At 43.6% G+C, this 144,179-nt stretch overlaps 1 protein-coding gene across 4 annotated transcripts; it reads left to right on the plus strand.

Annotated features, from left to right (window-relative positions):
• Positions 1–10,611: 10,611 nt before the first annotated feature.
• Positions 10,612–71,195, plus strand: MAF (MAF bZIP transcription factor). 4 transcript variants are annotated; one of them, XR_004778164.2, is made up of 4 exons: positions 10,612–12,729; positions 20,195–20,289; positions 23,244–23,311; positions 70,420–71,195. XR_004778164.2 is itself a non-coding variant. In XM_035543662.2 (3 exons), exons 1-2 carry the CDS (start codon positions 11,639–11,641, stop codon positions 23,275–23,277), a joined length of 1,125 nt encoding a protein of 374 aa, XP_035399555.1. In that variant the 5' UTR covers positions 10,612–11,638; the 3' UTR covers positions 23,278–23,311; positions 70,420–71,195. The 4 variants fall into 4 exon arrangements, 3 of the variants coding, with proteins under 3 accessions (XP_035399555.1, XP_050569212.1, XP_035399557.1); XM_035543662.2 differs by lacking the exon at positions 20,195–20,289; XM_050713255.1 differs by lacking the exon at positions 20,195–20,289 and having other exon boundaries at positions 23,244–23,308; positions 70,418–71,195.
• Positions 71,196–144,179: the final 72,984 nt, after the last annotated feature.

Consider the following 144,179-nt stretch of genomic DNA (forward strand, 5'->3'; position numbering starts at 1 on the left):
GCTCTTATATTTTCCAAAAATATTCAGCTATTTATCAGTGTGAACTGTGAGAAAAGAATACCCCATATGAGGTAAAATTAAGTACCAAGTACTTTTCCTTTCCTCTTAGCTTTGTCCTTCTGCCTGCTCACCTAACTGATGTCCCATCCCTGAGCTTTTTGCTAGGTTTTCTGGCAAGGCCAAAGGCTATACCTGTCCAGGATACTGTATATTGTGATATTATTCTTCTGTGCTATTGCCTTGGAAGCAGAGTGATGAAAATCGCACCTAACCAGAAAGACTGGTGTACAAGGCACTTCTCTCATGCCTACTGCTGCCTGGCTGCTGATGCAGGAGAGCATTGGTTTGCTATGCGCGTTCACTCCTCAGAGCAAGTCTTCCACATCTCGTTGTTTGTTCCACATTTCCACATTTTCGTTGTCGTTGTTGTTGTTGTAAATTTGCCCTTGCCCCAGCCACTCCAAGCCTCTGAAGAAGTCTGGATTTGGACTTTGCAGCTCTGGTTATGAGTCATAGCAATATTCTCACACATCCCAGTATATTAGTTAGGGGACTTGTGAAACAGCAGAAGGACGGAAAGTTATTAGTTCAAATTCCCAAATGAAGGTCCAAATGCTGAAAAACTTCCTCTGCTTTTATTTGCCCCCAGCTGAGGCAAAGTTCTTGTGCAGCATCAATAAATATATCTGCTAGCTAATAAAAGATAGTTATCTGCTAAGTTACAGTCATCAGACTTCCAGGCTGGGTGCAATCTAAGGGGCTCTTCGCTTTCAGACTCCCAGCCTGGGTTTGCAGGACTGCAGTTTAGGAAATTAAATCACATTGGGCTTGAACCATCATTTTTCTGGAAGCAAGGGAGGTGGCAGGACAACATGCCCACCAAACTCACAGAGACATCCCTTGGATGGGTTTTGATTGCAGTCCAAGCAGCTGGAGATGAAAACCAGTGATGCTTCAGTGATAAATGTGGTCCCAGCTCCTCCAGAAGAGCTCCCCACTTCTTGCAAGCAAAGCAGAGATAGCTGCTGTGCTCTCTCACACAACAGGAGTCATTTTTGCATTTAAAATTATGAATAAACTAATGCTTCGTCTTGGAAGTCCTGCCTCCAACCCTGCCAGCTGCCACTGGAGGCTTAAAGAAGGAGGACAATTGTCTCCAAACGTGAGGTGCTGTTAAAAGCAGGTGACAGGGAAGATAACAAGGGGGATTACAAGCCATTCCCGCCTGTGCAGAGAAGGCACTCTTTACATGCTTGTACTTCTGACCCCAAGATCAAGTTCCAGATACTGGTGTATGTAAAGCTCAGTTATCTTTCAGAGAAACCACAAGAAGCCCAAAACCGAACTTTTTTTTTCCATGAGGAAATCCTGTAGCAGCACTGCTCTGACACTGTAACTGCAGCTCTGCAGCACCTTTGCTGCAAATAGGTGTCACAGGAATTTGTGTTGGCAGTCAGACTAATATTTCTATGTGGACAGAAAAACCCTCTCCAAAGAAGGGTGCTCCGGGGAAATGAGAGGACAGACCCTGAGGAGCTGTCACCTCCACTGATCTAACAACAGGCTGCCCAGCTGAGGACTGGTGTGGAGAGTTTACTCATCTGACAGTCCTGGAAAATGAAAAGGAGGTTAAAAATTAATCGTTGCAGCTGACAACGGCTGTAGTGAGCTGACATGGTGGGGCATGGTTTTTTTCCAATATCCAGAATGTTTAGTTTTGGAGTGACCAAACATCAGAGTTCACATGTGGTAGCTTGACCAGCTTGACCCAGACACGTACAACTCAAGGCACTACATGACCTTTATAGAGTTAAGCGCACTTTTTTTGCACTGACCTGTAGTGCACCCTTTTGCACTGACCTGTGTAATTTTGATGATACGGAGGTGTTGGCATCCCGATTCCTCACTATGACAATGTGCTTCCATCCACAGAACCAGCCTTGCATTCCTGGCTGTACTTGCAAAATAATGTGCCATGATGTATGTCTTTCCTTTGAATTTGCAAGGTTAGATTTACTAATAGCAGACTATTTGAGTCGTGTGGAACACTATAGAAACCTTATGGTGTATCATCCCTGTTATTAGTGGCTCCTTGTGCTTTACTTGGGATCATCAGTCGCGAAAGGACATAGCCAAGTGCTGTTGGAACCAACTTGAAGCTGAACCTTGAATTTCAGGCAGTTAAAAAAAAATGCTAGAAGAGACTGCAGGAGATGGAATCTAAACCTGCTGGGACCAAACTAACACCAAAAAGTGCTAGCCTGCCACTACGCAGGGCCAGTCTCTAAGTAGTGCAGTAGTTACCTTAACAGCTATAAAAGGTGTAAATCTGCAGAGGGGACAAGAAAGAATAAAGAGAGAAACTGCCCTGCCTGTCTCCTACTCCACAGGGAATAATGTGAGCTACACTCGCAGTAACTGATCCTAGCAAATGCTCCAAAGGGAGAGAAAAGAGCTGTGGCTGAAATCTCTGTACAAATTACAGGGAAACAATTCTGTGTCTCCAGTTCTCTCAGTCTAATTCCTGTGCTGTGCAAATAAATAAGCTCCAGAATTGCTGAAGACCTTTAAGCCCCTTTGTACCACATATTAAATATGGAACCAAACAGACAGCTTCAGTTATGGAAAGATTCCCTCTAGCAGTAGCACGAGGTTACAGCTTACTGCTTCCCCCAAAGAATAAACGCAGTGTGCATGTGCTAGGTGTGCATTGGCTTAAAAATCGTCTCAGTCTTTCATTAAGAAGAGGCGACAGACCACCTTCTTTTTGCTACGAATACAAGTAGTCATATAAACATGCTTGCACCCTGTACAGATGGCTCCTGGGGCACGGACATAGTTTTTTTTGCTTTTCATGAGCAAAGCTGGTTGTGAGAGTGGAAGAAAATAAAGCTGAAGTTGGTGTTTGTATTTTAGACCCTTGTAGTTTATCACGTGTCCATTAGGGCAGGATTAAATAAATGTAATTAGATAAATTCTTTCAGAAAGATGGTTCTGCAAAAGGATTCGAGTGCATACCTGCTCTGTGTCCTGCTTGAAGTACTAATGCTGCTCCACCACTAGAAGCAAATGCCTTTTGAAGGCAGTTCAGAGCCACCATGCAGTTGCTTAGCTTTATAGTTCGCTAGCTGCATGTCATCTTTGAAGGCTGGGAAATTGCAGTGGCAGTACAGTGATTCCCAGCCGAGTGAAGCAGGCACTCGACACATTTCATCCCTTGCAATTAAGGGAGAGAAGCAGAATTGGGGGGAAATTCAAGTGGTGTTTTAGTAATAGACCACTCTCTTATCTCTGTGAAGTACAAGTGTCGCTCGCAGATACATGCAGGACTGATTCAAAGCACAGATGGTAATAAATGCATGTGAACTTTGCATGAAAAAGCCTCACACATACAAGACTTTGTTTATTGTTCTTAGTCATTTACACACATCCTTCTAAAGCAAGGAAGCCTGAACATAATCAAAACCCGTGTGCAAATTACCAAGTCAAATGCTGTTGTTCTGTTCTGTTCTCTTTCAATATCAGAGAGCAAACCTCCCAGTGCAAAAATACAATCTTGTGATAAAATGACTAATACATGACTAAAGCCATTTTCCATTGTGCAGGCATAGCTCTGGGGATCATTTGTTTTTCATGGTAGATCCCTCAGACAGTGAATTCCTCTGGTGGTTGGTATTATATTAATGACCAGGACTGTTAGTCACCTCAAGGGAGCTGAAATAGGATGCCACTCTGGTTGCCATTATTAATTCCAACTGCAGGTGTGAAAATTAATTTCATGGGTATTTTTATCATTTCCTTTTAATTAAGGATTAGAGTTTCTGAATGACCCAGACTCCGGATGGAGACAAATCTGAACTGGGTCTGCCCAGCCCTTCCAAAACAGTGAGCTAATTCTGGGGGAGCAGGAGGAAAAAATGGGGTATGAAACTTTCCATCCATCTCTTGGTGTAGACAATTAATGCCACTGAAAGATATCAGATGTCATCATGACATACACTTCTCTGCACCAAGACTCTATAAAGCAATCCCATAAATTGCAGGTTGTTTTCATTTCTGGGGAAGAATAACACATTTGCCAATAGTGGGAGAAAAAAAAGGAGAAGTTAAATATATCAAACCAAATCAAATGTAGCTGATTAGAAAGCTACAGCTCCCATTTGCTGGCACCCGCACTGTTTTCACATAGATTTTCTGACAGATGCTGCTCTATCTCCATAGTCAAAAAGACAGCTCCAGCCGCCAAGCTCCTGACACAGAAATCAGACCTGGCGTCCTTCACCAGAGGTGGAGCGTGGCTGTTGGACCTGGGGAATGGGTGGAGAGCTAGTTCACCTGGGCCGGAGAGGGCAGGAGATATAATCAACTGGGCCCATTACGGCGGAACCGGCTGGGAAGGGGGAAACACCCCCCCCCCAGTTTCTGCCCATGATTAAACCTCAGCTCCTGCCAGTTCAGCTGGCAGAGGTGTTGGCTCCAGAACTGTCTCGTATTCATTGACACCTCCTCCTGCCAAAACCCTGTGAGTAATGCTCAGAAGATAAGCAGGTTAGGCCAGATTCAGTTGGATAATTAGAGGTTGGAGGTAACGTAAGATCCTTACATGCTCTTGTACGTACAGCTCATCTGGGGTTTTGATTTACAGTGTGTTGCGCTCGCAGCCACCTTTCGTCCGACAGCTCTCATCATGTCTGAGGCATCCTCGCCGTGCGGGTGCCTGCTTCAGGGATGGATGGGCAGAAGTCTAAGGGAGGTGTGCAGGGCTCCTGGCTCGCTTCCGCACCTGTACTGAGGTCCTTAGCTCAGGCTCTACCTGTGTTTTAAGGCTCTCTTGTCATTGCAGTGCCACAAAGTCCCTTCGACCTGCTCTCTCTCACCGTGCACCACAGCTGATTCCATCAGCAGAACCTGAGTGCACAGCGGGGGAAATGCTTGGCACTGGCAAATCGCAGATTTGTTTAAAATGTACTGATGTTCATAACTTTTAGTAAAGACTGCCTCAACCTTCACAGTAACACATCAAAACACAATGCCAGAATCAAGCCCTCTTCACCACTAACTGACAGTTGGCTTTAGGGAAGGGATAGCACATAAAATTCACTTTTTTTTTTTTTTTTTCCCATGCTGCCACTGTGACTGTTCCTTGCTGCTGAAACTTAATGCAGAGCAGAAGGGAAAAAAGCAGCAATGATTTTCAGAGCTAAAATAGATACAAACACATCGTGCGTATCGCAGGACAGTGCCAGGACAGCTCAGTGATATAACTGCATTATTCTCCTCCCTTAACTAATGCTACTTTTCTCTTTCTGTAGAGATTTTAGATTAATCTGTGCACTAGATTTTACCAGATCCTCCATTTGCTCACTTCAGCTCATTTCAGAGCAAACACCACATTGTATAACTGAACATGCTCATTCAAGTTATAAATGATAAATTCCACCATAAAGCTTGATAAAAATCTTTATTGCAATTTCAGTTTTTATATCTTTTAGACAAATAGATTTTTGGCATCAAAATGCCTTTATTGATTTTTAGATTGAGGCAAAGCCATTCATGAGAATTAGCAAAGCAGGACATGCATCATAAAGCAGGCACTACACAAACCTCGTGGCACCAACCTTTAGACACCTCTCAGAGCTGCTTGCAGCTTCTCAGTTGCACCTCTGAGATGTCTTCCCTTCAGAGAAAGAAATTCTTTCCGGATCATATGAAGTTATTCAGCATGTTTCTAGTATTTTACAAACATTATAAGCAAGTGACAAAAATAATCTGATTTCTGAAAAGCAGTCCCTTCTCTCTGACACAGGACAAGCTCAGGCACTCAGGTGTAGCACCAGTGCTGCGTCTTTCCACACAGTGACTGCTGAGAGGAATAAAGTAAAAGCAGCTGCTAATGTCTCACAATTTCTAGAGCTAAAACACTCGGATGCTACACAAAAACTACCAAGATGTGTGCTTAAGTGTGCCTTTTTAAACTTTTTTTCTACTTAGCAACAGAAACTATAAATACAATAGAGGTAGTGTATTCAGGGTCTGTGCAGGCTGGCCAAATAGGATTCTTTATAGAAAAAATAAACCATTTTTGTCCCCTTTTGCACAGTTTTAAGAGATCTTCAAAGGTGGCAAGCCTGATGGATTCAGCAACACTAATGCAAAACTGGAAAGAGAACAGAGAGTAAAAGCAAGTTTCATTAGCAGAGTGAATTCTACATAAAATATACTGGAGCTGCTGGTGGAGAGGAAGAGGCAGCCAAGATGTTCAGCTGCAAGTGGAGTCCAATTTGATGCTCAGCATGAGTTTAAAAGGAAGATTTTCTCAGCCTTAAAATAAAAGAGCACTATCAGAGGCGTATGGGGCAGAAAACTGTAGTCACGGAAATGGATTGTACCAGGCTTGGGAAAAGTGAGAGTGGCAGAAGTAGCTCATTTTGCTGTGATACTTTTATAGACGTGCTCATCTGAACACTCCCAGAAGGACTTGCTCTATGCGTCCAAACCAAATATACGTGCATGTTAGCACATGGTTTGTATCACGGTGGTAAAGCCTGAGTGTGAAGGAGATCCATCCCAAGTTAACTGAGAATTTTGCCTTTGACTTTGGGGCTGCAGACCTTATTTCCTGCCATCGGATCTGCTGCTGTCTTTCATTCCTTGTAGCACCAGCCCTTTGACATAAACAAATTGCTAACATCAAGGGCCCGATCCTGCTTCCCCTGAAATCAATAGAAGTTTTGTCACTCGTTTCAATGGGATCAAGGATTCAATCCTGCAGTTCTCAAAGTCAATAGGGTTGGGGTTTTCTTTGCATAAGTAGAGTTGCATTAATACTGCAGGATGGGCCTAAATCATATTGATTATTGGGATTTGAAGCCCAAGCATAAAAGCAGGATTAAGGGAAAGAGAGAAATTTTTCAAAAAGTGACTTTAGAGCACCACGCACTCGTGGTGAGCTGCGGGTCCGTGGGAACTCAGCCGGAGCAAGACTGCAGAGGCAAAGCCTCAGCCAGCCACATCCGTCGGGAAGCACTGGGGGGGACAGGGAGAAGACAGTCACTGCAGGATCCTTTTTCATTTGCTCCTTCTGAAGTAACCCTTCGAGTCACTAATTCTTCATTAAAAATAAGCAAAGCATCGACAGAAAAAAATTGTCACAAGTACACACGTATTAATCGATTCTGCTTCTTCACTGCTGTTTCTTCTCCCTCTTCTCTGACACGGGGCTGTTATGTGTTTCTGCAACACGACTGGCAAATCAGAATTTATTGTACATATGTTTGTGCTCCACTTAATAAAAAATATACCTATATTTTCAGATAAACTTTGTTAGTAATTCATGAGGTGACTATTTATGCTAATAAGGGAGAAATATATTCTCAAGCATAATGCATTACATAAATTTGAATGCAAAATGTTCAATTATGAAGTAAATACAGGTAATGCAAATAGTAAATTACATCCAATAAAAATATATAAAGAATGTGTCTTCAAAGAGAGAGAGGCTTTTATTTGCGTCTGTGAGTTGTTTAAAGAGAAAAGAATTAATAAATACTGAATTACTATTATGATGATTTAGCTCATAATTCACTGATCCATAATGACTCCCAGTAATCAGACTGTTGTTTCAGATCCTCAAATATAAGGCAGGACTGTTTCCTCAGCAATTTTATCCCTACCAGATTATCTCGTCTGATTCTATTAATTCTCTCCCATAAATCTGCTAACAGTGATATGTGATTTACTTACCCTGTTAACTGATCTGAAGACTGTTAAAAGGATTTATCTAGCACTGCACCTAGAAGCAGTTTATGCCTTATCACTCTGTTACTCCGAAGAAGTCTTTCTGAAATCAATTTGGCCGGTTTCATAGTCAAATTCGGTGGACACTGCTTAGTTCTGCACCATAAAATAAGACACTAGGTAAACAAAAGGAGCAGCAACTGTACTTAATGTGTTGTTCTTGACATGCGTTTAAGTTATAACAAATTACACTCTGGGTCTGTATAACTCATAACCCGCACGTTCGCCTCTGCTAAATCTTCTGTGCTAGATACGTACACACATGCACACACACGCACGCTTCAGCGATGAAAGTTCATGCATATGCTGCTGGCGTGCTCGTCCCAGTGCAGTGCAATTCGAGTGAATTTGGAGTTAATGTTTCACGTCCCCCTGCATGATTTGTCAGAAAAGTCTCCCGCAATAAATATACATTAGTTTGAAAGCTCCTGAAGCAGGTCAGCAGCAAGCTGCGAGCAGGCAGGGCTCCACATCGCGTTGTTGAACAGAGATGCTTGAAAACAAACCGGAGCAAGGGGCTACGAGGGGGACGCTGGAGGTTTCCCTCTTCCTGGATCAGGAACGAGCAGTGCTGGGAAAAGGGAGCAGTCTGGGGGAATTGGCCTGTGATAATTGTGGAAAAACTGAAGACTGAATAGCTCTAATTGAAATGAAAGTGTGCGATTGTTATGAAAGAAACACTGTTAATAGAGGACTGTAAATGTTTAGACACCCATTGTGAATAGCCAAATAATAAAGAAAAATAGTACTAAAATGAGAATTATATAGTGGAGAGAGGAGAATGTTGCTTCTGAAGGTTATCCAAAAATTGCTAATAATCTTTTTTCTCTGCTGTGCTGAGCAGCAGAGACATTTTGGTGTGGCAGCTCTGTGTAATAATCACACAAGAACAATATTGTACAACTAATAATTTTACTTGCTGTTCTGGTAGGTCAGAGCTCTGATTTAATTTGCAGCACTTGCTTACATTGGTATCAATTAACAGACGGTCCCCATTAGCTCACACAATTTCATACTCTTTGTCTCGAGTTCAGAGTTTACTCAGGAAATTTACTAGTTTGCAAATGTAGCACTTTGAATCCTCACGTCCAAATAAACTATTTTATGGGGCTGGAGCCATATTTCCACAGACATCTATCAAACGGGCAAGTGAAATACTACGATTGTATGTTCTGAAAAGCAATAACCTTTTCATTTAAAAATATTAGCACACATTTTATGCCCCTCATAGGTGAACACGTTAAGTGATATACGGTACCACATTCATCTTCCTTGGGAAAAAAACAAATACAGGGAATTGGACTGTCCTGCAGGGATTTATGCTGCGAGTCTGGAAGTTTTGTTGATTCCTACGATGTGAAGAAATGGGGAAGCCAGCCTGAGCAGTTAAGTTGTATTAAGTATGTCACGAATATCAGCTGCAAGATAAACCCAGCAGATGTCCACGGTTCTCTGTGCGTGTGCATTGTGAGGCTGTGTAGAACTGTTTTAATTTTGTTAGCGACGGCGGTAGCGTTTTTTAACTTTACAGGATTGCCTCTGCGATCACTTCTAGATGTAGTTATCTTCCTAAATTTGCAGTATGCCCTACCTTTTTAACTGCCAGGAACAGTACACGCTGTATGACTTTCAGATGTTAGTACTGGCACTCGTACTGATAATGGCATAGTCAGAAGATGTTATCCATTCGTGAATCCACTAGCCAAGTATTATTTCCGAAGCAGAGATTCTTTGGCTATCGCAAATGATGATTTTCACAGTTGGTGAAAAATTACCCAGAGACTTGCCTGCACCTACAAAGTCATACCCCGTGCACGGTTATAAATAGCAAACTCGGAGGGGGAAGGGACCGGGCAAGGGGAGAAGGGAGGATTTGAAGTACAATGTTCAAGAAGCTGGTTTAATATATGACCAAGTGTCAGAAGTCAGGTTTCTGAGAATTACTTTTCAGATAAACAACTTTATAGCACCGCACTTAATCTTACTTACTAGAGACATCTCATTTATCACGGAATTACAAGTAACTTTAATTCTATCGATATTCCCATAAAGCTCGCTCGGCAAAGCGAGCCTGGCAGCTCGACAGGCTGCGGGCTTCCCCGGCCCAAGGGGGGACCAAGGGGGGACCCCAACCGAGCCGAGCCGAGCCGGGCCGGGCGGGGCCGGCCCCGACGGCGGGGCCCCGACGGCACGGCTCGGCACGGCCCGGCACGGCTCGGCTCGGCTCCCGCGGCTCGGCGCCGGCCGGGGACGGCCTCGGCACTGACCTTTCGACGAGAGATGGCGCTGTCGAGGTTTGAACGGAGCCGCTCCGCCGCCGCTCGGCACCGCCGGGTGCAGCCCGCTCCGCGCTCGCACGGCTCCCCCCTCCAGCCCCGGCCGAGGGGCACCGGGAGGGGAGGCTAAAGGGAAGACAATTAGTTCGCGATGTATTCCGTTAATTAGCCCGGCCAGGCAGGCCGAGCGCCGGCGGGAGCGGGGCTTGCAAACTTGCAGGGCTTTCGGACCTCTCTGCTGGGGGCGGCCGGGGAACGATCGCTGCCGGCAGCAAGCGGCAAACCCAGGGGGGAGCCGCCGCGGGGGGGCGGCCCGGGGGGCCTCGGTACCGGCACCAGGTACCGGCTGGAGCCCGGCTGCGCTCGGCAGCACCGCCGAGCCCCGCCGAGCCCCGCGGAGCCGCCCCCTCCCTCGGGCCGTCCCCGCACGCCCCCGGGCCAAGTCCCCCGGTGCCCTCGGGTGCCCGGCCGGCCAGCAGCACCCGGGGGCTCCGCACCCCGGGGCAGAGCAGGGCAGAGCAGGGCAGAGCAGGACAAAGCAGGACAAAGCAGGACAAAGCAAGGCAGCGCGGAGCGGAGCGGAGCCGGGCGGGCACCCGACGGCGCGTCCCGGCGGGCGGAGCGGCCCCAGCCCGGTGCCCGGTCGCCGGTGAGCGGGGCGGGCAGGAAGGGGTTACGGCGCTCCCAGCTGACAGTCAGCTGATTGCGCCCTGATTGACAGCCCCGAAAAGTTTCCTTGTTTCTATACTATTATGCTAATGCCGGCGGCTGCAGGCAGCCCATTGGGCCGCCCGCCCAGCCAATTTGCCATTCGGAGGCTGACGTCAGGAGCGCTATAAAACTCTGCAATGCTTTTAAACTCTCCTGCTGGATGAAACCTTTAAAATATTTTTCATCTTCTTGCCGTAGCTTTGGGGTTGAGTTGTGTTTTTTTTTTTTTTTCTCTCTCTCTCCTTTTTTTTTTTTTAATGATTGTTATTATTTTGGTTGCGATATCGACTTTGATTTTTTTTTTGTCTTCGGTCTCTTCTCCCTCCTCCTTTCCCCGATGAACCTCTCTCCTCGCTTTGCACTTTGCATGAGAAAGCCCAGAGGAAAGGCACCATGAAGTGTTAAAAATAACCAAACCGAACCTAAAAAAAAAAAAAAAAGAGAGATTTACTCGCAACAACACCAGCTAACACTTCCAGCTGCAGTTTGCAAGCTGCAAAAAGAGAGAGAGGAGAGAGAGAGAGAGAGAGGAGGAAAAAAAAAAAAAAAAAAACCTTTATGCAAAAGGCGAATAGCGAGAGCCCCTCGCTCTGATGCATCAGCAGCAGCGGAGACTCTGCAAGGGATAACGCGGAGCCGGAGCGAGAGCGGCCGGGGCGGAGCGGAGCGGAGCCGGAGCCGAGGCTGCGGCGAGAGGCAGCGGCAGGAGGAGCGGTGCGGAGGGGTGCGGAGCGGTGCGGAGCGGTGCGGAGCGGAGCTCGCCCGGCAGCAAGCTGGCTCACCCGGCGGCAACTCAGAGCAGTCCCCTCGCTCCCGGAGCGCACCCTTTCTGGAGGACTGTCAGCAGCAAAAGGATGGCATCAGAACTGGCAATGAGCGGCTCCGACCTGCCCACCAGTCCCCTGGCCATGGAATATGTTAATGACTTCGATCTGATGAAGTTTGAAGTGAAAAAGGAGCCGGTGGAGACCGACCGCATTATCAGCCAGTGCGGCCGCTTGATCGCCGGGGGCTCGCTCTCCTCCACCCCGATGAGCACGCCCTGCAGCTCGGTGCCCCCGTCCCCCAGCTTCTCGGCGCCCAGCCCCGGCTCCGGCAGCGACCAGAAGGGCCACCTGGAAGACTACTACTGGATGACGGGCTACCCGCAGCAGCTCAACCCCGAGGCGCTGGGCTTCAGCCCGGAGGACGCGGTGGAGGCGCTCATCAACAGCAGCCACCACCCGCTGCCCGGCGCCTTCGATGGCTATGCTAGAGGGCAGCAGCTGGCCGCGGCCGCCGGCTCCGGGGGCTCGGGGCCGGCCGAGGAGATGGGCTCGGCGGCCGCCGTGGTGTCGGCGGTGATCGCCGCGGCGGCGGCGCAGGGCGGCGCGCCCCACTACCACCACCACCACCACCACCACCCGCACCACGGCGCCGGGGGGCACCCCCACGGCGCGGCGCCGGGCAGCGCGCCGCCTTCCTCCTCCTCCTCCTCCTCCTCCTCCTCCTCCTCGTCGGCCGCCGGCTCCGGAGGCGGCGGCGGCGGCGGCGGCGGCGGCGGCGGGGGCGCCGGGGGGCTGCACCACCCGCACCACGGCGGAGGCGGCCTGCACTTCGACGACCGCTTCTCGGACGAGCAGCTGGTCACCATGTCGGTGCGGGAGCTCAACCGGCAGCTGCGGGGCGTCAGCAAGGAAGAGGTGATCCGGCTGAAGCAGAAGAGGAGGACCCTCAAAAACAGGGGCTATGCCCAGTCCTGCCGCTTCAAGAGGGTCCAGCAGCGGCACGTCCTGGAGTCGGAGAAGAACCAGCTGCTGCAGCAAGTGGAGCACCTAAAGCAGGAGATCTCCAGGCTGGTCCGGGAGAGGGACGCCTACAAGGAAAAGTACGAGAAGCTGGTCAGCAATGGCTTCAGAGAAAACGGATCCAGCAGCGACAACCCTTCCTCTCCAGAGTTTTTCATGTGAGTGCCCACAGCCTTGCCACCTTAACTAAAAGTTCTCCGTGTGAGTTGTTGTTGGGGGCTTTGCTAGAGCGACAACCCAGCTTGCCACCTCGTGTCACTTTTTTTTTTGTTGTTTTTAAACTCAAAACGATTTTAAAACCAAGTTGGTTTTGGGTTGATTTTTTTTTTTTAAGGTGGGCTGGCTCCGTGGTGGCCGACCTAAACTTCTACATGAGTTTCTTTTCTGTTTATTATTATTATTTTTATTATTTTTTTTTGTGGGGGCTTGCTGTTTTTTTTTTTTTTAAATTTAAAAGATCCAACTCACCACCAACTCAGTTCTTCATATGAAGCTTGCTCTTCTTTGAAACCTGCCATCCACATTATATATATATTTTTAAGTTCATGAGGTTTTTTTTCTTTTGAGCTTGCTGTGTCCAAAAGAGTCAGATTTTTTTTGCCATCCTGAGTTCTTCATATGAGATTTGAGCTTTGCGAAAAGTAAATAATAAAAAAAAACACACACACAAAAAAAAAAACAAAAAACATAAAAAAACACAAAAAAAATAGAAAAACAATGTGAAATTTTTAGACTCCAGCTTGCTGAGTTCCATCAGTTTTTAGCGTTGTTGTGCAAAACTAGAGATATACCTAGATCAACCTGCCAAAATCAAGCCTGCATCAACCTTCGGTGTGTTCATGTGAGTTTTGGCCTTAATCTGCCAAATGTGAGACTTTAGTCTGCCATTAGAATCCCATACTCATCTCATGCATTACGCTTGCTATTTTGTCTTAGCAACAATGAACTATAACTGTTTCAAAAGACTATGAAAAAGAGACATTATATTAATAAAAAACCCTGCATGCTGGTCATGTACGGTATAATTATTTTTTTTTCTTTTGCTTGGAAATGGACTTTTGGAGACTATTATGGCATGGCATTCATCCTTTTGTTTTATTGCCTCATCACTTTTTTGGGTTGAAAGCAAAAAAGTGCAACCTTTGATCTTCCTCCTCCTCTTCCTCCCCATTAAAGTTTGCATCTGCTCTAAAACTGCTTTGAGTTACTCAAAACTTCAGACTTCCTTTTAAATGCACTGAAGCATTCCCTCTTAAAAAAAACATGCCAGAATGGATTTTGATAATGTGGCAAAAAAAGAAAAAAAAAAGATAAAAAATACAAAAAGAACTTTGGGAAGATGTTCAAAAGCAAAATTCACATCCCATTTGGGGGGGACATTGAAACCATGCTGTTGCCTAAAACAGTCACACAAATAATTTTAAGTGATCTGCCCCATCTCTCTCTCTCTCTCTCTCTTTTTTTTTTTTTTTTTTTTTTTTCATTTGGTCATGGTCAAATGTGGAATGCTCTGGGTTCCTAGTATATAATTTAATTCTAGTTTCTGTCATCTGTTAGCCCAGTTAAAATGTATGCTACAGATAAAGGAATGTTATAGATAAATTCGAAAGAGTTAGGTCTGTTTAGATGTAGATTTTTTTTTTAAAGATTGATGCACTAAATTGTTTACTGTCGTGATGTAAAGGGGGGTAGAATTTGCAACGGGACTGTTTTAAAAAGTAGTTTATGCAGCATGTGCTTGCAACTTAAATATAAGTTGGGTATATGTAGTCCTTGCTATACCACTGACTGTATTTGAAAACCAAAGTATTAAAAGGGGGAGGCACCCCTGTTTATATCTATAGGGGTATTTTACATTCAAAATGTATGGATTTTTTTTTTTTTCAAAATTGAAGTATTTGGGACTGAATTGCACTAAGATATAACCTGCAAGCATATAATACAAAAAAAAAAAATTACAAACCTGTTTAGAACGCTAATACAATTTATGCAGTTACAAAGATGGCATTACTGCACAGTTTTAAAATGATGCAGATTTTTTTACAGTTGTATTGTGGTGCAGAACTGGATTTTCTGTAACTTCAAAAATTCCACAGTTTTAAAGGCAATAATCAGTAAATTTTATTTTCAGGGACTGATATCCTGTCTTTTAAAAAAAAATGGAAAGTAAATCTTACCACAATAAATATAAAAAAATCTTGTCAGTTACTTTTTCTTTTACATATTTTGCTGTGCAAAATTGTTTTATATCTTGAGTTACTAACTAACCACGTGTGATGTTCCTATGTGCTTTTCTTTCATTTTCAACTCTATGGTTATATCAAAAGAGAGAATAATCTACAATAATAAACTGCATTTTTTTGATTCTGTACTCAGTTTCTTAGTGTGTAGTTTAAAGTTCAATAACTCCGACAGCAGTACTTCAGCGTACTGCATGGCAAAGGGGTAATGCTGATACAAGAGCTGGACTCGATAAGGGAAAGGAGGGAAGAAGGAAAAGGATAGCTTTGTGGAAAATGGAAAATTGTCACCCACTAGAAATCAGTTATCTTTCAGGTAGATGAAAAACGTGAGCTTTCAGGTGCGTCCTCTGACTTCTCAGTACTGCAGTGACCTCAGTTTCAGTGACTCATATCATCCCACCAGGTTTTAGGAGATCTCAAAGGGGAGGTCTGCTTCAAAACCCGATGACATGATATGGCCCTGTATTTTGATGGTTTTATGATGGAGTGAAGCGAAAGGGAAGACTTCACATCCTCTTATCATCTGATCCAAGCAAAGCGTGCTTATCTCTAGTAAGAGATGACACTGCATCAGGCTTGGCTTGTCACAGAGACACTTAATGTTAGATCGAAATATTTCTTGCCATTTGGGTCCATGCCTCCTCCTTTTTTTTTCTTTTCTTTGCTTTTGTCCCCCATTCTTCCTTCATTTGCCCTCTTTTTTTTTTTTTTTTTTTTTTTTTTTTTTTGCTACAGGCCTTAGAAAGCCCAGAGTGAACCAAGGAGCAGAGAAAAAATATTCAAAGGACTTCCTCCAACTTTTGAAAGTTATTTGCCCTAAACAATCAGCCCCAAAGGTTAATGTGCTAGAAATGTTAAGGTCTCCAAGCCCCTCTTCACTGCAGTTCACCATGTCAAAGGGCATTTTGACTTCGAAAGGCTCCTCAGACCCTCGACCCAGCTAGTTTACAGCGACCTTCCCGGAGATCCTCCAGAGGAAGGAGGCAGGCTGTGCTCAGAATCCTCTCTCACCCTCTGAATGGGATTAGCAGCCCAGTTTGTTTGAAAAGCCTCTCTGAAGAATGCTCTGGCCCCTCTGGGACGATGGCTTTATCTCCAGACCCAGCCTCATAAACCCAGCATATATATATATATATATTTAAAAATTCAATTTTATCCCCACCCCACTCCTCCTGCTGTTGGTCCAACACCTTCCCAGCTTTAAAACCATCCCTGCTGGGTACTGGTGGCACCGAAAGCAGAGGACCTGTTACCATTCCCCTACCGGCACCCCATCCCACGCTGGGTGCTGGGGTCAGGATGCGACCCTGATGCCCCCCGAGCCGTGGGCGCTGCCTGTTGCTGCAAGCCCACCTCCTCCCATCGGATGGACCCCGGTGGTGCCCGCCGGGGGTGGCAGCAGGCATGTCCCCCCCAGTTTGGCGGGCGGTGGCCGTGGTCCTCGCTGCCGCACCTCACCCCTCCCCGGCACCTGGGCAGCGCAGTGCCCTTTGGCATCTGACCTTCTGTTGCACTGGGGTTTGAGTAATGGTTCAAGCTCCAGATTCTGGTTAATTCGAGTTCCATTTTCTGGTTAATGTGTAAGCTGTGGGTAAACTGGTCGCTATTGGCTGAGCAGAGAATTATCTCCTCTCATAAAGACGGGGTTTATTTTTGATTTTCTTTAATTCCTTCTCCCACCTCCCCTGGCTGAGCCTTTGCTGATACCCACGTTTATTCACAGGGGGTCACTCAGAGGCTCGGCCGGGAGCTCTTTCTCACTGCCACCCTTTCAGAGAGCTCCTGGAGGAGTCCTGCTCTGTATGGGGACGGAGCGAGGGCAGCAGAGCCCTGAGCCCACCAGCAATGGGACCCACTCCTGGTCCCCACACCACACTGCCAGCACAGGCTGACACCGGGCAAGGTTAGGAGCAGGCTCTAGAGTGTGAAAGGCGGTGGGAATCGCATGAGTAGCGCAGAGCCCTGCTGCCTCCCTCAAGTGTCTTCTTTCTCAGAGGAAAAAAAAAAAAAAAAAGCTGTTTGAACAACGATAAGAGAAATCCTTCCTAGAAATAGAGCGATTGCAAAAGGGAAAATTCCCATCACACGCCCAACCTGAGAGGGAAGAGGAGGCTTGCCTTTCTCCCAGCTTCACGTTGTTATTACACTCCCTAATCTTTCTTTGCAAATAAAAAAATAATGCAGTCTTCACTAGGCTGCATTTGAATTTCAGCCTGAAACCCGCTAACTTCCCAAGTGAAGGGAGAGGAAAATGACAGCAGCAAGTTTTAATGTTCTCTAAAGTGAAGCGACTTTTGGGGTTCTCTGTATGAATCATTGCAGGGGAGCGCCCACCTTTGCCGCAGGACTGCTTGCTGGGCACTAATTGGAACCACTCTTCTCTGAATAACCCACATTCATTAATCACCCCTCGCTTGGCTATCGCCTCAATCCTGCTCCCAATGAGCTCGAGGTAAACCCCCGGTGCTCTCTGAGGGGAGCAGGATCCTGCCGTCCCCCCGCAGGTTCCTCCCGTGCCGAAGCAGGGGGAGCGCTGCCAGAGCTGGGGAGCCGCATGTCAGGAGACATGCGTGGTCTTAATCTCCCCATCACTAACAATGTCCCGCTTCTACCATAGTCCTGTGGTGCTTTCCCATTTATTAACTACATTACAAAGAACTTTCATGTGACCGGTGCTGGGAGATACGTGCACCGAGCGGCCCTTTGCTGGCCGTGAAACGGAGCGCACTGCGCTGCGGCCCCTTCCTCCCCACCCCACCTCGCCCTCGGGCTTTATTTTTTTTATTTATTTTTTTCCTAAAATGAATCAAACCCCTCTGCCTAACATCCAGAGCCCACGAGTATTTCTGTGTTGGTTGCTGCAGCATTTTCCCTGCCCGAGAAAAAATGTCATCCTGGCCCGCATCTGAAAATCAGGGAGCAGAAGGGAGGGAACTAGCCCAGTCACACCGGTGTACATTTATTTCTTCAGCCGGTGTACATATATTTCTTCAACCGGTGTACATTTATTTCTTCAAATTTATTTCCTCACCACCGCCGGCAGGTGCGGTGCAAGAAGTGCCTGCTCACAGCAGAGCGCTGAGAGCTTCTATGTATTAGAAAGTCCTCTTTGCCCTTTTAAAACAACAAAAAAAAAAGTGTGTGCAGACTCAAAATGCCACTTGAAAACTACACCCCCCCGCAAAACGTGGCAGCAAATTTTAAGTGTAAAAAATGAACTTTCCCAGCTCTTTTTTCCTTTCCTTTCTGAAAGCTTCTGCGCAGCTGTTTCCTCTCCCTCTCTCCGTGTAGTGTGTAGGAAGTTCTCGATCTAGAATCATTCATAATTTTAATACCAATTTCTATTTGACATAATACACTAATATCAGATACAGAGTGTAGCTGCTTCCTGGATTTAGGGAGGAAATGATGCATATATCAGAATTATCTGCTCAGATGCCAGAACTACACTGGTGTCATTTCAGCATGTGCTGCATTGAAAGGAAATCCTCTATATTTATTACGCCGATCATCAGAGGAGCTAAATGGACCCTCTGTTTCTGACACCTGTTCAGATGGCCAAATTAAAAATTTCATGCAGGAAAGAAAAAAAATGCTACACAGTTCAGTGTTGTGAATTCAGGTTTTTAATAAACTTTCCTCCCTACCGTTTCCAAAATCACTGAGATCAGATTGTGAGAGGCTGCCACGAGGCCTGGCCCTTCCAGGGACAGCTATGGAGAGTGTGATTTATTTTGTTTGCTCAGCCGGGACGAAAACCAATCCTGTTTGTACACACACACACACACTCTCGAGCAGTCTGTAGTCAAATGCTTCAGATATCTGTTTTAAGTGCACGTCTCGGTATGAATAGCACGAGGTAGCACACCAGGACGTGGCAGAGGTGAGTGGCTGTTGAAAGAACCGGTCTTTTCGGGAGGGAGCGGAGCGCTCGACCATTTCACACTTTTAACTCTCCTCTAATGAATTTTTGGGGCACGGCAGATCAAAATCAATAGATTAAAATACTGTATGCCGTGCCGCATTTAATTCTTGACTGCCTGAAATTGCGGGGGAGGACTGAGAATAACGTTTGTCACTCTTCGAGGGCTGAGTGCATTCAGATTTGTGAGCTCCAAGCCAACACGATGCAAAAATAGTTCAGGATGTGACTTAAGTTTTCAAGTGGAAAGCAAAAGGCCAGGGATCGACGAGGCTCTCTCTGGGCTGGCCGTGTGTAACGACAGAGATAGGCAGCCCCAGCCCCAGCTATCTGCCCCGCTATCAGGCTGACCCGGCACAGTGTGATAACATCTTGGTACCCTGATGTGAGCCGCCTGTATCTTATCGCTCTCCGAAATGATCATTTTCTTTCTATATTGCTGTACCTACATTTGTTTTTTATTTTTTTCCCCTTTCAAAGCCTGGCTTTTAAGCCAGTGCCATCTATGATGCCGCAGAGAGGTGTGCAGGCCTGTGCTTGTGGTGTAGGGCTGGAGACTGCCCTGCCTTTCCTCTCGGTTGATGTGAAGCCCCATGGACTCAGTGACATGCTTTCCTTTGCGCTTTTTTTTTTTTTTTTTTCTCACATGCGTCTCTACGAGATGTCTTGCATGGAGGCATTTGAAGCCAGAGCCGAAGTTTGCTAGAAGTGGTGCTTCTGTACCACACAGGAAAAAAAAAAAAAAGCAGATTAGCCAACAACCAACAAATTGAGCAGTGCCTTTGAGTTTCCAGCGGGGGTAGGGAATGGAGTGTCCCTGGTTGCCTCTCGCAATTGTTAATTCATAAAGAAGCACAGTCCCGAAAAATGTTCTCAGCAGCTCTTCCCCCTTTAAAGCAGAAATGTCAATGACTGTGTACGGAGGCGTTAAGGCTCAACACCCTATTTCAGCTCCAGTTCTGGCATCTCCCTGCCCCTCATCCCTGGCTTTTGGGTGCTGAACTCGAGCATCCCCGAGGGCTGTGGGGTGTCGGGGTGAGGGGGTGCGCAGGGACACACACTTCTGTCTGCCCGGCACCTGCCGTGGCCAGGGGATAGCACATTTTGGGATGATTCTGTCGCAGATTGGAGCAGCTTGAAAATAACCCTGGGCCATGGATGGGAGGGGGGGCATCCCTGCCACGGGGGCTCTGCAGGCAGCCTGGGCTGCTTCAGGGCTGCAGGGGCTGCACCAGCAGGGATGGAGGGGCTCACACATGCACACACACACACGCACACCCCCACGTGTGTTTGAGGTGCTGGCCCCAGCCCCGGGGTCCCACCACAGCCAGTTGCCATCGGCAGGGGACAAGGACCTGGGCGGGGGGGCCGGGGGACTGGGGAAGGGTGCGGGGTGGCTTCCTTCATTTGTTTGTTTGCTTGTTTGTTTGTTTCTAAATTCAATTCCTGGAACAAAAGGGGAGGCTGTGCGTAACTAAAGGATCCGTCCGTGCATCCAGAGCTTAGCTCCGGTGGGTCACCCAGGCGGCTCCAAATGACTGACCGTCCCCTAGGTACGTTCATGGAGCCACTTCCTTCGTTTCGCACACAGGATTTTTCTTTTCTTTTCTTTTCTCTTCTTTTCTCTTCTTTTCTTTTCTTTTCTTCTCTTTTCTTTTCTTTTCTTCTCTTTTCTTTTCTTTTCTTTTCTTTTCTTTTCTTTTCTTTTCTTTTCTTTTTTCTCTTTTCTCTTTTCTTTTGTCTTTCCTTTTTTCTCTTTTTTCTCTTCTCTTTTTTCTCTTTTTTCTCTTTTTTCTCTTTTTTCTCTTTTTTCCTTTCCTTTCCTTTCCTTTCCTTTCCTTTCCTTTCCTTTCCTTTCCTTTCCTTTCCTTTCCTTTCCTTTCCTTTCCTTTCCTTTCCTTTCCTTTCCTTTTTCCTTTCCTTTCCTTTCCTTTTTCCTTTCCTTTCCTTTTTCCTTTCTTTTTCTTATTTCTTTTCCTTTCACTTCTTTTATTTTCTCCTTTCTTTCTTCGTCCCTTTTTCCTTTTCCTTCTTTTTTTTTTTTTCCTTTTCACCTGTGCTCACACAGAGTCTAATCTAAACCCCACTGAAATCAAAGGGAGCTTTTTTAATGGCATTTTGGATCAGGCCCTGAGATCTCTGCAGGGAGCAAGGAGAGTGGGGGGAGCAGGATTTACATTTCATGGCTTTTAAAGAATCTGAAGTATGGAGGAGAATAGCTTTCCGAGGCTGAGTTTCCCAAATCTATGTGGATATACGATGGAGCATGGATGTGATTAAGCTTAAAGCCCTTTCTTAAAGAAAGCAATCAAACTCCCTCTCCTGAAGCCTGAACCCCACTTCTCCAATTTTAAAACAAAATATCTTGCCAAGGCCTTGGTAGTGGGTTGTCACGATGCTGAAATGGATGGAGACAGAATCAGTTTGAGTTGTTGGTATCAATTCTAAAGCTGTGGTGCTCTCCACTGTGAACAGCCCCTGCTCTCTCAGGCACTTGGAGCTGTTGCACTGAAACGTTACTGGCAATGAAAATGAACCCGAAAGTGAACCAAATAAGACCTAGCTTTTTTTTTTTTCTTTCTTTTTTCTGTTTTCTGCCCCTTTTTTCCCTCCCCCCCTCCCCCAAAACTTAACTGTTTCTAAAATCACTGATAAAAGCATTTTAATACGTAGGAAGAGATGCTGGAACCTGCAATGCAATTCAGTGTTTTGCGGTGTGGGATGAACAGATTTTCCTTTCCGTAGGGTTTCCTCCTGCAAAGTCATTGTAGAGGAGGGAATACTGTAAGATTAAATCTGTTTAAAATACTATATTCATGTCACACCAGATACAGTCTCCAGACTGTGCACAGTCTTTCAGCTTCCTTTATTGTGAAATCCTTTTAAAATAGCTCAGCATAGAGCAGAAAACTTATTCAAGTATAACTCTCTTGCACCAACTCTGCCAGATAAAATAAAGGGAAGTTATCAGCCCTCTTAAATTAAGAAATCTGCTCAGTGCCTCTGGCTGCCTTCCTGCTGTCTTACTTTCTTAGTCTCTTTCCTTATTAATAAACTGAGAGTTAAATAAACCTGCTAAATGAATCAATGTACCTCGCCGGTGGAAGCGGGTTCCTTCCACTCTGCTTCAGGTCTCCTATGATGTGGCTGAACTGTTGTGGTTTTAGATAAGGGATGTCCTCATCAAAGGCTAAGCATGATAAAAGTAGACTGACCACATCGCTTTCTCGATGCAATTCAGGTGTGAGACCTGAATACCTGTTCCTGTCGGCCGAACGCATTAATAACAGGATGGATTCACCAACAGGCATGAAAGCAGAGGTCATCTCGAGGAAAATGACACCAAAGGTCTACAGGAGTCACTGTATTTAAGAGATCCTGGGCTGTGTGCCAAGCATTGTGTTTAAAGAAGTGCTGCCCCCCTTCTCCAAATTCCCTGGGAGGGGATCGGGGCGAGGGAGGCAGAGGAGCTGTCACAAAGCAGCAGCTCAGCCCCAGCCGTCGGGCAAAAGGTTTCCTACAAAAAAAAAGACTGAATGTCGAATTGTCCCCTGGAAGTGACCCAGTGCTTCCGCACCGGGAGCCCTGGGACATGCCGCACCTTCCCAAGTGATACTGGAAGGGAGAGGGGTAATCCTGCTGGCACAAAACGTGCAGGCAAGTTTTGTAAAAGCTGCAGAGCTGTTCTGGAATTAAATTGCTGAGAAAGCGCCTATAGTGCGTCTTACTATTTTTTTCATAAAAAAACGATCAGGCTTGTGGTTTATCCTTGCTCTGATTATGCTGTACTATTACAATAACTTGATGGAGCCGAAACGTTCCTGCAGGCAGTTTATAGAAAATATATATACACGCCTGTGTATATACATACCCAGGGAAAGAAAGTTAAATATAGGGGACACAACAAAATATCCATGCTTAAGAAACACAGATTGACTCACTGACTTCTCGTTTATTGTACAAAGATTCACTCTATGTATGTTGATTTTTTTTAAATTAGATTTTAAATATATGTTGACAGTAGGAATTTGTACAGTGTGAAAAACCGCAGGGAGAAATGACAGCTCTACTTTGCTTATTAAAGTACTGTCTGGGAAATAATGGAACGTGTACAGAAATTGATTATTATTTTTCCAATTACATTAGTGTAGCTAATAATAATCATTAAGAAAAAAAATACAAAAAGCTACATGCTTTCAGGTCTTAGAAGATGATATTCACTGGTGAGGCAATAATATGTTTTTAAGGTAATTTATTGGTAAAATTCTCCTGTTATTAATGCTAAGTAGAGACCAGATGTGCAAGCTAGAAATGTTTCACTTTAAACTGTTTTAATTTTCTTCTTCACTCACAGACAGTTAATATACAGTACACGAGACTGTCTGAGTTTAATTTAGGATTTGAATATAAGAGATCCTATTTGTACAATAGTGGCACAACAGACATGTTTTACAATGCTAAAAATTCCTTTTAATAATGGCATATTTTAATATATTTACTAAAATAGGTACCCGAGAGAATCTTCTACAACGGTGATGTGAAATTCCCTGTTACCTGAGGTCAAAAAAAAAAAAGGTATGTTTTCATTTTCATTAGCAATTTCTCGTATTTTGGGAGGGATGGTAATGTCACCGCTTTGTTTCCTGCTGCTCACAGGGAGCTGCGGTCAGAGCCCGGGAGCCACTGGCAGTCTCCCGGTGCAGCTTCCGTGCTTTTGGATGAGGCTGGCTTTCAGGTGCCTACAAGAAGCATTTTGCAGTGATTGGGCTTTGTACTTTGGTCAGGCAGGCAGCTCTCCTATGTCCCACAACTCATATATAATCCTTTGCAAATGTTTTCTTTCTTTTTCTTCAAGCGCTAGTGTTTCAGACATCAGCTATGGGGAATAAGGATGGGTCTTACTGAAGGTCTCCTTCAGATCTTGATGAAAATCATGAGGCTGTGTTAGGTAACTTCTGTACTCCCAATTTACAATAGAGTCTAATTCACAGCACTGCTTTCCTCGTCAAACTCATGTTCATTCAGTCTGTCAACATTGACTAAGAAATATGCCACTAACAAAAATGTGGGGATTAAATGTTCGGTCCCTTTCCCTGCTAGATTCAAACAGGCACTTTTTTTTTTTTTCCTTCTCCACATGGAATCTGATTTTTATTGACCTCAACTGTAAAAAAATACTAAATGGCTTAAATGAGCTTCAAGGTTGCAATGACAGAGATTCCTGCCTGAATTTTGTTATGAAAACTCCTATTTTACTTAAGAATACACCCTACCACACTTTGATCAAACATCATGTGCTACTATAAAACAGTATTTTATTAGCTCATGTAATTAGCTTTTATTAAAAAATATTTAAAATATGAGTGAGAATGGGGAAGAGGTAGCCAGCGCTCTAGATTTACACCAAATAGGATAGAAAGTAGTTTTTGTTGGTGTACAGCCTGCAGGAGTGGGCTCCTCAAGGAGACATTTCATTGAAGGGGCAGCTCCTGTTCGTCACCTTCTTTCGCATTGTAATGGCTGCAATTGCAATAATCAGAGAGGAAGCCTTTCCTGGTTCCTGTAATTTATGTATGTGATTATTAGATATATATAAATCATATAAGTGATACAAATTCATGTTATCCATATATTAAAAAAAAAAAAAAAAAAAAAAAAAAAAAGGAAAAGCTTTTTCCCTGATGTGCACTTGTGATCTCGGGACTTGCTTAACCTGCTGCTCTCCAGGACAATTCATTGCTCCTTCCTTCCAATATTTTGTGGTTACCCTGTCACAGAAGGTAGGATAAAACAGCAGCAAAATCTGTTACTTTTAAGCAAATAGCTGTCGGGTCTCGGAAGAGTTAACGAACTTTTATGGCAAGGTTCAGACAGATCTGACCCCTATGGTAATATTTCATCTAAGGTTACTGTTGGGAGAGAAATCAAATTTCAGCTGTGAGCATGATTGACAGGTGAAGGCAAGAAAGAGAAAGACATCTGGTCAGATGGGGAATTTGGGAAGGAGAAGGACAATTCAGGGAAGTCTCTGTGATATTAGGAATAATAAGCTCAGCTATGAAGACTCCGATACTCCACACTCTCTGGAGGCGTGCTCCATGGAGATGTTCATTGCTATTCATGGAGGTGCTTTGATTAAGGGGATTTCAGCCTGCACATTTCTGGTAGTGGACAGTGGTCTCCACGGTCTAACGGACTAAGTTGACTACTTTGAACAAATTATGTTATTTCTTGCATACTTTTAGCATTTCAAGGCAATTCCCTTTACAAATGTGACCGGAGCATTTGGCGGGTGCTGGTTAGGATGTCCTCGCCATAATTTCCCCCTCGTGTCTAATGGCAGCAGGATTTGCAGCCACCGAGGATACATTGCGGTATTTCATAAGGCCAGTATTATTTTCCAAGGGCCATGTGCTGGCCAGTTCTATGTGCAAGACTCCCAGTAGCCCTGGCAAACATCCCTCCCAGTACATACATAACCCCAGGTGTGTTTGATACATATTTTATCCGACTTCAGTATGTTTTGTTTGGTGCAGAAGAGCTTTTCCGTCTTCCAACATCCTGGAACCAGCCCGAGTATTTCCTGATTGGTGTGATAATGTTGGAAAGCAGAATTTGGTTCTGACACATAAACTACAGCCCAGCTTTCTCTTAAAAATGAAGTGCAGGAGAAGAAATCTGGTGGTTTTTATCACTGTGTGCAACTTTTAATGTTTTGGTTTGCAAGACAAAGCCAGGGTCTCTGAAGGGCTTTGGTAATGATCCAAGGGCAGGACGTGGAAATGATGGACCCTGGGATCTAAACTGCTCCCTGCCTCCATCCTAGGTGAAAGAAAAGGTCCTGGCCCCACCACAGCTTTGGTAAAAGCCCAGCTGAATTCACAGGCCCCAGATTTCCATCAGCACATGAATGTCTACGAGGCAAGTCATACTAATAAAAAGCAAGATATGAATTTATCAGTCAGTAGCTGTGCTGTGAGTTCCCTGGATGGATGCTGCTATCTGGGAGTAAAAGTGGATCCCCCCCAATCCCTCCCCAGTATAGCTTAAGCTGCTTTCAAAATAAAAAAATAAAATAAACCCATCCACTTTTACTCTGGAGTAGGAGTGTCCACCCTGGGAATGGGTAGCACTGTGGTATATTTTACTACATAATTCCCCCATCTGGATGAGCCCTAAAACTAAGGAGAGAATAAGGAGCAGTAAAGAACAGAAATATATTTTCTGTTCCTTTTTCTGTTTACCTCTAAGACCTTTCACACAAGGGAAATCATGACAATCCTAAAGTATATATTTGCTTACTTTTGACTGCTATTCCTGCATTCACACATGCATTTTTTAAAGAGATTTGTGTTTTGTACAAGACCTTTTGCGTTCTCATGTTTTTCAAGTGTATTTTTGATGTACAACCGAGTCTGACTGTTGTTTGTGGCATCATATTTCATTTCACGGCCACAGCCTGTGATGTCAAGCTGCCTGACGTCCCTGCAAGTAGACCTCAAGTTTATTCTAAGACCATATATCTGATAAGACCATATATATCTGATAAAATTGAAAATTAAAGCCAAGAACTGTAAAAACAATCAAGTTTCTTTGTGTATGAGTGAGTTATTTTTAACTTTCCATTGTTGAGTTAGCCGTCCCTTTAAAAAGTCTTTATGTTTTGAGCCTGATATCAAGAGAACTTCCATGAAATATTATTGGCAAGTTTCCCATTGCAGTCAATGGGAGCCTTGTACGTATTTTTCAAGCAGATGTGCTATATTAAGTCTAAATGAGAATCTTTTATTTCAAATGGGAGGCAACATGCTGTTCTTGCTACGAAATTGATAGTAACATATCTCCCTTCATTTTCTCTTCCCAAACATACTCTGTACAATTTGCTGGTCATTTTACATAAGTAAAAAACCTGTTCTCTAGTATTTAAAAACAAACATATAAACAAACAAACCAAAGAGAGAGAGAGAAAAATAGAAACTTTCACAATGTCTCACACTCCTTTCTAGCTTATTCCTGAGAATGTGAATTATGAAAATACCTTGAATCTTTATGAGCAAAGAAAAAGTAAAGTGCATGACATATTTGACAGTTTTTACTCCCCCAAAATTCCCAGTAAAATCAATTTAATAGTTTTCCTTGTGTTTAAAATAAACTCTAAAATATTTTTCCACTGATGTGGCTTTAGCTTTTGTTTAATTCTAATAGAGGATTTTAAGTTAACTGCTACAAAAAAACGAAATATTTTTAAAACCTCTCTTTTGGATTTCCTAATTTGTGCCACTTACGAAATGACTCACACTGTACCAAAATACAGGAGATTGATGAGACAGGAAAAGTACTGATTTAACGTCCCATGTGTAAAATTACTTCTCAGGCTTCCACATATAGTCCTGATGTTTAGAGAATGCAGAAATCGGGAGCTGGGAGTTACAGCCTGACTCACTTGTGAGACTTTGACCCAGTTCTTTGACTCTAGATTCAGCAAAATACTGCAGCACTTTAAACTTGTTATCTTAGGTGTCTTCTAAAGGTCTGTTACCGTTGATCTCTTTATATCTCAGTTTACACGGTTATAAACCCAGATAATTAATTCTTACCTTCTAGGCTTTTGTGAGAGTTAAAAAATAGCTGCAATGGTCCTGGAAGCCTTCTAATGAAGACCTGTGTGGTGGAGTGCTCGCTGTTTGCCTTACTTCGTGTCCTAGGGCAAAAAATGCACGGGGCTGCCACCGGCACGAGCCCAATCCACCACTCCTGGAGGGGCAGGTGCTCCTACAGCGGCACTTGTGATGTCTGTAGGACTTGGGACTTCTGTCGGGGTGAGAAACCCCTACACAGGTCAGGCATTCTGGGAGCAGGTGATTTTCTGAATGAAGAACAACTCAGCTGTATCAGTTGAAATGTAAGCAAATCATTGATCAGTTGTGTGCCACCCCCCTGCCCCTTAAATACGAAGTATACATCCTAAAATCCTATATGTACACACATACACACATATATGGAATAACTGTTGTGCATCTGCAAGGTATCTAGAGGTCCCATTGTCCTTGTAATTCCTTGGTGCCATTACATTCATTTCCCCAGGTTCAAGCCATTATCATTCAGCAGCAGTGCAGCCTTGTTTTCTTTAGTCCCCACGTTATTAGTCTCCCTCCTACTCTCTAACCCCCCGGATCTGTAATGGAGTCCTCAGCTCTAAATTTGCTAGTCATAAAGATTTTTGCTTGAAATGTTCCAAAAATGCTGGGGGGTGGGAGGGTGGGGGGAGATAAATAAATAAATAGGAAAGCCTATGAGCAACACGCTGTGCCATGCTCGAGCATTGCACTTCTCCGGGAAAGATAATAAAGATATTAGCACTCATATAATTTCAGATAGGAAATGAAACCAGACATGAAAGAAACACTAGCTCCAGCTGTTGAGTGGGAATCAAACTGGCTCTGGGAATTACAGGTACTGTCACTGGAGACAGCCCGACTTCTGAGAAATGACCTCAGGTGTAGGAGCTTGCTGTGGCCCCTTGCAGATATTAACACCTAATTAACAATCTGCAAGAGCATCCTACATCTTAATCACCAGTGAGGTGAGAATGACAACCGAAGGAGTAGAAGGAGAAGGGGAATGGTAATTTTTCCTCTGCACGCATCATCTAATAACCATGGTTATTCAGATGCAGCTAAATGCGATTTCCTTTTAGTCATTTCTGTCTATTGGAAGGCACAGTAAGTTCATTTGCTAGCAGGTAGGCATCGGAGGTGAGAATTAAATTGATCTGAGATATTCTGAAAAATTGACCCAGAGGTCATTCGTAGTTTAAATTGGGAAGCAAGGCTGAGTTTATGTCTTCCCTTTCTTCTTTCCCCTCTGCCTGCTCCCCCCTCTTTTTGTGTTTCCAGGCATGTTATTCTGTATTGTGTAATTATTTAAACATACTCTGGTGGTGGGGAACCTTGTTCTCTCAAAGTTAATCAAAATAAAGAGAGCTTTTGTTAGCAGTGATAGGTAATTAAATAGCTGGCTTCATGTTGTGCAGAGGTATTGTGCTGGCTTATTGACATCTGAGAGCCGGGCTCCCCAGCCCTTCTGCACACAAACAAGCTTGCCGAAGTCACCGAGATTAAGGCCTGGGCTAAATTAAGCAAATTTGCTCCGCACGCTGTGCTGCACCACCGATATTCCCTTGGCACAAATTCCTGGCAGCTGGGATGCTTGGCAGGACTGCGGAGCGGGGACTGGCCCCGGCCCCAGGGATGCTGAGTGCTGCAGGAGCATGGTGAGAGGCAGCACAAATGGTTAGGTGGGGATGAGAGTCCTACATTGGGACAGGACTGGGTAGAGGCTGGTTTAGGTCTCCTGTGGAGGAGGGCTGCTCCCCTGGGGGCTGGATTTTAACAGGAGAAAATCATGTCAATTATTTTCTGCATGCCTGCTACTTTCTGTTTGTCGTTTTAACCAGGAACAGTCACAAGTGTGGATGGGAACAACCCGCTTTTCCCATCTTCAACTGCAATATTGGACATCTAGGGCCATGGTCTGCTCCTGTCTACCTGGTGTAAGTGGTCAGGAGAGCAGGGAAGCTGACGGAGAGGCTCCGGGCTTAGACCCGTGCCAGAAAGCCGGTGCTGGTAGCAATCAAGCAAGAAATAGTGGGCCAGATTTGCTCAGTCAAAGGCGAGAGCAGCTCTCCTGCGCTCCACGGAGGTGCTCCGGATTGCTGCTGCACCGTGTGGGCAGGAGCCAGAGGAGCTTTACTGCGATGCCTGCTCACGGGGCTTTACCTGCACTCCTTGGCTGGGCAACCGAGTTGAGAAGAGAAGCAGGCAGGGATCAGGGAATGAGGAATGTACACAGGTACATGCTGCAGACCTCGTTCAGCATCTGCTCTACCTGCAGCACGCCCTCTCTGTGCTCGGGAAGGATCTATTTCCGTATCACTCAGACCCAAATTATACTCTAATAAGGAGAGAAAGGAAAAGCGAAGAAAACATTATATCAACCAGTCGGCTTTTGTGGCAACTCCCATCGTTTTCTTTCCAATGACATGAGATAATCTCTATGTTTTCTGTTACGCTCATTTCTTCAACTCTTTTAGCTTTGTTTTCACATGTTGGCCTTGCACTAAAAAATCTAACTTGACATCTTGTGTCTTCTCAGCTAAAAAGGTATCAGTTCCTGGACTTAATGTCAGCTGTTCCCAGATCAAAGGCAAGAAACATAAAAGTTGACATATATTATTTATTTCATGGTTTACATCAATGATGTTTCTCTCTACCCTTTTTTGTTATTATTGCTGATGTTTTGCCCATAATGTTGTGCTCGCTGCTCGAAAGTGTTTGTCCCCTACAGACAAATATTCATATTAATGTAATCCATCAGCAGTTAACAAATGCCAGCTCACTTTGGCATTTCCCGCACACCCAAAACTCCCATTGTTTTTGCAGGAATCTTTGGGTGTGAGAAGAATGCAGGATCAGGGCCCTGGGTGGTGATTTTGGAGCTGGCGACTCTCTCCCCCAGCCCAAGCAATGCCCTGGGTCGGCTGGAGCAGCAGCTCAGCTGGCTGGCGCAGGGAGTGGGAGATAGTGCATTCCCCTCCTGCATTGTGAGTGCTGCAGAGGCGAGAAAAATGCCAGGCTTTGAGGGGAGCAAAAGCTCAAATAAAAACTTTTTTCTTTTTTTTTTTTCTCTTTTTTCCTTTGTTCCTACCTTTTCCCATCTTTCTTGCCTGCCTTCGGAGTTCAGAGCAAGCCATGCAGCGTCTGGCTTAGGGCTGTAGTCAGAAAATTGTGAGATCAGCCAGAAATGCCTGTGCATCCCTCTTACCGCTCCGGATAGTGTAAAACTTTCCTTTTTGTTTTCTCTTTGTCAACAACTGTGGCAGGTTTTGCTTCCTGAGTTGCAGAATCAGACAAAGCGCTGAGTCTGATTTTGCCCCCTACCCTCCCACAAGCTATTTTTTTCTGCAATGAAAATAATAACAGTTAAGAAAGATCCTTGGGATTTTTGTTGTTGTTGTTTTCTTTTGTTTAGTTTGGTTTTATTCTAAAGCTTGCTGACAATTGTCAAATGTTCATTCTAGCAAAGAAGTGCTCTGAGGGTACAGCCCCTCTATACAGCCGACAGGAGTCATTTGCAGCTTTCCTTAGAGCTCAGCTATTTGGAGAATGTGTGTCACTTTACTGTTTCTTTAAAATTTAATTGGGATCAGGCAATCGAGTGTCTCCAAATTTTTGCCTCTTCAGGCTGGCAATAAAGCCACTTATAATTTATAATCAAAGTTTGGTATCGTTAAACTAAACTGTAAAACCGACTTCAGGGTTTCGGTTGTAAAATAAATATACGATAAATATTGCAATGGGGCTTGAGTAGCACAGCTAACAACAGCACAGTGACTGCATATATATATATATATCTGTGTGTGTGTACATACAGTTCCAAAGGTAAGATCTAAATAACAGATAACTGGATGTATTCTTTCTTGGTGGAACCAAAGTTAAGATAGATTTATAGCACAAGTAGTTATTTTAAATGCAAAATGAAGTGTTAATTTATTAAAGTCATTTATGCATCTACATTATTTTTATGTCTTTATTTATATTTTTCTATACTATGCAGCAATGTAGTATTCATCCTGGGTTTTTCTGTCTGTTGACTGTAGCATTCCTTTGCTTAGATTTTTTCTAACAAGGCAGCTCATTTAGAAAGAAATGTTTATGTGAAGTGCTTGTCAGTTGGCATTTTTACTGGTGTGCTAACCCAAAGGTAAAATATAAAGGCACGTCTTTTCCTTGCTGGCTTGTTGCTACTAGAAGGGTTCCTCCCTTGTTAGCTTGATAAATAATTTTACTAGCGGGAATCTGCTGAATTTTTATGCTTGCTGTCTATTTTCTGCTTGCTGCAAATAAATTCCAGCACTCAGAGGGCACTAAAACCCCAAACACATGGTATTTTCCCATTTTGTTGCTGGTTGCCTAAAATATTTATTTCATCTTGTGTTTTTAATTAAATCTTAAAAAAAATAAAAATAAATAAATTTAAAAAAAAAAGAAAGAAAAGGAAAAATCCCTTAACTTTTTCAATTATTTCCAAATGAAAGTTTTAGTCCAGATTGTACTTAATGTAAAGTCTTGAATTTAAATAGCATGGTATCACAGGTAAACTAAATGGGCAGTTTTAAATCAGTCATCACTCCAACTACCTAATGTTTTTCAGATTAAGTGTGAGGATTATTTATTGACGTATGATCCGGTCAAGCATTTCTTATAATTTATTATATACTAGTTTTCCCAGCTTGCAGTCAAGAAAGCTAATTTAATTTGTGAAATAAATACTCCACTTCTAAGAGAAAATGCACCAAAAAACTTTGTTATGCATTGCCATAACGTATACGTCAGAAAAAAGTTTGAAGGAAACTAAACTGGAGAGGCTAAAGTAGAAGAGGCATTGGTTTATTTATTTATTTATTTATTTTTCTAAATGGGACTGTTTTGCAGTTACTGAAGCTTTACACAATTTAAAATTCAATTTAATTCAAGCAAGCAAGAACCTACCAGGAAGCCTCTCCTTCCCCCATGGCAAACTGGGTGCTGGTGGGCGCGCGGCACTGGTACGTGGCTGAAGGCTCGCTTTTTGGTACAGAAGGTCACTGCTTAGCATCACACTTCCCTGGGTTTGGGGGGCTTCACAGACTTGGTTTGGGGGGCTTCGCAGACTTGGGCACATTTGGGAGCTGGTTTTTCTCTTTTAGGATGTAGACGTGCAAAGGCAGCTTTTGCAAGGCTTTTTTTCAGTAATGTCAGTGTTTAGATTTGCCTGTGACTCTTGTGCACGATGATGGCAGAAGGTCAGGCTTTGTGTTCATAACAGGATCCCTGTGGCTCCTGCGGCGCAGTCCCAAATCTCCAGTCACAGATGCCCCCAGCATCGCGCCCTCTCCCCTCTGCACAGTTCACGAGGTAAGCAGCTACACGTCCTGGTGCATTGGCTGGGTTACAGTGGTGAAAGAAAACGGTGGTAAAAATCCCGTCCCTTCCACCACCTAGAGTGACATTTCTGTGCCAGGTGTTGAATCTGGGCATTGCGGCCATGCTGCATTTCCTTGTATGTGAACAGGCGCCATGAGCACCCTCAACAGAAGAGCAAAGCACCAGTCTCATCCCTGCTGAGAAAAGCCAGGTGTCACGTGCTGCCCAGTCATTCCCTCAAACAGCAGAGAGCCACATACCCGTGAAGATGCCAGGAAAATCCACCAAAATTTTTAGAATTATTTGCATATTTTTAGCACAATTCATCTCAAAGCAATCCTCCAACTTTGACCCAAATTCTTGCATTCTTACACCAACCACCCTGCCATCTGTGTACTAATTAGCATAAGAAGTAGGTGACTGATCAGAACAGTGGAGACGGATGCTGTGGTCTGGCTGCCCTGCGGACACCAGCCTTTTTGTTTACATGAGCACAACCCAGATCAAGTAAATGGGAAGGAATAATACATCAGCACTGAACAGATAAGGGAAAACCTTGGGCAGTGGGGAAAATTACCCTTGGGGGCTCCGCTGTATAAAATCATAAATGAAACAGGGTTGCAAGAAATCTCGAGAGGCTATGTAATCCGTCTCTGTGCCGTGAGGCAGGGTCAGACAGGCTGCGTTATCCCTGACAGATATTTGCATAGCCTGGTTTTGAAGACCCCCCTGGAGAGCGTGCAGCCTCCCCGGTGGCTCCCTCACAGACCTTGGCTCCTGTTGCTGCTCAGAAACCTTTCCCCTTGTCTAACCAGAGGAGCTTTCCTGTGGTGCAGGTCCCTTACGCCTTGTCCTGGTCACCTAGAACAGCGTACGCCTTTCCTCTTTGCACTGACCCTTTGCATATTTGACAGCTGTTGTTATGGCTCGCTGCAGCCTCCTTTTCTCTAGACTAAACAACACCAGGCTTTTTGGTCCTTTTTCATAGGTTATGGTCATGACTTTGCTATTTAATATCTCCTCTGAAGAGTCCACATACAGTAAACTTGCTGGAATTCAATTTACCTGTGCTGAAAAGGACTGTTAGGATGCTGCCTGGAGGCTTTACAACATCTGAAAGGGGAATAATTTAATTCTTACACTGATAATTTTTCTTCTGTGGGATGGAGGGCAGGGAGCATTTCTTTACCTATGTGCGTTAACCACAGTCTCCCCGTGAGTTTACCCCTGTAACAAGAATACATTAGTGCAATGTATAGCCAGAACTTACTGACAGGCACTGGGAAGTGTGTTTTAAATAATGGTAAATTATAATGTTGATGTTTTGTAATTTCACATATAAAAAAGAAGGGGAGATAGGATGCAGGCTCTTCATAGTTGCAGATACACGTACAAGGTGCTACTTGGAGATTGTGTCATGAATTTCACTGGTTTCATTAGCAGCTCAGGTGGCATTGTCAATCAGATTTAGCATTTCAAAAACTGCTAGCTTCAGTGTAGCTTTGGGTAGATCCCGTTTCTTCTTTGTGGCAGAAGGAAGTTCTCCCCAAGTGGCACCGATGATGTTGGACCAAAGAGGATTTTTCAGCCATCTGCACAGGCCTGGGCTTTGCTGTATGCTCTAAGTTGCTTTTTTTTTTAAAAAAAAAATGTTGGAGGTGACATTAGGGCCCATTCAAGGAATATTCACTTTGTTCCTTGGAAAAATGAGAGGAAATGGAGCCTGCTAACTCTGCTTTCCTCGTTGTCTTCTGGTGCCGTGCCTGGGAGTTTCGTATGGAGATGTCCTGGAACAAAACAAAGGTATTTACTTGTAAGAAAATATTTCCCAGGGACTTTTCTTCTATGAATCCTACTGAAAGAGCCATTTCATCCAAAAGTATAAACTTCATGTACACACTGAAAATGTATGCTGAATCGGAGAAAAAAAAAAAAAAGGCAACTAAAAGGTAGACATTTTAGCCCAAGCATTTCAAAACTCTAAAGATCTCACTGAGAAATATTTGTGGAGCTCAGTTCTGTAGGAAGTAAAATGGTGGTGACCTTGCTGAGCCATTGGCTCAAATCAGAGATGTAGCAGAAGTGAAAATATATGCTTCCTTCTCTAAAGAATGGAACTGAGGACCCATTTATACCATGGGGAAGAAGAGAGAGAAAAAATGTATTGTCTTCCTTTAAGTAGTTCATTTTTCTTTACAAAGAGATTAATGCATTACTATAGCAAATTTATTGTCTAGCCTGATTACCATTGCATAATAAATCTAAACAGCTGTGACTGTCATGGTGATAAGGCTGGCATGATTTTTTCCCTCTTAAAAAGGGTTTATAAGTTAAGCTTAACTTTCAGCTTTCTGCATTTCTGGGATAAAATTTATTTTGGCTATTATAGCTCTATCTATTTGAAACTGCACCAAAAGGAAATAAGTTGCTCAAAAGGGTGGTATATTATTGGGAGAGTTTTACCTTCATTCAATTTGCAAAAGAAACTGAGCATCAGCATTAAAATGAAAATGGAGTTCGGGAGAAAATAGTAACTCGGTTGTTGGGGGGAAAAAAAACAAGTTGTTACATTTAAAAGGGACTTCTCAAATATCAAGGATGGACAACCCAATTAAATTAACTGCATTGTATTCACAGCTGTTAACACCTTGGGCTCAGCTTTTCTCAGGCTACCAGAGTTGGCTGAGGCCTTGTCTATGCCTGGAGGAGACTTGTAGCTGTGGGAAGAAGTGCTTGTGACTAATTAGAGCTATTTTCTCTGAATCCCAGGGAAATTGGTACTCCAGATTTAGTGCTGTGAACATGCTGAACTGAGGGCCTAAGCGAGCACTGGGCTCGGGAAGGTTCTCTTGGCCACGTGACATTCCCCTCTGCTCAGGCTCCACTCAACCCTGTCAGTTTGGACATACAGATCAGCTGTTTCTTTCTTTTTCCTTCCCTCTCTTTTCATTTTGTAGTAAGGTGATACGCACACATGAAGGTGGTAAAGGCAACAGTCTCTTCTCTATGCTTTAAAAACCCTGTGTTACTTCTTTACAAAGGAGGTATCTCCATCTCCTGTCTCTAAGGACTTCTTGCCTCACTGACTTCTTGTGTCCATGGGTATATTCTTCATGGCCATGGTGGGAAGCGATCCCATGTGGTGGTGTTGAGGTGGCTGGAAGACCTCTTTCACATTCCAGTACCTGAGTAACACCATGCCCATTCACAGTCCTCAAAGATTGATTTGGGCTGGTGATAGGGGGGTTGGGATGAATTTCGGGGGAACTGAATTCAGCCTCTGAACAAATACAAGGCTTGCAGCCAGGACTGGCACTAGCTGGCAGCTTATTTTCAAAAAGTTGAGTGTCTTTGCCTGATTCTAAGTCCCTGGACTCTTGGCATTTTCTTTCTAATTCTTTCACCTTTTTTTGAGTTTTCCAATGAAGGGGTCAAAAGGTCTCTATTTAGATAAGAATTACTTTTAAAAAAAAAAAAAAAAGGTTCTCGGTACAATCTGGTACCATCAAGCATCATGAAGGAAAAAAGAAAAAAAGAAAAAAAAATAAAGATTTTATGCAGGCATTCAAGGGCTCACGCACTTCATCCCCCACCCCCCAACCGTGTATATTGAACAACTTGAAAATAAACCAGCATGTTTCAAAAAGGAAGATAGATGTGTCTGTTCAAATAGGCCTTGCACTTGGAATTGGTGCCTCTGGTTGTTAAACAGAGTCCTTGTTTAACATCCTCATTAAGAACAGTGACTTGCCACCAGTTTTATGACGATCAACTCATTTACTTTTAAAGTAAATTAAAGCAAATTTCTCTGTGGTGACAAGTCAATAAAACAATGGAAGGTTCAAGTTTTTCAATCACCCAACATCTGTTCCTCGTTGGGCTGTAGATGTAAATGCCCTGGGTATGGCAATAGGTGAAAGAGTGAGAGCCAATAGCTGTGCTGTTGGTTTTTTTTATTTTTTATTTTTTTTTTCCAAATAGCACTGTAAGCACTGTCCATTTTTGGAAGGGTAATTCTGTAGTTTCCTGTGACAGCACATTCAGAGCTTCATTGACACGGGAGCGGTGGCAGGTGATGGCCCTGACTCCGAGTGTTGTTGCTGGAAGCACAGTAAGCTGTTGCAGAGCGATGTACGTGGTGAGCCGCTTCTCAGAAGCCCAGTCAGCACAAACGAGATCCCCGTCTTCTGTCCGAGCCACCCACACCACCAGCAAACACCTTTGATGCAGAGGGTACATGGATGCTTTGTGTGCAGCGGTGGGAACTAGGTTGTACAAAACCTCATTGAAACCACTTCCACATTGTACCCACGCTCAACCTGTTTGTCTTGAAACGTTGTCTCAGAGAGAAGGCAGCAGATGAAAAACAAAGTATTAGACCCATTTTGCGTTTCAACAAGTGCAGGATGCAAACTGCAAAGTGTTTGTTTTACGTGTTCTGGAGGATTTGGCATTTCATGGTGTGAGAATTGGCTCCCTGCTGTGTGAAGTATTTCAGTGTGGATTTGCGCTGTGTGGGAAATGCTGGCATAGTGGAAAAGAGAGGGGGAAGCTCTGCTGGGAAAGCAAGAGGGGGCTGGATATTATTCACTTGGGGCAGAAGCCTGTCCTATCTCAAGGGGACGGTTTGTCTTGGACAGGGTAGAATTGACTTTTGGAGTGGTAGAGGAGGACAGGAAGTTGTTATTGGATGTGTGTGGAAATGATGGATCTCAGATAATTTTAGAGATGTAAAAAAGTTCAGCTTAAGTCCAGAGATTTTTCTGGCTCAGACAATCCCACCCTTTGAAACGCTCCCAGACATATGGTTATGGACTCCATCTTTTGAAGTGTATGTAGGCCTTTTACCTTATAGTGTCTTCTTCTGAGTCTTCAGGTTCAAGACCTTTGGCAGGAGTGGTTTACCCTCAGACAGATCTTCATGGGGCCAGGAAATGGGCTGCTCTGCTTTATGGGAAACGGGTAATTATGTCTCACCAAATTCAAGGTACCTGTCTGTGGGGAGCAGGTGACTTCTCCTGTGCTAGGTCTTCTCAAAAAGTGCTGAGAAATTCTTCACATGTTTCTGTGATGCTGTGCTAAATTTTATAATACTCGAGTACAGTGATTCATTGAGCAATTCTGAAATCTGTTTTCTCCAAAAGATGAGCAATGTTGTACAATGTTGTAGTTGTATCACCATATAAAATAAATAATAAAAAAAAAAATGCTGTACAAGGTTTTGTATAGCAAAAGGAATAGTAGCATTTAGTCCATCCTAAGAATTTTTTGTAATTGCCATCTATTATATTGGCACTTATTGCAGCTCAATAACTGAACATGGGAAGGTATCATTTTAAATAACTTTCTCTGATTTCTCCTTGTCCACATGAAGTGATGCCACACCCAGTCAATGGAGGAGGCAGATGAGTCACCCAGCTAAGATGCAGCTTTCTGGGGTATGTTGCTCATGAGCTGTCATACAGAAAAGAGGTGACAATGTTTATACATTGTTGTACAGGTTCCCCCTAAATCCCAATCATGGCACTAGCAACCCTTGACATCCTTTTTATTATTATGGTTCTATCAATTTTGCAGGGCCAGAGGTAGGGACTCACATCCTCAGCTCTGACCTTGGCATCTCCATGTAGTATTTCTCTACAGCTCTGCACACTCCTTACTCCCAGGGCCAGTTGTGCAGAAAGAGGGCAGCTGTGTGGTTCTCAGAGCCAGCTGCTGCCTGCTGTGTGCTGCTCTTTGTTTCTCAAATCAAACTCTCACTAAACCCACTAGAAAAGCTTCTTTTGACTTTGGTGGCCATTGTCCTGAGCTGTTACCAGAAACATGAAATAGGTGTGTTAAAGCACAAATGGATTTTCCTCAAAGGCAGCCTTTTTTTGTGAGTAGCTGAGCATCTTCTGCTGTATGAGAAGCACTCTCAATTTCTGTTGGATTCAGTGGGAGCTTTGGTGATCAGATCCTGCTGGGAGGTGCTCAGCCTTTGGCAGGATAGGATTCTTTTTTGTTATGAACCATTCAGGAAGCTAATGCTGAAACACATTCATGTAACTGTTTGAATGCCCAGGTCATACAGTTATAGAGATCCCCTCAGAGGTGAGTGTGAAATAGTAATGCCTTGTACTTCCTGAGTGCCTTTCATCTTTCCAAATATTTATTAATTAGCCCTCAAAACACCCCTGTGAGGCAGATAAGAGATGGATGGAAACAGCTCCTTTCACGCACTGGTGGAATCAAGCAGCTGTCTGACTGTATAAAACAGCGTTGCCCACAGTTTGGGGCAGATTAGGAAGTAGATAACAAACCCCTATCTTGTTGGTGCAGAAAGAGTTTAGCTAGGCAGAATTTAATTACCTCTGCTGGAACTTGGCCAGTCAGTCAAGGCTCACCTCACTCCTTTCATTGCGTTCAATGTGGAGTCTGTAACTCCGTTGGTTTTGTCCCACTCAGAGGATGACCCCTTGCTCCACACAGTTGCCCCATGTCTGAATCCATTCTGGGTCCACTGTGCAGCAGGACCTGACCTGCTTTGGCCACCTGGTGAAATCTTTTGGGGTAGCAGCACAAGCTGGCCTTGGTGACAGTCCCTCACCTTTATACCAGGATTTCCCCATCCCAAAGAGGACTTGGGTTAGACCAACCTGATCCTGCAACAAAGGGCCAAGAAAGGTGTTTCAGTGTGAGACCTGCTGTTCTGAAGGGGCAGGTTTAGAAAGTGAGCTCTTCTTTATGCTTTAGCTAAAGCCTCTGTTTTATTTTTAGGGAAAAAATAATCTTTGATCTGTCCAGTTTGAAAGTATGGCCAAAAATGTGCACCTTGGACTGGCTTCAGTGGGTGTAGACCTGGGAACAGACATCTCTCTCCTGTGGCTCTGCACATGTCTTATTTCCCCAAAGATTTGCCCCTGTGCATTTTATCATGGCAAGAGAAGTCCTGTACCTTATTTTGAGATTCCCTCTTTTGCATCCCTGGGGCAATCGGAGCCACAGAGCTCAAATTCCCTTCTGTTTGCTTTTTCAGCATGTGATTCTAGAGCATAAAAGCTTTGAAGTTAGAACTCAAATTTTACCTATTTTGTCTTAATGCTTTTTAATAAATCTCCAGACTCTCTTTAAAGCTTCAGAGTGCAATTTATTGTAAAACTACAGTTACTGTATTTTATGTCCACTGTAATTGCTTGTTTCATCTAATTCAGATTATACTCGTGTATAACAAGGAATAGGTCCAGATAGAAAGAGATGAATTATTAATCAAGAAAGTTTTGGAATTAAGATTTTTAAACATACAAACTAGATATATGTGCAATATTTAGAAATAGATCTGAAAGAGCTTATGCAATGTGCTTTAATCAAATCTTGAAAAGAAAATGACTAATACATCAAATCTTGAAAAGGAATTGACCAATAAATCAAATCTGGAAATGGAAGTGACAGATAAATCAGGTCTAAAAAAGCAAACAATCAATATATCAAATTCATGGTGTGTTTATTAAAGCAAGGGATTGCTTGTATGTGGCTGAACCTGCATGCTACAATCATACAATTAAACACTTGAAATCCTTCAAAAACAAATTATGTGTGCAGGTGTACACACACACACCTTTCTATATGTTCACAAAGTAAATACTTGGCCCTCTTTGCGGTGTTTTGAGCCACACTACCAGCACATAGTATTTGTTTAAGTCTCTGGATGTGCCTCGGTATGAAGTCTCACCATTTCAATAGCCACATGTTTCTAGACCCGAACACCTTATTATTCCAAGTCTTTTAAAAATGTTAATTATTAGTATAACCCAGATTTTAAAAATGATGAGATGTGCCTCATTCTGAAGGCTTTCTGCTTTTGTTTTCTGATTGTAATGGTACACTAGCAGCAACACAAACTCCTTTGGCTAATTGAAAGGATTTTGATAGACAGCTTGAGCCCAAAGCATATTTTCAAGATCAAGACTATAAAAATCTCACTATGGAAAAATCATCATTTGCCTCACTGACTTTGATTTACATCTATGTTACAGAGCCATGAAATTTAAAATAAGATGACCTAAATTGTCCTATAATAATGTGGGCATGAATGTATACTCCTGGTGGCAGAGTTTCTCTGTCACTATACCAAATGAAATCTAGTTTTTAGTGCCAATCAGTTAGGCATCATTAACCCTTTAAGAATGTTATTAGCATTCTCACAAAGCTTTTCATCATGTAACAAATGTTTTCAGACTAAACTTGTCGAGGTCAAAGAATCCAAGCCAGTAAGATTTAGGACTTTTTTGTCCTCTGAAATAATGTGTACGCTCTTCATCATGCCAAGTATAATTATTAACAATGGTTTTAAAAATCTTGCAAAAATGCAGAAATTAGATTAAAAAACAACATTTCCTAAGCTATTCCCAATTTATACTGGAAATATATGCTCCCTCCCCATCCTTTTTTTTTTTTTTTTTTTTTTTGCTATATAGTAGAAAAATTGCTCTGTACATGAATTGTCCAGGATTCAGGAAATGAAAATTGCTTTGCACTTGCTATTACATTATGGTGTTCTCCATTCTGTTTTTTTTTTTTTTCTTTTTTTTTCCCCTCAGTTCATGTTGTTCTTTTTGCAATAAGTGTATGTTTGAATTGAATTGAAGAGTAGCATATTAAAGAACTGGTTTTCATAGCTGTTTATGTCCTTTCATCCAAAGAAGTGTGAGAAAAGCAATCAAGGTTTCAGATTGACATGCTAAAGCAAGAACTATCAGAGAAAGCATCTTGCCATTGGAGTGTTGAATATTTGCATACCCAGTTTGTTTGAATTAGTCCTGACTAAACCAAGGTATTTATAGAACTAGCTTCAGCCTGTGGTCAGGCCTTTAAAGACGAACTGATTTAGTTTCAGGTAAAGTAATTATTAATCTGTTCCCCCAGCTTTATGCCTCTGAGTATGTCAAAATGTAGCATCTATAACCCTGACTCAGTGCATTATTCAGACTTTCCATCACTCTGTTTTTCAACAGATGGCATCTAGGTGACTTGCAGTCTTATGAGTGGGATTGATGATGTGAAATAGAGGAGCTTAAAAAGTAATTGCAGAGACAGGAGGAAAAATTACAAATTAATATCACTGTAGGAAATGGAAAGCAGCCTCACATGGATGTGAGATTCTCAATCGTTAGCTCTCACATCAAAAGTGTTGTTTGATTTGTATTTATTGCAGTATAAATAAAGTGAGGTAGGCAGTGGCATTGTATTCAGTAATTTCTCTTGCAGGCATTTGGGATGAGCTTCCCATGAAAGGAAAGTGAGTAACAAGCTGCATGACTAGCTGCTGTTCTGCTCACAGAGAGCACCACATCCTTCAGTGAGGACTTGGGAAAGGGCTTGCTTGTGCAGCTCAAATAAAACATCCTGTGGTTTTTCATTCTAAAGAGTTCACGTTAACGTTTTGCTGATGAATCGACGTGGCCCACGAAACAACCTGGGTGACTCACTGGGAAACTCAGTGTGAACATGTGTGAATTCAGGCGGGGTGAACAATTTTAAGGGAAGGAGTAGAACTTATAAAATCAAGGGTACAGTTTACACGACTTCCTGAAAGATATGTTTGAGTGCTATCTATGAATCTAAGCGTTATTTCTAATAGATGGAGTAATAATACAGGGAGTAATTTCTCAATGAAAAGGGCAGTGGCAGTGGTAGCATAAGAGGTCAACACCACAGGCTACATCACCACCACTGCTAAAGATCAACAGAAATACATCACCACATTTTGGCTAGGACATAGTTTAAAGCACCACTTTCTTTCTTAGCTTAGCTCTGACATGCCAGCTCCACATAAATCCTGTATCATCAGCAAGCAGAGATTCATAGTCACCTTCAGGTAATCCATGCTGGGACTCTGACACAAATTCCCATGGGAATGCATTCATCTGGCTTTGCTGGCCGTGTGTTAGCACTGTGGTGCAGGAATGGTTTTGTAAGAAAGCATGTGCACGATAGGTGATTTGTTCTCTCCAGCGCTAGCTAGCTCTGCTGCTTTTTTGGACCCCAAGCCCCACAGAAATAAAACCTTAAGTTGATCTCCAGCCTCCATGATTTCAGTGAGACTCAGGTATGTGTGTCTAAGTATGGACTTTAACGAACACTCTAATGAATTGGGAACTATGTTCCCATCTTAGTAAGACTAATATTCAAGAATGAAGAGTTTGTTTCTCTGTCCTAGTGGAATCCTGCTTGACCTAACACATTTTACAGCTCTATGTAAATTCACAGTGATGTATGAAATACTTTTTCCAGTCATATACTGTCTTTGTCACTACCATCCCTAACCTTTATCTCTGTAGAAAAGAACATTTAGAAAAGTACACTTAAAACTGTCTGCTAAAAACTTACTGCCTGAAAACACAGAAACTGTTTCAATTAAACCTTTTTTAGGCTTACTGATCTTTAAAAAAAAAATGGGAATCATAAAAAAAAAATCTGAAGGTATCTCTGTTTTTCTTCTTATTTTATTTTATTTTATTTTATTTTATTTTATTTTATTTTTTTCCTACTTGAGAAAATGAAAGCAATGGCTTTAAAATGTGTGCACTGAAGAGACAAGGCTTTTGTTCTGACAGCCTGTACATCATGTTTCATCACGATGGAGTCTGAAATGGTAAAAGTTAGAATTTGATAAAACAACTGTTTGGGGTCTGTTCTCTGAAAGATTCCTGCATGAATTCAGAAAAAAAAAAATCATGGAAATAGTATATTATTTTTTTTTTACCTTATGTAGCTATCAAGAAAATAAGAGCACAAAACGTATGGTTTATAGACTCTTTGAGATACTGTAAAGGCAGGAATCTTGCACTAATATTGTCACTGTTGAAATCAGCTTATTTGCTGCAGTTCTGTAATATTTAAGCATAACAAAGCATTTAATTTCAACCTTTCCCCACAAGAGAAAATAGTGTTTTTGAACTTTGATTAGTTTCTTGTTTTCTTCCATTTTCCATTTCTGCACTGTTTATGCATTTCCCAAACACTGTGGAAATACCTGATAAAATGTAGATTTTTTACAATGTTTTTCAAAAGATTCCCTCCATGTTGTTTAGCATTGCTGGCATGAAATGTATTGCCATCAGTTAGCAGGAGAGAAAGTTGCTTTCCTCATATCAGCTGTTGAACAACTGGATGCAGAAATATGGGGAGTTTGGCTCTCCGTGATCTCTCTGTAATTTTCAAGTCCAGCTTCAGACCGCAGACCCTCAGTTAAGATTTGGCTAAGGACCCAGGCTTTGTGCTGCATGTCCTGCTCTTCCCTATCAGTCCCATGTCTCTGCTCAGGGGCAAGGACATTTCCTCGTCCCCACTTTACAGACCTGCCCCATCATCCAGGTCCAGAGTGCCAAGCACCTCCAAGCAGCAGAAAAGGCTAAATGCATCCAAGGCTGCTGGCTTTGAAAATTGAGGGCAGGTATTTTGAGAAGCGGAGCTGTGATGCTCAGCGGGAGCGGGAAGGCAGGAAAACTCATTTCTTCTGGCTGGTGTTAACACCTCGTGTGGAACAAGGGTCACAGGGGTCCCTCTGTTATCACCTCTCCTCGAGAAAAGGGTGGCAGAGGTGGAAGGGGAATAAACCTGCTGTGCCCCTGGGGTGACCCAGACCGGCAGGTTGGGGCCTCCCTGAAGTGGGGAAGAGCAGGCTCTGAATTTTGGGGAGGAAAGGGAAGGGGCTGGAGATGTCGAGGCGATCTCCGTGTATATTCTCAAAAAGCTTAGCAAAACAAAATAGAGAAAGAAAAGGCTCCAGCAGCAGGGAGTGAACGGCTGGAATTTCCTTAATATTAACTGAGCTTTAGGCAGCAAGCCTTAACGTGGAGAATTATTTTTAATTAATAGCTTTTCCCCTACTTTGGAGCTCAGCGGGAGGATCTTCTTAGCATTGCACAAGGAGAGGAGATAGGAGCAGTCCTGGTTTTGTAACTGATAACTATTTCAGGCCAACTGCATTGCCTGGAATAACTTTGTATTCAGTAAAAAGAACAAAATGTTACATCAAAAGATACCTCCTTCTGGTTCTTGGATTTAAATTGCCTCTCCAGATAAACCTGCAGCCTGGCCAGAAATGAGTTGACGGATTTTTAAGAGTCTCCTGGCCAAGTTATCCTCTCTCCCCCCGATTCTCCCTCACCCCTGTGTTATCAGCGTGGCATCTGGCCCTGGGAGGTGACCTCGCGAGGATGCTGAGCGGCAGCAGCGCCTGCTCCCCAAACTAGCACAGATCCAGATGGAGAAGGAGGCAGGAAGGTGTTGTGAATTTGTATTACTTTAACACAATGGGTTTGTTCAGAGACAGTTTTCAGGCAATAAATGGCTCCTTTGTGTTACTTCCCTCCCCGTGGTAGCTTGCGAAGCTGTATATGTGCATATCATTTTGCCTGTGTATTAACAAGCAGGAAGGATCCCCAGCTCCGGCTGCCTTCAGGCTCCCTTCTCCTCCTCCTTCTCCTCCTCCTCCTTCTCCTCCTCCTCCTCATCCTCTCTTCCTCCCCAACTTCCAGCACCCCCTGCCCCGGAAAAAAAAAAAAAAAGGCAAAATAAGTAACGGGTTTAAAGGGCAAAAAATCCTTTCTTTTTGCTTCTCTTACTCTGAGGACTGTAAGAGGCTGTGCAGTGCATCTTTTTATGAGTGGCTTCCTGGGAGTTGGGACATTTGCTTGTTATACTGTGGCAGCGTAAGAGGGTGATCGTCATGGACTATAAAGTAACGGGAAGTCTCTCAGCCCCACCAGCTCGGTAATACAATAGCTTGCTCACACAGGAGAGAGGGATTTATAGCGTTGCCTTGTATTTTTTAACATATTTTTTCTGTTTTTTATTTATAGCCTAGCCCAACAGCTCTGGCTTTGTCCCCTGTTTCCCTCCCCTCCTATCTCAATTCTGCCTGTTCCTTTTGGTGGACTGGAGTCCAAAAAGAAGTCAGTTCAGGTGGAGGAGCCTCACAGACAAAGGCTGAACGTTGAGGTGTCCATACCCCCCTTCCAAACCGTACATGTTCTCTAAGCAGAAGCAAATAGGGGATAAAAATCTGCTTTTGCAGGCTGTGGGGAAGGAGAGGATGGAGCTGGGGAGGAGAGGAAATACTATGAAAAAGAGTTTGTTTCTTGTTATCAAAGTTGTCAAGCTATTTTCCTTATGAGCTTTTGTTAAAGCCCACTGTCTTTCTCTCATTTAAATAAATATAATCTCCAAAGGAGCTCTGAGTTGCAGCTTTGCAAAGCAGTGGGGTGCAGTTCCCACTTATTAGCTGTCACTGAAGACCTGATGCAGTCATGGCTGGGGCTGTAAGGGCCTTGATACTGTCAAGGTGAAGCAGCTGCGAGCTGGGGTGTGTGCCTGCCTTCCCCACCACCCTCACAAGGCAGGGTCCTGCGGCTGCTGGAGTTCCTGGGTGAGGTGGCATTTGTGGGGTGACCACTCTCAGATGGGGTTGAAGCATTCGTAAACGCAAATATTGGATGAAAAGGGGAGATTGCAAATGATGTAGGCATTGCCTTAATGATTCAGCAGCTTTGGGGACAATTGTTAGCATCGGACCTGTGTCCAAATCCCTCCCCTTGCCTGGGAAACGGCTGGGTAGGCCTGCATGGTGCTGCTGACCATGGCTGATGGTGTCTGCCCCCATTTCAGCAACTCCTGCGGAAGCTGCAGCAACAAGTTAACCATGTGGGGTCAAGAAGAGGACATCAAATATAATCAGCAGCTCTCTTAATCTTGGGTAGAGAATCCTCATTTGCTTGAATGTGTACGCTGATCAAAGCCCGATAGGAGCTGGGGTGCCACACAGCTATTTCCCAGGCAGGTTCCACCCCCCCTGCCATTTAGGGGCAAAAAGGAAAAGCACCAGGAATTTGGAGTTATTGAAACTTTTCCTCTTGGGGTTCGACAAATGGCCATGTCTGGAATCAACTGCACCTGACCAGTGCTTATACATGTTAACTCTCAGCTAACATAATCTGAAGCCCTAGGAAAATAGGTTGTAGCACAGATGTAAGACACTGAAGGAAGACAGTAATTTTTTCCTGTAGATGGGAAATGCATATGTTGCCTCACTCACTTGTCATTACTGAAACTATAGGTAGGGACAAAAATAGAAACTACTGACAGCTTGATTTCTTCATGCTGGCACTGAGCTACAGCGGAGCTCTACAAGACCCTATAAATATGCAAGCGAAGGGAAATCCTACACAAGTGCTATCATACTGCTATAGGACTGAATAGAATTAGCTTTATTGCAACCAAACAGTATGGACAGAGTCTGCTTTTCAGAGCTTCCCTATCTAGCAAACAATGTAAAATGTGAACCAAAGGCAGCTAATCTGGCCTGTTCACTGGGAACAGTTCCAAAATATATTGTTGGAAATGACTAGAAAAAGCTTTGCACTGCAGCCCTTACGGTGCAGCCTTTTCTTCCTTTTAAAGTGAAATGTCCTTGTAGAAATTAAACATTGTAAAAAAAAAAAAAAAAAAGAGAGAGAGAGGGAGAGAGGAAAGGGAAAGGGATCACTGTGGCTTAACACACTTATTAAAATTTGTGGAGGATGCAGTGCGCATTGAAAACTACCCCCCTCCCCAAACCTAAACCAACAAAAACAAGCCAGCCCCATGAATAGCTCTTCCCAGCTTCCTGCACATTGAATATGTATGTTAAAGGACAAGGAGCCAAGACTCACTCTGTTTTGCTTTGCTTGGAATATTTTTGCTTGTTTGATATATGAAAGTCAGGGGCTATGCCAAGGAGAGGCTGGCGAGCTGGCCATTGCGGAGATTTCTGCTGATGGCTCACAGTGGTGTGCAAAAGCAATATGTATCCAACTGTGTAAACAATGCTTCCTGTACCTACTAGTAGGGTTCAAAAGGTTTGCAAGGCAAGGAGAGGAATACTGCTCCTGGGCCTGTGAGCAGAGGGGAGGGAGGGAGCCCAGCCACTGCCCGGGCTCAGGATGTACCAGCAGCTGGGGGAACAGGAGGCAGGCACAATTCAGGGACCCCCAAAATCAGAGTTGTCTCCTTAAATGTGGACTCCTGGAAGTTTTCATCTTTATTCTTTCATATTTTTCTCATCAGAAGAGGCAATTTGTGCCATCTTGTGAGCCCTGCCAAGTATGCCTCCTCTCAAGGGCTCCGTAATCCTCTTACTTTCATTCACATCTCCAAAGCAGCCACATCTCCTGTTTTTCTAAGCTGCTGCGGTAAGTTTTCTTCACTATTTAGCTGCTCTAGATTCTTTTGCAGAGGTGGCAGCTGATGGCGAGCCCTTTCCTCCTTGTTAGAAGTGAGCAGTGTACACAGCTCCAGAGCAAACACTCCTATCTTCCTCCTGCTTCAAGCAAAAGCCTTGACCCCCGTGCCAGTGGAAGTGAAACGTTTCCAAAACACACAGGCGACTGGAGATGCGTCTGTGTTTAAACCCATCCAATTTAAACACGGTTATCCAGGAAACCATGACCAGAAGATGACTAGTCCCCGACAAGAGGTTTAACTCAATAATGATCTGTTGGCCAACTCACATGTTATTGTTTTATTGTCCATCCTGTGAAGCTCTTAGCTCTTAGCATGCATGATAATAAAAATCCCACAGAAGTTTAAATTAGAGTGAGGCTCAGGGATCAGGCTTAGCTGTGATCTGAGGTCATGGACTCTCATATCAAAGCATGTCACCTTCATTAATAACTGAACCATTGACCCTGAAACTTGAGCAGCTTTCCTCTGTCATTCCTCCAATTTCCTAAAATCTGGAGTTTTTATTCTGTGAGCTACAGACTCTTAAGGGGCAGTGATTCCCGTAGGGTTTGATCCTGTCCTCCTCCTTTTTGCTTCTAAGCTGGTTCTTGGCTTTTCCCACTTCAGTGTATTCTGCCCCCAGTTGCTCTGTGTAGCTCGAGCCATGCAAACAGCAGGATGTGGGGCGAAGGCAGGCTGGGGGGTGCCAGGGGTGGTGGCAGCAAGGTGGGGAGCTGAGGAGGCCCCCTGCCCATGGAGGGGTGTGGGATGCTCAGGGAGGGGCTTTGCTTTATACACAAACGGTGAAATGGCACAAGGGCTGCATTTCCCATGCACTTTTTGATGATCTTTTCTTCTTGTTTAGAGAGCTGAGTTTTCTAAATCTGTCTGATTGCTGTCAGTATTTGTAGGGACAGACCCACTATTTCCCCACGCTGTCCCACACACCAGGCTTGCCTCCGCCCCCTCCCCAAAAAATCTCTCCAGAGTTGCTAGAAGTGGATAGAGCACTGCTTTAATTTTCTGTTGTCTTGCCAAGTTAGAATGGGATTAAATGCTTTCAAGGTCTCTGGACTATCACTTTACCCAAAACATCCATCCCAAGCATTCAAAGAGGCATAGAGACTCTGCATAGCTATTTACTTTAAATGCCTTATTAAAATTTCATGAAAACAGGAAGTCAGGGGAAAAGAATACATTGCAAGAACGACGAAATTCAGGGCTTTGTCAATTTTAGTTCAACAACACACAACAATGAAGAAAAAAACCCCAACCAGCACGTTCAATTGTAAGTAAGGGATATTTTCACAATCGTACTGAGGCCACTAATAGCATAATTTGTCATTGGCTGGGGAGTTCATGAACTAAGAAAGAAACTGTGTTTTTTTTTGCTTAACTTATTACACAATTTTGATTGTTTAGAAATTGTCACCTTAAGGTAACCTAAAGCTGCTGTAGTTAAATGCCACAAACATTAGGATTTTTTTGATACTCCATTGTTTTTTTTTCTCTCTCAGCAGTAATAAATATTGCAATATCACATCCTACCAGTGCTGCAGCTCTTCTGCCTGGTATCTTTCTTGCTTTTCCATTCTTAAGTATATCTAATCATCAGAATAAATGGGGGGCAGGAACCAAAGCCTGATTTTTCCAAATATTGATTAAGTGCAAAAGATCCTCATGGTTTGTCTACTAGAGAGCATTTTTCCTGGACATAGCTTATGCCCTTCATTGATGAAGAAACACATTCTTTGCTGAAAATACACGAATCAGAAGCACTGCTTAGAGAGGCTTCATTATGAAAGGATTTAAAGTTTGGACTGAAGACCATTGAAGTCTTGTCATTGCAGACTTTGGGTAGCAGGACCCCTGCTAGCTGGCTGCAAATGTCCCTTGGCCCTTCTGCAGTGCCCCGTCCCTCGGACATCCCATGGGTAGGCACAGGGCACTCTGAAACTACAGTGTCCCAATCTGCCCCACTCCCATCATAAAAGAGACTGAAGTTAAAATTCTGTATTAGCCTCTTGCTGCAAAGGCAGCATATGTAGGCATCTCAGCTAAGGCATCTGCTGGCTTGGAACATGGTGTAATTATGATAGCTTAATGACAAAATAAGTTTTCACTTGCCAATGTCAAATTAATCCTGTCAGTATATACGTCACTGCGAGCGCATAGCTCAGGGTACCTTGCAATATGCATAATGCCATGTCTCTTTGCTTCTGCTTCACATCATGTGGTCTTCTTGGTGCAGATGTTGTTCAGCCACTTAAAGATCTGTAACACTACCAGGGGGAAAAAAACAAGAGTACTATATACTGGAATGAAAATAATGAGGCTAAAACCTTGGAAGTCCTCCTTTGTGCATCATTCCTGGTGCAAGCGGTCGTAGCTGTGTGGATTCCTCCATTATTCCAGGTGTAAAAATTGGATTGAAATTTGATAGGGATTATTCCTGGAGTTGGTTAATTGGCTGCCGAGGTGTGTATGTGCAGTGAGGGTAGCGGGGAGCCTGCAAATGACCTTTCCCTCGTTAGATCGGTCCCTGGCCAGCTGGACTTCAGTACCCTGAGGTGAAGAGTTTTTTTAAATTATAGTTTCATGGCTTTGCCACTTTACCTAACTAAAAGTTCTCATGCGTTAGCTCATCGCATGGACAGGAGGAAGAAAATGGGCTGCTGCAAAATATCTCAGGCTTTAAGAGAGCCCTGCAATAATTGCTGGGAGACTTTTGCAAAGCAAAATGCGTGTGGCTGGGTCCACGCCTGCCCACTCCAGTCATCCCCGCTCAGTGCCAACATGTCACAGGTGCACACCACAAGGGACAATGCAGCAAATGTAATTGGGAGGCAGGTGGTGATGGCTTGGATTCCGTAACACATTCATCCCAAGGTGTGCTTGTGCATCTGTTAGAAAGTGAAGTCATTTATTTTTTTTTTTAATTCAGTTTGTTGAAGAGAGATTTGAGCTGCAGGAAAACATTCCCCTCGATACAAGGGGAAGGTTACCAAAGGTCCTCAGAGACGGGGCAAAATATGGGGTGGTGGCTGCTGAGTTCAGGGGAAAGAGCAGGGTGAAAGAACAGGGCTGTAGGTGTGCGCAGGAGTAGGACCGGTGTTTCTAAGAAACTTGGCAGGACTTTTTCCTCCTTTGCTATCACTGTCATATCAGCACAAGCTTTTCCTTTTTAGATACCAGCCTTTTGTGCTCTGGTCGGGCTGTTCACTCGCATGCGCTCAGCCTCTGCTGTATGTTTCCCAGAGCCACAGCTGAGCCTCTCATTATGGGAGCCTTGGTGCATCTGCTACAAGTCCTACCGACGGTGTTTATTCTGTCCCTAAAACAAGGAAAGGACCCCAAATGCTCATACTCTGCTAGGGAGCCTGAAAATCTTCCAGAACTGAAACACAGTGATCTCTGGGGTGGAGTATAAAACCTATAGAACAGCACGCAGAATCTGTCTATAGGCGAGGGCGACCAATGCCAGTCCTGGCCAAAACTATGGGGAATGGGATTCAAATGAGCACACACGGAATGTTGCTGACACATGAAAACGAGCAGTACGGCGCTGCAAAAATGCATGGAGGTTTTAGTATCCTTTGGTGGACAAAATGTTGCTTTTATATGAAGGATATGTAAACAAGGCAGATAACATAAAAAGTATACATTGCACACATCGAATGTGAAATGCTTCAGAATTCCTAGGAGAGGATTTTCCCTCACTGCTTCAGCTCCTAAATACAAGGCTCAGCTTCCATCTTGATCTGGAGTTGGGTAGTCCTCTGCTGATACGCAGGGGGATTTGCATGTGAAGCTGCTGGGACGCTGCCTTCGCCCCCTGCCTCCCTGTGTTGTGGCCTCCCTGGGCAGTTTGCAGACTTTGTCCTCCCTCCCGCACTGCGGTGACTTCTCTGCTCGCTGGCAACCTCTCCAGGTTAGCAGAAAGTGTAAGGGTTTGATAACCTGCAGCGAGTGTTTACTGTCTCCCAGAAGAGTGCTGCAATGAAAAACAATTTGCAGAGGACAGAAGGAGAGATCTGGTTTCGTTTTTGGTATGACTACTACAGTTTCTAGCTGCAAATCCTTATCAGTGAAGTCCTTGTGTAGTTGCTCATCAGCAGAGATCCTGCAGGCAAACACTGTATTATTGCTTCATCCCATGTGGCTTTTTTTATCATGACTTCTAAACCTTCTGGAAATGCTGGAACGGGTTACATTGAGTGACTTGCCTTCTTTCAGAGCGCGACTTAAGGTTTTAGGCTGGGCTTCAGAAATAAAATAAAATAGTGTAAAATAACAGAAAAGCAAATAAAAGAATAATGAAGAAAAATAGGGGGGAAAAGTACATATCAGTTGTATTAAAGGAACAAAGTTCCTAATAAATGAATTCCACTGTTGTTCCTTGCAGTGATCTAGGACAGCTGATGGAGATTGACACTCCAAGTTACATGAATGTTATAAACGTGTAAAGAATCCTTTATAAATTCAGCTCTGTTTGCTGTGCTACACTTTCCAAATTAGGATAGTGTGGAGCAGATTGTGAAATGATGATTTACATGACTTGAGGATTTTGCTGTCTGTGATTAAACACAATAGCACTTCTTCGGGTTTCTTTTAAAATGCATTTAAAAATGTGTTTAAATATGTGTATAAATGCATTTAAAATACAGGCTATTTCAAAAAGAATAAATATATCAGGCAAAAAGTGCATTATTGAGTGCCGAGTAAAGTACAGCTGAACATCCTTAGAACTGCAGCATTCTAAAGATGGAAATAGATGTTAAAATTACAACAAAGGAAAATATGCAATATACCTTTTTTTTTTCTGGTAGGAAAGTGAAAACATAAAGTTCTGTTGGCTTGTTCATTCGTTTGCAAAGGATTTAGTGTTGTGCTTTTACCTAGCTGCATGATATACTGCAGTGAAATGCACAGAAATTCAGGATTAGATATGAGTTGTAACATCTAGTAAATTTTATGTTGAGAAATTTAGAGTGTGCCAAACGGCCAGCAACACAGACAAAAGAGTAACATGAATAGGTTAGGGAATTATTAGCCTCTAATAATAGATGATATGCTATATATCAAGTAATGAGTACTTACTGTCCTGCATTTATCTGTTACATGATGTCCTTCTTAATTACCTACCCTGCTGCCACTGTGGCCAGCAGCTGGTACAAGACACACTGCAAAGCTCCTTCTTTTTTCCCTCGTAAAATGGAAATGCACTCCCCAATCTCTGCCTTAGGCTTATTAGATATGGTTTTCCCGGGAAGAAGTATCCCAAGCATCTCTTTTTTTTGGACAATAGTTTCCAAGAGAGGCTGCCTTACTGAAATCTGTTCAAGCACGCTTCGAGCTGGTGGCTGGCAAAACTGCCCGTTTACCCCCAGCGTGGATCCTCCCTCTGGATTTTAATGCCTTCTGCTGTTTGTTGAGGTGAGGAGCAGATAAAAATAGCCTGTTAGATGAGGCTGTTGCGTTTAATTATATTCATAATGAGCATTCACCATCCCTAATTCAATAGTGCGGCATAACAGGGGGGAGGGCAGGTTTTTAACCTCATTTCCTAAGGAAATGAGGCATGTGCCACCCCACCACCCACCCACCTGCGTGTGGTCTTCTCTGAACAACTCAAGAGAGCCTCGCAAATGGGTTTGGAAGAGGAGGCACGTCTCAAGTACTAGGAAGTCCTCGCATTTGCAAGAAAAAACTCCAGGCTCGTAGGTTGCAGCCCTCTGTTGCCTGATGGGGATGAGAAGGATCAGAGGTGCTGGGCATGGGGCTTGCTGCTGGACCATAAGTTTCCTTACCCAAATTTTGCACTCATTCTCCCCAGCCTAAAATCAGTACAGTCAGCACTCTCATTTTGGAGAAATCAGAGTGGATTGAGGACCAGGTTGGCTTTCTGGGAGCATGGTGAAGCATGCTGCCTTGCTTTTGGGTATGGCACATCACTCATGCAAAGCCCAAGCCTTCCCCTTGTGCCCTGTACCACTGCAGCTCTGCTTCCTGCCCTCCTCCCTCCAGCTGCTCCCACACCCAATGCTCCCGGAGCTGGCAGCACATTAATAAAAAAAATGTAAGTTTTATGGGACAAAGTAAATAAGGCAATTCATATATCATTCCTAAGACACGCAGAAATGAGGCAGAGAAAAATAACCATCCGATATTTTATATGGGGATATTTCCATGAGTCAGCTCATTTTCAGGTTTCTGGGCTTCCAGCTGCAAGCTCTGCTGTGTTGGCTTATCTTCTACTTGAGGCCTGGCATGTGCCAGAAGTAGCTTATAATTGGCTGTGTTTCCCCTTCGTAAATGGTAATAATAGAGCCTTTATCAGCAGAGAATGGCTAAAAATTTGGATGTCTTTAATTTCATCACAACTTGTAATTTTTTTGAGGCCCAATGTTACGTGAATAGATCTCCGAGCTTCTTGTTCAGGCTGCAGAGCTGACAACACAGGGGATGATTTTTGTAGGTGGGATATTGAACCGCCCTTCAAATGTTCCCTAACCGGTAGCCCTGGGGCTGAATTTATCCTTTAACCATTGTGGTGTGGTTTTCATTAACCTGAAGGGTGATGGGACGTTGCAGTTGTTGTGCTGAGGCTAAGGCATTTCTTGTGGCAGCCCCCGTCTTTATTCCAGGACACAAATGCAAGGTATTTTCAATGTATTTTAATTCATTTGAGGTTTTCAATGAACTCACCTCAGCCTTCTACACTCCTCCTGAGATTTCATCCTGAGGATTTTGAAATAACTGAATTTAACTGAAAAAAAGAAAAAAAAATGAAAAAAAAAAAAGCTCATTCAGTATGATTTCTAAAGACATCTATACAAGCTTTACAGAAAATGGGTTTTAAATTGTACATGATAGAAGAATCTGGCTGATCACAGACACAGGAAGGATATCAAAACTTATTTGGCTGGTCAGAACTTAGATTTTCAATAGGTTCTGTCAAGATGATAAAAAATCATATGGAAATACACCACTTGATGCACTCAGATCACAAGTATGTTTGAGGGAAACTGCATTCTCTACGTGGATATCCTGTGAATTGGAAAGATTTCACATGAGTTTAATATATTCTTTTTGGGGAATTAATTGTCCACCAGCACGCACAGGCATGGGGGACAGAGGAGTGGAGTGGGAGCGATTTGCAGTTCTTGGTGGGAATTAGTGGCATGAATATGTTATAACAATCATAATTAAGCTTTGTACTTGAACAGTGCCATTGCTCTGGGGATCTCGAGGCACTCTGCTAAATTTACAGGGAGATCCCAGGGAAATAAGTGATTTCCCCATGGATCTGCAAACACTCAGTGGCAGAGCTGCGAGCAGACTCAAGGCTCCTGGGTGCTGGGAGTTGCCTTATTCCTCCATAAGAGGGATCTGTAAGAGGAATACCAGAGTGTACCATTGCCACAGACACAGGCAACTGCTGGACATTGTCACTTTTCTGCCAGATCATTGCCCTGAGCAGGCTTAGTGCCAGTGAGAGGATTGTAGGGACTGCACAGGGGGGAGCAGGGACACAGGTGTGTACAACAGCAGAAGGGTCTTGCAGCAGCAGCCTGAGCTTAAATGAGCTTTAAATAACAGTGGGAAAATGCACACTCAGTCATTGTGTAACCTTCGGAAAGTCATGACTCCTCCAGACCTGTGCAGTTAGTACGGTCATACTGCAGAAGGATCTGTGGAGATGGATTTTCTTATTTATGGCAAAGAGAATGAAAAATTGGGAAATCTTATCGGGGGATGTGGTGCATTCACCATCACATGAAGTTTTTTTCATCAAGGCTGAAGTGCTTACCAGAAAAATATGCTCTGCTTTATCTCAAAAAATAGAGCTCGTGCAAGAAATGCATGGTGAAATTATTTCTTTGCCATGAAGGAGCTGGTGGGATGATCACAGGGGTCTGTTCTGTTTAAAATCCACGGGGTTAAAAATCTGTGCAATTTAATATTCCTACCATGCTTTGAGATCTTCAGAGGCAAGGTCCACGTGGATTCAATACAATGAATTAGCCTCCTCAAGCAAGCTGATTTGAACTTTGCGTACAAGACAAGGAACATATTACATTACTGGTCTGTTTGTTCCCTTAGCTGGTTTCACAAGTTTGTGCAGCCTGATGAAAAACTGAACAAATTCACTTGACTCTATAGACAGAGCGGAGCAGACAGCAAGTTTTTGATCTAAGTGCCTGCTGAAGATGACAAAGTGTTTAAAAGACAACTGGACTTATATTATTGAGCACATTTAAAGTAAGTAGTAAAACCTTAAACATTGATTTGGTGTTTTACTGGAACCAATGGAAAGATTTAAAAAGAATGGTTACACGCTAAAAAGCTCCAGTAAAAATCCCTGAATTTGTGCTGAATAAATCCTCTCTCTCCTGGGAGCAAGCGAAGTGGGGAGGGCGACACAGTTATCAGCCTCTGTGGTCAGGTCCAGGCTGTGCGTTTGGCTTGGTGATGGGCAAAAGGATGTTTTTGTGTGTGCACGAAGGAGCATGCCAAGAAGCAATGGGCAGCACCGGTGCTGCTCTGGATGGGAGCATGTGGTGATTTAGAGGGAGCCGAGCTCTTGCTGCTATGCAGAGCTGGTCCTCCCCTTGCCCCTCTGGTCCTGGCGGTGCCCGCCCGAGGGCATCGCCGTCCCCCGGTGCTGCTGGCATCTCCCCCAGCCGCGGGGCAGGGGACCAAGGGTATCCCACCAGAACTGGGACACTTGGCAATCCTCGTTCTTGTGCAGACTGTGTGAAATGCACACCATTCCCCAGAGCTTACAGGCACAGTTACAAATGAAGTAAAGATGGCAGGAATGACATTCCCTTGCTAATTATAGTGTGTTCCCATCTGTATATTTGGTGTTATGTCACCAACTCCAGCCTGCTTTTTTTCTAGCAGGGAAATACTGCTGCGGGTCGAAGCTCAGCACAAAAGGCTCCAGACCTCTAGTAATGTTATATTTACCTTGTTAATGAGGATGAAACATTCACCACCCTATTTTTAAGAGGTATTGGTTGGAAATCTGAGAGTGAGTTGGCTAAGGCTTTTTGGATAGCTCAACAGTCCACATTTAAAAAGCACTTGGGTGTGGATAAACCTCACAGAGTACAGTGGCTGCACATTTCATTGAACCCTGCTGGCTCCATGTGTGGTGGTGAAACTGTGAGCCTGGATCTGTCCCTCCCTTGTGGAGAAGGTGGGAAAGCAGCTATCCCTCACCACTGATCCTCCTCTCTTCTGTAGGCTTTTTGGGGCAGTAGATAATCTGGGAAGGGTTTGGTGAGCTGTAGAGTTTGTGCATCATCCTCCAGCCATTCCCCCAGAAAATACAAGACCAGAACCCACCCTTCTGGAGCACCCTGTGGGGTGTCTCTATTGAATCCTCTTGAGACTCTCACGACTCCTCCTCAAAGCCCAGACACAGTCCTGGAGTACACATCCCTGTGTCTGCTGGTGGCATTTCCTGGCTCAAGGTATATTTTTGTTATTTAAGACCTTAAATTTGCTAATTTAAGGTGTCACCTGCCAGTGCAGAAAGACCCTCTGGAGGATCCCACAGGGCACTTTGCTCTTGAACGTCGTACTTGTGAGCTGCACTGGTGAGCCTTGTGCTGGATAATATAGGGCTGAGATTTTTAATTAGGGTAGAGATGGGAGCCTCCAAATCTCATATGATTAGAGAGTTCTCATAACTTTTACATTTATTATAAAGTCCAATTAGCATATTTCTTACTTTAATGTCTGTATTGCCCTGTAAGGTGTTGGAAATCCAAAAGTGAGAGAAGTTTGCTAAAACTTGAAAGCCAAGAAGTGAAATTAGACCAGAAACAGAAGTGAAAATGGACATTCCTAAATTAATCCACCAATGTGGCTAAAACCAAACATAGACAAAACAACAAAAACAACAACAGCAGGAATGATGACAAGGAAACTAAAATCCAAAACCTATCCACCTTCCTGATTGTAACTGAAGCAGGAGGAAAATAAAATAAATAATGTCATACAGTTTTGAGCCATGCCAAGTGCAGGCTCACGTGAGAAGGCAGAAGGACCTTACAAGGAGCGTCTCTCAGGACTTGCACCTGGATCTGTCCCCAGGGCATAAAGTCTCTGTGCCTGGTGCAATAGAGCCACACTGCAGGGGTGCTCAGTGGGGCTTGTGTGTCAGTTGTTGAATGGTTTTAGGGGTAAGGAGCTGAAGCACGAAGGCCTCAGCGTCTGTTGAAGTCAAGGAGGATTTGTACCAGCAGAAATAGGCTTTGGTTTCTCGTCATGCAGGAAGCCGTTGGTGGAGTAGGAATTTAACAAGTTCACAACTTAACGAGTCCCAGCCTAGTGTCTGGACTACCAGAATAGATTTTTTTTCTCAAATACCCCCAAAACACAACTTGCTTTTGTCAAATTTCTGTATCTCTATACCCAGTGTCAGCCTCAGCTTAACAATGAAAGTAGTCCCAGAAAACTTCTCACAAATAAGCAACCTATTCTCCCTGTTATAAAAGCAACCTCCTACTGTCTTGTATATTAATTCTATGCCCACAGGGGACTGTAGAGGTTAAATCTTCTCTGCCTGGCATGGTAATTTTCATTGCTTTCATTTTTTGGAAATTTCTCCAAGTTTCTGACAGGCTTAGTGCAAGCTATGAAGGCTCCACCTCTTTCTTGGCCCTGTAACCCGTGAGCAGTTCAGCTGAGGCGAGGGGATTTGAGTATGATTTGGAAAAGTTGTGAGTATAAATAGAAAGGAATTTGAGATGTTTTTCCCCTCTGTAATTCAACACTCAAAAGCTTCCCCTTCCACCCAGCACATAAGGTGCTGTACCAAAACGGTGGAAAGAATTCATGGAGCTTCAGATCAAGGAAGTTCATAAGCCAGTAGGCTTCTCTCTTGCTTGCCCTTTTTTTTTTTTTTTTTTTTTTTTTTTTTTTTAATCTGATAATACCATCTCCCCTAGGGAAAAGCACAGCCAGAGCCTGTGTGGAGGATCTTACAGATTTTCACCAGATTCCCTTGTCAGGAACATTTCCTCGTCTTTGCCCCAGCTGGTCAGGGCAGCCCTCATGAGCCTGGAATGAGCACTCAGCCCAGGCTTTTCCTTTTCATTTTCCTCCGTTCTCTTCCTGGTAGCACTTACCACTAAAAACACACATTCAGTCTGCTCTGAGCTTGAACCTCAGCTTTCCTCCACCTTCCTCATCTGATGGGTGTACCAGGGCTGCAGCACATCTCAGCCCCAGCACCATCAAGCCCTGGGACAGGCATCCCGAGCTCAGAGGCTGAGGCTGGGCAGCATGGCTGTGAGGTGCCCTTTGGGTTCCTTTATTCTCCATTGTCATCTTCGCCTTCTTTTAATGTTTCTGCTTAAAACCCTACACACAAATACAATGTAAACCTTAAAGAACCTCACTTTCATAAATGTCAGCTCTTAGCAGTATCAGTGCAAACCCTCTGCAGCCCCTCTGGCTTCAGCACAGTGATGGGGCTCTGTTCCCAAAGACTGATTGAAAGAAAGTCAAACCAGCCCCCCATGCAGATCTCCAGTTGCACCTGACCCAGGCATAGATGAAGGGCAATCACAGACCATATTAGTGTGCTTTCATTGCCGGGCATTTGATGTATGGTTTCATTTCTGTCTCTGTTTCTTTGTGAACCATGATATTAGGGCATGCAGATTTACAAATCAGGCCCCTGCAATATTGTTTAAAGAACCCTCAATGATTTCTGTAAAAACCTGAGTAAGTATTTGTTATATTTAGAGGCAATTCTGCTCATTGTTGCTTCATACAAGTAAGCTTTTCACTGACCTAGATTTTGCTATTCCATTTTCCATTTGCTATTCCACATTACATTGCATGGAAGCAAAGCCTTTTGTCTTTTCGTGCTCTCTTGCACTTGCTATTTCGTCCACCGGCCAAAATCACACTCACTGGCCTGTGATGGCGCCACCAGCTTTGCTGTAAATGATTGTATCATTGAGGATCCTGGCTTCAAACTAGAACTAAAGGGCTGCTGTAGAATAACCCTTGGGCTGAACAGACCTGGAGGACTAGCCAGCAGCAGAAGAGCATGCAAAGGGAAAATGTTGACATGTTTTCCTGCAGTAGCAATTTGTGGAGAGAAAAGGAACGTGGGACAGAGTCAGAAACTGGATTTCTTTCAGTTGAAAGGATTTGTACTCTCCCTGGACATATATTACAAGTATCACTAAAGACACTAAACTGCACCGTGGTTTTAATTCTGCTCTCAGTTTTAACATGACATTAAAGAGATACCTGTATTGACAGGAAGAGTTGTAATGCTTTTGGGGAGTTATTATTATCGTATTACATAATGAGGGTGTTTATTGCTGTAGTGCCTTAGGGCCGAATTTATAAACATTGTGGACGGATTACATGAGTATTATGCTGCGCATAAGCATTTTGCTCCCTGCTCATGGTGAAATCCTGTGAACTGGACAATGTAAACAAATTAACATTATCAGGGAAAACTTGTTTTTTAAGTCAACTTTCCCTGAAGACTCTACTTGTCCAAAGGACACTTACCTTAATTCTACATCTCTTGTGTCTCCACCATGCTCAAAAATGATTTTACTCACACATATTAACCCAAAACAATTCCTTTAAAAAAAAAAAAGAGGCATGTTTAAAAATGCATTTGATCCGACTAGCTAGCATATTTTTAAACACGGCAGTGTTATGTTTAACAGCGTGTTAGCATATGTCACTCCACTCGTTCCCACAGAGCGCTGACAAGAGTGCCCTCACTGCTCAGCAGAGTCCATGGCAGGGACCAGTACCCCTGCTCCAGCGCCTCCAAATTCAGCACCCACTTTGCCCAGAGGAGCTGTGGATGCCCCATCCCTGGAGGTGTTCAAGGCCAGGCTGGATGGGGCTTTGGGCAACCTGGTCTGGTGGGAGGTGTCCCTGCCCATGGCAGGGTGTTAGAATTAGATTGGCTTTAAGGTCTCTTCCAGCCCAAGCCATTCTGGGATTCTGTGTTTCTATGGGTGGGGAAAGGGCAGAGGAGGTGGCTTAGCTGGGATGGAGCTGGAGAGGTTTTTGATGGTAGTGTTAGATCTGGACTGTGCTGCATTGAGTTAGCGGAGAGAATCGCGGAGGAGACAACAGACTGAGGCACACTGGGATGGGAAGCTGGGCATCTTCTGGCATGACCCTGCTGGGGAGGCTGAAAGAACCTCCTGGGCATTCACAGGGCTTTACGTTGCCATCCCCAAACCAGTGCTGGCAGGGCTGGTGTCCCAGTGTCCCGCTGCTGTGGCTCCGTGGTGGGGCACCCCTGTCAGACAGACCCAGACCTTCTGGGCTACCGCCTCCCCCGGAGAGCCTGGCAACCTGCCCTTTTCTCTTGGTGGTGAGCAAAGGCATGAATGACTCCCACGTGTTCTGGGGCAGTGTCAGCAGGATCAGTAGACATACCTAACATAGGCAGTGTCCCAAAATAGGTCCTGTGTCCTGCCAGCATCTTGCCCATGTCCTTAAGTTCCATGTCCTGGATGCAAACACCTGACACCCCCGCGGGACACCAGAGTCTTTCCATTCACTTCAGCAGGTTCACAATTTCATTCTGCACAACAGTCCCATCAGTTCTAAAGGGACTGTCCACTGGGCACAGTTGCACTCTGCGAGTCAGAAGCTGTGCTTTGTATTTTTAGCATTTACCTAATGGTCCTCAGGGGAAAGCATACATTTTTTCCTTGCTCCAAGGGCATGGTCGGACATGTTGCTCTGCCTGTAGCTGGTCAGGGTCAAGTTGTTACAGGCCCTGGACCATTTTGGCCAGGTGCTGCACCTCCCTGCATCCAGGGCTATGGACAGAGAGGCGGATGCTCAGCTAATTTCTCCCTGCGAGGACAGCTCCCAGCCCTTTGCATGCAAACCATGAAGGAGCCCATCAAAACGAGCAGCTGGGGTGATGTGCTCCCTCCCTGGTGTGGGCTGAGGCACAATTTCACCCTGTGGGCTCAGAGAGAAGGCTTTGCTGCTGAATATAATTAACAGCATCTGAATTTGGTGCAGTGGGATCTAAAGCATCCCTGACAGAGTGGGGTGATTGGCATTAGATCTTTTGATTTCTCCAGAGGCGTCATAATATTTTAAACTTATTATTAATTACAAATGTATTAATCTCTGAATAGTATTAACAGTATTTCCAAATATTATAATTTCATCCTATCTGAACCCACTGGGAAAAAAAGTCGCTTTGGATGAACTGAACAACTTTATAGACAGTGTGCTTTATAACCAGATGGATTTTCCCCAGTTAGTCCCATTTCTGTCTAATACTGGGGGAAGATTAAAGATACTGAATCAATGGCTGTAAAAGCTCGCATTAAAATTTTGCAGTAAATGAGAAGAGGAAAATTTCCTTAGAGGCATAAATTGTAGCAACTGGAATGCATGCAACTTATTTTTAGTATTATACTGACAGTCACCCTTGAAAGTCTTTTTTTTCCAAAATGTTTTCTTTTCTCGGATAGAAAAAAAAGAAAAATAAAATGACCTCTAATATTTTGAAATATAGAACTAATTACAGTAGGGAGTGATCCTGATCCCACTGAAGTCAACTGCGGCATTCTTTATGACATTGCAGGATTGTGCTGCTATTAAGAAATAATAAGGAAATGAGATACTTTAAAGAGAGGGTTTTAAAATGAACTGGCTCTGTTGCCCCTTTTGTAAAAATACCTTAGAGCCACTTTTATCAAGTCAAAACGTTCATTGAAAAGAGAGAAATTAAAAGACGCCGCTCATGGAGCCTGGCAAAACATGAAGTTCGCAATAAATATCTCCCGAATCCAATTATAACATTCAAATCAAGGAGAAAAAAAAATCATGAAATATAATGAAAGCTTTCTTTCTACTGAAAAAGTATACTTCATGTGTCCAGACCTAAGGGAATTTCCAAGTCAGCATTACAGTGGGGAAAAAATGTAATGTAAATGAGAGTGAAATAATCAAATTTTTCTGGTGGAAATAAGTGCGGCTGTTTGATGTAATTTTGACACACAGCATAATTTCAGCATCAACACTGAAGTTTAAAGGATCAGTGTGTCTTCATGAGATTTATATACAGAAAAGCCGTTCAACGGGAAAATCTAAATCAGACTTCAGTATGCATATTGGGCCCCACTAAGATTGAAAGCCTTGCATTATATTAGTTGCAAATAGAAAGATAGAGATGACCCTTTTTCAGTAATTTCTAGGCACCCTTTCCACTTGAAAATCCAGCATGATTACAGTATATAAATCACAAGAAATGTGTGAATGTTTTCGTGCTCACAAAATCAAACATTTGTTTTATGCCTCTAACTCCAGCTAAACCATTTACAAATGCACACGGTTTTCTGCAGTGAGTTACACAAGGCTCATGTGCCCATGTTTATTGCAGATGTCATTTTTAATATCACAGGGATATATTCCAAACAATTAAAACAATTAAAGCAGGGCATGTCTTTGGCATTTTACTAAATCTTGTAACCTGCATGAAATACATTTGTAAATTTGGGTTCATTTCCAAATCAAGACAGATTCACACACCCTCACAGCCAGACCCAGCACGAGAACCAACAATTAAATGAAGCCTGAGATCCAGTCCAAAGGAGGCATATACTCAATTTAATTTTTAAATACCTTAATTAATAGTTTCAGTTAAAGCAAAGAAGTGAAAATGGATCAAACTATGTAAACATTGGTTAGAAAAATACACTCTCCAGCCAAAGCAGTGGAGAAGTGCTTTTAAGAAGAATGGTCTTTTAATTTAATTTAAACCTGGTTTTCTAACTTCGGTGAAAGCCCAATTCAGACAAGGCTCGAGCCTCTTTTACGCCACATAGAATTACTGAGATTTGCTGAGAATTTATTTATCCAAGGCTGTGTTTCACTCTGCAGTCATCATTTTCTCTCTGCTGTCAGCGTGTTGTTACCTTTCGGCAGCTCAGAATTCACTGAGAGCCTCAGTATGTTTTGAAGCTGAGTTTAATCGCCAATGGGAGCTGTACGAATGCTACAAAACATTGTTCACAAATATTTACCGGAATTTTGAAATGAATTGGGGTAGACTCCACTATTGCACTTCTCATGTTTGCTTTCTGCAAACATTCAGGTTCAAGTTCTTATTGACACGGCTGTGATGGATGGAAACCCTTACATAAGTCCCAAGGCCAGGAGCGTGCTTTGATGCCGGAGCAATCGGGGAGGAGAAACACCACCACGTGCCTTATCCGGCCAGTGAGCGATCACAAGCAGCCCTCAAATAGTGGAAGGAAACAATTCCTGATTTGTTGGTAGTTCCTGAGTTCCAGAGGGGCAAAACGACAAAATTCAGAAAACTTGCCTCTTTGTTCCGGAGAATGTCTATATACAGAGAACAGGGCTTTCCTTCCTCAAAAAGTATTCTTAGCAAAATTTTTGTTGGTTCTTAAGCCTAAGCTTAAATGAAACAAGAGTAAAACCATTTGAAAGAGGTTGAGAATGTCATTTTTAAGAAAGCTTTTATTTATTGTGCAGTATATTTATGCAATTATATAAACTGCAGTTTGAAGTTCCTGCTTCAGTGAGGACAGTGAACTGGCTGCAAATATCCTGCTTTACAGTTAACTTCCAAGATCTTAACTGTTTGGTTAAAATGGCTGAACCTTTACCTTTGCTGTTGTTCTTTCTTGGTTTGCTTTAATCTGATTATGTTAATAAAAAAGTAGAACAATGAAGAAAAATTGTAGGTGAGGAATATGGATATGGGGTCACATTACGTGTTACCATGCAGCGCTTTAGGAAGTTGTCTCTGACATCCACTCCATCGGCACTTCTTACTGGTATGATAAACTTTGTGAGTTTGTGCCTAAATTTTGGCCTAGTTGTATCACATGAAGTCAGGTTTTGGGGAGGAAATCCACTGTTGGTGTCTTTTTGTGGAGTTCATGACTGGTCACTGTGACACTGGTCATTGTTCCATCCTCCCTGATGCTACCATTTAAAGGCCAACATGCTCTGTGGAATGAAAACCAGGTGGGTCTTCTCACCACCTGCAGAACATCTGCAGAAACCACGAAATATATAAAAATTTTTACAATGAAAAACATTTTTTTTCTGATAATATTCAGGGAAACCAAACAGCCATCCTTTATGTCAGAGCTGGAACTAGCTAGCTAGCTAGATAAGATAGTTATTTAGCTAGCTAGTTAGTTAGTTAGAGGCCCCTTTTCAGCAAGGTTTAAGGAACCGAGATGTGGTGTGGCAGGGGAATTTGGGTAGTCGTTGTGCTCCTTGTAGTGTATTGATGTGTATTGATTGTGATGCTCAGGAAACTCTAATGCTATGGAAGTCAAAGGTGACTCTCACTGACTGCAGCAGAGCTAGCATTTCTCTTTATATCCTCTTCAGACCATAACTATCTTTCACTGTTGTTAGTATATTCAGAAGAGATGCAAAAACACAATGGGAGATTACATCCTTTTCTTGGGAAACAAGCAAACATTTTGGGTTGTAGAAGGGCCCAGATGAACTGGTCTTCTGCAGCTTGTCCGTGAAGTTAGACATGTCAAAGGGCTCTGTGCTAGGCAAAAGGAAGATGTAGGAGAGGATTTTATAAATTGCAGTTGGGCAATTAATGTTAACCATCAATATCAGAATGGCTTAGATTGCATGATTAACTAGTAAGAGTTTTGAGCTAGCTGGTAATTTTAGATTAAATAGCCAGGCAGCCAGTGACTTGAATATTGATGAATATCCTGTGTTTTATTAATATGCATTCTCTATAAATTAGAGGCTTAGTACACAAAGAAGAAACCTAATGCTCTTGCTATTTTTCATTGCCACAGGTAGAGCTGAATAATTCATAGCAATTAATTTATTTCACTGATTTAGCCTTTTTGTGTGCAGGGGGAGGGGGTGAGCACAAGTAGTCTGCAGGTAATTTTTTTCACATTTATTTATTATAAATAACTCACCAAATATATTTATATTAAATTGAAGAAAATGGGAGGAACTTGGGCAGAACTGTAAGCAATCCACCAGTCATTACAAGAAACCAAATGAATTTTAAAATGCAAAAAAACACAGCTAATTGCAAATACCACCCAGTAAGGATCAGACTCCTGTTGATCTGTATTGATTGGTGCAATACTGGTTGCATTACATGTTTCTGCTCCTCATTTGATTGATTGTAATTCTTTAGGACTGAGATTTTCTTACAAATATGTTTATATGTGCAGAATTTTCCATCTGTAACTAGTCACTAACACATTTTAAATGGAATGAGTAAAATGCTGCTCCTTTTGAAAGCAAGGGAAGCTTTACCATTAACTTTGGAAGATCTAGGATTTCACGTCCTGATGAAAATGTTCCTGAAAATCCCTTTTGTGCAAATAGAGCAATAACACATCCAACACAAATTACATTTGGTATTTACACAAAGCTTTACAATATCCAAAGACATTTATTTATTTATTTATTTATTTTGGGCAGGGGTGATGGTGCAGCTCTAAGTCTGAAATGTGAAATGTTGCAGCACAGAGATCGTTTGCCAAGCCTGCGACTCAGTGTGGCTGCACCCATGTTTCAGTATCACACCATCATACCAGAGCTGGTAATATCCAGAAACACATGAGGAGGAGGAGGAGGAGGCTGTATGATTGCTGCCTCTCCCTTTTGCTGGTTCTTACAACACACTGTACAACAGTGAGAGTTGCATAGTGTGCAATAAATCACTGCCTCATTACACTCCTTCTGTAGGTTTGTTTAGGGCACCTGCTCTAGCACCAGCTCCAGAGGATTATTTGTTCTTCCCAGAAATTCCCCTCAGATATATACTTCTGTTTCGATTTGCAGAGAAAAAAAATATCTCCATGTCTTATTTTCACAATAATTTCTTAATGCACATAGCAATTTACATTACAGAACCACCTAAGAAAATAATTCAGGCAATGTCTGGAGATACTTTTAATCTGTAGGTAGATGATTTTGTCAAGAGGAGGCAAGAGGTTAAAGAAGGTTTTCATGTTTTTGTGACTTGCCAGCCTGAAGTATTAGCAAATGAAACAGGCAGTCTTCCTTCACTCCTTTCTTCCTTCTTCTCTTCTTGACTGCCTGTCTTTTCCTCTCTTTCCCTTCTTTCTCTCTTCTGTACACAGAATCTTCTGAGCCCTTGACTAACCAGATTTTGGTGAATTTTTCTCATCTGTAAAGGAAACCTAAGTATCTCCATTAAAAATAGTGTGAGGTCCTCATTCACTTCATATGCCTTTAGCTAACCCTAATCTACCACTTGTGCAGGAAAGCACCAGCCTGATAGAACAAGGATTGTTGACACCTGGTTTTGATTTAAGCAAACACTCTTAAGAAAAAAAAAAAAAATGTGTTCATTAGTTGTCCTAATTTACTGACAAAAAGCAGTATTCATCTTTGCTGATTTTGATAAAGCACTATTTATTTAGCATTGCACAAAACAATGCTGAAATAGTCCAGATTGTACCTGCAATGAATTTGAACGGCTGGAGCTGAGACTTTAGAAAGCAGGTGTGTACGCTGCAGTGAGGTTGGGTTTTGCTGCAGTGTGACAATGTGATCTAGGATCTGATCCAGACTCCTTGGAAATCAATGAAAATTCTACCCTTGACTTTAGTGGGCTTTGGATCCAGTTCCAGTTGTGGCAATAAAATGGCTCTAATTGTAGGGGAAGAATATTCTGGCTTAAAAGATTCAGCATTTTGAATTGATAGTTTTGTTTGTTGACTTCATCTGAATGTTTTTCACACGTGCCTTGCTCAGGTGTCCTCTCCTAGTCAGTGGTCCCTTGAAATGTGATAGATTTCTGTTTTGTGACCACGGTGAAATTTTGTAGATATTCTGATGTGAAATTCAAAATCATTTAAAGTTTGCTCAAAATGTGACGTGTCTTCGCAAAGAGCTCCCTGAACTCTTTGAACCTTTCAGCAAAATTGGATGTGTTCAAAGGCATAATGAAACACAAAACTAAGTTGGTTTTGTGTAATCTGGGGTTTCATTTTGCATACTTGTGCTTCACTGAATCTCAGAGACCTAGATATAATTTTTATTTGGTCTTAAACTCTTACAAAGGACTTAGGAATAGAAGATGTGCTGAAGGCAGGACCAGAAAAGACTTTTCCCAACACTCTCTGCAACTTGAGCCCCCCATAAACATTTAGGACTCAGCAAGAATTGTACCCAACTCTATTAGAAAGTGGTACAATTGTGACCTTCTACATTGCTTAAAGAAGTCACATTGATTGACTTTGAAGGGAGCCACATCCACCCTTCTTCTGCCAAAAAGGCAGTGGCTGCAATGTGAAGCCTCAGGAGTGGGGCTTTGTTCCTCCAAGTACATGGAAAACATCCAAGGGTAACTGGATAATGCAGATAATGGGATAGGGTTTTTACCCTCCTCTCCCTCAAATACCATATAGCTAGGTATTAGGTGTCCAGAATCATGCCTTAGAAGACTTTTCTCTGACAGCAATTTAAAAGATGAAATAGCTAAGGAAATGAGCTTTTTTTATAGGTTACATAGGATTTTCAGTGGTTGAGAGTGTCAAAAAGGACTGGTAATTTCGACTCTGTAGGGAGCTTGGATGGGGAGAGGGGGATGACTCTGCAAAGACTGGCATGAAGAGCCCAGTGGAAGGGATGGTGTTGAGGGGAGAGAATGTTATCCCTCTGGCAGACCCACCCCTGATGATTTTGCATGCTATCACTTTGGTGTGTCTTGTTTGAGAGACGTTAAAAAGACACAATTTTCCAAAGATACACAATATCTTAACAATATCTGGCATCTTTAAAGCACCTTGGGTTGGCACTGAGAAATACTGGCACCAAAATTGCCACTTTTGAAAATCTAGGGCATTGAACCTGATATGAACTATCAGAAACCAGAGACAAGGAAGCATTTATGTTGGTGGATGTGTCGTGGCTTGAAAACTACAAATCAAAATAATTCACCCTTTTATGTGTAAATCTCTTTATCTTTGATATAGGAATTGAAAAGCTGTCTAGCTTCCTTGTAGCTTCCGTAAGTAAGCAGCATGCTACTGTACCCTCCAGAATGCTATTTAAGCATTATTTAAAGTGCATACTTGTTAAGGTTAAGAAAGCTCATCTGTATGCTAAAACTGAACTGACCGAACCTTACACCTAAAGCCAGCAAACAAGGAGGTCTTGAGTTCCACCATTCCCTCCTGACAAGGGTACAGTGTGACAAATGGTGAAGCACCAGAAGATCAAAGCTCTTTTTCAGTGAGAGCAATAAATTTGGAGACAGAAAGCCACCAAGTCCTGGTGTGGGTGTCTGCTGCTTGAGAGCAGTCTTCCTCGAAGCTGATGCTGCCAGCCCGTTGTAAAGGGATGGGGCAGAAACTGCAAGCTGGCAAGAATAGCATCAGGAAATTTTGGTTCTGCATGGTGAAAAGAAACTTTTCCATGCACACATGGAAGGACAATGTGATGTGTTTTGCTCATATTCCAGAGTCACTTGCTTCTGTCTGAGGGCCTTAATCCAGATCCTGTTGAAGTCAATAGCTGTCCTGTCTTTCTGAAGGATTATGCCCCTAAATAGCTACTTTAGGAAGTGTACTTTGCTTGGTGATAACACAAAGCAGAGGGTGGATGATTAACACCAATTAGGGTTATTTACGAGAACTTTGAAAACAATAGTCCATAAATCATTTGTCTTATCAACTGTAGTTCCTCCTGTGTAATTTGGTCATCAGTGGGCAAACTGTGGGTTTCAGTGTTCTTTAAGTAGAGCTCCAGCTGATGTTAGCTGCATATTGTGGAACTGTTGAAGGTACAATATGAACTCATAAAATAGCAGTGTTCAAAAACCCTTCTGGTAGCGTTCAGCATATTTATTTTATTAATCCCCTACAGTTTTTCCCCAGATATTTTAATGTATTCAGGGTTACTGGCAGTAGCGTTCCTCTCTTGCTTACACACAAGCGGTGTCTGTAGTAGCATTTGGTTTGAAGCAATAGTGTGGTATTGCAGTAATCCCCTGGGACACTAGTCCAGCTTCAGAGCAGCTTCGGTGCAAACAGAGGAGACTCAACAGGGAGCTCTCTTCAAAATCAAATCAGAATTTGGTGGGACATTCAGCTCTGATCCAAAGGGTGAGCCACACCACCATGAAGTTCTCCGGGCTGTATGTAACACTGCTTTGCAAGAGAAAGGCTGTCAAACCACTCAGAGCTCCCATGCCAACCCGGAGTGGAGCTTGTGCTACACAGAGGATCAAATGCTTTATGTGATGCTCTTTTTATTGGTGTCTGGCAGTTCTTGCAGCTGCTGCTTCTCCTTCTTCCACCAAGACTTCTCCTGGCTCATTATCCTTTCTGTTTATTAACTATACCATCCTCTATAGCTGTTCCTTCTTGTTGCTCTCCTTTCTTCTACATTATCACCTTTTGTGATCCCTTTTCCAATTTCCAACCTTAGTCTCCCAGAAGACCTGGAGTGGTGACGTCTGGACCCAGAGGAGATCACACTGCTTATAAATCTGCACCATGAGGAGGCCAAAAGTTTCTTCAGCAGCAGGAGGTAAGCCAGGACTGCTGGTGGGTATGAGGACCAGAGAGCAATGCCACGTATGTTCACGAAGAAGAAGGTGGCGTTCTTGAGGACAGAGACTTTGGGGCAGCATCACAGTCCTCCACTGGAAGCTTGAAGAGATCTTCAGGTGGGAACACACCACCCAGCCGGCTGCTTGTTGGGTTTAGCCCATGGACCTCTGGGGTTTGCACGCCAGAGACTGAAACCTCTTGACTTTTCCTAAATTCCCTCTTTGTGGACTTCTGATGTGATAGGAATGGCACCAAAAATTCGATGTATCTGCTTTGCCATAACTTTTTCAGCCTGCTAACTTTCCCAGGACTGCATTCCATTCAAATTACTAGAACTTAATTACATGAGGTTTAATTTCAGTTGCTTGGCCAGCTTTAAAAATATATATTCAAATTTGAACCACAAGGGCAGAATTTGGGGAGCCTCTTTGTCCTTTCACTTTGTGTTAGTGTAAATGAAGAAACTATGCCTGTGAATCCCTGCTTTATTACACCTATCCCAAGTCAGTCCCGCTTCTGGTGAGACTTCCCAGACTCTCAGCAATGTAAGGAGGGGCATGAACTACCCCTTATGCTATATGCTTTTGAAACTGTGCAAACAAAAGATATTTGTCTCCTGCTTACACATTTTCTTGTAAATAAAACATGTTGAGACCAGATATGGAGTTACACTGACTTTACACCACATAAGAATTTGTATTGTCATTTTACATAGAAATGCTGTGCTGTCTGTATGTGTGTTGAGTAGATCGTGCAGTGTTTAATTACAACACAAAAGAACAGGGAGGGAGAACTGAAGGAAGGGCATGAAGGAGAGAGAAGGCAAAAAGACGCAGAAGTAATGGTGGAGTTGGAGGATAATACTGGTTATCAGAGCATTACCTGAGAATTCCTATGATTACAGCTTATTATCTCTCTGACCTCTCCTTTTCATTATCATCTGCTGCTCAGGTGATCAATAATAAAAGGCCTCCCAATTTCATTGCATTTGCTTGCTTTCTCTAGAAGCTTTTGCATCAGTTTGCTTCCCCTCCTAAGATCTTATTTCTGCTAGGGCACTAAGACTTTACTTTTCCGCTGGGGTTGACTTGTTCTTCTGGTATATCTATGTCATTTAGCTAGCAAGAGTCCCACAGCAATTCATCGAGTAACACTTCCATCTATCACACTGGGATGATCAAGAATACATTGCAGCTGATGTGCAAACACTGATGTATATCTGGAGTTGGGGATCCAACTCAGGAGATAAAAAAAACCCTCCAAAGAGCCAACAAAGGAGTTGTGTTTTTATTTTTTTTTAAGCACCCCAACCAGCCAGTGGATTATCCTTAATGCATTGGCAGCATGCCCCTTCCTTCCACTGCAGAATTACTACCCTGGCTTTGCAGCCTTATTTTTGTTTTATTTATTTTTTTGGTGCTACAGCATGCAGAAGAAATAAATTGCAAGACTGCACCTCTGTTTCTAGAGTGACCGTGCAGGAGACAGCTCCTTGCAGGGGCTGCTGCTGTTTCTAGGAGCAACCTGTCCTGTCTTCAAGGTCTGAGGGTTCAGTTTCTTCTGTGTAAGAGAGGAGAGGAAATGACCTTCACCCAGCTGAGCAAGGAACAACAGGAAACCCTCGTGGTTCGAAGCTCCGGCCATTTCCCACCCCCAAGAATCCGGCACTCAGGGATGGTTTTGACAGACTGTCAAGGTTTAGCTGCTACAAATATATTAGCAAAGTACGTTGATGATTCATGGCAAAGTGGTGCACACTGATTTAAGTGATGGGCTGGTCATTCTGTAATGGATTTGAAAATTCCCGATCAGATTGTACTTAGTTTTATCAAGCAGGAAGCTGGCAGGCTGTGTTTTAATCAACCGATAGCATCTCTTGGCAAACTGGCATCCAGCTAGTGAACTGGTGAACTTTGAGAGTACTTCCCAAAGACCAGTTGGCTGAGCAGCAGACAGCAACCTCCACTTAGATCTTCCAGGTTTACCTCCTTGTTTTTTTGTTGAGCCAGTTTCTTTCCCAGGTGACAATTCCATCTGGAAGTGCAGAACGATGCAGCATGTACAGATCTTTTGCTGCTCTTTTGCCAGTTTTGGAGGGGAAACGAAATGAGGCACAATACATTTGCTCAGTCTTCCAGGAACATATGTGAAAACAACCTCCTGGATTTAGCACAAAATCCCAGAAGCGTGCAAATTCAAAGATTCGACGTTGGCACATGTTTTTGAGTGCTCCCTTTCCATAAGTGCTGTAAATCTATGACACAGGGCCACACCAGGTGAGACACAACCTTTTCCCCTTCAAGTCAGGCTGTTCCATGACCTGTTATCCCGCTTTATCCCCTAAGCAGCACCCTGTGTTCTGACCTGCGCCAACAGATATCAAGAATGGTTTCCTTTGCTGATGAAAACCATCAGCCTCTTTATTGCTCCTGGGAAAGACCAGCTCCAGTTGAGCATCTTAGCAGTGCAAACCCTCAGGTGCCATAGCTACCCTAAATAATTTCCTCCTCAGGATTTATGTGCTATCACAATTATTGAGTTATGCAGCCATCTACGCCCACATAGCTGTATTCGAGCACAGAGTCAAACCTGGGGAGCTGGTTTGTTGTGCCTAGCTCCTGTAGAGTAGTTACTGTGCTTAGCAACCCACCTCCAATATAAATATATCTGCTACTCTCAAGAGCAGGCTTGGAAAAGCACCAGAAGGGATCACTCCCCCATAAGGATTTTTTTCAGCATTGCAGAGCTGTAAGGACTTTCAGGGAGAAATCCTGCTCCCAGTTATCTTCCTATTTGAAGAGCTCAGGGTTTCACCCCAGGCTGATGGAGCTCTGGTGCAACTTGCTGTCATGAACCTCCTTTAAAGACCAGTCCCGTGGGAGCTGCACTTAAGCAGTGCAGCCACAGAGGGACAAGCAAAGCAGCCACCCACGCAGGAAACCATCAACACTGGCTTTGTGCAGGGGTCCCATGGCACCTCCAAAGCAGTCCGGGGCTGCTCCAGGGAAAAGCTCAATGAACTGCTAGATGACTGTATGATTCTGCACATTCAAAATTGGCCAGACACCGTGGGCCCTCAGAAGTCGGTGGTGATTGTTAGGATGTAAAATAGTCACATTCACAGAAAGTAATAAAAATGAAAGTGAGGTGTAAGTAAAATTGGGAAATTGCACTCTTGAAATGGTGAATCCAGTATGAGGGAGAAGGTGTGAAATGTAAGGGCCAGATACCGTTTTGTGTGGGTGAATGGAAGATACGATGAAGATTAATAATCAACCCTATAATTTAAGTGGAAATGTTAATTTCCATCTTTGTTATTGTCTGCTGTCCATTATGTGAAAATCTGAGAAACCAAAAGAGATCATTGTCTCTGGTGTCACATCCACCTGAGCACTTCACCAGACAATGCCACCTGATGCAAGAACTGACATTAGGGTTTCCAGTGCCAGAGTTACCAAAAGGATATGTAAAAGCAAGGATGAAAAAGATCATATCTTCTCTCCCTGGACTGGAGAGCACAGGATTTCCACAAGGTGGTTTTATGTGGAAATACTCCTATTTGTGTTTTTTACAAATTAAAATATAAACATATCTTGCAGACATATTCAATAATTTAATTTTAAAACAAGATAATTAATTTGTCTGAAATTTATCATAAAACATCAGTAAGTGGAAGAATCCCCCTGACAGATGTGAAGAGCCTAATCTTGACTTTCCCACCAATGTTTCATGGATTTGGGTTCATTTATTACAATCTTTTCTTGCTTTTATAAAATCCCTACCGATGGAATTATGTAATTTCTGAGAGCATCTCCAGGGACAGGAGGTCATGGTACAATATCTCACACTATGTGCTATTCAGGCAATGTTTCCTGAATCATAAAACCAATAGAAAGGGAATGGCACTTGAATAGCAGATTCCCCTCTCCTTTTCCCTTCTCAGAGCTGTTTTTCCTGGTACCACAGAAACTTGCTAGCAACTTGCTTAAACACCAGTTTCGATGCAGCAAACTGATTGCAGCTTGCATAAATCTCAGCCTGCAAACCTGTTCCTTCAGTGGGGTCTTTTGAGTTAAAAGGAGTTTTCTGGGAGATGATCCTGTTGCTCTTGATATTATTTTAAAATTCAAATCTAAGGCCAAGACCTCAATCCCAGCTCATCCAGTTGACCGCAAAGACTGTAATCAATTTTATTTTATATGTTAAATCCATTCCAGATTACCACTCCTACTGCATATTTCTGCATGTAGGAAGCCTGCACTAAACTATCTGGCCTGATTAATACCTAGTTATGGTGACCACTTACGACACAACTATGCAACAGGAAAATCATCCTGGACTTTCTAAACACTAAGTATATCAGAAAAAAAGGAAAACATCAGGACTAAAACAGCTCTCACAATTTCTCATTTCCATTTATTCAAAAAAAAAAAATATCGTAATTGAGACTTAAAAAAGAAAGAAAGAAAAGCCCTCCATGACTTTAAGTGTAAAATCCATTTTAGTAGCAGGAAGCTGTTATATGGTTAGAGCAGTTATTTTTATTGTCTGTCTGGGTATAGTTTTTAACTGCAGGCACAGAATAAATCAATAGTGTCATAAAGCTACTCTCACCCTGTGCCCTTTCTAAGGGGACATTGTTCAGTGTCTGTGCTGGATGTGACACAGACTGCTGCTTTGATGCACAGAATTACACCTCGGCTGGTGTGCTAAGGGAGAGCTCTAAGTGCGATACGTATTTAGCTATATCTCATCATCCGTATCATCCCAGAGCCACCAGATGAAAAGCGAAATAAAACACACACAGGAAAATGCACAGAAATACTTCATGAAAAGAGGGTGGGCTATTCTAGCCATTATTTTGCGAATGGTATTTTCAATGAATTTGTCCATTCATAAATCTTCGCAGGTGATATATTTCCAAGACTATCCAAGAAGAGAAAGCTTGCAGTGACTTGTAAGATAGTCCCCACAATTTAAACCTGACTGTAATGTGCTCCTTCACACAACAAGAGAGGACATAGCAGGATCTGACTGTAGGAAGCTGGAGCTAGATAAATTTGGCCTGAAAGTCTGCCTTTTTAATAGCAAGAGTAGCTAACGGCTGGAACAGTTGGCTTAGGAATGTGGCGGATTTAGCATTGCTTTCAGTCTCTAAATCAAGAGTGAGTGTCTTTCTAAAGATATGCAATAGCTTCGACAGAAGTTATGGCTTTGATGCTGAAACGAGTGGGTGAAGTTCTTCAGCTGTGTTACATAGGAAACAAAACCAGATGATCGCGATGGTCCTTTCCAGCCATACTAATCCATTAAATCCTGGTTGGGGGCCTCTTGCATGTTGGAGTTTAAAGCAGCCTGTTAGCTTTTCTGGATGGTTTCTGCAGGAAATACATGTTCCAGAGCCAGGTCTGACAAACTCCATGTAAATGTGTGTCTGGAATTAACACACTTTGTAATTTACAGCTCTTTAATCATGGCCTCTGAATGCCATTCTAGAGTTGTTCCCCCCTGCAGCTGAGCTCACTTTTTATGTCCTGTTCAGTGTGGGTTTTTCCTTGTAAAGCAGAGATGTGTTGGGGCTGAGCTGGGCTGAAACACACCCCCCAGAACAGCCACCCATGACATGGACCACGGAGAAGGAAACCTTTACGGATCAAATTCGGAAGAGATTTACTGTCAGGAACGAATGCTGTCAAGTAAATCCACCGCTCCTTTCCTTGCTTTGGCATTGCAACTTCCTCAGGTTGGCACTTGTGACAAAGGCACGAAACCTGTTCCTGTGCTGCAAGTGGGAGGTGGAGACAGAGACAATCTGTGCCCTGTCTGTGGGAATCAATGCCGAGACAGCTCTATTTTCACATCCAGTCACAAGCTGATCGCTATTACCTTGGTATTTGTTTAGAGGACAGCTATCAAGAGACTGAATTGGAGTTGGGATTTAGGAAGATTAAAGACAACAGCAGAAAAAACAATCCAAGTGGTTCCTAAAGGTAGCACAGCTCACGTGCAGCTTGGTGCTCAGGAGCAGAGACCGCAGGGCGTGCATGCTGCTTGGTGAGCCTGGAAGCTGCTGACTGCAAATAGGGTTCACCTCAGTAACCTAATCTTTGTTTTCCTTCTCTCTGCAAAATGCTTAGTGCTGGATTTTGATGTCTATAAATACTGATCCGGGTTTCCCTTCCTTCCCTCCCCACGTTTTACTGAATGCACAGACCTCGCAGCCCAGCATCGGCTGCTGACTTGCTCCCTTTCACTCTTCCCCATCCCTGCTGTGCGTGAGCTGGGTCATGGGCAGCCCCACTGCTTCCCCGGGGACTCTGGTACTCGGGAAGGAGAACAACAAATGTTGGGGAACCAAAGAGACCCCAGCGGGTACAAGAAATAGCTTAGAAAAAAGCCCACACAAACTTCATGTATTCCCAAATTTTTTTTGGTAAATAGCCGGTGGCTGCCTGAATAGCAGCAAGCAGTGACAATAATAATAAATTACAGTAAATATCACGCTGCCATTACTGACAGCAAACCAAACCCACTGCTGTTCAGAAATGAATTGGAGAAAATATTTCTTAATCTCTTTTTGTGTTATTCAGCCAGCCGTAATGATTTATAATACTCCAAAGAAGTTACTGTACGGAGTTGTTTCTTAATCATCTTAGCATCTTGCTATTATCTGCATGTGTCTGAGCTTCGGCGGTGGCTCCAGCACAGTTCTGTGAAGTGGTTTCACCAGGGACAAAACTACTGCCATGAGGTCTGAAATGGGAAAGCTGTGCTCAGCCGTCACTGAGCAGGGCCAGCCCCTGGCAGCGCCTTGGATGGAGGTATTGCCCCAGAAGCCGGCTGGTGCGAGCCTTGCTGACTGTAAATAATCCACATTTAGTGCTGGTGGGGGTCTGGGAGCTGGGGTTTAGGGCTGGTGTGCATCGGAGCGACACCCTGCAGATGGGAACGTCTGTGGGCACGCTCATTATCAGCACAGGAAAATAAAATGGTGGGGGATAAATTAAGCTGGGAACACAGTATCAATCGTGGCTGTCTTTGTCAACTTATTACCCAAGATTTATATGTGATGCAGTGAGGACTGCTCAGTGACACATTTTAATTTAATTAAATTTCCTGTTGGATTGATGTCTGATCAATCAATAATGTTAATGTTTTTGCAATTTAGAGATTAAACCTTGGATGAGCGGATATTGAAATACTCTCACATCCAGCTGCCTGGGAATATCTTCTTCTGCCTCTATTTCTCAGAAAACATGATTTGGGCTAGGATGCATCCCGGGGCTTGCACCAAGCCTGGAAGTTCTGCTCCTTCCTGGCAGTGGGTATGAAGCTGTGCAGCAGTGTCACTTCTCGGACAGACCAAATTACGTAGACAGCAAGATGTGGGTCTGTGCAAAATCCTCGTCTCTCTGATGTTCGGTATGGAGCAATTTTGAGGAATGGGGCATTGCCAGGATAATTCTTCCCTTTGCTCTACTCTCCTTGTTCTGCAAAGCAGCAGCACAGAGTTTGCACCTGGGCTTTGGAATCTAATGGCCACCAAGGCATCTGTCCTCTCTTAGTCCCCTCCAGATCCCATTTGCTCTGGCCACCACAGCCTCTTGCAGAAATGCCTTGCCAAGCTGACTGCTACCTTCCAGGGGACAGCAGCATCCCAGCCTGGAACTGAATTCAGTGCTTCTTGAAGCTCCTCGCCTGCCCAAATTTCTCGTGGATGAGCTAATTGTGCTCCACCCTCTTCAGGCTCTGAAGATAAAGAGATGCTGTAGCATGTCCACAGAACCTTTTATTTCTCCCACTGCCTCGTTTCGTTTAGTGCCTCAAATACTTTAGTTGTGAGGTCAGGAGAGGCTTTAACTTATTCAAGGGAGTTATTCTACGCTGACTTTTCCATGAGGCCGTGGGGTCTTACATAGCCCTTTAAAGACTTATGACTTGAGCAAAAAAAAAATCCATGTTTTTAAACTGTAAAAGTGTGAACCCAAATTTCATTTGAGTTGCAGCCATAGTCTCAATAAGTCAGGTTCATTTTCCAGATCCTAGCAGCACTGAAGCTGGGGCAGGTCGAAATCTCAGCCTGAGGTCTGCAGGCTCAGTCGTCCCTCTGCAGTCTGCAGGCCTGCACCAGAGCTGGCTGGGTGCTACGTGGGGTGCCTATAAGCTGGCAGTGTCCAGGGGAGCCTTAAAAGGACCAATTTCATACCCAGATGTGTTGTAAAATCTGTAAAATCTCCCCATGCTCTTTCCCATAAGGGCTCTCAGTGGCCATTCACGGTGTAGCTGGGGCTCCGACAGCCCCACAGCATGGTGCAAAGGGAAGAGAGGAGAGAGGTGGGGAGAAAGGAGGAGAGAAGGAAGAGCCGCTTGCTTTCCATGATAACACAGGCACCTGTGGGGCAGAAGGCAGCAGCTTGTTACAAGAACCTGGAAACTTAAAACAGGAAGCAAAAGAAATCCCACAATGAAGTAACTTTGCCTTCACCTCCTCATAAAAAAAAGTAAATGACTTTAAAGTAAACTGCAACTTATTGCTGGAATGTACTTGGGTGCCGGTTGCTCCGTCCCTCATTAGAAGAGGCAGCACGTTTCACTCAGAAAAGTGCCAAAAGTGTTATGCAGACTATAGGAAGCAATGAGGCTAATTTGGGCAGAATGGAAGCTTGAGCAGCTTGGGGGTCTGGGGGTGTGCACGTGCTTGTGCACATGGGGGTGTACATGGGGGGTTGTGCACGGGGATGTGCACATGTGTAGGGAGGGCCGGGCACAAAGGATGTTTATTCTTTGGAACAGACTGAGGGAAGTAAGTTACAGCCAAACTAAGTATTTTTGCAGTAGATCAGCCTTATTAGGTGTGAGCCCTGATGTGCAATGCTTCCAAGGCCAGTTCCCATATGTAGGACTGCTGTACATTGGGCCCAACTTACTGACAGTTCTTTCTTTCTTTCTTTCTTTCTTTCTTTCTTTCTTTCTTTCTTTCTTTCTTTCTTTCTTTCTTTTTCTTTCTCTCTCTCTCTCTTTCTTTCTTTTCCTTCCTTCCTTCCTTCCTTCCTTCCTTCCTTCCTTCCTTCCTTCTTTCCTCTCCTTTCCACCTTTCCTTCCTTCATCTTTCTTTCTCTTTCTCTTTCTCTTTCTCTTTCTCTTTCTCTTTCTCTTTCTCTTTCTCTTTCTCTTTTTTTCTCTTTCTCCTCTCCCTCTCTCTCTCTCCCTCTCCCAGCTCCTGCCCATGCTGCAGCCCCCCTTGGAGCACACAGGCTGTGCAGCTCAGCGTGTTGCGGTGCTGCAGAGGCAGCCAGGGCAAGAGAGCAATCACAGCTCTGGCATGGGAAAAGCACCATCAGACGTTGTTAAAATGGGCTGGCCTGACTCTTAGGGATTTGCTTTGACCTCCTCATAAGAAAGCAAACCGCTGCATTTCTGATACCCGCTGCTTGCTGCTCACACGCCCTGCCCCAGCAGCAGCCTGCTTTCAGAGCCCTCAGTCAGCTCATGGATGGCTCCAGCTAAGCTAGCTGTCTCTCAGCCAAAAAGTGTGATAAGCCCTGAGAAAGTGGTGTCCTGTGGAGCCACCCGAGCTTTTGCCATGTCTGACTTCTGAGTGCTTGTGATCTAGAATTCCCTTTGTTGTCCAATGTGCCATCTTGCTCACTGGGCCCGCTGGATTCAGCCCTGGCCGCTTTGCTATTTTGGGGGGTTTAATCTAGAAGGAAGGTGGGAGTGCAGAACAGAGATTTGCTTTAAGCCCCATGACCCTGGTCCTGCAATGAAATCAGTGCAGACAGCATCTACAGGCTGCTTTTTAGAGTTGTTCATCTTACCCGGAAGAGTAAATTCCTATTGGAAAGTAATTTATGATCTGGGAGGGCTGTTATTTACAAGTTAGTAAAATAATTTCAGCTGCACTTTTACTGCCTTCAGCAGCAAACATCCATGCTGAGGGTGGGAACAAGCCTTTCCTTGCTAGTTGTGATACAGCACGATCTATAACACAGCCATGTGGTTTTTTGGCTTGCATTCATCTTGTTTTCAGGCAGCAGGTTAAAAAAGAAATAACTGATTTCTGGTTGCAGTGTTTGCAGTCAAGTCACATTGTTTCAGCAACTGCACAAACTTTCAACAATTTTCACAGAGCCAAGGTGTCTCCTTCGTGCCAGCCAGCCAGGATCCCTGCACTTGGGGTGGGCTGAATCACCCTTTCAAGGTATTTTGTTCTCCATGTTAACTGAGAATGAAGTTGGACTTGATGCTTAATCTTCAGATCTTTAAAAAAATGTTATCACAAGTGTCCTGTATTATAAATGTCACAGTTTTCCTGCTCCCTTAGCAGCAGAGTGGCTCCAGCCTGCCTGTGCCTGAGGCTGGATGCTGCCAGGTACCAGCTTCTGCAGAGAAATGGGCTCATGCCAACAGCTGGGGGGTTCAGGGGCTCCTCAAACCTTTTCCCTTGGTAATTAGAACCAGAGAATTACAGGACTTGGACTGCAGGTCCAAGCCTTCTGTAAGAGTAATGTATGCAAAAAATGACTGAAGCCCACCCCACCCTGGTGCCATTCTGACAGTAGAACAGAACTGAGCCCGTTTCATCCCATGCAAAGCATCCCTTAGAGAAGCTGAGAGAGCGTCAGCCACATTTTTCTGTGTAAATTGGGTCCTTGTAACTCTTAGAGGAATAAAGCTCCTTTACCCTTTATCATATTCAGCATAAGAGGAAATCTTCTGCCGTACAGACATTCGAATATGTCCCAGTCAGTAAATCAGAATCCAGATTATTCGTGTTATACCACGATTTATCAACATTGTTTCAGGCCACAGTGTGTGTAGGGGGGAACACACCAACACCCAGCACTTTTAACACTAGCCACAAGCAGCCAAAGCTGTTGGGTTTTGCATCACACATAGGGCAGAGTGGGTCAAGCCTTTTGCAATGATCTATCAGGTCTGAGGGAAAAGCACATGTTCTTAACCTTCATGTTCAGGAGCTGCACATTGCGCCCTGAAAGTCATCACATTTGTGATTATGCCCTCAAAAATAAACTTGTGAGAAGCTGCATGCCCTCCCTTCCCCATGCAGCTGTTGTAGCACCTCTGAGCTGCCTGCCCAGGTTTGCGCTAAGCTGGGACTGGTTTTTGCTCATTACGCCTTCAAAAACTGGGAGAGATGAAAGTGAAAACAGATCTGCAGGGAAAGCAGTGCACAGTGGTCTGCAAGTCCTGCTGAGAAATGCTCAAAAGAGCCAAGCTGGGTGGGTATGTTCAGACCAGGAACCTGAAAATGTGATCTGGATGATGGAGAAAAATGGATAGTTTCTCAGAGGGAAAGAAATGCTCCAGTTTCTACATGTACAAGAGATCTGGGCTTCCTAAGTGGAAAGGAATAGAGAATTGTAGAGATATGTGGGTTATTCTTCCCATGTATATTTTTAATTATGGCCCATATATCATTCTTAGCATTGCCTTGAGCGAAGAAAGATAAAACAGCAAAAGCAATAGCAAGATTTCCACACATGTAGCCAGTTCCAAAATCAATGGGAGTTAGGTATCTAAATACCTTTAAAAACCTGGCTACTAATTCCCTGAGGCCCCCCTTGAATATCACAACCTTAAATCCTTGTGGATGTCCTGACATTGCTCAGCCCATGAAGCACAGGGGGATGTAGTCAGGACAGCATTTAGTTTGTCATGTAAAGGGCTGAAAAAATGCTTCCTTTAAGGTTGGCCAGCTTAAAGCTGTGCATTCTTATTGTTCATCATCTCTTTGGTCACAGGTAGCATTCAGCTGTTTGCCAGTAGCTAATGAAAGGAATTTGGTGACTGTCCACAAATGCATTTTAGTAAATGTTCACTCCCCTTACACACATTCAATTATTTTACAGGGGAAAATGCAAAGCTTCAATAGCTCTTGGTAGGTGAGGAGGAACAAAGGATGCTTTTTTTTTTTTTTTGATGCACATAGAATTGATAAATATTCAGGCAAATTAAAAACCATTTTCCACCTAAGAGGAGGGAATCCACATGGTTGTGCCACATGAACGAGAGATGTCCCCTGGATTCCCTTCCCATTCTGTGGCCCTGTGGCTTGTGTTCACCCTGCTGCTGCGCACAATAGGTAGCTACCCCAAGGTTAGGTTACACGAGTCACTTGCTTAGCCAAGGTGACTTCCCTCATCTGTTACATATCATAGGGTTATAAATAACATAGCATCCTCCGTTTGATCAGGCCTGGGAGGCTGACAGCCCCCTCCCTCCTTCAGGATGCTGAAACAATTACAAGCTGGAGGAAACCAGCAAGTGCTTTCGTGTTTGCTGCAAACAGAGGATGGGCTTGGCTCCTGCTCCCCTTTAATTAGAGTTTATTGGTAAAGCAACCCCATCTCTCTGCTCCTGGAAAATCTGGGCTGTCAAGGCCTAATTTCTTGGGCCTATCAAGTATGAGATATGTTTACCGAGTCCCTCCAGGATTAGCTGGGTTGCTATCAAAACAGAGGAGTGTATTTCTATCAATGAAAACCACTATGACAAGGTCTGTCCCCAGAGACAAACGGCCTATTCCACGGAGGCTTTAAATAGGAGCAATAATGGTAGTGAGCAGCACTGAGTTGAATAATTAGATTGTTCTTCATAAATCCTCAAGCGAGGACTTCCAAGCAGGTCCATTATGTGTGTCGTATGTTAGCACTGAGCTTTATGTGGTGTGGACACTGCTCGGCACTGGGCTGCAGTGATGGGTGAGTAAATCACCAGCCAGGGGGACCGGGGAAGACAGCTCCTTCCCCTCCTGGCTCTTCCCCCATGGAGATCATCTGCTCCAAAATATAAACACCCCTAACATTTATTTTATTCCTCAAAGAGTTTTCAAGAGGACTAACTAGAGTGATCTTTGAATATTTATGTTTTGTTTGTTTATATTTAGAGACTGGAAAACACACATATTTTGTTCACGTCCCCAGACTAGCTCATTTACTGATTTGTTTAAAACATCCTTGCAGATCCATTGAGAGATAACTTCTTCTTTAGAGGGATGCAGTCGTATAATAGCAGCTCAGTATTATCTCTACATATCCTTGGTGGGATTTCCTCTTGCCAACTGAGAACTGAGGTGTTTGGTTTTTTTTTTTTTTTTTCCTTATTCTTTCATTCTCCCTCCTCCCCTTTCAATTATTCAGGTTTTCTCTTTCTTTCTCCCTGTGTCAGTTACTGAAAGAAATCTCGGATGAGCAAATGTCATTTGACTCTAATCCTGACTGCTAATTTTTTTAAATTTCCAAGGAAGTGCTGCCAGGCAGCAGTGGGTGCAGGCACAGCTGCTGGTGCAGGCTGAGGTAGGCACCTCTGATAAACCCAGATGCACTCCACTCACTTACAAACACGTTTGTGAGACCTGGTTAAACAATACTGGTAAGAAGAACAAGAAATGATGTTATTCCCCCAAGGACCATGTATACACTGAACTATTTCATCTGCCAGTAAGTGTCTTGTGTCACTGTAAGTTTTATAGGAGCTGACTGGCAAAGCATACCCTGACTAAAAACAGAATGCCCCATCCCATGCCCCTGTGCATCCGAGCAGCAGTGGTGGCCAGGCTTACAAAGAGCTGCTCTCCTCCCACTGAGGTCGTGCTGCTGGGGTTGGTGCCGTCTGCCTTTGGACCAAGCCCTTCGTTATCGAGAGCTGACGGGGTCCCAGCAGGGGGGTAAAAGGGTGAGAAGGAGAGGAGAGGCTTCATGCAGCAGGGCCAGGAACAAGCCCTAGCCTTCAGTGAAGCTCATGGCCTGCTGTCAAACTACTCAGCTTGCATATGAGCGTGAGGACGAGCTCGGGGCTCGGTGTGACCCAGCAGCTCAGCCGTCACCCACCACACTCTGGCACCAGCAGCCTTGCTGCCGATCATCCCTTGTTTGTCCCGGATTGAGAACTTCTCCAGTGTCAAAACACCACCAGGATAAACAGTGTTAAACATTTTACAAGGCAATTTAGGTGATAATCATCAGAGTAATAGAATAATGTTATCCATATTCATTTTAAGGTGTGCTGTGCTTTCCTTTCCAATGAGCGTAAAAACCTCCTTCTTGCCAGATTAGGGGAACAAAGTGACTGTGAGAATTTTTAAAGGCTCATTCCTCCTCACATCCTAAGCGCATGAATCCAAGGAATTTCCTATTTGTAAGAAGTTTGCATTCCTGGGACGCAGGGCTCGCACACTTGAGTGTGGCCCTCCTGAGCACTGCAGCTGCAGCTCTGCTCCCCGCCACTCCGCTTGGCCGCGCCGTGCCTTGGGCAGCTGCTGGGGACAATCACATCTGGCTTGCTCCTTTGCTGCTGGCCTTGGGAGTCTGCACATTTTGTTAACTTGACCCCGAGCTGTGAGTCAGGCCACGTAGATCAGGAGGTGACTTTCGGTGTGATGCCTGGGAATTTGCCCACAACCTTGTTTCCTAGGCTCTGGCTTTTTCTTTTCTTTTCTTTTCTTTTCTTTTCTTTTCTTTTCTTTTCTTTTCTTTTCTTTTCTTTTCTTTTCTTTTCTTTTCTTTTCTTTTCTTTTCTTTTCTTTTCTCTTTTCTTTTCTTTTCTTTTCTTTTCTTTTCTTTTCTTTTCTTTTCTTTTCTTTTCTTTTCTTTTTTCGGCTTGCTCTGCTTGGTGCGGGGCTGTCTGCAGATGGACAGGCGCTGTGCCCATCAGCAGGACAGTTCACCCAGAGCCAGCAGGGAGAAGTCTTCTGTATGTTCCTGGTCAGAGGGGATGGAGTGGCATTTGGCTCTCAGACACAGTAGTAACTCAGGTATTAAATAATTACCACAGTTTGCAAGTTGTTTCATTGGATGTGAGTCCATCTGTTATCTCAAAAACAAAAACAAACAAACAAGCAAAAAAAAAAAACAAACAAGGAATTTGAGATATTTTAATGTTGCAAGTTCTGACTTCTGCATTGGTGGCACTGAGCGGATTTGGGGACTCCTGTCCCACTGGAGGCAGGCCAGAGCACACAGTAAAATCCAAGAAACCTGCACCGCAAGAAACTTATGTTCTGTAAAAGTGGAGTTCAGTCTTCTTACCAGGGTCTAGGCTGGTAAAACTGGTCCCAGCTGGAGACAGGACTGAGTCACCAGCCCCACTCCTTGTTGAACCATTTGCTCCTGGCTGCGAGCTGCTGATCTGTAAAGCAGCTGGGCAGGCACAAAAGCTGGATTGAGGCACCCAGGACACTTAAAGGAAACGGGAAATGTGTCTGTGGACATTAGATGATTCAGGGTTTGCTGGCAGCTGAACAGAAGTTTTCAGGATTTCAATTTTGAACTCAGGAAGCTTTATTCCACCCGGTTCCCACGGTGGGCACCGCTGTCGTTTTATGAACCCGGCCTGAGTGCTAGGCTGGTGCATGCCATTAATGGCACTTGCCTACCTCAGAGGCGTGCTGCAGGGCTGAACACAGCCTAGAAATTAGGGCACGTCAGTAATGAGGACCTCGTAAGTGCCTTAGATACATTGACTTCATCTTCTAGAAGGTAAGGTTCAATTTTTGAAAGGTACCAGCCTGAGCCAAGAGCTGGTTCACAACCATCTGATTTCACTCTTGCTCCATGTATCTGCTGGCTGGTCCGATGCCAGGCTCTTCACCAGTGCAGATATCACTTATGAAAATAAAGGCAGTGTTTTTTTCATGCATCAGAAAATCATTCTGAAGATGAGGAAATATTTGTTGTGAGAACACAAGGGGTTCTTTACTCTCCCAAGATGACTTTATGAGCCTGAAACATACTCATCCAAAAAAATGTTTGTAGATGGTCTGAATTTTCTAAAGTAGGTTTATTATATAAAGATTTGGGACTGAAAACACAGCCTATTTTCAGGAGGATTTTTCCTTCCATTTCATGCCTATCTCAGCTTTATAAGGATATACTGGTTTAACTCCTTTCTGATGCTGTTTCTTAATACAACCAGATTTTCTAGATTAGTAGAGGTATATAAAACAAAAACCTGGAATTAGATTTGCAGAATGGCTGTTACTTATACTAGGTAATAGTTAGGCATTAAAGCAAGACAAAAGAATTTCATTGTCACAATAACAAATCCATTTTAAAATCCATTCTCCACAAAGCCACCAAATCAGTGCAGAATCTTCCTGCCAAATATACAATAATAATGTCTATTTATGTAGGAACCTTCACCCCCAAAGAATCCAGAGCTTTCCAATAAAACAACAAACAAACAAACAAACAAAAACTGCAGGAGCTGGCTCTGAGGTGAAGAGATCCCAGAGAATAAGGACAGGTTTTGGCAGTGGCCCTGCCAAGGTCACTGAAACGAACCTGGCTTTGCCTATAATGCCCGTGGGTTTCTGTGTGCTCTGCACTGCAGGACCTGCAAGTTATGCTTCCAGTTGGGCTGTTCTGCCTGCGGTCAGCACACATGTGAATGAGAGGTGAACCTGGACTCCTTTGAAAAGGGCCACACACACACAAATGAATTTCCCCCTGTTAAGGGTATAAACAGGACCAAAGTGCTGCTGCAGCCTTCAGTTGTCTCTGCGTGATGCTGAGTTGTGCTCTGGATACAAAACCACAGAATTTTTTACAAGGGAATTTTCACAGGCCTTTGAAAAACACTAATATTTTTACTAAATATTAATGGGAGCTTGACTCGAAGTCAGCCCGAGCTGCAGAACAATGCTTATAACAAAGATTTATGTATTAAATGCAGCTGATCTCTTATTTTCATTATCTTGATGTGTTTTTGATGTTCAGATTTCAGAGGAGCAGCAGACAGGCAGCACCAAAAACAGCTTTGAACACACGCATGTGTGTGCATGTCTTAACAAACACGACTCATGTATGACACTCGAGTCAGGGCTCTGCATGACCGGGTGCAAGCAACGAGCGCTGCCTCGCAGGGTGTCGGCAGATTCAGAGCCAGCTGTAGCCAGGAAGCTGCTGCCGAGCTTCTCTGTGTTATCTGCAGGAACTTTGCTGTCTTATCTGTGGAAAATTGATCCATACAGTCTCTTCAGAGACCCACATCAAATATTAATTTTGCCTATTTGTTCAATGTAATTAGCAGGTGTGATTAATCAATTAATCAATCTGGGATTCCTATCTGTGCCGCAGCTTGTTGCGATGAGCAGGGGTGCTGCGAGCAGTGTTCCCCTCTTTGCCTTCCTGCTCCTGTACTAGCATCCCCCCGCCCCATGTCTGGGTTTGTGGGGTGGGCTGGGGCTGTGCTGGCCCCCCTGGCTTCAGGCAATGCCTTGGTTTCACCTACACCTGAAGGGGAAAGAGCAGACGAGCTGCCACAGAGGGGTGAGTTTTTTATGGCTGGCTCCTGGTGACATTCCCAGCCTGGCTTTGCTGGTCTGAGGGATGCAAGTAAGTTGTGAGACATTCAGGTAAACCTCAAGTCCTTTGAATGCTTGGAAATGCCAGCCCTGGGGACTTCTGATGAGTGTGAGGCAGAGAAAATCCCAGCCCTGTACATGGAGACTCAAAGTGTGTTTAGATTCACCCACAGGATGGGCATTTGCAGAGGGCCCATATTTTGCAGAGGATGTGCTGAGGGGCTTCACTGCAATCTCCAGTTTTCACACTGCTGCTCCCAGTACTGTGGGAACATCTGCTATGCTTTATAGTAAAAGTGGCTGACAGAGGTGCTGTATTACACTGCTGAAGCCTGCCTGAGTCTTCGCTTAACCACCGCCCCTTTCTCAGTGACATATTCTGGACCATCCCCTTTGTATTCTGCCTGTTTTTCTCTGTTTTCTCCCCTGCTCTTGTGCATCCTGTTATCTTGTGCCTTGCCCACCATCGCCCTGGAGAACCTGGACCAACGTGCAGGTCTGTCCAGACGGGGTATGTGTGCATTCAGGAGGTGCCACATCTTTACTTAAATCCTTTCCTCTTTCTGAGATCTTTCAGCTCAGGAAACCCCATCACCATAATATATATTCCTCTGGCCATCCTGACCTTGCCCTGGCCTAGGGTGGGGTGCTTTTTTTTCATTTATTGGGCTCATTGGGCCTGATTTAATTCCTGTGCATTGTATGCTTTGCTGACCTGGGAACATTTTATATTCCACAAAGGTAAATGCCCCCCAGAAGATAGACTGGCCTTGGTTTCGGTGTGATTTTTGGATTAGAACCACCCAGGGTAGCACTTTTCTCAGAATAGTTTTTCTACAGAGTAAAAAGTATGAGTCTACCTCTGATGCCTTGAACTGTCATCGTAATAACCTCAAATATAGCTGTCTTCACCACATCACCGTCCTCCTCTCTGACCCATAAAGTTTTACCATTACAACCTGCCCTTAATCACCTAACCATTTCCTTAGTCTTTCAAGGACAATGGTTTTTATGCCATACTTGCTAACCTTACGTATTAGTCTACCATCCTGGGCTGCATTTAAATGACTTTTCTGAAATCTATGTGGATTAGCTCCACTGCTTCGCCCCTGTCTGTTTTTCACATTAGCTCCTAAAACAAATTCTGCCAGATTTGTCAGACAAGATTTACCCTTTATGAAGCTGGGTAGATACATTTTTATCAGTTCATATTTCTCCAGATGTTGGGTGATCTCATCCCTGCTAACATGGCTAAAACCTGGCCTCTGATTAAAATCACACTGCATGTCTGGAGCCAGATTCTCAGCTACTGGGAATAAGAGCATGTGTGTTTCTCATTCATTTCTACCAGCTGATAACCTACTGCAAATATGTCTTGGTTTCTGTCCATCTCTTGTCACGGATGTTCAAAGATGTTTGCTTTAGATCATTTTCTCCTCACCTCTTTTTATCTCCAAGGACAGACCCCAAACCTTTGTTATTGGGCACTTATCTTTCCTGCTCTTCTGTTAAGCAGCACGGGTTAAAAACACACTTGCCACAAGCAGCCCTTTGTCCTTCTCCAGCAGCATGAGCTTGCCTTGGTGATTGCCAGGGTTGTTCTGAGCTCTTCCCTGCTTTGCTGTTGCAGGAAACCTTGTCTCTGTGCCTTGCATGGCAACTCCAGGTTCCCCCATGAGCATCAGCCAGGCGAAATCATTTCATTTCCCTCATTTCATTCCCTCTCCCCATGTTAATAAGCTCCTTCTACCACCTCGCAGTGGTCCAGTGGCCTCCCCGTTAATCTTGTCTCCTTTACCTGTTTAAAAGAAATCTTGTATTGTTTTTATTCACCCCATGGGCAATTCTTCTCTCTCTGTCATATTTGGTTTCCTAATCAGCTTTTTACATCTTTTCAGCTTTGCTTTATAATCCCTTTCATCCCCTTAATATTTGCCTCCTTACACATGTCACCTGCCTCTTTCCTCTCCCTGATAGCTTTTATGACTTCCTCAGTCATCAGCCTTCATCGGAAACAGAGCTCACCCATCCCTGCTTGACAGAGATCGCTGTTTCCAAGTACTGCACTCATTTCCTGAGTACGAGTTGCTGTATGTAAACGAGGGCTCGCTGAATAGACACCGATGCCTCTTCTATTGACTTTTATTTCTTTCTTGCTGCTGTTTGCTCATGAGCAAATGGCAGTATTCTCACATGTATTCATCGCTCTGAATTGCTTCTAAGTAGCTCCATGATTTTTTTTTTCCCTTTGCAAATGAAAGTCACCCCAGAGCAGAAAGTCACCACACAGACTGCCATTGATCTGTGTAAAGGCGAAATCATTCTTTTTTTCTTTTATTTATTTTTTTTAATAGTGTAAGTCTTCAGCTGGCCCAATCTTGTCTCAATATAGTGCTAAAATACCCCTCGCCATTAACTCACCTCAAACCTCTTAAAAAGAGGGTCAGTGGTGGTGGATTAAGAGCAGGAACCGGAGCAGTGGGGAGTTAAGGGACTTGCCTGAGGCCATCCAGCAGGTAAGTGGCAGAGAAGAAGCCAAGTCCCCTCTCCTACCCAGCACCGTGTCCACCGAGCCAGGATAATTCCTGGCACAGCAGCACCAGCGAGACCACGGAGCCGGATCATTACTCATTTGCTTTTATTTGTTCCAGCACTAGGTGATGAAATGCAAATTGCACAGTCAGATGCACAATTTCAAATCCTCTGTGAGCGAGTGCTCAAATATTTGAGCACAGCATTCTCTGCCTTTGCAGAGCAGCGCTTCTAAAGCTGTACGGAGTCACAGAAAAGTGTAGTCAAAGGGGTCACACAATCAGAATTCCCAGGAATTTCCTTCTCAAGGAGCTTCATTTGGTTACAGAGTAAAAATATATACAGTTATAGACACATAGATACGTACATATTTCTGTTCTAAGCACTATGGGTTCCAACCTCTATTGTCACCTCTTAATCTCCGGGCTGAGGAAGTGGGGGAAGAGGCAAACTCTTGGTGAGCTGTGCTCACCTCCCATGTGGGAAGGCGAGATCTCTGGGATGCTGATAGCCCTCAGCAAGCAGCTCCCACAGGATCACAACTTCAGGCAGGTTTAGAGCCCCAGATCAGGATCAGGCCCACAGCACCACCTGCCTGCCCTGCCCCTGCCCATCCCTGGCCATGGCTCAGAGTGCCACTTTTCACCCCGCTTATCCAAAGCTCCCTGGTGCCCTGACATGTCCCCATATCACGGGCGAGCATCCTGTAGGTGCCTCCTGCCCTGCCCCGTGCAGGGCACAGAGGGCTGAGGCCGGGAGGCTGAGGGAGGTGCGGAGCCCAGCACGTCCCCAGCAGTTAGTTAGCAGGGCAGCAAAGTGGAGTTTTTAATATATATTTAAAAGAAAGATTTGGCACAAGGGGAGGTAGAAATGAAGGGAGAGTGTGAGAAACCACACATCTTTGTTCTTCCCCATGCTCTTTCCCCCACTACATGATGATTAGGGCTGGTTAAAAACTTCTTCGTGTTATTTGCATCTTTGACAGAGCATTTTCAACTCTCTTGCTGTGTTTTTGGTCTTTCTGACAAAAGGAAACACTCCCAAGTACATAAAACCTTAAGATTTAAAATAGTTCTTATTTTGGCTTTTTTTTTTTTTTCTTTTTTTTTCAGTTCTTCAGCGGAATTGTGTTGAGTCGGAAAGAAGATTCTTCAAGAAAAGAAACTAATTAACATTTTATTGTTATAATTATTCCCATCATATTCCCTCTGCTACACAAGTCCTCTCCTTCCTCATTTATTACAGTGATGTAGCTATACAGCAGGGCTTGTGTACAAGAAAAAGACAAAGCTGAAGGCTTAATTCAGCATTGCTAGTGTGATGAAAGGAACAAAGGATGGTGCAGCTATGCCCTGATCCTGCAAATACTTCTGCACATGGATAACTTCACTGCCAGGAGTACTTCTGCTCACAGTAATTGTGTGCTAAAGCATCAGCAGACTTTAAGTCATAGGGCTTGATTTAAGCTCCGCTGGAGCCAGTGCACAAACTCTGCCACATTTCAGCAGGGACTTTGCCAGTGCTTACTTAGGGAAGCATTTTAGCGCTGCTGAGTTTACTTGCAACCTAATCCTAAGCACGCATAGGCTTTTCCAGGCTGGGAGCACGCGCTCCTGCTACTTGATGTGACAGTGATTGATGACTTGATTCATCGGGGTTCTGTAAAATTACCTCTCACGGGTACTGCCAGGTGGATCATTACAGCGCAGCTCGGCATCGCCGGCAGCGGGGCAGGCGGGCAGCCGGGGCGGGATGCCCAGCAGGGGTGCCCGGGGGTGCTGCCCATGCCACCACGGAGCCATCTGCCTCCCCGTTTTGTCCTGGTCTTCTCCAGATTTAAAGTCTCTGGTGAAGGAAACTTCCAGGGATGGCACTGCCATGCCAGATAGACATTTTTCAACCCTGCAGGGGAGATCTTTACTCTTCAATTAGTCCCTTAATTGAGCTATTTTCAGGGGAACACTCAAGGGAGCAGAACACCTATTTCCTTGCAGTTTAACTACCACCAAATCTAAACACTTAGTTTTTCCCTTAAATAGGAGTAAATATATAGTGTCACCACAAACTTTGTCAGTGTATTGCTTAATATTTTCCTGACACAGTAATGGTAGTAAGATCAAGCTGTGGTATCAAGTATATTCAATTATAATTGAGTTTTGTTCCCATGATAAAAAAATAAATGTATTTTTAGTCAAAACAGCATACAATTCCTTTAACTACTTCTACAGCCATGGGCTAGGTAGGTTTTCAGGCCAGATACTGAGCTCTCCAGTGCTTTTGGGTTGCAGTATTGCTTCAAGGTCCTGCCCCACAGCAGACCAAGCTCAACCTGAGCTTTGCCCTTTAGGCCAGGCCTTTATTTCAGTTCCAGCAAGTTTTGTCAAGCCCCAGATTTGCATATCTATGTGGACCCTGTTGTTTTTCGTTTGTTTGTTTGCTTGTTTTTGTTTTTTGATTCTTCAGTAAACCAGACTAACCATGCATCTGAAGTCATCCCAAAGACAAATTTCCTTTCCAGCCAAGAGACTTCAGCTGGCGCGGGCAGCCATCCACCAGGGCCTTCTAATGAAAGCTGCTGCAACGTCCAGCCCCTCGGCAGGGTGACTGGACACGAGTAATAAATGTGTGAGGCTGGGGTTTGGCCTGATTTTCATCTCCTGACTCCTGGTTCAAATAAAGGTGCTGTCACATGACATGAGTATCCCATGAGACTTATGTATTATTACATCCAACTTGAAAATTAACTCTGATGCGAGTTGCACAGAACACCAATGAAAGCAACCATTAATTGTTAATATAAACTATTAATGAAACACTAGCATGAAGGTCAAAGTGCATGACTGAAACCTCCCAGCAAATGAAAGGATTATTTTGCCTCTAAGTGAGCATAATTATTATCTGAATTTCATTGGCTTTCTGATCAAACCACTTCCCTCTGCACTGACCTGTTCCACCACTGTGGTAAATCTGTTCCCCAGAACTGGTATTTGCTTTTCATCGTCCACCTTGGCGCAGCAAGGTTTTTATTAGCATCCTGGCTGCCTGCAAGGAGCAGAGAGCCAGCACCCTTTCACCTTTGTTCTTGTGGGAGTTTTTTCCCCCCTTCCACTGTCCATTACTCACAATAAATTTGCATCGACCTGGCTCCCTGTAAATTGTGCTGTCTCCTGCTGGTACATCTTTACCCGTCCCAGGTCTGTGGCATGGTGGACACACCTGAGAGCATGCTGCCCAGAGGGAGAGCAGGCCCCTTCCCACCGTGTATGGATCAAAATAACAAGGAGATTGTGAGTTAGGGGGATGTTTTGCAATGACTCAGTCAAGCAGTTTTCCTTTCCTCCCATGTACAGCACTTTACTTCAGTAATTTTGTGTACAGACTTGGACTGCTCAGATACTTCCTGCTCAATACTTTTAGTTGTTTATTTTTTCACAGAAAAATAAGTCTTTCCCTAGAAAACACTATCTTTCTTTTTTCCCATAAGAAATAGAAGTTTCAGTAAATGAAGAAGCCTGGATCCGGGGGCAGAAGTGTTCTGGCTGGTTTTGTTTTCTGACAAACCCTAAAAAAATGTTTTAGGTGCGCAAGAAGCCAACTTTGTCAACATTCATTGCTTTGAGGACACTTCAGAAGTGCTGATTTGACCAGGATTGCTGACAAATAACACTTCTGTTGTATTCCCGGACAAAAAAGCCCACGGTTACAGCCCATGCCTGGCCTGCAGGTTTTCTTGGAGGTGCAGAGTAGCTGCCAGGACTTTGCCTTCACCCTGCCTGCCTGCTCCATGCCCTGCTGCAGAGATATTCATTGGCACAAGGTGAGCATTTGGCTCGGTGACCACCCCATATGGCCAACCTGGGGCACAGGGGACACCGGGAGCAGTGGTGAGGCTGTGCTGGGCTGTGCTGGTAAACCACCCTGCAACCCTGCTGAGCAGGCTGGGGTGGGAGCTGCCACGCTTGAGAGCTCCGAGTTACAGCATTGTAAATCCGTGTCTGGAACTGAACACATTTTAGACCTTTGTGAGTTTTATGAGACAGAAAAAAGTGCTTGAAATCAGTCAGTCACAACAGTAAGGGGCAGGAGCTGCTTTTGGCTAAAGCCACAGGAGCCCCTTGGTGGGCAGGGCTGCCCTGGTGGGTGGTTGTATGAACTTTAAACTCTTATTCAGTACAAGTCCCAGTGCCTGAGATTTATTGAGGTGTCGATGGTTAGGTTGGTAAGGGTTTCAGCCGAGCCTGCTGCCCTAATTAATAAGTGATAATATCCTGATGGGCTGCTCAGAGTCTTACGCATGTTTCTGTTTGCAGGTTGTCTGTAGAGTTGCCTGATTTTCTCAGAAGAGCATGACACGTCTGCATGGATCTTTCTCAGTTTGGTTTATTTTTTATTTTTTCCTTTGTTGTATATTTCTTAGTTTTTGTTTTTGCAAAGTGAGATGACAACCCTTGGGTTGCCTTTACCAGGGGAAAACACTGTGCAGTTTCTGTTAGCATGGCCATGTGTAAGTTGCTACTTTGAGGAGAAGGTCCTCATATGTTTCAGCCTGTGACAAGCTGAAATCTCAGCTGAAGAGCCCTGTCAGATCTGTTCTCTCATCCATGCCCTCCCTCCGTTCAGACACTGACCTTCCCCATCAGATAAGCAGCACAGATCTCGGCCCTGCGTTCCCTCTGCAGTCTCAGCTCATTAAAAATTCATTGCCTAAAGTGAATCTATTCTGTTGCTGCTGAAGTGTTATTTACCTCGGCCCGGATTTCCTCAGGTTCTGACAATTAAAGGGGGTCCAAGGAGAGGGCTGAGTCATGGGATTAAGGCTTGGGCAATAACTCTCTTGGAGCAAGAGACGATCATGTAAAGCCATAATTTCCCAGCTGCGTTTTGGTTCCCCTTCAGTGCTTCATTAAAGGTGGTGACTCAACAGAAAGGATGGAGGCACAGGTTAACAAGAATCCCTCCTTTTGTGGGATTAGAGCCTTGCATAGCGAGGCTCTTTCAAAGGCAGGAGATGTTGTCAAGCATCATTAGGAAGCCGTTTTAAACAAGAGTCATAAAGCACCCTTTGCGGTCAAACGAATTTATTAGAGAGGAGAGTGAGTGGAGGCAAGCGCTGTAGGAGAGAAAGAAATGAACAATTTGCACGGCATTGATAACAAAGCAGTTCTCCAGATTCAGAGTGCTACCATTAGAACAGCTTAAAAGGATTTTGCAAAAATCCCAGGGTGCTCTTCATTCTGGGTGAAAGCAGCGAGTTCGTGGACGGCGTGGGATGGACAATGGGCACCTCTCGAAACCAGGGTTTCTGGGCAGGTTAACTGGTTCCCAGCCTCACGGTAATTTGTTCCAACAAGTGGGAAGAAATCAGCCTCTCGTCGTGCCCCAGTGATCCTGAAAGCCCCTGCAAACCCACCTCAGATTGCTGTTCACAAAAGCCTCGGCGGCTGGGGAAGCAATCTGGGGCCTTGCTCAGAGCTGTATTCTCATAGGCAGAGCCAGGGTGAAACCATAACCTGACTTCCTTCTGGGATATAAAGTATCTCCAGTATCTCCAGCAATATCTCCAATAACTTCTGGAAATGTTCTGTAACAAAGCACAGTTTGAAGGGCTGTAGCAGAGACTTCAGACATTATCTGATCTTTGATATATGGTCCAGTTTTGGAAAGAAAATGAAACCCAAACTTCTTGGGTTTGATAGGGAGAGAAGAGAGGGAAAGAGGGGAATGAAAGAGGAGCAGATGAATAAAAGCTACTTGTTTGGAAGTAGGTAAGCAGCTTTATTATGCATTTAGCATGATGGACTATGTACTGTGTTTGTTTATTGAACCAGCAGCATAAATGTAAATGAACCAGTAGCTCAAATCTAAACCAGCTGTGGTGAAGGTAGAGGAACGCCAGATACTAATCATCCAGACAGCACCAGTCCTGGCTGTGGGGACTTTTCCCCTGACATCCTTTAGAAATATGCAGAAAAATTCCACTTTGTGTGTTCACTCGGGCCACACAAGCCCTTGGTCCAGCAGCCTGATGTAAGCCCATCCAAAGAGCCTCGTGGCTCCTGCAGGCATGTATGCCTTGCTGCATGGAGGAAGGACAGTGGGACGCACAGAGCAGGAGCTTGAATGGACTGTTATTTTTGGAGTGGTTTCCTCCACTCTTTTTGAAGGGTTCTTGCTGGGGCATGTTCAGAAAGGAGCAATGCTTTCATTGCAGGGAGCTTGCAGGAGAGATGAGCCATGGACAAAGGCGTGGGTATTTATGCTGTCTCTTTAGAGATTAAAGGATAACACACTGAAAAAGTGAAAAACACTGGCTAAAAGTACATCTCCTGGCTAGGATAGGAAGGCCTTTTTTTTTTTTTTAATTTGGTGTTCAATTATTCATACATGCTAGCTGATTTGCAGATGAAGCTGCAGCTCTTCCCTCCTCTTGATGCACACTGGGAGCATGCAGCATGGCGTGGGGGAGCCAGGAAAGCCCGGCCAGCATGCTGTGCTGGGATGCTCTCCTTTGGATGAGACAGTGGAAGTGAGACATCCACTTCCATGAGCTCCAGTTCCCTCAGGGGTTTCCACTCTGCGGTGTGCATTCTCCTGCTGCAGCCCCACTGCTCCTCCACCAGCCTCCCCAGGGCTTTTTTCCCCTCCACTCCCAGCAGTTCAGTGCATGGGATTCCCAGGCAGCTGCTCACAGACACCAAGGGCACCCTTTTCTCTGCGGAGGGGAAAAGTGCACGGTTTTTGCACACACAGCCCTGCCAGAGCAAGGGAGGAGACCTGAAGCATTGTCTGGATATAATTTAGGCACTATAAACACAGGCAGCAAGGGGTCACGCTTTCTATTCTCATTTTACCCCCTGCAATGTCTCTGCTAACTGGTGCATACAACTTGAACTCTTGTAAAAATTAGCAGAGAGCACAGTCCCGGTGACAGAAAGCTGAACTTCTCCAACAGCAGGCTCTAAATTCACTGTGTGCACTGAATCCACTTAAACTTTAAAGAGACAGCCTGCTTCCTTACTCTTTCCGCTGCTTAGCTTGGAAATGGCTGCAGTACTAATTAAAAGCAAATTGCTTAATCTGGTTGCGTCAGGAAGGGAGTCTCTGTTCGGAGAGGCCGCCTCCTGTGCGGGGCCTGGCACCCGGGACCCCTGCAGCGGCGCGGAGCCACTCCATTCATTACCCGGTGCGATCCTATCCAGGCCAGCAGCCATATCCCTGCCCGGCCCTTGTGAGCAGGTATCAGAGCAGCGATAATGATATTTGTGTTGGGTCGCTGTATAATAACACACATTTCCCTGGTGAGGGAGCCGTCTAACGCTAGGGCTGTGTCAGGGATGTGCATGAGCAGTACTGAAGGACACTGATGCACCGCTCACCCTCTGCAGAGAGGCCGTGGTGGAGCTGAGCACAGGCAGGGTTGGGGCTCAAACTCTAAAGCATAACTAAGATCCACACCACAGGATTCACCCTGAAAGACCCTGACTCCCCCAGGGCAGAATGGAGCAAACTCCTCGCTCCTTCACCCATTGGGACCCTTATAGCTGAGACCTTTTTCCTTGAGTGGAGAAGCCGTACTTATTTATTTTTTTCTGATGATCCTATCAGCCTGCGCTAATGATTTCATATGACCTCAGCATAATAGAAATGCACTTTTTTTTCCTTTTTCCCCAAGTTTACATTTGCACGCAAGGATGTGTAACAACACAGAGAATTGATTTCTTCCCCTGTATTATCTTTGGATAACATGCATACCATCTTTGCTAGCTAACAAAGAAATAGGAAACCTCTCTTCTTTTGCTTCAGGATACCCGTATGACACCCTGTTCCTGTATTTACTCTAAAGCAGCTGGACATTGATAGCAAATTAACTGAAAGCCATAGAAGAAGTCCATACCCGTTTTCCTCCCCACCATGTGTAAGGAGAATGAGTACAATGTACCTTTTTTTAGCAAGGTTTTTGTTGAGTTATATAATATGTTAATGCTTCTAAATTGAAGTCAGCAGAGGTAAGGCCACATTTTTCCTGTAGCCACCCAGAAAAGAATGGTGAATAGAGAAAATTCAAGTTGCTGCAGATCAGAGCATGCCTTGCTGCTAGCCTGGTTGTAGCAGAAGTCCAACAAAAATTGATAATGCTTTGGATCAATAAGCAAGTGTTACAGCAAAGCAGGGAACCAGTGTAAACGGATGGGGTGGGATGGGGTGGTCGGGTGCTGCCTCTCCCCCATCAGCTCCAGCTGTGGGTGCTGTTTGCTGATGATCAGGGTGGCTCTTGTTGAGCTGCAGCATGTGGGAGCTCCATCCAGTTCCAGAATGTGTCTTTCGGGGCTGAAGAAAGAAGGATTATCCTGCCGTAAGGTCCCTTTAGGTAGGCATGTTCATGCTTACTGTTGCTGTTGTTATATAGGCCTGGGTTTTGCAGACATGGCCTCTCCTGTGTTTGGGTGTTAAAGCTGCTATGTAATGTGCTCTATGTCTCTGTCTTCTCAGCCTGAAGGCTTAGGAGACCTTTGTGGTTCCCTGCTGGTAACCAGGAGAGGAGTGCTTTTGGCTTATGCTGTTGTATGCGATCTCCAGCCCCCCTCCATGGGATACAGCGAGCACTCAGCACCCATTAGGGATGATGGGAGAAAGAACTTACAGGGACCCTCTGGAGGTCTGGGCTCAGCAGCTTCCCAGCCCAGTTGATCCAGGAAGGATGGACATTGTTGGCTGTTTATTGATCGCGAGTCAGAAGATTTCCAAGATAAGAGGCTGGGGCAGTCTCACAGGCTGGTGGTTGGAGGTGCTTGGAACTTGCTTACTTGACACTTTAGAGGAAGGCCCCATGTGCAAATCAGAAGGTGACTTCCCAACAGTTCTTGTATTTAACTCCCAGTCTAGTATGACAAACCAGGCTGGATCTAGCACAGCAAGAAAGGCCAGGGAAGCATGCCTGAAGTGGGTGTCCTGTGGAAGGTCTTTGGGGCCTAGTTCCTTAAACTTTTCTGCAGAGGGACCACTGGGTAAGGGTGGTGTTTGGCTGCTTCTTTTGCTGTATGAGGCTGGAGACAACTGAGCTGTTCTGTACCCTGCTGGGCTTTGTAAAATAGCCATTCTGCTTGTGGTAAGGGGTGTCTGGAGCTCGGGAGGCATGGACAGCACTTGGGCTGGGCTGGGTCCTGTGCCAGCTTCGTGCGGCAGCAATGCCTTTTGCATCAGTGCTGTTTTAATTTCCACCGGTATAAATTCAGGCCTCAAGCAGCTTATTACTTTGGTGTGTTTTTCTCATTCTCTATGCAAAATGAATTTTTTTTCCAGGACTCTTGTGATTGTAAGCTGAAGTACACAACTCTGGCCTCCAGCTGTTTTACACAATGCCCATGATACAATGCTGAACATCCTGGGTGTTGCTTTCTGCACCTCTTGGCAGAGGAAATAATAATTTTAATGGACAGGAGGCTATAAAATGATAAATATTTCTTAATTTATTTGAGTGCAGCAGCATCCTAATGAAGCTTAACAGTGTTAGAAAGCACAAAACCTGGGTAAAATCAGGTATTTTGGCAATTCCAATACTTCTGCTTAATAAACCTGAAGCCTTTTCTGTTTAAATGTCTATCTAGGAAGACTGAAGTCAAACAGTGTTATAAACACTGTAAAAGGTGGGGGGGGGGAACTCTTTTAGGGAGTTTATATAAACTCTTTTTCTAATCACTCCCTGGTTATTACACTGTGTATTATTTATGCTCCCCTCTTATAATTCTTTATTACATTCCCCTTTTCATATCTGCACTCCCACTTTGGGGGTCATTGTGTATATATATAACACAGCACCCCATGAACATTTCTAAATGTGTTGACTCCTACAGTTATAATTTTTGTCATTGCAAGAGAATCTACAGCAGAGATAATGATTTTTCTTATTTTTTCTGCACTTAATGCCTTTTAAATGGTAACTTGGTGACAGTATCTGCTTCAAACTTTCCAGAGCTCTGCCATAAAGTAAAGACAGTCTATTATTGCTATAGATTTTATGTTCACTCAGTTTGCTCTGAAAGACTGTGTGGACATGTATGCACAATGTGTGATTATGAGAAATTGTCTCCTCTGTTTGTAGGGCCCCAAACTGTTGTCTGTTAGTAATACATCATGGAAACAGTGCAAAGCATTGCCTCGTGCATGAATGATCCCGTAGTGTTTGGGGCGATCTTTGTGTGTGTTTTTCTTTTTTTTTTTTTTTTTTTAATATGTGAAAAAAGAAGGTAGTGGAGTACATGTTTTTCATTTCCTGATAATTGTAGTAGGTAGTTACCAGGGTGAATGAAGTGAGCTGCCCTTCAAATGCTCATTTTCTGTTCAGATACAATCTTTCATAGCATTAAGAATGGGGCATTGCTGTACTAAACACTAACATTGTAGATGACAAAAGTACAGTCCTCAGGGCTGATAAGGAGTGGGGAATTTGTGTCCTGCATGATACAGTGAGTGTCAGAGAAGTAAATAGATGCTTATTAGCAGGAGTTACTGTCCTGTATTGCAAGGACAGTGAGTAAGTTAACCTGACGGGGGTCACTATTTGAAACTATGCTGTCATAGGTTATACCTGGGTGCTTCTCTGAGTTTCTCTTCTGTTTGTGACTGCTTTTTGTCTGGACAACTCTCTGATTCCCAGATCCAGGAGGAGGCAGAAGCTGAAGTGCTATGTGTGGCTGTGGAAATCATAACTTCTCAAATACTGGTGTCTGAGTTCAGGCCTGACTAAGGAGAACTAGAAAAATCACCTGGCAGTTGCCTCATTTTGCAAGGCCCAGAAGCGGTGATGCTGTGAGAATTAACACCTGCATTTCAACATCTTTTTCATCAGAAAACAAGGGGACTGGTGCAGCTGGGTTAGTAGTGATGTAGGGTCTCTGCCTTATACCCCCAAAGCCACCCCTCTGTTCCCTTCTGCCCCCCTCCTTACAAAAACCTGCACATTTTCTGCAAAATAAGTTAGTCATCCAAGAGCTCCAATCCATATCTAAACTATGCAGATGGGTGATCAATTTTATGGATTTCTTTCAAGTGCCTCTGTCAAAATGATCACTAAGTGCCAGACTGTTCTCCACACCTGCAGGTACCTTGTTGCACTGGTACCATTCTCTTGGTATCTCCACAGGTCTCCGTAATTTTATTCTTTTTGATAACGTAATCTCTCTCTTTGTGAAGGAAAAGAGCAAATCTGTTTGAATTGTAGAGAACTGACTATATTTCAAGTGAGCTGATTTGCTTGCATACAAGGGAAGTGCATTTAACATGATCTTTTAAAATAAATAGCTGTTCAGGCATGTAAGTCGGGACAGACTGTCAGCTGTATGAGCAACTGCCTTCTCTAGTGGCACTTGTGGAAGGATCTGCCCCCTTGTTCTGGGGATGATATTGCAAAGTTATGGCTGAATTGGACAGCCGATTTCAGTGCTGCATTAGGAGGGATGAGTGGGCAATGATGCTTCCAGCTTCACCAGTGCAGAGTTTTCTGTGGAGTTTGTGGGCATGAGGTTTATTTTTACTTTACACGAGTCTGATAATTATTGCTGTTATTGCAGCTTGTGGTGTTAGTCAGCTAAAGCCACCTGTCCTGTGGATGTGGACAGCATGAGTTGCTATTGATGGCTGGGGTTCAGAAAGCAGTCAAGGGGCTAAAAAGGAACCATTCCCTCCCTGCAAGGCAAAACACTGCCAATAGCAAAGGAAACACGTGTGTGGAGGAAAATGCCAGCAGGGAGGGAGGTGGCGAGCACATGGAGGCTGAGCACTGTGGATATGAGACACAGCAATTGATGGAGATGGTTATTTTCTCCCCTGCGATGCCCTGCTAATGCTGGCAAGGCCTCGTCTTTCGTTAGCAGCCAAGCTACCTGTCAGAGCAAGCCCTGGCCGCAGCTGGACCAAGGCTCTTGGCAGCTTTTCACTTCCTCTTGTTCATTGTTTTCACTAAATCTCCTTACCCGTGCTGGTCCTGATGTAAGTGAAAGGTGAAGGCTTGTGACACTGAAAGCCGGAGCCGTGTCTCAGTGAAACGTGGCGATAAGCCACTTCCTTCCCCTAAAACACACAGGGGCTGGGGCAGGGCTGGGCTCGGGGCCCAGCCGGGGAGTGCTGCCCACACCTGCAGCCATCCTAGCAGTGTGAAGATGCCACCAGGCATTTGGGCTTCTTGTTCGCCACAAAGCTCCTGGGCTGCCTGGAGAAGAGATTCCAAAATTGAACTTCATAAATGCAGATCGTACACTTCTCATTCGCATATCATAAAAAAGGTGGGGCAGCTCATCTTAGTCCTGTAGTTTTTCTTCTCTTCCCGCGCCTCATTTGTCTCAGGAAATGAATGGGAGCAGAAGGGGTCCCCGCGTGCCGTGCCCATCCCCTGCTGCTGCACTCAGTGCCTGTGCAGGAGACCTCCTTGTTTGACGCCTTCCTATTGTGCTGGGAACGGCCCTCTGTGTGTTTGCTCAGGATATAAGAATATGAAAAATTGCTGATCATAGATCATCTCCATAAATCTTGCAGACAATAAGTCATAAAACCTTGTGTCCTTACATATGGCAGTAGCCCAGGGACAGCTTTACCAGATGTGAGCAACCGCCCCTGGAAAAAAAAAAAGTAGAAAATAAAAATTGTTTCAGTTGAAAAACTTCTCTCACCATTCCCAGTGCCTGGAGCAGAGGCTGTGGCTGGGGAAGGCACCATCCCTCCCAGCCTCCCTCGTGCTGCTTCCGTGCCTGGCTGGAGCTGCGCTCTCGGAGGCAGCTTAAGAGAGAGGTAACTGGGTTATGGTCTGGAAGCTGTCTGCTGTCAATAAGCAAGGCCTGGTTAGCTTTTCCCTCCTCTGGTTTGCATATCTATCAAGTAAAATTAAAGGAGACGCAGGAAGGAGCCTTATTGTCTAATAACTGTGCCAAGCTGTTACTTCTCTCGGCTCATGAGTATAACCAAAGTGCTTTGCAAACTGCAAGTGGAGCCCACGAAAATGCTGCATGCCACAGGGTGGGGGGGAAGGTGGGCTGAGAGAAATACTTCTCTAAGCTGCATACAGGTGTGAGTGCTGCTTGGTTCTAGCTTCATTTATGTTCAGATGGTTAATGTAAAGAACTATGTTCATATATCCCGCCCTGCATATAGTAATTCCCCCTTGTCCCCATCCGTACACCAATTGTGTTATACAAACTCTTGCTCTCCATTACTCATGCCACTGAGTGTCTGTGCAATATTTAGAGAGGTTATCTGAAAGCAGTCCTGCTCTCTAGGTAGCTGACACCCGTTGGTATCAATTGGCTTTAGCAATGGCCTGCAGTTTCTTCTTATAACACTGGGCTGAGCAGTGCTTCCTAGCCTGGATGCTGCCCTGCCTTGCTGCTGACCCTCGGTGTCTGCTGCAGGAGGCTTGAAGCCAACAATCCCAAACTTGGTGTGTAGATGTCTTAACTCCTCTTATAAGCTATGGTAAATAGCTACAGGTAAATAAACCTATTTTTTTTCTCACTTTTTGGTTTAAAAAGGGGAAAAAAAGTGCCTGATTTTTAAGGATTTTACGTATCTGTTTTTTTTGGGGGGGTGTCATCTGATTCAGTGCTAAAGCTTCTCAGGTGAGTTCTCAACACATGCAGAAGCGTTGCCAATGGGCTTTACTCCCATTTGAGTAAGATGCAAAGGATGCATTAAAAATAGCTTCTAGCCTGGATGAGCCAGGTTTTGGCAGGGGGTGAGGATAGGGGAACAGGGAAGCATTCACGTTCAGGTGTGATGTTTAAGCATTGACTAGCAAAAAAAGCATCTAGCTATAGATACTTTACTATGTCAAAGTCATTACAGATTTTCTTCCTCGAGGTGAGGCTATATCCTTTACAGCAACATTTGGTAGTTGCTTTAAATTATTAAAGGTATTTCATAGGATTGTAGCTCTTTGAGCATAGTTTGCGAAGAGGGCCCCTGCCTGTATTCTTAAGGTAGGTTAATGATGACTTTCCTGGTGCAATGTGTCCAGGACGCTGAGGTTAATAAAACCCGTAGCTCTTCTTCATGACTATCATGGGATGTTTAATGTTCAGGAGTGTGCAAGACCTCAGCTTAATGTTCCATATGAAGAATAGTGCTGCCAAGCACTCATCATCCCTAGTGCCGGTGCAGGGAAGAGTTCAGTACCTCTGCATATGTCCGTCCACCCTCGTGCTGGAGGGACAAGGGGATGGGAATGGCCACCAGGCCTCTTGGACACTGGTCCTGACCTCTGCCGATGCCTGCGCTGAGGAGCGTTGTGCTCGAGAGGCAAGTCCCCGTGCAGTGTGGCTGATGATTCACTCCAGGCTGGCCTGATGAAAGCGTTCATTTGATACGATCTCTTTATTTTCCTCTTTCCTCCTTGCATGCCGCCCCCATCCAAGATGGGGAAGGAATGTTTTTTAGGGGGGGGAATAATGAAAGACTCGTGTGGGAGAGCAGGGTCTGCCCTGGTGAAAACTCTCTGAAACAAAGACAGAAAGGAGGTGGGTGTATGGGGAGTTCATTTCTCCCTTCCTTTCCCCTCTGTCCCCAAAGAGCTTGAGACTTTAAAATAGTCCAGCATTGTTCTGGGACTTAGTGGGCTTTTCTAGCTGTGAACATTGCAGCAAATACCACAGCAATGACAGTACAGCGCTGTCTGTATTCTCTCTGTGCACTGGCTGGACAGGGATTTTTCATTTCATGCATCATTTACAGCCTTCTGCATTGATCTACAAAGTCAGTGCGTATTGCTAACACAAAGGAAAAGAAGAAAGGGAAGAGAGAGGCCTGAATGACAAAGTTCAGATCTAAAATCAAGCCTCGGCTCCAACTTCCCCAATGCATTGGATGTGCCTTATGGCCTCTCTCCTGCTATAAGAAGAACAGTTTAAATCATAAAGATCAGTTAGTGATTTGAGCAAAGATCTCAAGTCCCCTCAACTTCAGAAAAAATCAAATCTGGGTTGTCCTGTAACGTGGAAAGGTCCCAGCCCTGGGCTGGGGTTTTCCACTGCAGGGTTGTCACTGGACATATTCACCTGCTGGGAAATGGTTGCATTTGGCAACTTTGACACCTGCTTTTCCCATAAGCTAAGACATCGGGGTAGTTTAGAGCACCACCAGGTGTTTTTGTTAATTCAGGCTACCTCCTGACCCTTCTCAATAGATGGCTCCATAAGCAGGTATCCTGCACTTCTACACTCAGGCAACATGCTCTTTCCAAAGCAGAACTTGTGCACCCTATTACAGCAAGGAAGAGAGACACAAACGGAGGATGAAAGTAAGAGTGAGAGCACAAAGACCAGGCAAAATGCTTAGGGTTGTTGAGCTGGGGTGACCGTGCAAGGGAAAGGGATGACTAACAATTCCTCGTGTTTAGTTCTGCTTATAGTGGAGCCTATTTTTCCTTAAAATAAGACACAGGTACTTAAAAAAAAAAAAAAAAAAAAAAAAAAAAAAAAAGCTTGTGGCACGGAGAATCTGGTTTGCTTATCCCTTCTGTGGGCTTTTGCAGGAGAGGAAGCCCAAGCTCCAGGAGAAATGTTGTCTTTCTTTCCACCCTTATTTTCCAGCTATATTTCATACCAACGTTTGCCAAATTACTTTGTCTACCAGCACAGACTTTTTCTAATTCATTTTTTAAAGATGAAAAGGTAGCATTTTGTGATTTTTTTTCTTTTATAAAAAGAAGTCCTGTCTAGGCATGTTTCTTGCACATGCAATTTTGGTTTATCACTGTAACAAGCACCCTAATCTCCTCCATCTGCTTTAATGAACTACTAGTATAATCTTGTCATTTCAGTTTGCCGTACCTCGCCGTTCAGCGAAGTCTCATTTCCCGTGCCAATCGCCAAAGGCCATTACTCAGCAACAAAGCCGGCTCGCCAAAACCAACCCCAGTTGAGAGCAGCGAGGTACAAAGTTTGTCTGGAGCTGTTCCTCCAGCAGCCGGGCCGGTTCATCAGCCTGTCCAGCCAGGCCGCAGTGCCTGCGCTGCCAGGTGCTGTGGGCCCAGCAGGGGCTGAGTGACCACCAAGGACCAAAATGTCCCCCGGGATGCAGGTGGCTCCCTCAGCTCCCAGCACAACGCCTCCACCTGGGCTGCGTTTTTTGTGTTTTCCCCTGGGACCTGTAGGCAAGTGCCAGCTGTAAGGCATCCAAACCTCCGTGAAATGGCTGTCCCCACCTACACCGCTCCCCTTCCCCAGCGGCAGGTATCGGGCAATGCTTGCTCTGTGGGTTATATATAGAAACATGGAGGTGCTTTAGAAACTGGCTTGAATGTCCTCTGAAGTCAAATCCCAAAGTCCGTAGGAGGAAGCCATGTGGAGTATTGGGGAAATAAATGATTGATCCAGAAAATCCTCTTGGCCTGTGCTCTGTGCTGCAGTGGTGGCACACCAGCACCAGCTGTGTGGGCCCAAAGGTTACCACAAGGGTGGAAGGATGCTGAAAGTTGTCTCTAGAACAGCTTGGGGACAGAAGGGTACATTGGTGCTCTATGTGAGACGGTCACTCTGGTCCTGAGTTCTGCTCTTGGCATACGCAATGTCTTTGCAGGCAGTGGGGGCTGCCTGCAGTATTCCCCTTGCCCACACTGCCGGTGACATGCCACCACCTAGGAAAGCACTGAGCTCTGTGTGAGGGAGGTCGTGTGCTCTCAAGTGATCTTTTGGCTGCCCTGGCCAGAGCAATAACTGCGTACACATTGAGTGCTCCTGAGTCACCTCAGAGATGGCCATCAGCCTTCTGGTTCAGCAGAGACAATGCTACAGGCAAGTGTTCTGCCCTGCTATATTTTGATAACAAACTTCATTTCTAATCAGGGTATATTTGGCCTCATCGGGTGTTCTATGCTTTTCTTTGAATATCAGAAATATCCCACGTATGTACTTCTAGATCACAATCTATTCGGCTCCCAACTTTTGAGCTAAATGGCTGGAACCTGGCTCTCAGGTCTTCAGCTCAATCTTTAATCTCTTTGTTTAGGGTGTCTATGAAAGGTAGCTTGTGCCAGATGTAATTGGTGTTTAATGTTGTGGTCATAAGAGCAAATGAGAACAATCCCATATTTCTTATTGCCTCCCCAGTTTGCTATTGGTTACAATCACTTCAGAGCCAATATCAGGTTATGTCAATCATTATTGCAGGAAATAGGCCCTTGACACAGAAATCCCGTTCAATAGCCTTCTATATCATGATTGATTTCAAGACTTAGTATAAAAATGTATCAGAAGGTTCAGAAGATCCACCAGACCTTATACATTCTGTTCTAACTTCTTTCCAGTCTGATGAAGATAAACATTCTGGTGTTCACCTCTTCCTTCATGTGCCTTTAGTGTTTCCACTTGTGGTACAACTGTAATTACTTCTTCCATTTGCCACTACTTTGAATACAATCTCACTCTGGGTGAGTGAGTATTCAACTGAACATTACAAGGTTTAGTAGATCTGAAATCTCAAATTAAGCTGCCTCAGAATCATTACCCTGGGGACCTTTTCAGCCTGGAAATTTTCTTGTCTGCCTTGCTGAGTGATGCAAGGCCAGAAGTGATTTAGGGGGCTGTCTCACTCTCAAGCCTAATCTCATCAGTGAAAGTCATCTTTTTAAAATACCTGGGCAGTGAGGAGCCTAAAAGTCTCCTTGAAAGGGTTACAAGATGGAGATGAAAGGATTTATGACCTGGGAGACCAGAGCAGGAGTCAGAATGGGGCTACTGGGAGCCATGGCTGGCTTCAGATCTGGGCAGGGTATGCAGTTCTTCAGAGTTTTGTTCTTTTTTAATCAAGTGTCTTACTAATAATGATATTAACAATAATTAATTAAAAAAACTTGATAATTAAGATTTGCGATCATTCCTCTGAGCAGCTGTTAGCTTCTTGCAGCCCACTAAGATTTCCCATTTCTTCTTGCTCAGCATCTCTGGTTCCTCTTGGATTACTCAGCCCTTTACGTATGCTGGGTGAGATGGGAATGCTTACAGGTATGTTGAGCCAGTGCTTGTCTCTTCAGATATCAAAATTAACTAACAGTTAAAAACACTGTGCTCTTTAGGTAGATTGGTTTTTTTTTTCTTCTTTTTTCTACTGGTATTTCCACCTCAATTAGTGACATAGACATGTCACCATGAAAAACTAGTCAGAAAGCACGGTTATCTTCTGTAATCTAATAAGCCATCAGTGTGCAAAAAAGGAGGTCAGCCAAATGCGGCTCCTTTCAGTTTAAAATTCTGAAAATGACTCACTCCTTATTTAGTCTTATAATGAGCTCCCGCCCACTTAGGGCAAGCTTCTAATTTCAGTTGCTCTGGATTAAATCCAGAAAGCTTCCACTGAAGTGGATGAAGCTCCCGTCAATTGACATAGCTGCAAATGAGACTGGATCTGGCCTCGGGTGCTCACTGCTGATCATGGCTGGGCAGAGCCTCCTGCTCCAGGAGAGGAGGTTGTTTTCAGTGTAGGCTGAATGGGACGGTGAGTTCAGGCATGCATCTCCGCTCCTCAGAGCTGGGTATGAAGTTTCTGAGAAAGTCAGTATTGTCAGAGTAGTGGTGTTCTTGTGTCCCCTATATGTTCTGCTACCAGTAAGTTTAGTTCTTGACATGTATTTTTTTTTCTCTCAAGGCCTACATTCCTCATAGTAGAAAAGTACCAATCACTTTCCTGAGTGAGCGTGAGCACCGCAATTTCTCAAAGATTTATATTTCAATGTCACTTAGAGACATGTCAGTGGTTAGACAGAAAGGTATTGGTAAAGTAATTCAGACCCTTCTAACCTTGCTTTCCTGCTAAGAGAAATAAAGCTTAAGATGTATTTTTCAAACTTTGTTTTGTGACAACCCCCTGTTCCTCTGTCTTATTTCCCTAACTTCCCCCCATAGCTCTTCTAGGAAAGAAACCAAAGGTACGAATTAGGTGTCTGACAGAGAAGTAACACTAAAGAAGGTGGGCACCAAAACTACTTCTTACGTGATTGTGGAGGGCTGCTAAGGCTTGGTGGCAATGGTCGTCTGGGCCCTTGGGAAAACCTTGTCCAGAATGAAGTTCTTGAAGGGCAGTGGAAATAGCTGAAATCTTGAGGCTGTCCAGGTTAATAAAGGTGCTTCCTGACATATGAGAATTTTTTTATATGAAGGTCATTCCCTTGGATTAAGGGACAAAATCTACCCTCGAGGCAATAATAATGTCTGTAGTGAGTGTTTGCTGCTGGGAGGAGATCAGGAGTTGCGGTCCTTCGTATCTGAGTGTAGACATGTCTAGGGAAAAGCACCACGGCAGGCCAGAGCAGCAAAACCCCAGTGGACAAGGACAGACTTCATCGTGTGCATCTGAAGCTGTGGCAGCAAGGATCGCCTGGGGAAAGTGCTGCTCTCTGAATCCGAACTTGTCCAAAATGCACAAGTTAAGCAACCTTATGCTTGGAGAGAGCAAAACAAGGGAAAAAGAAAAATCTTTTCAGAATTGCAGGCAGTCAGGATGTCAGTTTTATATCCACAGGATGACACCTTAAGAAGCATGACGACAGCATGTGGGTTTCAGTGGTGACTCAAAAGGAAGCCTGACACCTACTCAGGCAGCACGGCGTTTCCTGGGCTCCTGGCCCACCGCTGGCCATGCCTACCCTGGCTAACATGCCAACGCACGACGCACAAAGGCAGAGCTGCAGGACATGCCCCAGTCTCAAATATCATATTTAATGCTAACTTTTTACCTCATGGAAAAGCACGATGGAGGCTTTTTACTCTGATATGTCTGAGACAGTCTTGCTCCTGACATCTCTATAAATGTCTAGGATGAAGAGTGCTCAGGCACTTACAAGCTTAGGCTGTCAAAACCTGCTGTGATTTATTATGATTTAATATAATTCCTAGAAATTACTCTCAATACACGTGTTGTGTAATTGTTTTGTGAGAGGGCTGTTTCTAATCACCTGGCAGAAGCAAGGTTCAGGCTAACAGCAGCAAGTTTGACTAAGCAGGACAATTCAAATCATCTACAGCAAGATGCTGCGTTTCCATTTCATTCTGCAGCTTTTCATGGTGACTTTCCCGTTCATTCTTTTTCTGGACTGTAAAATGGATTGGAGGCATGCTTCAAACGCAGGGCCAAGCTTGTTGGTAAGACTTTTTGTTGCTTGTCTGGTTCCCAGCAGCCTGGGTCTGTCTCGGAGCACGTAACGAGGGGCACCAGGCCCTGTGCAAAGCTGTGCTGGGAAACGCTTGCTCAGCAGCCCCAAGGCTCACGGCTTCAGCACCCTGCATTTCACATAGCAGAGTGAGACACCTCAATGCTTTGCGGAACCTAAGCCCCTGGGCTTGCTCGGTTTCTCTGGCATTTAGTCAGTGGAAGACTTCCAAAAAAGCTACGACTTTCAGGGTTCAGCTTCTTGTTTGGTACAGTGGGAGAAGACGTTCTTATAGCATTGACGGAGATTTTCAGAGGATGTTACTCACTGACAAATTTCAGTTTCAAACATGAACTGTGTTCACAAAGCATTCATTTCATTCACCTTTTTTGTTCTTTTCCCCTCCCTTCCTGTGAGACCCAGATCAGGACAGTTTTAGTGGGGAAAAATACAATGCTGGCTTTGAGAAATACTGAGTATAGCACCAAGCCCTTTAGTTTGATGTTTTACCATAGTTTCACTTGAGATATCTTTGTACTACACACACATATCGTGGAATAACACTTCAAAGCTACGAAGCAGCCCATTACCACTGCAGATGTGACCAAAGGTCTCTCAAATCCCATGTTCTATTTGTATGGCACTGAATGCTAAAATACTCTTGTAATAGCTGCTTTTTCTTTTCCTCCAAAAGCAACCCCTAATAAATTAACTTCAACAAGGTTGCCTCAGTACTGATACCTATATGGCTGTACTCGTAACCTGTTTTTACTGCAGAGAACACAGCACTGTTTCCTACCATGTACAAAGATAAAGCAGCAGAAAGGTTACCCCAGCATTTTGGGAAAGGCTCAAGACTGCTCTGCCGCTGGGGTTCATTGCAAGGAGGGCGTGAGCTGAGATCCTTTAATTCTTTCTTAACTGGTTATAACTAGATACGGGCCAGGGTGGAAACTCCCGCAGTCCGTTTTGAACCTTTCACCACTAGAAAGGTAAACCCTGCTCTGAGGTGCACCTTATCAGTAATTGCTGATGAGTTTTCGCCCTTACAGTGCTCACCCCCAATCCTACTGAGGAGTTTTCCTCTGCTCTTATTTAGTTCTCGTCCCCTTTGCTTGGTGTGAGCAGTGTTCAAACAGAACTGGAAGCCCTGGCTGGTTTCCTGGAGGCTTTGTTGAAGTGCTGCTGTCACTCTGCCAGCTGCAACCTGTCCCCAGGGCTGCAGCCTACTGCCAGCGCCTTGTGGTATGGCGCTGGGGCTAGAAACACCAATATACATTTTTAAAAATTAAAAAATAAAATTAAAAAAAAAATTTAAACTTTCCACATAGTTGGTCTTTTGGCAAATAGCAGTCTCAAATGTCATGCCTGCACTCCCATCCTAATTGTTAATTGGTCAATCGACCTCTAACTGACTGGCATATTGCTCGGATCATCTGAAAGCCTTTTGGCACCGCTTGCGAAGGCTCAGGTTAGTTGCTTACGCTTGTACAATCTGGTTACAAACTGTCATTGCTCTGAATCATCAGGGCCAGCGCCAAGCCTGCCGGTGGCAGCAGGAAGGGCTCCCTTCGAGCTCCTGAGCTTCGGGTGGTGCCCTGAGCATGCTGCACTGGCAGCAAACAATGGTAAGGGGCTGTGCTAGCCTGGAGGGTCCAGGTTCAGGCTGCCACCGGCGTGCAGACACTCATCGGTGACAGAAGATGCTCGCTCTGATCTTGAACAGTGCTGCGAGCCCTTTATCAGATTTTAATACAAAACGAGGGCAATTAATTTCTACGCCCTTATCTTATCTCGCTGATCTTACAAGCCGTTTCAAAGTTTGGTTTCTCGTTTCCCGTTCCTGAACACGGGCTGCAACGCAGTTATAGTTCAGAAATCTGTAATGCAAACTTCAAGACCGACCGCGCTTCCCGTGCAGGTCTTTTCATAATTGGTTTTCGGACTGGTCTGTTCTGTGATGTAATTGTTAGCAGCTGTAAAAAGATAACTCACATTTTTAAAAGCCTAATGCTTGCTCTGTGCAGATAAAAACTGTGACAAATTATGTTCCAAAAAATCATAAAAGTAGAGAGACATGTTAATAACCAAAGGTGAAGTTTCACTTGGAGGTCAGCAGGAGCTATTAAAGTGGTCAGTAATTCCAGGGTTTGCCAGTAGTGATTTGACCATATCACTTATCTACTCTGGTCCATGCTTAAGCATCTCCCACAGTGAAAAAATAATCCACTGAGAGTAATACAGGAGGTCAGAGGTAACTATGGAGAAAAAGCAATATTGTCAAAATAAACCAGGCTTTCAAGAGCAGACATTCAAATTCCCAGTCCATTGAAATGTTTCGAGTTTGACAATTTTACCACACTGCTTGGACACGTTATTTAAAATATTGCTTTTCATTATGTTCAGATAAAAAAAAAAAAAAGATCAAGCAGATCATGTTAAAAAGGGTATAAGCTAAGGAATGGCATTTCAAGTTGTCACATGAACAACTGGTGATAAAAGGCAATTCTTAGTTCCAGAATTTCAGAGACACTAAAATGGGGCCAAATAATAAACGTGGATGCAATGCAAATTTCACGAAGCAGGAGCTGGAATTGCCAAGCATCGCTGCTGTCAGCAGGGGAGGGAATCCCTTCCTCCCTCCCTCCACATTGACATGCTTGCTGGGTGGCCCAGAAAAGCAAAGAAGTGTCCAGATGTGCTTCTGTTAGAACTGAAATCCACCTCTAGGTGATAGATAAATTCATGATCTCACTGATTTTTGCATGAGGGTTTCTGCCAGCATCAAAAGCAGCAGAAGGATCCGTGCTGGTGTATAATGCTGCAAGAGCATCATGGCTAGGCTGGGGTATGGGAATGAAGTATTTAGCGCCAACACTGTGACCAACACTGGTATCCTGCAAGATTAGGTTGTTGCTCAGAAGCATGGACCTAAGATGTGGGGAAATATTATGGGAGAGGTGATGTTTCTTCTCCTCTGGCTGTCTGGGCTGCTTAGGCTGCAAGCAGTGGGTGGGCTCGCACTGTGTTCTTACAGCACCCAGAGTAACAAAGTTGGCATCTCCTGACCTTTGCTGTTTTGTTATACTCTTAATTATAATATCATTAATTACGTTACCTAAAAATGACCTCTTCAACTGTGCAGTTAGTTAAATAATTTTGAGCAAGATTGTCCCATCAACATTTGGACATGAAATAGTTATTGTGCAAGGCATGTTATCTGTCTGTACAGAATATTTTGATAAGTTTTGTGTATATATATATTTCAGCACACGTTTTTGTTCAAAAGAAACTTCCTGTGGTTAAATGATGCCTTGATAAGTCTTAAAGAGCAAGTGTTTACAAGTATTTATATAATGTGTATTTCTTTTTCTAAAAGCCTGGAATGCATTTGATAAATATGGATTATAGCAGGATAATTTACATGTTCAAAATGTTCTCTCATTTACATGTGAGACTTTAATTCCTCCCTGCTGCAGGCGTTTTTCTTATGTATTCAATGTACTTATTAAAAAAAAAAATCACAAAAGTTTACAAAGCTTAATTTATAGCCCAACAAGAAAACACGTAGTGAGGCATGTAATGAGAATATCCTGTTTATTTCTGTGCCATTTCAAATGCTCTCATTTTCTAATACTTGAGGCAATTCAGTAAAGTTATTGATTCACACCTGTTCTGTTACGTCGCTTTTGCAATGAGATCCAGCAGAAGTGAAACCACGCATCTGCATACACCTGAAACTTGCAGCAATTTGAAATTGGACCAGTCTAGCATTGCAACAGGTGCTACCCAGGTGCTAGCAGACATTTAGCTATGTGGGTATAATGAATACTGCCGTCATATACAACATATGCATGTTGTAGGCTGTGTGCCATGCATGGTGCATAGCAGGTATAAATGCACACAAAAAATTCCCTGGGCTACCAAGTGTAACTTTGCTATGTTTTGAGCTATGCAATGAGCTTTTTTTTTTTGAATTTTTTTTGATTTTTTGTGATTGGGGAACAGGAATAGGAATATTTTAGTACAGTGGAAAGGGAAAAGCATTTTTTTTCACCAGCTCTTTACTTGAGGGATCCATTTGTCTTTGTGGAAAAGATACAAGAAAGAGATCCTCTTCCCACTAGGAAAGTGAAAAATGAGATCAGTATTGTAAACCTGGTGAGACCAGCCCATGAGCCAGATCTGTTGTAATGAAGGAGAAAGGAAGCCCCTGTTTTGCAAAGCACAAATGATGGGCTCCAAACTGAACCTTAGGACTAGCACCTGACTGTTCAGATTATTATTCTTCAGCTGATATTTAAGCTCTCCAAACTGCACTCTGAATCTGAAAAAGAGAACCTGCAGCCTCACCAGAACAGGTTTTCTCTTTTAGAGATTTCTTGGAAAACTAAAACGAGCAGCCCCTTGACACTGTTTTGCCTCTTAATTTGCAATCCAGCCAAAAATCAAACTACAAGAGGCCCTTCCATCTCCTCAGAAGGGTTTGAATCTGCTTGAGATCTCAGGAGGGAAGAACTTAGGGAAACCTTTCCTCCTAAAGGGGTTCAACAGCCACTCACCTGAACTTACAGTCAAAGCAAATATACTTCAAAAAAAAAATAAACGTGAGAATAACAAGTTCAGCTAGAGAACAGGGTTTATTTTTCCCTTATTTGTTCGCTTACCATTCCTTTCTTTTTGTTTCTGAATTTCTTTATTGTTTTTCTGTACCTTTGCAAGGGCCACTGAGATGCAGGATTCGCATCACCCACTGGTGGCAGCAATGGCAGTTTTACGGCTTATCTTAGCTAACCATTATCAGGTAACTCTGCAAACCGAGTGGAAGGCACAATGTTGCTTTAACACCCCTCTGATTTTCTTCCTCCCAGGGGGCAAATGCTCTGCAGAGAAACCTCCACACTGCTGACCACAATTGCTGTAATTTGTTAGTCTAATGGGAAAAAGTACACAGCCTTTCAAAACTGGAAGTATAAAATAATAGTGTGATACTTTATATAAATGGTGCTTGTGCTTCGAAGTGCCTCTAGTTTGGTTGAGCTCTTCCCTTGGAGAGCCTTGATAACCTGGATTAACTCTGCCTGGTAGGAAAAGCATTTGTTAATAAATTATAAGGCAACAAGTAACTGCAGAAATATATATATATAATTAAAACAATTGTAGGAAAAGCTATGCTGTATGAGAGACAGAAAACTGCAGGCTGAAGAGTCATTTACCAATTAAGTACAAGCTGCTTTAAAAATAAACACACGAACATCAGGAATTCTTGGACTCAAAGTGTCTGAACAAAGGGCAGGATTGGGTTTTGCATCATTTACCCTCTAGGGAAGCTGTGCTGTAAGCCCACATGGCAGCAGTGACGCAGTGGTGGCTCTGTTCTGATACAGGGAGCTGTGGCGTGTGATGGGTGGCAGAGCCAGGTAGGGCTCAGCAGCATCGTGACCCACTGTAATGCTGGAGCTCAGTGTTTGTAGGTGTCCAAACCTCATCTGTGCTTCTAAAGTAAGTATTTAGATTCCCAAGGCCAGAGGCTGTCACTCTGCAGGCTTCCTGTGAAGTGCTGGGGAGGGGCAAGCCCTTTACATGCTTTCATGACTATGCACCCCTGAGTCATGTAGAAATAGGCCCGCAACACCTCGTCCTTATGCTGTAGATGTGATCTGTGTAATTAATTTTCTTTTTTTGTCAGCTACTTTTGTGCAATTTTCCCTGTGGTTGGTGCTTCTAGCACCTCCCTGCCCAGGGCAGCACGCAGGTATCCTGTCTGGGAGAAGCCCGATGGCTACCTCTGAAGCCATGCTCAAACTTTGATCTCCCCGACTCTACAGGTTAGTTAGGGAGTTCGTTGAGTTGCACAGAGGGATCCCTGAAGACATCTGTGATTTGCTGATGCAGTATTTGGTGGACTTTTCTCTGGGTCTTTCTGATTTGTTATTAGGATGTGTTAAGGTAGCAGAACTGCTGTAATTATGAGCAGCAAACTTAGCAAGGCCTCTTGCAGCTAGCTTTGATACAGACCCCTGGCATGGGACCACATCCGCAGCTTTGTTCAGGCTTGTAGCACACAAAATAGACACAGTGCTGGGCTGACCACAGTGCAAACAGCCTAGCTCTAACTCACCTCCATGCACTCACAACAGGAGGTGTGACAAAGCTTGGGCTTGCACACTCCTGGGGTTGGTAGTATATTTAATGCAGCATTAGTCATAAGCTAATTGTTCCTCCCCAAATTGATGTAAATCATGAGTGTGCTTCAAATACTCTTAAAGTTTCCTTTTCAGATGTAATTCCTTAGCATCCTCTACATAATAGCTTTTCCCATGGAAACAACCCGATTGATTTCTTTGGGCCAAGGCTCTCATTTGTGGCAGCGGTGTATGCAGTAGGGACCGGGATGCTCAGAAGTGAGGTGCTGGCACCGTCTCTCCCCACACACCCGGGCTGCCAGCTGACTGCAGGTAGCACTGCAGTTCAAAGGCATTGCTGTAGAGGGCTTTCACAACACATCGGACAGGGATGCTGCGGTGGGGGTGGCAACGCACCGGGAGCAAGAAGGCCCAGCTGAAATTAAAAATATATATATATAGGAATCAATCTTTCCCTATAGGTGATCAATATTAATAACAAAGCTGAGTGGCTGAACAGGATATATGTTTTATTATGAGGGGGGAAAATGAGAGAAATAAAATCTGAGACAAAATACCTCTGCCGCTAATCAGACAATAACATCTAAACTTCAATAGCTGCTGAATGATTGCACGGCTGTTGTAGCTGCCTGCAGTTGTTCGAGCAAGACTCTCGAGTTTGCATCTTGTGAGTTATTGGAAAAATCTCTCTGCCATTAAACGCTTTGATGGAAGATGTACTTAATGTCTAAAATGAGTAGGGGAATCTGAGGAACTAGGAAGCAATGCTGCAGAGGATGCCTGAAAGATAGATTATACGGTGTCATATGGTATTTGATTCCTCAACTGGAAAATGTCTAACTGAGCCAAATATGAATTAGGCGAGCAAGTTTCAAGCTCTTTGCAACTTTCTAAGCTTAGTGCAGGTTCAGGTGTTTCAAAGTTCAAACACAGCTTATCCACTTTGTGCTTGAATAACAAGCTGAACTGGAAAGATATTTCCTCTGAGGCAGGAGTCTCTGCTGCTTTGGTTGGAGGCTTTTCACAGGCTAGGCAAGAAAAGACACAGAGAATGAATCTTTCAGTGGTTCCTGCTAGAAACTTATTCGTCTCCAGCTTTCTGTAGAGAAATGGTCGGGGGGGTGGAGGGGAAAGCCTTCCTGCAGCTTCAAGGCCATAAACCTCAGCAGAGAGACTAAATGAGAAGAAGAAAAAAAAAATCCAATGATCCACTTCTTAGAAATCCTTGTCACTAGGACATCTCGTTTCCAGTTCTTCTCTCTCAAGAGTTCATTTCTCTCAAATGATATTTACCCAGAGTAACCTCCAAATCACAAATGCACTTATCTCTGCTTTATATCAGCCTTAAGGATTAGGAGTATGGATCTGTTTTCCAGACTGACCGTCTGACTGAGTGACCTGCGCTCGTGCGCTCACCGAGCAGCACGTGATGCAACTCTTGTCAAAGCCACAATTAGTCAAAACCCCTTACAGGAAATCTGAGCCCAATAAGGAGGGATAAAATTGGAATTCACGTGATCTATACATAACCTGTGCATAGCGTGAAGGTACAGGAATTCTTTTGCTGCCACTTGCTAGCTACGTTTAGGTCAACGGTGAGAGCAACCAAAAGATTGCACTGGGTTTTATTTGGCATCTATGAATACAATAAAATAAGAGCTATATGGCAGTAGCTGAGGCTTCATGTTTTGTCACACACAAAATACAATTAAAAACTAATAAGTTGTGCGTTCATGCTAAGGAGAGGAGCACAAGGGAAATACTGACATTTCATCAGTGCACCCATAAAAGCAAGCAAGGGTGGGTATGCGAGTCCTTGGGGCTGACTGGCAGTGGGGGCATGGCACTCGCTGCCAGAGCATCTCTGTTTTACCCTGGGTAGATTCCTCAGCAACAACCTACCTGCCTCTTCAAGTCTGTACAGTAATTTGCAATCACAGCACCTTAAAAATATATATAATAGCTCAGGAAGGAGTGGAATTAATGCCATGTGCCTTATAGGTAGTGCCTAATACAGCATGAGTTCTTGCTGAAACTTTTCTTGCAGCTGAATATTCATAATCCCAAACCTTTCATTAGGCAGGGGCAGCTTGAAAGTCTCCATGCTACCTTGCTGTATGCTTTCTAAATCAGAACTATTTGGTATCTCTGAGCTCTGTACTGTTCAGCTGAATTTGTTTTAATATGTCACCAGAATAGGGGAGTGCTGGAAAACACAGATTTTTTTGTTGTTGTTCCTATATGTACTCAGACTTGGAATTTTCTCGGATGACAGAGTGAAAAGGATAGCATATAAACTGTGCAGGATTAGTTTTCTCTATTTAAAAATATTTCTATCTAAAATTAGCTCATTTGGATGAGAGGTTTTCAGTGAGTGGTGTTGGGGTAAGATTACAACAGCTCCACTGCCACTGCAGTTCAGGCGGAGACGATTATCTGCAAAACCAAGGTGATAATGGCAGATCCGTCTGCTTTGTCTTGTCTCTGTAACACAAAAAAATCAGGTGAGGTATATATAGGATATTTCCTTTTGAACAGTATTAAATTTTTGTTCTCTGCCCTAGTCTACAGAGTCGCTGAGTCTGGAAAGTACCTCAAGACTCCAGCATGAACTAAAGTATTTTTCCTGATTATTTTTTGGGGTTAAAAATGACTACATGGTCATACCAGCAGCTTTTCCAACTCAGTTTACAGAACTGTTTCAAAGCTGTTAGAATTTCTTTGAACTTCTGGTCAGGACATGTGCAGTTTGACAGCCTTGCTCTATTTCAAATGAAAGAGTAAAATTGTTTAATTTTAATAGGAGTAGAATCAGGATGTTGGCTTTTTTATTATTAATATTATTATTTAATCAGTGCTTGATTAATGTATGTGAGTGGACTTGGGATCAAGTTCATAGTTATGTTTGCACAGTTCATCCAAAATTTGCCAGCATTCCCAGCCCTGTGGCTGTCATTGACTAACCTTTAAATGAAGCAAGTGGGCGAAGGATCGAACCCAGCATTGCATTTTACTTCTCCTAATTGTTATATGTTGCATCTCCTCTTCCCCAAATAGATACTTTGAGGCTTTGCTGCTTCAAGTAAAAAATTAATGAAAGCAGCCTTAGCACTCACACATAACCACATGAAAATGAACAGGGGAGTGTGAGCAATGGAGGAACGGTAATTTCGAGAAAGAGACTGACTTCAGAGTTGAGTTTCAGTATGGCCTGTCTTTATAAGCAATAAAGTCATGTCATGTCAATTATGGAAAAATAAAAACATTGGATAACAGATGCCTCTGCTGTCACTTCACGTTGCTGGTGTTTGGAGTCTGTAAATGTGTAGGACTGAGAGTACGTCCTCCATATATTTATAAAATTAGCATGCTGGATGGCATGAAATTTATAGCCAGTGTTCCCAGTAAAATCCCTCCACATCAGACTTGCTGCCAGCTATAATGTTCAATCTCGTTATCTCCCATTAGGTTTTCACGATGCTGCTCAGCGCAGCGGGTCACCAATGTCTGGGCATTTTTCCTACCCTTCTTCCAGTGTGATGTAATCTTTCATAAGACTGGCAGCCCATGCAATAAAACTGTTTCAGATATCTATTAATATTTTAACATGCTTTTAAGAAAATTTGGCCTTTTGTAATTCTGGTCTCAGAACAGACACATATAATGGTTAATGATACACATTATATTCAGAGCAGCTGTTCTGTAGGTATGTTTCCTTTGTTTGGATTCACATTTTAACATCTATTATTAAAAAATCTTCTTTGTCAGTTATTTGTTTAGATGTTAGAGTGATTTAATCTGATGACCAAAAGAAAACTACTCCTCTGTTTCCAAAGGAAAGACTATGATTAAAACCTTTTCTTTGCTTTTGTACTGATACCCGTCTCCCACTGAACCCAACAGGACCATGAGCGTTTATTTCTCTAAGATCTTCAAGAATACGTTAGCTCCAAATATCATGCTCGTGGCAAAAGGTGACAGGTTTCTATTAACAAGAAGGCTGTCTTCTTTAATCCATTTATAAGATCTGCATCTACTTGGTCTCTCTTGTACTGCCACCATGTACATGCCACAGACAAGGTTCCCATTTTGGAGCCCTCTGCCCTGAGCAGTGTGGAGCAACTCATATCATAACTCCGATGTTATATGGCAAAAGTTATCTTCCACGGTTGAGAAGTTGTAGCCATACAAAGAGCATGCAGTATGTTAATAGGAATCTATAAATTAATCTGTATATAACACCTTGCTAACACTTAGATTTTATAGATATCGTGAGCTGAAAGCTTTACCAGTCATTCATCCTTTATTGTGTTCATTATGGGGATATGACATCTCGATACCAAATATCTGCACGTATAATAAAACACCTCAGTGAATTAACTGGATGATTGGTACAGTATTTCTCATTTCCACTAATCAGAAATTTAGGATGTATTACTTCTGATGAATCCTTAGACATTCCTATACAGATAAATTAACTAACTGGCTGTTAATAATGTTCAAGGGATTTTAAACAATATATTTTTAGTCTTTTATGAGGTCTATCTTAATCTGTAAGCATGCATTGGACATGCAGAAAGGGTGAAGGTGTGGCTGCAGTTATTGCTTTCAGGGAATAAAGAGAGTTCCTTTTTCAGTTGTATATGTATTAAAATACTGGCCAAATATTTTCACTGTTTACTGCTCAGAGGAGATGAGAATATGAATGTGCTGATCACCAGAAATCCCAGAAACACTGACGACGTGAACAGATGTCAAGGCACACTTGGTTAATCACATCTTGTAGATAGTACCACCATGGTGTGGGTTACATTTGCTGTGAGTCTCTAGGAGATCTCATCCAGCCTGCTGTGAGCAGCTCTCTGACATTGTCCCACTGTCCTACATAAGGGAGAAAATTGTGGTTCCTCTGATGACATGCCACCATTAAGAAACCTTTAGATTCTTGTCAATGCCATGGTATTAATAGCATAAACTTTGATTCAGCAGAGTGTGCGGTTAAAGACCTGAACACAAATGCTCTCTGCTTCACCGAGATCTGGGTTTTGTGTAAATTCTGCATTGAGTAGGATCCCACCAAGCAGGTTCTTGAAATAAAGCCAAAGTTTGAGTATTTTCCTAGATTAAGGCCAGTGCATTCTAGATCAATTCAACTTGATCAATTCTCTTTTATTTTCTTGAGCTACCCCAATTGTTTATACTAATCTCTGGTACTTTGTTGTATGCATTTGTGGTATCACTGCGTACTCAGTCCTAAAGGTGACTTGCACTTCTGAGGCAGGTGAAGAGATCACAGCAAGGGGAAATTGCTTGTCTCGTTGGGATGAGAGAGCTTTATATTTAGGTAAAATTAAATTGAATTAAATCTGTATTGATATTCTGTGAATGAAACATCATAGCTAACTCTCTGAAGTCTCCAAATGAAGGTGAGGTAAAACTGTGTGTGCATCTCTCATTGCATGCACATTAGGCACCTAGTGCTAATAGTGACACGTGCATCTAATGGTAGCAACTGCTGTGTGTAGGAGCAGTGAGGATATAAAGTGTTTGTTCTTCCTGTAGGCTTGTATTTCATTGTCTCTTTGTTGTGGCACAGGCTGTGCATGTAAGTGCCCTGATAGGGGAATCAGTCTTTGGTATGTTGTACCTCATTCCTGCCTTTTAGTATGGCTGTCTGGATGGAAGCTGCAGTGACAGGAGGTATCAACATTTTTTTAATTTGAAAACACTAGAAATGATGATTGCTTTAGATTGCTTCCTTAGGAAGAGAAAGACAAGAAATCCAGCTGCATAGGACTGTCATAGTTGGAGGGTTACCCTGTAGAGAATCAGTAGCCAACATCAGCCACTCTCCTGTGACTGCCTTACAGCTGAGTCACAACTTCGTGATGGCCAGTACTTACTGACCATTGTGTAGTCCAGAAAATCTTGATCATTTTCAGATGTTTGATTCAAACTCATAGGGCTGAGTCTCAAACAAGGTATTCCACTTGTTTTTCATGTTTATCAAGAAATACTTGATGATAAAACCCAGAGGTACAGTGAATCATAGAGTCAAATAAAAAGATGACATTATTAGTTGTTATTATTATTTAATTTAAAAACATCTCACAGTGTTGAAAACAGTCTTTTGATTTTAGGGGAGGACATTGAGCCTGACTCATATTCTGACCATTTTGCTTTAGCAGTACTTCACACTCCAACACCTACTGAATTTCATTACCATAAATTGTATACCTTAATGGGAGATAGACAGTCACCTGCTGTAATCAACCTTTCTCAATTTAGAAAGAAATACCAATACTGGAGGTATGGTGCAGCATACACTCTAAGTAGGAAAAAGCATCATAGAAGAGGGGAAAAAATTATCAGGGAGAGGTGCTTTTGAGTCTGCCACAACTGCTGTGGCTTTTATCCCATATCAGACTGACAGATGAGATAAACACCCCACATTTTAGTCAGATCCTATTGTTTCATCAGAGTTACTTAAATGTATTTACAATCTCCGAAGCACTTTTTTTATAATAATGGTAGTGAAGTCCTTCCAGAAGGAATAAAGATGATATAACATTCTCGAGTACCACTGTCTTACTAATGGAATGACTTACATTACAGGGGATATTGTTCTGCTGAGCTCCACTAAAATACATATTTACTAGTCAATCTAGTTGTCGTCTTGGCAGTCAATGCTGTGATATCACAGCACTGTGTCTTTCAGGAGAAAAACAAAGCAAGCAGAATTTCTTTCTCTGGGACTTTTTTTGTCTCCATTGATACTTCTATATTTAAAAGAAACCACATAATTAAATAAGAGTGAGGCACCCTTGCTACACAGTACGGCGATCCTACTCTTCTCTGGGATTTCATACAGCAGTGGAAGTAGGGCATGGCAGTTCAGGAGTGGTGTACACATTGATGGAGCTCAGGCACCCAATTGCCTCAGCCAGGGCTACTCCCCATGATATGGGGACAGGACAATAGCGGAAGGACAAATAGACAATGCATTTTTTTGAAGGAGTTAGAGAGATCCCGTGGTATGTAGGTGTTTCATGAAACATTTATTTTTTACTTATTGTTATGCAATCACAAGATTGTTATTCTCTGCGGAATAATGATGGGTGACTGGACTGGAAATCATGAACCAGGGTTCCAGTTTCTGCTGGGGTTTCTGGTCTTTGCCTTTTTCGAAGAACCCTATTCATTTTTCACACTTCATACAGGGCCAAAAGTTCAAGAGAAAAGTTCTGTTTTTCAAGTTTGCAGGAAAGAACAAGATAAGACAGCTGTAGGTTTTCCCCTGAGTTGAGAGCACTTCTCAATGCCTGGTACTCCTGAAAATGTGTGACACTTGTCCTCAGCCACTGCCTAGACAAAACTAGTGCAGATATGGGACAATTTCTGCCTCCTCGTAACCCTTGGGATGAATTTCAGTTAAAATTTTTTTCCTTCCATTTCAGCATTGCACTGAAAAGCAACAAAACAAAAGAGAAAACCTTAAACTCACGTAAATAGCTATGAAAGACTCTGCAACAACATCCCAGCACCATCTGGCCAGCTGTTGAACTGGGAAATCATCATGCCGCAGATTAAGCAGAGGGCCATTTTGACGAGCTGTGACCTTCATTTTCACAGTGAGCCACCACTAAGTTATTTAGCACTGGCGGTGCTGTTAGGGTTGCACATTGGGAAAATTGAGAGTTCAGTGGACCTTTGGTTCATGCTTCTGCTCTGTGTTTCGCTGGCCCAGCAGCAGTGTGCAGGGCTGAAACCCAAACTCACCCTTCAGAATATTCATATTATTCTGTCTCGGAATAACAGGGTAAAAAGAGGTGTAAAGGCTGGCAGGAAGGGTCTTTGGCTGCAGAAAGGGCAGTCAGGGGGGAGCACGATGGGTCACAAGTGTGCCATTCCCTCCCCAGCACAGCCCCGTGGAGGCTCCAATGGGGTAGTTTGGTTTATTTGCGGTTGCTGCTGTGACTGCATTGGACATGTAGTTAGCAGCGTGAGCATCCCTGCCAAGGAATGTCCACAGCAAAGCATTAATAAGGAGACAGCGTGGTAAGAGGGGGGAGTAGCCTGGCAGCAGCGTGGGTGAGCACCAAGTGTTCAGGCTTGGAAGAGAGATGGGGGCTCTCAACAGGGGAACTGGGTAAAGGAAAATCTTAATTTTGGCTTCAGCAGCTTGGATTCAGTGCATCCTTGCATCTCTGGGGCATGGACAGCCCTGCAGACACTGTACTTGAGATAACCAGCTCTCTATGAGGCGTACTTGGACTTCATCCACCACGTTTGGTGAGCATGACAGCACCTGGTGTTGGCCAGAAGCAGGAAGGATAGCTCTCTTTGGAGGGACTATTTCAAGAATTTATATGGAGACATGCAATGCAATTATTTAATTTGTGCTTGGTAAATTCCTAAAAGAATAAATATCTTTATTCAATAAAAAGTGAATGTTTTCTAGCAAGCGAAATGCTCTTATTTTGTACTTGTTTAACCTGTAATTTGTTTTGTCAGTTAGCTTAAGTTTCTTCCAGCTGTGAAAAAAGCTATTGCTTGTACCTGCCGTTCGGTGTGGGTGAAATGATCTTTGTAGATGAAGCATGTGAATATCAGTTTGTTACATTTATAAAGAGCTTTAGGGTACTTTGGCATGAAAGGTCCCATAGTAGTGAGAGATATTGTTACTATAAAAACATTTTATCCTATTTTACTATGATGGTTTATTGAGTTTTAAAGTACTTTGCAAGCCAAGCATATATATTAACAGCAGCAGCAGAACCAGATGGGAATAAATACGCATTTTCGAATGAACTTTCTGGGCCAAATTCTGCTCCCAATTCTGTGTGTTGGAAACTTGGAGTAAGTGTGTTTAAATTAGTGCCAAATCCTCTCTATCACAAATACCATTTCTGTATTCTGAGTGAAAACATGCCTGGTTTCACATTGGGGTAAATGCGGAGCAGATCTTGGACCTCAAAGTTAATTTGAAAACAGTTTTGTCCTTCTCCGGTCTTGCTACAGGCATACACCTAAAACCTAGTTTGCCACTCTATAAAAGAGCTACCAGAATAAGAGAACAGAATTTAGTTTCAGAAGTGGGAGTGAGAATGTGCCAGAGGGAATTCAGCATCTGCTGAGAGCTGCGTTGATGCGGTGTCTGGGTACTGCAGACAGCACGGAGAACCAGAGGCAAGGGTTCCTGTGTCATTGACTCAATCTTGTCCACCATCCCTAGCAAAAAAAGGAATTATAAGCAGGGTATACCCTTGTTCTGCAAGGGGGTATTCATAAAGGAGCCGATGTGAATTTTACATGTACTTCTATCACTGCAAACTGATTTAAAGGGAAAAAATTGTGCTCTTTCATGTCTAGCCAAAAGTCTATACATGGATTTCTGGACGTGTTTTAAAAACCCTCCATGTGAAGATTTTTTTTTTTCATCCTTACAAAAATACAGAGATTAGTTTTGTAAAGGCATGAGAGGAACATCATGCATTACAAAGGCCAGCATTTAATTTTATAATGTCATTTTTCTATATTTCTACATAAAATTTATGCAAATCTTAGTAAAAATTTTTTCCTGTTGTACATTTGTACCACTTTGTTACTACTTTAACTAAAATAATGTATTAAAAAAAGGCTGTATTAATGATACAGTGCTGGCGAAATATATCTCAATGTGATGTTGAAGAAATCCATTGTACATGGAAAAAAGGAATTGACCCCTTGACAGAAAAATAAATTAAAATGAAAGCCCAAAATCAAAGTGTTAATTAATAATTTAAGTTACAATTTCTCCTCCCCTGCTTTAATGGTTCTTCATCTTTTCACACCAATTCACTAGAAATCTGAGTAAAATTAATGGAAGTTATTCTCAGTCAGGCCTATAGGTGATATTGAGCACGTGGCAATCTGTATCAAAAAAACAAACCCAAACCTCGATATACTATAAAAACACTATCCTTACAAGAAAAAAAAAAAAAAAAAAGTGACATAGGTCTTTAAAAATAGCTATTCCAATCCATTGTGCAAAGACACTGACAAAGATTGACAGCTTTTAGAAAGGTGTAATGTTCCCAAGCCAACTGCTAGCACAGCTCAACAAGATAAAGATCAGTAATTCGATCCAGAGGAGAAGGCTAAATGTTAGAGGTTAAGCTGCTATGTTCCTACTACTAATCAAGCTTCAACACCTTATTTTAGCATCATCAGACCTCAATAAGGAAATTGTGAATTATTAAAGCTCCAGCATCCTGGTACACATTGATGCTCTTCTGAGGAGCTGTGGCTTAAGGCATGCTGGCTGTCGTCTTAATTGACATGGGCTGGATCTCTCTGACTAGGTCCTGATGCACTATTTTTTCTTTCTTTTGCTTGGATACTGGTAGTTTAAGGTTAAGCTACTTTTAAGGTGCAGTATGCTGCTCTAATGAGGAGTTAATGGAGTGGAACAGTGATCGTTTGTACAAACTATACTGGACAGACACCTACTGCATATCAAAATCCAGACACCACAGATCCTGACATTGCATCTACTTTTGTCCCAAGTCTCCATCAGCAAATTTTTTAACCTTCTTTCCTAACAAAAGGCAGCTCTGGTGGCTGTGCTCTCCATCAGCCCTCTTCTCCCACACCTCCTGAAGCCACTGACCAATTTCAGCCAGACCTGACCAATGGTAAAATCCTACAAAAGGAGATTGGGGTGAGGAGTGAGGTCCTCAGCAGTGACATCTTCTGTTCACCAACAGCAGCCAGCAGGTGCATGTGGGAGGGATGTGGGCAGACCAGGGGCTTCGGTAGTTCAGAGCCTCTGAAGAAATGTTTCCTTCCTCTAAAATAAGGCTTCAGCTGAGAATCCTGATTTTGCATGCTATGGAAGTTGTTAGGCAGGAGCAGGAGAAGGGTTTAAGTTGGTCAGACTTTATAAATCCTTTCAAAACTTCACTCTGGGGAAAGCACTTTGTCTTATTTCAGTGGATGTTGCCTCTCTGTATATTATACCGTGACAACCAGGAAAGTCTGAGGGCCAAATTCTTTGATTTCCTCCAAATTAGCCCGTTTAGAGAACACAGGTCGAGTTTTCAGGATGGTTTTACTTGGAAGGAGGATACACAGGAATGACAGCATTCTCATTTCCTGGCACCCTCCAAGCCACTGCGACGCACTTTTTTCAGGGACAGTTATCAAGATGCCTCTCCCCTTTCTGAACTGTGTTCTGGTCGTCTAATGAGTTAATTTGGATATACCACCACTTAAATTTTCAACCTATTTTACTGTCTCTGTATTTAACACATCCACGTAGATTCCATCTAATTTGTACCAATGATAAGTAAAAGAGTTAATCCAGAACTGTACAAAACAGTGCCCACTAACATGCCTAAAATATCCAGCGTGATCATTACAAGTAACAACCCACCAAAGCTATTTCCTGGCATCTGCACTCCCCAGGGGCAGATACCCACAGCATTAGTCAAGCCAGGCACTCCTGCTGCTACTGCTTCTCCAAAAAACACTCATCTAAAAAAGAGGCAGTGATGGTATTTGTTTTATTTGCAGTCATACTGCCATGATAAACAGCCCAAGTTTTTTTGCCACTGGTAAATGGGAATTTTTCCAGAGGTATGGTTGAGTCAGGTTGGAAGCAGCACCTGTGACTTAATAAGAAATTTATGCATTTATTTTAAGATGATCTTTCCCAGATTTCCAAGTTTAGAGTGACTTCTTTTGGGGTCAGTATATATTGTTGGGATTTTAGCTCAAAAAACAGTGTCATTCCCCAGCTCAGCAACTGCATTTCTTTTAACTGATTGCTTTAGCATTAATTGCATTGCTGTGACATCCTATACATGTACTAGATGCAAAAAGCAACCTAGCAGGGCTGATGTTAACGAAAATCCCAGGAAGTATGCAATTATTGCACAGATCAGTGTGATAGAAATGCAGCCCCTTTGTCCTTGCAAGAATCTTTAACACCAAAAATAAAAAATAAAAATAAAAAAAGAAAATCACACGAAATGTTTCCATTTCACAAATGAGTCCTTCTGGCATTTTCTATTCGTTCCTGTAAAATTACTGACAACTATACACATTTCTATAATATTACTTCAATCTGCATCACTAGGAAAACCTAAGAGCTTATTAAAGAGATTTATTCTTTCAGTCTTCAAGGTGTAGAGCAGTTTCTTACAAATGTGCTCCATCAGCTTGATACATGCCTGTTTGTGGGAAGGGGCCTCTCGTTTAAAAGCGACTTTAAGTGGAATGCGTTCACTGCGTTCCCAGGGTGGCAAACAGGAGGCACTGGGGCAAATCCCATCAGCACCTCAGTTGCTGTTTAATTCCTTAACAAATGCAGGGAGTTTAGACAAACCTGGTAACTTCATGATTCTATGATTCCACGATCCGTGTCACAGCAAACTGGGCGGTCAGGCTCTTTAACCAGCACAGTGCCATGCATCCATCTGTTCAGGAGCAACCTCTGATGGTGGCCACCACAGAGGGCTTTGGCTTTCATATTTAAGAATAACAGTCATCTCATTTCTGATTGCTTGATTTGTCAGTTGTTTGTTTTTCTTTCCATTGAATTTAAAGATGAAAAAGAAAAGGAAATATAATCAAGTATAACCTGTATTTCCAAGCAAAGACAGTCATTTCTCTTCCAGTAAGTGGAAGTCCCATTATATTGACAATGCCACAGAGAAATTAGTGAAACTCAGCAGAAGGAACGTTAGCAATATTGGTCCTGAAATGGCAGACTGTTATGCACAGAAAAAATACTGTTTTTGTAGAGTGAATCTCCTTTTTCTGCCATCATGGGGAAAGCAATGTAAAAAAGAAGTGTGTGTGTGTATACGTATACATGCGCCAAGGACCTCCCATCTTTTCTGACTTAAATGAATTTTGTAGATTTTTTTGGGGGGGTTGTATGAAATCTAGAATGCATTCTATATTCAGAATTTGTGGGAGAGCTAAAGTCAGTAATTTAACAGGCTGCAAAATGTGCTGTAAGTGGAGATGCCGATTGCGAAAAGGCTCCAGCACCCAGGCACTGAGCAGAAGCAGCGACTGCAGGCATTTTGCAAGCGTGTGATCTAAAGGTGGCCTGAAACACATTCCAGCTTCTTTCAGGAACCTGTGAATTTCTTGAGCAGGCTGGAAATTTGCCCCACAAGCGTTGTCAGTCTGTCTGGAGGCATTTTTTTTTAATTTTTTTTAATTTTTTCCCCCCAGCCCTGTGCCTTTCCAATATGCCTGATTCTGCTTGGACATGGTGGTGTTGCAGGAGCAAGTTCAAAATCATCAAAAGCTGAAGCTCTGCGGGCAGGATCCGGGGGGGGGCAGGGGGGGGACGTGTTCCTGGCCTAGGTTTCCCAGGGTCTTTCGAGCCCTAACAATAAAGGTGTCATTTTTAAAAGAAAATAGCTTCTCCCTCTGTTAAAAAGTGATCTCAGCTCTGCTTGCGCCTCTTCTCTGGGCGTGTGGGGCTGTAACGTGAGGAAGCTCAGCCTGGGAAATCGACTGTCTTGAGCTCTTTCCAAATAGCACGGGGAAAGCTGGTAGTGGCAACATGACACTGTCAACAAATTGACAATTCGCATTCCCTCATGTGGTGTCAAACAGACACTGCTGCACTTTTTTGTACTCTGTCCAAAAGGGTCCTGCCAGGCTGCAGCAGCGAAGAGCAGCATAACCATGGCGCGGCTGCCAGCACAGCGAGCGGCAGGGACACAGGGATGCCTTTCTCTTTGCTCGGGGCATGAGCATGGCTCCTGGCAAAATATTAATAGGATCTATATAAAATGGCAGGATCCACTGTCTCCTTGCAGCCTACACGTCTGAAGAAGGGATCGCACGCTATTACTAGGGGAAGTGGGTCATTTTTAGGCTCTTTCCAAGATTTTGGTAGAGAAAGGAGTGTTCTTTGCTCACTGGTTTGAATAGCTGCAGATGGCAACCCCCGGTGCTGCATCTGGGGCTTGCAGAGCCGCAGCAGGGAGGTACATCACTTCCCTCCCTGTGGTACTGGCAGGGCAGATTCGGTGCTGGGATAAAGAAGTGTTTCCCATCTCATTGTCAGAGCCTTCCCTGCCTTGCTGCAAGCGGTTGCACTCTGCAGGGTTCACAGAAATGTCTCCAAATGCAGTCACAGGAGCAGCCCACACGTTCTTGAAGCAGTATGAGTGTGCCTTGGCCACGTACCTCCTGGTAGCAGACAAACCCTTCACATCCTGATGCAGTTAAACTTGGGGTTCAGTCTGAAAGTATCGCCCCAGAGGTGAGAACACACCTCTGCACCTGCACCCGGGCGGCCCCCAGGCTCCCGCGCTGCTAACACACAGAGCAGAGATTTTCCAGAAGAAGTGAGGAAAGTGTAGCCTCTGTCATAGAGCTATTCCTGCTCTGAGCCCCATAATGGAGGTAAGAATCCTGAAATGCACGGTCTCATTTTATAATTTTTCAAGCATATGGAGCGCCTCACAGCTTTCCTGTGAGACAGCTCCTTGTTTTTGAAGGCCAAACCAAATTTAGAAATCTAATTCAACACCCAAATTGTTTAAAGGCTTGGCTTTTTTTTTTTTTTTCTTCTCTGCTCAGAAACAAATTCACAGCATTACAGCTGCATTCATCATACCCCTTTCCCATTTGTTTTCTACCAATGTTCAACCAGAAGAGTTTCACTGAGGAAGTGAAACACAAGAGCAGCCACCAGTAGTGACGATCTGTCCCTGAAGCCTGATTCAGTGAATTGAACTCATCCATTCAGAGAACAGAAACATTCAATATGACACGTGGGCCCATTTTTTAAGGTATTTAGGTACTTAACTATTAATGTTTCCAGTAGTTGCTAGATGTGCAAGTACTTTCGAAAGCAGGGTCTGCCTGGTCTATGTAAAACTGCTCATTCTTGAACATTCAAGCACTGTGTTGTGGAAATGCTTACCTCTGCACTTACACTGTGATAAACGATGTAGGTTAAGTTCAACTTCAATCAATTTTGCCCATGGAAAAGTCATGTATCCCATATCAGGTACTCACCTGGGCTCTCTCCATAACACATGAGAGAGATGCACCTCCAGAGGGTGGCTCAACCCACCTACCGTCAACATCTATATTTGGGACTGAGTGACTTACCTTCTGCTTCTTTAGCTATAGAGGAAACCTGTATTTGAGCTGTAAAGGACAACTGGTGTAGCTGAACATCTAACTTTTAGGTGTCTGAGTTAACGTGAAATAAATCCCTCCCTCTATGAGTACTTTCAAGTAATGAATAATTTCAAGGTATTTTAATTTGCTTCCAGACACTTCAAGAACAGAAAATGAAGTAAAATTAGTCATGTGGTTAATTCATTATGTATAATTCCCCTAGCTAGAAACAGGGCAGAAGCCTGCCCAATAAGTCTAACCTCATGACTCCCATTGACATTTTTACAATTTGAAGAAAGCAGAAATCTCCCCCAAATTAGCTTTTCACATAGTCCCATGAACCAATTTCAAGTCCGAGATTAAAAGTGCTGAGCTTGTATGAAGGTTTGAACCAGAACTTTTGCTGTTTATAGCAATGTAGGCAACCTTACTGTTAATGAACATTGTGAAATATTCAGAAAAGTACGTCAGGTCCTGTCACAAAGCGCACACACATGCTCACATTTGAAAAGCCATCCTTCCGGAAAGATAGGCTTGTTATAAAACTTGTGCTTATTTCTAAATAGTGTTGAAATCGTTTCGTAAGAGGTAATCTTATCAAGGGAGAGTGAAAAGGGGGACAGCAATCTTTTATTGCCAAGCCAACTTCAGCTTTTAAGAGGCATGCTTGTTTTGGGATGTGAAATTCTCTCAACAAAATTTTGCACACGCACACGGTAATTGTCTACAAAATGTGCATGCTGAGCTAGGTACCAGGCAGTAAAACCTATTAGGCAGGTGGAGATGTTGGCAGAGCTCTTTCCCCCACCCTCTGCCTCCCTTCCCTGTACTTTGAGGTCTGACTGTGGATGCCAGGGTTGACCTTTCTCCTTGCCGTGGGCTGAACCACCCTCCCTGCTCCAGATGTATCCCAAATGCAGGGAGGCATGTTCAGAGGAGCACTTGGGCTTCTCTAATCCCAGATGCTGCAGCTCGGCTCTGCAGCGTGCTGGTCCTCTGCATCTCAGCACCTTTCCTTGCCAGGGGCCATGGGGAGAACAGGACATGTGGACGACCTTTCCTCTCCCCACACCATGTGGAATCGAGCCATGGTGGCTGGTAGACTTCTGCCCATGCCATTGTTTGAGGGCAGTGGTTCTCTTCCACGGGTACTCACAAATATACGGCAAAACCTCTCCTGATTTTGAACTGTGTGCCTTCATTGATGAAGCACCCCCTTGGTCCCTGACCTAAGGTCAATGATTTTAAAGGACATTAACTGGCATTGACTGAGAGATTTGCTAAAGGTCAAGGCTTGAATAATTCAAGCTGCATAAAAGATTTCACTAAATTTGAGGCCCTCTGGGCAAGTACCTAGTCTGTGTGGGCAGGGTGTCCACACATCGCTGACAAATGGGGACGGCTCTGCTCATAACAGCGGTCCGAGGAGGTTGGAATGAGAGCTGCGTACCTCTGCTTTGTTATCTTCATGGGCAAGTTTTAGGGTGAAGTGACATGGCCAAAGAGACTGGCAAGAGAGAAGAGTGTGTTAGATGCCAGAAATCTGTGTCCTTTTTCCAGCTGACTTTTGCATGGCCTCCTGCCTCTGCTGAGCATCCTGTGGTAGGTGCTGGCAGCAAAATGGCTAAACTGCATCTTTCTGCGGGTTGTTAGCCATTAAATCAGCATCAGGATGCAGAATGTGTTGCTGTTCCCAGCCACATTGACAGTACAATACAACCCCAAAGTGAAAGCAGGATGATTCCATACTCGGTGTTTACTTGTATTCAGAGCATGTTTTAATGGGAGCACTATTCTGCCTCTTGGCACCGAGTTCCTTGCAAAGGAGCACAGCAATGCCTGGAGTGCATATTTTGAGCTTTATTACAAAATCCAGGCTGAGAATAACATTGAGATGGAGCATATGTGTTTCGGAAGAGCCTGTCACTTCATCCCCTTCAGAAAACACCGTTGACTTCAGTGCATTTGCAGGCTGGGACTTAAACCTGACAGATCTGAGCAACGCCAGTACCACCCTACATTGTTGTGTAATGCCTAACCGGGGCTCCTGCTCTGGGTAACGTCTGTCCCCAGTGCACAGGGTCCTGGGGCCACCCTGGCTTTTGAAGCAGGCACCTGCCAGGTGGGCTCCTGGGTGGGCAGCAAGTGGGCAGAGGTCCTGCAGGCTTTGCTAACTTCACCCTACAATATGAGCCTAGTCCTGCTAGCCCATGGAAATAGACCTACAGGCTTAAATGAGACTATCCGTATGAGTAAGAACTACTCAGATGAATAATTGTTTGCAGTATTTGTGTCTCTGTTATTTTAACTTTGAGTAATTCAGGAATGACTGTAGATATATCCATATGATGACAGTTGTTTCAATGTTTTCATTCAAAGCTCTTCTGAAAAACAGGTGATGCTGTCTAAAAAGGGCATTTTGTAAATGAACCAGACAGTCATTTCAAATCAGGTTTCCTTTGTTTGCAGTTAATAACAAAAGCGTATCTCTTTATTTGAAATTTCTCTCTCTCTTTTTTTTTTTTTTTTCCCTCTGCTGAAGCATAGAAAGTATCCACAGTGCTTTCTGCTGGAGCTGGGGCTAGTTCCAGCACCAGCTAGTAATAAAGCTACGAACATGGATCTATATGCTTTAAAAATCAAGAGAATTGCCTAGACAATCATTGAAATGGCATTTGGTTCAATTCCAAGTTAAAGAAAAAAAAAGAAAAGTATATATATTTTGAAAGTTTGACCTGGTGTTATAGGCACTTTTTTTCAATTCTTCAAAGAGTAATCCCAGTTTACCTTTTTTCCTTTTTTTTTTTTTCCCCTTCAGGTTCAACCCCTTTTATCACACTAAAGTGCCAATCAATATTGTGAGATAGATGTTACATCTTAGGTTTTTATAACATTACTCGTCCCAGAAGGGATACTGTATCTTTAAGGAAATGGACCCGATATCCTGTTTCTGAAGGATTAAAACACTTTAAAGAGACAGAAGAGGCTGTAAACCCCTATCATATTCTTATTCTCTCTTCATTATCTTGTCCAGTATCTATCCCTGCTGAGTAAATCTGGTTGTGTGTTTCTCCAAAGTGGTCATAAGAAGAAATTTATTTACTTCTCTTTGCACTGGAGGGGCATTACTGGGTTTCAAGGCTCTCCGAAGTAATAAAGATTTTGCAGTGTGTGCAGAAGGAGCAGAAATTCAGAACTTCTTTTCCCCCTCTGAGGTCGTTTGGCCAGCCTAAAGGGGAGACACTTCTCATTTTCTGACAGGCTTTATTTCCGTAAGATTTTCCAATTAGCAGGAAAAGGTCACACTAATGTTAGTGCTGTGCAGAGGAAGGGGGATCCAGCTATGCAAATAGAGATCTCCTTGAAAGGACAATATAAAAATATTGTATTTTCCTTCATTTCTTAATTAAAACTTGGCAGGGAAGGGTGTGCAAGTGTGTGCGTGTGTGCATGTGTGTGCATGCCCCTGCGGGTGTTTGCTGGAGGGGGAAGGGAGCGCTCCCTCTTGCCTGAGATCAGCGATTTCACTTCATTTGCAGACCTTGCTTTCCTCTGAAACAGCAAATTGCATTCAGTCTCCTGTCTATATGTTTGTCCACCTGGGTGGAAAACAGACAGGCCAACAGATTTCCACCCTGCAAGTGCTGGGGCAGAGGTGGTGACTTGGGCGAGGGGCGAGGGGACAGCACATCCTGTAGTTCTTTTTGCTCCCCATTAATTCTGAAGAGGAGTTTGGGGTGGGTTTTATTTTTGCTTTTGTTGGGTTGGTTTGGGGACTTTTTATCAAACTGAGCTGATGACAAACAACGCTGACCACAGGCATTTTGCCCCCTTTTTGAGCCCCGCTAGAACCATCGCTGTGAGGCTTTCCCCAGAGCTTTTGTTTCCTGCACTGGGTGTACGCATGTGTGTGTGTGTGTGTGTGTGCACGTGCACATGGAAAGCACAAGAACCTTTCCCAACAAGCCGAAGAGCCGGGAGGTGTCAGGACTTGCTCGCACTTGGCTTTCAAAGAAGCCTTGCATTCTTCCCCTTTGCAGGCAAGCATTTGTCTCTATTTTTATAGCGCAGGAACAGCCGCGGCCCTAACTTGTGCCCCTCTCTCTGCACAGGGGCCGCGGTGTTTATATTTGGCCGTGGGCATGGGGAGAGGCAGGTGCACAAGTCTGGAATCTCTCCGCAGGCGTTAAACCAGGCCAGATCCTCCCCAGCACATTTCCTCCTTAAACACATAACTGGCTTTGCAGCCGGGGAGCTGGAAAGCATCTCGGGAGTAAATTTGGTCTTGAAGGCATTGTATTAGGGAAAATGGGCCTGAGTTCAGCTGCCTGCTGACACTCCTGGGCAGACAATTGTTGCTGTGAGTGGTTCACGGGAAATAGAAAATCTTTTCATTTTGGGCTGTAACTTGTTGAACTGCGTGCATGCACATACGCACACGCACACGCATACACGCAGCCACCAGAGAATTATTTCACAGGAAATTAAATATTTGCAGCTCTCCCACACCATTTCATATCTTGCCAATTCCCATAACCCCCTTTTCAGATCACCAGTCCCGCTTGAAGCCCAGAAACTGTCTATCATAACCAGAAGTCTATACACTGGGAAACATATCTGCACCAAATCCTTAGCCGGAGTAAATTGGCAGTGTGCCACCCAAGTCAAAGCCCTCGCTGTGATTTGCACCAGCTGCGGATCTAGCCCAGAGAAATGCGAAAAATTTGGTGAGCTTTGTGCACTGAAGGGTTACACGGTGAGTCCCGTATTCCTAGTAGTAAAAGCTAAATATCCTGAGCTCCCCAGGAGCTGAGCAGAATAACATTTTTTTATCTATATTAAGCTTAGACTTCACCACGGAAATCTTCCCTTCCTTCTCGTTGAAAAGCAATGTTTTATCTTCCGTGGGTTTCCACCCTGACGTTTATACCGAATGACAATTAACTTTCCTTTCTCATTAATCAGAAGTAATTCTCTTTCTGACAGTGCTTGGCACTGGCATACGTAGCTGTACTTGATGCTGGATGGACTCTCTTTTTGCAGGGAGAGCACAGCATCCCCCCTGATATTGCCACAGGAAAAAAGGCACCGTGGGAGGGTGGTTAGGTTTAGGTGAGACAGACACGTGGGGAAGCATGGAGAGCAGGACCTAAGCTGGGTGGCAGTGTGGAGCAGGACGGGTGGTGGCCCTTGCTCCCCGGGCTCTGGGAAGCCCAGCACTGCTGGCTGCCAGTGAGCTGACAGTGCTTGCAGGTGATGCAGCGGACAAAGCAAATCCCTTTGCTGCCCTCCTCTCTCCCAGCAGAGCCAGGCTCTTTGCCCAGCAGTGCTTTACCCACCTGCACCTTTCCTATGTTCGGGTACCTCCTGTGTCTCCCTCTGTAATCCCAGGACCAAACAGCTCCGGCCCTTGTCACGGAAATCATGGCAATAAACACCTTTTAGTTACGGTTTGCAGGGTCTGATACTCTTTCAGCCTCGCTGCAGAAATACAAGGTGATCTCTAGTTCGCACGGAGGCAGATGGCAGTGCTCCGGTTTGCTCCAATGGCAGAGGACTAGGCATCTGAGGGGACTGCTGGAGGACTGTTTCAGTTGAGGTATAACCGGGCTATTTCCAAAAGAAAGGAAGAAAGAAAGAAAGATTTATTTCTCTTATTCTTTAATAATGAAGCAGTAAAGTTGCTTGAGTTTTTAAGTACCTGTGAGAAAACAAAACCATTTTTAGTAATAACCTTTTTTACCCAAGCTGTATGATGCCTCAGTGAAACCAAGAAAATCACATAAATATTTGTTTTAACAATAGTAATATAAGTTAACTTTCAGAACAGCCCTCAAAATACCCGTGTCCACTTTAACATCGTTTTAGGGAGGCATAAGCCGAGGCACAAGGGTGCTCCGTGAGTCACTAACTGAGTCAAGTGCAGAACCTCAAACCCTCATTACCAGATTTGCCTGTAGGTTTGTTTGTGTCTTGAGGTAAACTGAAAACCTGCCCAAATACACAGAAAGGCTTGTGATCAATGAAGTGGAGGTTCCTGTTTTGATGTCAAGATTCTCTTGATAAGCTGGAATTCATCCAGCAGCTCGTGGTGGAGGAGCAAAGGTAGTATGCTCCAAGGGGAAGCCACCTTGCAAAAACTTTTATATTCTTTTTGATTAAATACATCTGAAACTTGAAATCCAAAGAAGTTTGATGCTTAGGGAATAGGTTCTTAGGGACTGACACCTAATTTTGATCTATGTTGTCAGACTCATGCTATTTACCTTTCACATGCCTCAGCTGCATGCAGACAAGGCTTTGTTTGCACTGATGTCCAGGAAAATGCATGTTGGGTACATAGCTGGAATTTGTTGCATGGGTGTGGTGAATTGTGATAAGTGGCTGTGCTTTGGAGATTGGTAAATTTAATAAACACTTCGTGGATATAAAAATAAATTAATCCCTACTGTTTATAGGATAAGACATGGTGTTTAACAACATCAGTGCTGTCATACAAAGTAGTCAAGAGCATGTAAACATTTTATTTTTGTCTAGACAAAGCAAACATGGGTATTAGAAAGCATGTATTTGACATCAGATGTAGCTGTTCTGTATAATATAGGGTGACCCCAAGCCATACTATTTGCATGCTCTTCAGTCCTCAGGTGGCTGGATCTGGCAGGCAGTCCCTGGGGGCACTGCTACCTTCCCAAAATTTCAGGTGGGAGTTTGCATTTTTACTTTCCTACCAATAGTTATATGTTTTTAAGCCCTAAAGCTTGGAGCATCCACCTGTCCAGCACAGATGGCTTCCTGCATTACGGACAGGCCAGGTCCCCCCAGAGCATGTCCAGAGCCCAACACCAACTGATGACTTCATGGGACATTGTTATTTAGTTGAGCTGGTGGTTAATAAAAACGAAGCCAGACCAGATGTAGAAACCTGCTAGAGAAACCGGATCATCTGAAAGATTTAAGAGCTTGCAGGACCGTGAGAATCCCTCTGCTGCAGGACTACCACGATCATTTTTTGTTTTGTGTAATGAAGCTTTGAAACTGCATTCGACATCTTCAGGTCATTAGAGGCATGCAATGATGCACTCTTTGTTTTTTAATACAGTTGGTTTTTTACAGAACGCTTTACCAAAAGCAATACCAAAAACAATGGGGTATGTGTGTAATGACATTAAAAAAAATCAAGCAGATAATTCCTGCTGGAGGACTCTATTTTGTTAATACCACCTTGAGTACACAATATTGACAGTCACCATAAATAATTGACTTATCTAAACAAACATGGGAAATAAACTAACTCAGCTATTACGTTTTCTGTATCTGGACATTGATGTTAGTCTTCAGTGTATTTTCATTATGCCTCTAAGAAAATGTATTTCTTGCTGTTATAATACATGCAAACAAGCAGAGAGAAATTTGCATTGAGTTGGCATTAGTTTTGCTAGGGCTGCCAAAACTGGGGCTCTCTGCAAGTGATATGTTTCACATTGCAGCATTCCTCTAAAAACTTGCAGAACTAAATAAATAATGGCACCATGGATGAAACTGGAGAAAACTGAGCAATGTTCAAGCCAGGTGCCCAGAATTTCTACCCAGGCTGCCAGATTTTCAAAGAATTAAACTTTTCAGATCAAATTCTGTAGTCTCTATGAAATTTTGGTGCTAGTAAAGCTTCAGAAGGAATGAAGTTTTGTCTTAATGGAGATCCGGGGACTTTACATATAACGTCTTAGCCAGCACCTGTCAAAATCAGTGGAGGGATTACTGCTGATTTTCATGATCACTGATGGGGACAATCCTGAGAACTTCTTCTCTGTTCCCTGTTTGGCTGACCTGATTGCTTTTTGGCTGTCCTAACGATGCTCATAGTCTTTCAGCCTGCCGCATAGAGCAGCTGACTGTGGTTTCTAGAAAGTGTCTCCTGTTTCTGTTTGTTGGCCTTCTTCTGAATCTTATGTTTACCCTGGTTTATAATAGCAGAGTTTGCTCATCAGCTTTATTTGCCAATAAAGCTTCTGTCCGCAGATGAAAACCAGTACATATATCACAGTGAAATTTTCAGGCTTGCTTAATTTCAGGCGTCTGCCTAAATTTGACAAACGAATAACGGTAGATTCAAGTGTATGCTTGCAACTGGTCTCTCACCTAAGTGCATTCAGCTCAGGCTGAATCGCTGCGCTGCAGCTAGGTTGGAAACACACCCGGGACACCTCGGAGGTCTTCACAGCGTAACTCCACACTCTTCAAAGAGGCTCAGAAGAAACTTGCAGCTTTGCAGAGACACCGTATCTTTGATGCACTGACCTTCTGGTAACAGCAGTCCACTAAGTGTTGTACTTGGCTGGAGTCCTCCTCAGTAATTTGGTATTTTAGTGACAGAGACCAGCTCTCCATGCAGCAGTCCATCAGAACTAATCAGCTGGCTGTTTTCCATCTCTCACTGACTGACAGTTTCATGAGGAAGGTTAGTAGATGGTAACTTTTTAAATTGAGGAACATGTTAAGTAATGGCAGTTGAAACTTGGCAAGTGCCTCAGGAAGAGAAAAGAACGCCTCATTGCATGAGGAGCTAGTCTGGTGGTGAATTTTCACAATCCACGGCACCCAGTCCTCTAAAAACACACATGGAAATCTGGCTTTTATTTGCACCATAATAGTCAGGTAGCTGGAGCTTCACCTAGAACAAGGGGATGAAAAGAGGGGTGGTCTTCACCCCTTGATGTCTCTAAGGCCTAGTTGCCTTTCTGGGAGGTCTTTTATCCCCAGCATTGACAGGCCAGTATCTTGTGTCTTTCCCTAGAAACTGGGGATCTCATGATCCCAGAACCCGTGCCTTGCCTTTTCCCCTTCACCCTCTGACCTGCCCAAGCAGCATTTTCTGGGGCTTTGGTTTGGGGTTGATGAATTTTGAATTCTTCTGTACAGAGAATTGGCTTCTAAAGCCTCTTGACAAAGCCCGTGTGTGGTGGGCTAGTCTGGTATGTGGTGCATGAGCTGCCCCCATGAGGTATGGATCGTCTTCACCCAGAGCAGGTTGATGAGCCTGGCCTGCCTACACACATGAATTTTTAACTTTTTTTTTTTTTTTTTTTAAAGAGGTGCACCATGTGCTTTCCTTGGAGAGAAGGGAACTGCAATTTGTTTGTCTGTATATCAAGTATGATTTGAAAAAGGCCAATTAGATTAAGCTCCTTAGGAAACCCAGGTGGTGGGATGTCCCCTTGCAGCTAAAGCCAAGGAGGGCTGAGGGTCTCCCAGGAGGGAGCGGGAACAGAACTGGCAGTGACTGGGAGCAGTGAGACCAGAGAACAATTTGAGTGCCCCAGAGATCAGGAGTCCTCAGGGCCACAGCTTCGGCCTTAGGACACCTCATCTGACAGCCAGGCACACAGCTTCTCTTTTAGGAACCTATTCTTCCCAAATTAAGAGTCTAAGTGCTGTAATATAAATAAATAATAAAAATTATGAAAATTATAAAATTCAGTATTAAAAATGCCATTGGGAAAACCAATAAAAGAAAAAGCCACCAACCATGTAATGGCTACTTTCAACCACTTAACATACAGTTTAAATCTCTAAAGAGGAATAATAATACATTTATTTCTAAAGTACCTGAAGTTGCCAAAGGCACTCAGGGTGCTCTGCGATATAAAACCATTTCTAAAAATAAATTAGCACATTATAAAAGGGCTCTGTGTAGTGAATGTACTTAGCGAGCAGGTGAAATGTTTCTGACAGAGCATGTTTCTTTTGGAAGAGGTTGGTCTGTTTGGAGTGGATCCATTGGAGGGATATCTTAGCGATATGGTTTAGTGGAGTACTTAGTGTTAGGTTGGAGGTTGGACTCGATGATCTTGAGGTCTCTTCCAACCTAGAAATCTGTGTCTGTGTCTGAGGGAGTTTCTAATGAGAAGCGATCAGAGCATTTTCATTGTCTTTTATTATTTTTTTTTAATGTGGTCAAAATCTTTTGGAGGCAAAAACTGCAGTGCTAGAGTGAAACCTGCCATAGGGTCCGAGGAGAGGAGGCATTACAGATGGGTGATATCAGCCCATCAGTAACACCAGGAATGCCACGCAGCCATACGAGCCCCAGCTCCTCCACAGCCCACTGTTATCTGGCCCCAGTAACAAGTAAAAATCCCATCCTTTAGGCAGCCAATCCTCCTTGGGAATGCAGTAGCACAACTGGGACTGAAAGGAGGCAGGATGCTCTGGTGCTGCAGTGGCAAAAGCCTTTCAGAGCATCGCTGCTGCTGCTGCGAGCAGCTTTGTCTCGCCACAGCAAGCTGGCAGGGGCTTCGGTGGGGGGCCAAAATAAAGCCGGGGATGAGGGATTCCCGAGCACGGGGAGAGAGGAGGGTTTGTTATTGTTTGCGGTGGATTCCCGTGCGCCGAAATGCCTGCCCCGGTGCGGCACAGCAGCCCTGGCCGGCGTCCACACAGATCAGCTGCTGGACGTGTTTACGAGCGCCAGCCCTGGCCTCGCCGCCGTGATGCAACACTCCTTGGAAAGGCCCGAAGTAGTTTGCAGAAGCACTTCTTGAGAAAGTTAGCTGTTTGAAACAGCCTTGGAGGAAACTCTGCTCTGCTTTCATCTCTAGCCTAAGGCCTAATTGAGTTGAATACAAATATAAACTTATAACAGACATTTCGGTCGTTCAGTTTAGCTTGCCTTACAAAAAGCCGGCTTAATGATCTTTCTGAAGGCTGTTTCACTGAGGCAGCAGAAAGACACCCGCTTTACATCATTACTGAATAGTTCATAAAGGAATTATTTAGCAAGATGTTCTGTTTGTTAATAGGCCCAAATCATGGTTTCTTTTACCAAATACTGCTTTTATTTGAGGTCTTTGAATGAATTTCATTCAAACAATGCTAACATCTGATGATAAAAACCACTAATGAGAGGAAAATCATCCACATTTTTGATCTAGAGCTCTCATTAATTCCAAACTTTGCTTTTAGTTTGTTTTGCTGATCAAATCATTAGAACAGTTTTTATTACTGCTTTGGCACCCTCCAAAGAGAGTTAGTTTTCCATGAGCTTTAGCTCCGTTGTCTTTGTTTTGCTTGTATTGTGTCACATAACCCACGCAGAATAAAATCATTAGAAGGGGATTTCAATAAATGTCTGGAGAAGAGACCTCCAAAACCTGGTCCTGAGCAGCTGCTAAACTTGGGGACTTTGTTAGATTTTTTTTCAGTTTAGGTCTTGAATTATACACCTTAATTGTTTTTTGTTTATGGGAAGATTATTTTCCCCAGGGTAAATATGGAAGAAAATGGTTTGTTTAGGGACATGCAGCATTGCACAATGGAAATTTCATCTTAACGTGATATTTTCTATAATTATTTATGCTGCTCTTTATACCTATTAGCACACATTGGTGCTGCCTTGTAAATTGTTATTAATTGCTGTATAATTTTCTGCAGTAGTACCAGCTATGAGCTTTTTTTTTTTTTTTTTTTTTTTTTTTTTAAGATAAAACCCCCTAAACAGCAAACAGCAGAGACCGCCGAGGCTTTTGGCAGTGCTTTGCTCCCAGCCTGGCCAGGAGCTGGAGGAGGGCTGGAGGTGGAGGTGCAGCCATGCTGCACCAAGCAGGGACCAACACATGTCTTATGGTGATGCTGTGTGCGAAGGAAAATCCTTTGCCCCCTCACATCTCGGTAGTGTACGACTGTTCACTGCCAGAGGCAGCTGCATTGGGTGTGAACAATACACTATCCAAATACTACCATGAATGAATCCTTGCCTCCTTTTCTCTTACACAGACAAATTGTTTAGACCTTCCTGGGAACTTAAAAGTACTTGCACAAATCAGGACAATTGAAAAAGCCCAAAAGTGAAGGGGTTAAAATACCCCCTGCCCCTCAACATCCCCTGGGGCTCTACCATGGTGCAACAAGACACAGGTTAGGCATACGGGCTGACTCCTCCAAACTTCTGCCTTCATAAATTGCCACTGCTTATTATTGCCTGCAGGGTGAGGCCAGGCCATTGTATCACTTGAAATTTATGAAGATTAATGAAGGAGGCAGACAACAGTTCTGTGTTAGGAGAAACCACATTAATGGCAAAAAAAAAATAAATAATAAATAAATAAAAGTCTCTGTAAGCTTAAGGGATAGAAGTACGGGGTTCTGCATGCTTGGGATGTAAAGTAATTCATATTCCCCTACTCTGTCTCACTAGCTGAATTGTTTCTTTTAATTTAAAATCAGCTTACTGTATTATTTTAATATAAATAGATATGTAGAACAGTGAACAAAATGTTGTATTTAAGACAAATGGAGAAAATAGCGTTGCAAAATCAGCTTTTCCTAATGTTTTTTGCCATTCCCTTTACCAGATTTTTATG

This window comes from Cygnus atratus, chromosome 12, assembly GCF_013377495.2.
Source record: "Cygnus atratus isolate AKBS03 ecotype Queensland, Australia chromosome 12, CAtr_DNAZoo_HiC_assembly, whole genome shotgun sequence".
NCBI classification, from domain to species: domain Eukaryota; kingdom Metazoa; phylum Chordata; class Aves; order Anseriformes; family Anatidae; genus Cygnus; species Cygnus atratus.

Bases quoted from the DNA above. Each gene is read 5' to 3' on its own strand.
- MAF (XM_035543662.2), top strand. From the start codon at position 11,639: ATGGCATCAGAACTGGCAATGAGCGGCTCCGACCTGCCCACCAGTCCC. The intron at 12,730-23,243 runs GTGAGTGCCCAC...TTACTAAAATAG, and splicing joins TCCTCTCCAGAGTTTTTCAT to GTACCCGAGAGAATCTTCTA.